General features: G+C 42.8%; 8 protein-coding genes and 2 long non-coding RNA genes across 17 annotated transcripts in view; 4 read left to right on the forward strand and 6 right to left on the reverse strand.

The window, feature by feature from the left end:
• Positions 1 to 10552: 10552 nt before the first annotated feature.
• On the reverse strand, positions 10553 to 16106 carry LOC118272109 (microsomal triglyceride transfer protein large subunit). The gene is given in 10 exon segments (XM_035588452.2): positions 10553 to 11375; positions 11378 to 11578; positions 11581 to 11644; positions 11724 to 12352; positions 12355 to 12448; positions 12823 to 13134; positions 14773 to 15075; positions 15225 to 15323; positions 15419 to 15616; positions 15691 to 16106. Coding segments are annotated over 10 exon segments (2727 nt in total). The 5' UTR covers positions 15985 to 16106; the 3' UTR covers positions 10553 to 10842.
• A 6589-nt stretch (positions 16107 to 22695) lies between these two features.
• Positions 22696 to 43123, reverse strand: LOC118272110 (calpain-B). The gene is given in 13 exon segments (XM_035588453.2): positions 22696 to 23039; positions 23403 to 23458; positions 23534 to 24371; positions 24508 to 24677; positions 25281 to 25462; positions 25464 to 25671; positions 25740 to 25877; positions 27542 to 27667; positions 28449 to 28552; positions 36464 to 36533; positions 37194 to 37239; positions 37539 to 37684; positions 40081 to 43123. Coding segments are annotated over 11 exon segments (2034 nt in total). The 5' UTR covers positions 37654 to 37684; positions 40081 to 43123; the 3' UTR covers positions 22696 to 23039; positions 23403 to 23421.
• A 379-nt stretch (positions 43124 to 43502) lies between these two features.
• Positions 43503 to 52473, reverse strand: LOC118272045 (kelch-like protein 3). 4 transcript variants are annotated; one of them, XM_050693968.1, is made up of 7 exons: positions 52159 to 52473; positions 51580 to 51633; positions 48997 to 49363; positions 47438 to 47521; positions 46106 to 46950; positions 45159 to 45846; positions 43503 to 43635 (listed from the first exon to the last, which is right to left on the reverse strand). In XM_050693968.1, the coding sequence occupies exons 1-6, from the start codon at positions 52194 to 52196 to the stop codon at positions 45291 to 45293; spliced, it is 1944 nt and encodes a 647-aa protein (XP_050549925.1). In that variant the 5' UTR covers positions 52197 to 52473; the 3' UTR covers positions 43503 to 43635; positions 45159 to 45290. The 4 variants fall into 4 exon arrangements, with proteins under 4 accessions (XP_050549925.1, XP_050549924.1, XP_035444242.1 ...); XM_050693967.1 differs by having other exon boundaries at positions 43523 to 43992; XM_035588349.2 differs by having other exon boundaries at positions 43525 to 43992; positions 48997 to 49339; positions 52159 to 52472.
• A 596-nt stretch (positions 52474 to 53069) lies between these two features.
• Positions 53070 to 64159, forward strand: LOC118272046 (uncharacterized). The gene is made up of 3 exons (XM_035588350.2): positions 53070 to 54995; positions 60605 to 61077; positions 62050 to 64159. Exons 1-3 carry the CDS (start codon positions 54620 to 54622, stop codon positions 62191 to 62193), a joined length of 993 nt encoding a protein of 330 aa, XP_035444243.2. The 5' UTR covers positions 53070 to 54619; the 3' UTR covers positions 62194 to 64159.
• A 140-nt stretch (positions 64160 to 64299) lies between these two features.
• LOC118271851 (uncharacterized) lies at positions 64300 to 68702 on the forward strand. Of its 2 annotated transcripts, none has more exons than XM_050693987.1 (3): positions 64300 to 65524; positions 66511 to 66670; positions 68017 to 68702. In XM_050693987.1, the coding sequence occupies exons 1-3, from the start codon at positions 65251 to 65253 to the stop codon at positions 68489 to 68491; spliced, it is 909 nt and encodes a 302-aa protein (XP_050549944.1). In that variant the 5' UTR covers positions 64300 to 65250; the 3' UTR covers positions 68492 to 68702. The 2 variants fall into 2 exon arrangements, with proteins under 2 accessions (XP_050549944.1, XP_035443988.2); XM_035588095.2 differs by having other exon boundaries at positions 64733 to 65464.
• Positions 68703 to 72431: 3729 nt separating this feature from the next.
• Positions 72432 to 79069, forward strand: LOC118271852 (uncharacterized). Of its 2 annotated transcripts, XM_035588096.2 has the most exons (5): positions 72439 to 73214; positions 75016 to 75075; positions 75939 to 75959; positions 76558 to 76789; positions 78456 to 79069. In XM_035588096.2, exons 2-5 carry the CDS (start codon positions 75045 to 75047, stop codon positions 79015 to 79017), a joined length of 846 nt encoding a protein of 281 aa, XP_035443989.2. In that variant the 5' UTR covers positions 72439 to 73214; positions 75016 to 75044; the 3' UTR covers positions 79018 to 79069. The 2 variants fall into 2 exon arrangements, with proteins under 2 accessions (XP_050549945.1, XP_035443989.2); XM_050693988.1 differs by lacking the exons at positions 75016 to 75075; positions 75939 to 75959 and having other exon boundaries at positions 72432 to 73214.
• On the reverse strand, positions 73221 to 74476 carry LOC126910722 (uncharacterized). Its single transcript, XR_007705337.1, has 3 exons — positions 74275 to 74476; positions 74045 to 74148; positions 73221 to 73992 (listed from the first exon to the last, which is right to left on the reverse strand). It is a non-coding gene; the product is annotated as an uncharacterized LOC126910722 (long non-coding RNA).
• Positions 79070 to 83193: 4124 nt separating the features above from the next.
• On the reverse strand, positions 83194 to 98285 carry LOC118271863 (uncharacterized). 2 transcript variants are annotated; one of them, XM_035588113.2, is made up of 4 exons: positions 98138 to 98285; positions 85603 to 85812; positions 83884 to 84043; positions 83194 to 83778 (listed from the first exon to the last, which is right to left on the reverse strand). In XM_035588113.2, the coding sequence occupies exons 2-4, from the start codon at positions 85745 to 85747 to the stop codon at positions 83499 to 83501; spliced, it is 585 nt and encodes a 194-aa protein (XP_035444006.2). In that variant the 5' UTR covers positions 85748 to 85812; positions 98138 to 98285; the 3' UTR covers positions 83194 to 83498. The 2 variants fall into 2 exon arrangements, with proteins under 2 accessions (XP_035444006.2, XP_035444005.2); XM_035588112.2 differs by lacking the exon at positions 98138 to 98285 and adding an exon at positions 96389 to 96610.
• Positions 98286 to 102593: 4308 nt separating this feature from the next.
• LOC118272113 (uncharacterized) lies at positions 102594 to 105099 on the reverse strand. The gene is made up of 2 exons (XR_007705338.1): positions 104447 to 105099; positions 102594 to 102795 (listed from the first exon to the last, which is right to left on the reverse strand). It is a non-coding gene; the product is annotated as an uncharacterized LOC118272113 (long non-coding RNA).
• A 32882-nt stretch (positions 105100 to 137981) lies between these two features.
• Positions 137982 to 144179, forward strand: part of LOC118271862 (gliomedin) — an 8646-nt gene continuing 2448 nt past the window's right edge. Inside the window, exons 1-2 of one of the 2 annotated variants that reach the window (XM_035588110.2) lie at positions 137982 to 138631; positions 138730 to 138866. In XM_035588110.2, coding sequence (XP_035444003.2) covers positions 138406 to 138631; positions 138730 to 138866 — 363 coding nt within the window. In that variant the 5' untranslated portion in view covers positions 137982 to 138405. The remainder of the gene's footprint in view (positions 138632 to 138729; positions 138867 to 144179) is intronic. The other variant, XM_035588111.2, reaches the window with a different exon arrangement.

The following is a 144179-nucleotide window of genomic DNA, read 5'->3' on the forward strand; positions in this document are numbered from 1 at the left end:
ACACAACCAAAAATTCTTAAATGGTTTAGATTTACCTTTTTACTAGTCCATTTCTCTTCAGGGGTTACTCCAGCAACAGCTTTCGTAGGACTTCTGTTCTTTAGGTAAACTGCTGTGTTGACCGCCTCAGCCCAGAATTTCATTCCGAGTCCAGCATCTCGCAGAAGACATCTAGCCTTCTCCATAACGGTCCTGTTGGCGCGTTCTGCAACGCCATTCTGTTGTGGACAGTCTGGTATCGTTTTCTGATGCTTGATTCCACATGTCTTGACATATTCCTGAAACTTAGAACTCATATATTCTCCGCCTCTATCACTTCTGAGTACTTTTAATTTCTTTCCTGTTTCATTTTCGACAAGGGCTTTAAATTGTTTGAAATATTCAAAAGTCTCATCTTTCGATTTCAAAAAATAAATAAACTGCTTCCTTGTGTAATCATCAATGAAACTGAGAAAATATTTAGCACCACCTAGAGATGACTGTTGCATGGGACCACAAAGGTCTGTATGAACCAAACCAAGTACCTCTGTAGCTCTACTACACGACCTTTTGGGAAAAGGAAGCTTACTCTGCTTCCCTTCTACACATGCAACACACTGCTGAAAATTAGAAGTGTTAAAAGAAATGCCATTTGCCATACCTTTTTGAAGTAGTTGCATACTTCTGGAATTCAGGTGGCCGAGACGTCTGTGCCACAACTCCTGGGATGATAAGTCCACTGCTGCTGATGCCATCATAGTACAGCCGCTATCTGACACAGTATCAAGCTGATACATACCATTGACTTGAGTACCAGTAGCTAAAATTTCATCATTGTCGTAAATAGTAAATGAACTACTATTAAAAGTGACAACATATCCCTTTTTGGTCATAGCACTGACAGACAACAGGTTAGTACTTAAATTAGGTACATAATAAGTATCACTTATTGTCCTTACGCAGTCTTTCAATTTAATCTGCACTTCCCCTAAGCCCGCGGTTGTTAACCTTTCACCGTTTACTATGCTTACATCTACGGATTTACTACGGTTGCACTTCATCACTTTTACACTATTGCACATATGATTTGTCGCTCCAGAGTCTATGTACCACTATTCACTTTCACCGAGAGAGCCGTCAGAAGGGTCTTTTTGTTCCTCGCTGACTTCTTCACTGGATTTCTCTGGGTCGGTGGGTCATTCTCTTGGTTTTGTACTTTGGCTGGTCCTTTTTTCTTCGGACAGCTCCTTATCATATGTCCCTTGGCACCGCAACCGAAACACTTAGGTTGCTTCTGTGTGATGAGTGCTGTTTCTTCAGTTTTTCTTCCCGTCTTTGGGTTTCCTGAAGTAATTTTTGTGAGATGATTTCCGTAGATAGTTTAGAAGTTGAATGCTCAATCGCCATGATCAGTGGGTCGTAGTCATCTGTGAGCCCACTCAGCATGATGACTGCAACGAATTCGTCGTCCAGTGGCGATTCAATCTCATTCAGTTGATGTGAAATTTCTTTTATTTTGTTCAAGTAGACTTCCATTGAACTATTCTCCGACAGCTTAGTACTGAAGAGATACGCAGTAAACCTAGCCTTCTGCTCAGGCCACGTCCCTCGTAGGCTTTTTGCAGTATTTTCCACGCTTCATGTGCACTCTTCGCTGTACGAATATACGGAATTACAGTCGGTGTCACGGAAAGCGCAATGCGCGCCAACGCTTTGTCAACTTTTTTCTTGTCGCCATCTTCGCTGGGTTCTGCTTCCACGCAATTCCATAATTCCTCGTGGATAAGCAACATGCGCATTGTAAACTTCCACGTGGAATAGTTTTCTGCACCTTTCAGTTTCTCAATGCCGGTTTGCCCGAACGCAATCGCCGTTGAAGCCATCTTTTCTTGAATGCCGGGTCACGTTGCGTTGTGCCGGTAATTATTCCAAGAATGATGAATCTTGCCAAAATATAAGTATTTTTCACTTTTACCAACCACGCTCTGCTACCATGTTGGAAATTAACGTGGTAAATGAAAAATACTGTGGATATTTCAGCAGATTTAATTATACTTCAACCGATCATAGAAAATTTCATACAAGAGACACGAGAGCAAACAAAGGAAGAGAACCGGCTGTCAAAGATGACGGTTAACTTTTTCTTCATAGTGACCAGTTATACTTTATAATAAATATAGGTTGTGTTTACAAACCAGAAAAACAATCTTTCCAACAGTCGTTTTTGACAGATGTCGTTTTTGACAGATGTCATTGAGGACAGTTGTTATTGATGACAGATGTCGTGTTTGACAGATGTCATTACTGACAGTTGTCAATGATTACAGATGTCGTTTTTGTCAGATGTCATTGATGACAGAAGTCCTTGATGACAGATGTCGTTTTTGACAGATGTCGTTTTTGACTGATGTCGTTTTTGACAGATGTCATTGTTGACAGTTGTCATTAATGACAGATATCGTTTCTGTCTGACAGATGTCATTGTTGACAGATGTCGTTTTTGACAGATGTCGTTTTTGACAGATGTCGTTTTTGACAGATGTCGTTTTTGACAGATGTCATTGAGGACAGTTGTTATTGATGACAGATGTCGTGTTTGACAGATGTCATTACTGACAGTTGTCAATGATTACAGATGTCGTTTTTGTCAGATGTCATTGATGACAGAAGTCCTTGATGACAGATGTCGTTCTTGACAGATGTCATTTTTGACTGATGTCGTTTTTGACAGATGTCATTGTTGACAGTTGTCATTAATAACAGATATCGTTTCTGTCTGTTGATGACAGATATTTTTATTTTATTTTATTTATTCAACAGGCACATCAACAATATGCATATAATACATTTTCCAATCATCTGACTAATACAACTCCCATATGCATATCTTTTACAGATGCACACAACATTCCCTGCATGCGAATTTAAACATAAAAGTAGTAGGATAGAAACAAAAAAAAAAAAAAAAAAACTTACAATGGAGACAAAAATGGACGGAATTAAATGGATTCAAATAATAAAAACAATAATAAAATTAACATAATTATCAATTATCAAGATAGAGATGAAATACACGAAAATTCGAAATCAAATTAAATTAAAATCAATAAAAACTAATAAAAATGAGTTAATAGGAAAAATAATCATAAATTAAATCATAATACACTAGCTATTAAATAATAATGAGATCAGTCCAGTTTAGTTTAAGGCTTAACATTATTTTGCGCTTAAATTTAATGAAGGGATCGTGAAAAATATCTAGATTGTCCGAGCTCCCGCACAAAGAGTTGTATTCACCGCAGAATCGTGCCAGGGGTGACCGTTTGCCAACATTGGTTCTACAGAATGGAACATGGAATGGTTTAGATATAGGGTATCGTGGTATTCTGGTGGGGACAGTGAGTTTAATATTATCAACTAATTCATTGCAATCTGCCATCCCATTAAGGAGTTTGTGTAAAAATAAAATGTCATGTATTTTGCGACGATTATTGAGAGTATTCATTTTAAAGTGATTTAGTCTTTGGTAGTATGGGACTCTATGAGAAATTCCGGAAGAGATGTACGCCAGATGTCGAGTAAACGCTCGTTGGACACTCTCAATTCTCTGTGATTGCACAGCATATATGGGACTCCACACTTCAGAAGCGAATTCCAGATGACTCAGCACTAGACTATTATACAATATTTTTTTTGTCCGTATAAGACGAAACTCTTTGGTATTTCTTTTAATGAATCCTAACATCCGAGCTCCCCTTTTGGCGGCCGCGTTAATATGCGAGGAAAAGGTTAATTTACTGTCTATAATGACACCTAGGTCTCTAATTTCATTAACTTCTTGTAATATAGTCCCGTTAATATTGTAATTTGACTGTATAGGAGCTCTTTTTTTAGTGTATTTAATATGATAACATTTTGTTGCGTTGAGCGTCATAAAATTATTTTGACACCAGTTTAAAAGTCGGTCAAGGTCATTTTGAATTAATTTAATATCCAGTGTAGAGTCTACTTCGTGATGTATTTTCAGATCATCTGCATAGAGGGAAACTTTACAGTGCCTGATTTGGTTTGTGATGTCGTTGATAAATATTGTGAATAATATGGGACCGAGATGAGAGCCCTGCGGCACCCCAGACTTAGCAAAGTATATTTCTGAGTCATACCCCTTTACCGACACCATCTGTGGTCTTTGAAATAGATAGGATTGAAACCAATTTAAAAGATTTCCATATATGCCATAGGACTCGAGTTTACTCAGCAAAAGGGAATGACTCACTTTGTCAAAAGCACTAGAAAAGTCTGTGTATATTGCATCAATTTGTTTTCCCCTGTCAACAGCCACAGACAAATCCGACACAAAGGCCACAAGGTTAGTTTGAACGGAGCGACCGGTAATAAAACCGTGTTGTGCAGGTGTGATAGTGCTATTCATGTGTTGTGTGATGATAGGACATAGCAGGGACTCACACAACTTGGAAAAACAAGAGAGAATGGAAATTGGACGGTAGTTTTTTACATTATTCTGCTCACCTTTTTTATACACGGGTACAATGCGAGCTTTTTTCCATTCGTCCGGGAAAACACCATCCTCGAAAGAACGATTGATGATTAAACAGAGTGGTAAAGCGAGATATTTTCCGCAACGTTTAACAAATAGAGGGGGTACCTTATCCGGACCCGCACCCTTCAGGGCGTCTAATCTCTTGATTTTATTCAGAACCTGTCTTTCTGTGAATTTAATACGGCCTAAAGAAACACCTGATGATGAATTTATGACAGAATGCAATACTGGGTTAGAAGAGTTACTGTAAACGGATGAGAAGTGACTTGCAAAGAGATTTGCTATGCCAGGACCATTATCCTCACATTGCACGCCAGAATACATAATTCCAGGTAGTGATAGGTTTCCCTTGCGCTTATTCTTAACGTAATTCCATAATAATTTGGGGTTTTTAGCAATATTATCTTCCATTCGGGTGACATATTCTTTATAACATGTTTTTAATTGTTTCTGGCAACGACTTCGCAAAATTTCGTACTCAAGCTTATCACGAGGGTTTTTGTATTTCTTATACTTGAGTCGCTTAGAATTCTTCTCTGAGAGAAGCTTTTTAAGCGCAGTGTCAAACCAGGGCGGGAACTCAGACAACCTTGCCCTTCGTTTAGGTACATATTGTGCAATAATATCGCTTAACAGTTCGTAAAAGGTAGATAGCATATCATTCACAGTTACAGATTCTGAGAACGCATTGTTCCAGTTAATACCTTTTAGCTCTGTTATTATTTTTTCATAATCGGCTTTAAAAAAGTTAAAGTCACATCTAGGATTAGATTCCAAGTAATTCTGCGAAACATGTGAGGCGACATTAAGAAGAAGAGGAGGATGCTTTTGATCCACTTTAGTGACTAGACTAGTAGGCATTACTACAGTGCTATCAGGTATATTTGTAAGAATTACATCCAAAAAGTTACCGTCAACATTACTAATGGCATTTACTTGTTTTAAATCGTTTTCTGTGATGAAATCCACAAAAGTGTAACCTAATGTACAATTATAATTTGACGGGATCAGATGATTCAAGGAATCTTTGGTCCATTTGATAAAACTTAAATTTAAATCACCCATAATAACTACGTCACTAACATGGTTCATAACATTAGAAGCATTTTCGAGAAATGTACCGAGTGATTCCAATCGGACAGGCGGAGGTAAGTAGATGACGCATAGAGCAATTCGTTTTACTATATTACCGCAATTAATTTGTAACGTGACCCAAATGTCTTCACATTCGCTTTCCCAAGATTCAACTCGAGCAGATGGGATATTACGAGATACTGCAACTAAAACTCCCCCGCCATCCTTTTTGGATCCCCTCGACAAACAGCGATCCCTTCTATATACTATGTATCTAGAGTCAAAAATTTCTCGATTACATATATTATCGTTAAGCCAAGTTTCTGTTAAAGCAATAATAGGGTAGTTAGACAGAGTTACATTGTTGTAAATATCATTAGTCTTAGTCCGAATGCCACGGACGTTCTGGTAGTATATGTCAAGCATTTCTAACAGTTGTCATTTCCAACACATTCATTAATACAATCATATTTACCTAGACAATAAGATTCAAGCTGTCCATACTACGAATCAAAATCGCCTGACTCACTTCATCTTTACGTACAAATATTCTACCATTACGTACCCAGACGAACTTGTAGCCTTGTTCTTTGGTTTTCTTGCGAGTGGCTGCATGCAATGACTTGTTGGCCGGTGTCAGGTGTTCCGCGACAAAGACTGGAACTTTAGGGCCGCCAAGTCCCAAGTGTTGCGAGCTAAGTTTTTCCTTGGCATTTTTCCGGTTGAAATTGGCGACAGCAGCGAGTAAGACGTCACGCTTTCGAGGACTGCGAAGTTTTACAACGATAGAGCGAGGTTTATCACTCTGCTTGTTTATTTTCGCAACACGAGTCACATGCACGATATCTTCGTCGTTAATAGGACTGTCCACGGTTTTAGCTAGTTGTAAGATTGTATTGGTTAGGTTTTCATTTCTAAATTCAGGGACTCCAACAATCTCAACGTTGCCTTCACGCATATTTTGTTCTACCGAACACAATCTTTCGGAAAGATCCCTCACTGATGACTTCAATTCAGCATTTTCCTTCTGCAGCTCAATAACAGTGGTTGATTTTTCCTCTATCTTAGACTTCAAGTCCTCATACAGATGGTTGAAAAAAGACATTGCCTCCTGGAAGCCCAGCATTTGTTCGTTGATAACCCTTAAATGTTCCGACATAACACTTTCGACAGTAGACTTAATGGTTATCATAATTTCCTGTTTCAAAATAGACCGAAGTTTATTTTCAGTAATGTAGTCACCCTCAATCTCTGCGCTTACTGGAGTTGTGTAACTTGGCTTCCCGCGCAATGTAACATTACAATTTTCAGATGGACTGCATATAGGATTAAGAATAGGTCGAATTGGCGTATTAGTATTGTCAGTTTTAGGTTGCTTGCAGCGGCATTCAGGACATTTCCAAGTGTTTTTAAGGGTCAGGTCCATCAGATTAAACTTTTTGACTGTCACATTAGCACATTCGAGATCGTATTTTCGGTTGCATATACCACATTTCAACAATTCCTTCATCTTGATAGATTTGGTACAGCCAGCGCAGGTATTAATTGTAGGTGTCATCTTGCTTCAATATTTAATTATTTTATGCAGTAATATATTGTTATTCTATATCAGCAAAATATGGTTAAGCGTGCAAGCAATAGTTCTTTGAAAGCAAAAATGTAGTATTTAGCTGTTAAATGTTGAGCTGAGCTATTAAATTCAAACACTGAGCAAAGCACTGCAGACTGTTTCATGCGGAATCAAAGTAATAATAACTTCACTTAATTCACCGAAGAGTTTCTACTATTTTGGTAGGTTTTTTATACTATGGTATCACAGAGTTCAATTCTTTGTAATTTATAAAGTAGCAACACCGAAGGAAGTGTCAAAGTCAGTTTTGTTACTCACCACTAGATGGCACTGTTATTAAATTTTAATTCTCGTTTAGTGGCAACTCCGAATTTATTGTCATTTATTGTTTAGCAACTGACCACTTGGGGCGCTAGTGGTCGTACAAAGTAGATTTTTTAAATTGAGTGGTATGGTATAACGGTCCTTTAAAAATATTTTCACTTATAAATCACTATTTAATGTTATTTAAAATACACCTTTGCTTTCATTAATTATAATATATGTCTATGATCACTAATTGCGTTGTCGGCTATGAATTAGATGTTTATCACTGTTAGTATTCCGGTCCAGTCACTATTCCACTTCGATGTCTAATATTTCTGATATCACTGAATGAAAGTTTCCACGAACAATGTCAGTTCAACAGTATGGTATTTCCAACAGATTTATCACTATATAGACGGAAAAACACATTAATTACTTAGTTATAGTTTAAAAATTACGCGGTGTATGTTTACTTAGGCTGGTGTTGCCAGCTGCTGACGTTATCGTTGTGACAGATATAGTTTTTGACAGATGTCATTGATGACAGAAGTTCTTGATGACAGATGTCGTTTTTGACAGATGTCATTGTTGACAGGGTTCAATTATTACAGATGTCGTTTTTGTCAGATGTCATTGATGACAGATGTCATTGATGAAAGATGTCATTGATGACAGAAGGTCTTGACGAAAGATGTCATTTATAACAGTTGTCATTGATGACAGATGTCATTTTTGACAAATGTCGTTTTTGACAGTTGTAATTGTTGACAGATGTCATTGATGACAGAAGGTCTTGTTGACAGTTGTCATGACGACAGATGTCGTTTTTGCCAGATGTCATTGATGACAGTTGTCATGACGACCGATGTCGTTTTTGACAGATGTCATTGTTGACAGTTGTTATTGATGACAGATGTCGTGTTTGACAGATGTCATTACTGACAGTTGTCAATGATTACAGATGTCGTTTTTGTCAGATGTCATTGATGACAGAAGTCCTTGATGACAGATGTCGTTTTTGACAGATGTCGTTTTTGACTGATGTCGTTTTTGACAGATGTCATTGTTGACAGTTGTCACTGATGACAGATATCCATTCTGACAGATGACATTTTTGACAGTTGTCGTTGATGACAGATATCGTTTTTGACAGATGTCATTGTTGACAGTTGTCGTTGATGACAGATATCGTTTTTGACAGATGTCATTGTTGACAGTTGTCATTGATGACAGATATCGTTTTTGACAGATGTCATTGTTGACAGTTGTCATTGATTACAGATGTCGTTATTGTCAGATGTCATTGATGACAGTTGTCATGACGACCGATGTCGTTTTTGACAGATGTCATTGTTGACAGTTGTCATTGATGACAGATATCCTTTCTGACAGATGTCATTGTTGACAGTTGTCAATGATTACAGATGTCGTTTTTGTCAGATGTCATTGATGACAGAAGTCCTTGATGACAGATGTCGTTTTTGACAGATGTCGTTTTTGACTGATGTCGTTTTTGACAGATGTCATTGTTGACAGTTGTCATTAATGACAGATATCGTTTCTGTCTGACAGATGTCATTGTTGACAGTTGTCGTTGATGACAGATATCGTTTTTGACAGATGTCATTGTTGACAGTTGTCATTGATGACAGATATCGTTTTTGACAGATGTCATTGTTGACAGGGTTCAATTATTACAGATGTCGTTTTTGTCAGATTTCATTGATGACAGATATCATTGATGAAAGATGTCATTGATGACAGAAGTTCTTGACGACAGATGTCATTGATAACAGTTGTCATTGATGACAGATGTCGTTTTTGACAGATGGCGTTATTGACAGTTGCCATTGATGACAGATATCGTTTTTGACAGATGTCATTGTTGACAGTTGTCAATGATTACAGATGTCGTTTTTGTCAGATGTCATTGATGACAGTTGTCATGACGACCGATGTCGTTTTTCACAGATGTCATTGATGACAGAATTTCTTGATGACAGAAGTCGTTTTGACAGATGTCAGTGTTGACAGAAATTTTTGATGACAGTTTTCATGACGATAGATGTCGTTTTTGACAGATGTCATTGATGACAAGTTCTTGTTGACAGATGTCATTGATGACAGTTGTCACTGATGACAGAAGTTCTTGATGACAGATGTCATTGTTGACAGTTGTCATTGATTATAGATGTCATTGATGCTATGGGACCTCTTCCCACTAGGAAGAAGCAGAATAGCTACATTTTAGTGATTACTTGTGGTTTTTCACGGACGTAAATCAAACGCAATCAAAAGCAAGGCTTGTTAATTTTAGTTATTTTCATAGCATTATGTCCTACGGCGTCTAGGGACCCTGTGGCATCGAGCAGTTATTTTTTTATTTGAAAGATTAATTAATTAATTAAAGATTATTTTTATTTGTATAGAAGCATTATTTGAAATTGTAAGTTACATACCTATGTGGGCACTATGTTTGAAACAACCGCTATTTTATATTCTTTACAATTGGTTTTATTGTCCCATTAGTTTTGGCTATGTATTGTCGTTACCTACATTGATCCTACATATAATACATATATACAATAGGTAAATGATCAAAAAATGTATCAGAGATATTGTAAAAATATTTTTTTTAACGTTGTAGTATATATGTAGTACACCCGGCATCGCTATGAACTTCAAAAACATAATGGTGGCAGTGAACATGTTAAAAAGAGTAACGATGGAGTTTCTTGCTCGTTCTTTTCCTTCTCTACTTATCCGTATCCGTTCATTTCGCAGGTACAGTTTGCTCCCTAAACACATCCAGGAAGTTGTCCAGGGTGAAACTCCCTCTTCTAGTTTGGCCGAAATATTTCTTCGTTGATCATTAGATATTTAGCTATAGAGATTAATGTCTAAAACATGACATTCGTTAAACCATTAATTGTATGTATGTAGGTGCGTGATATTCTCACGTCAGTCTAAACCGATTTTGATGCAGTTTCCAGGATAGTATGTTGTAGATGTAGGAGAAGGAGAAGGCTTAAAAATGGAGGCAGTAAAGAAAAAGAAGGCGGTTCCCTTTATAAGAATAAGTTTTATTTCTTAATTATGTTATTTCTCAGATCTTTATTAAAATGCAGTCAGTATAAATATATTATAATATAATATAAATGCATACTCTGTAGATATATTACACGCTTTGCTAAACTATAATTGCAGTCAATTACCGAAACGAGGTAATTATGCAAAGCATTATAAGTTATACAGCAGCAACTGTCATCACCAAAACTCTTGTATAGCTAATGTTGTGGTGACAAGTATTTTACGAAACTAAGTGATTCGATAGAGTATTGTTCTCTTAATTCTAAGTCGCTCGCTGCGGAACGAAGCGAGTCTTTGGCGTGGGAATCAGATCGTGGGGTCGGATCAGAGAGGGGCGAGCGGCGCTTCGTCGTCCTCCGCTTCGGCCTCGCCGTCCGCCTCGGCCTCGTCCTCGTCGGCCGCCAGCAGCGTGCGGCACGTCACGTCGTTGGGGCGGCCCAGCGCCAGCGTGCGCCCCGGCAGGCGCGTCAGCTCCGCGCGCCCCCGCCGCACCAGCAGGCGCGCACCCGCGCCCCCGCCCACTGCGCGCGCAGCACGCTGCGGCGCCGCACGGCCAGCGGCGCCGAGCGCGCGCGCACGCACGTGGCCACGGCCGAGTAGAAGTCCACGTCCGCGCCCACCGCCAGCCGCGGCGCCAGCTCCAGGCGCGCCGCGCCCGCCAGCCGCGCCCAGCCGCGCGCCGCCAGCCGCGCCTCGCCCGCCGCCGCCGCCCGCAGCGCCAGCTGGGCGCGCGCGCTGCGCGACCACAGCGACAGCGTGGCGTGCGCGTCCAGCGCCAGCGCGCCCGCCGCGCCCAGCCGCGCGCGCGCCCACAGGCCGGCCTGCAGCGCCACGCGGCCCGCGCGCCACCGCGCCCGCAGCGCGCGCAGCACGGGCGTGGGCGTGCTGGCCGTGGCCGCCCACACGTGGCCCAGCAGCTCGGCCTGGCCGCGGAACAGCTGCACGTCGGGCAGGCGCGCGCCGCCCACGCTCAGCGCCAGGCCGGCGGCCGGCTCCTCCGCCGCGCCCGCGTCCGCGTCCGCGCCGCCACCGAACGCCTCGAGGCCGCGGGTCCACACCTCCACCTGCGAGGACATGTTCCATCTGTGAGGACTGGCGACCGACGATATGCGATACGTGCCGAGTGCGCGGCGAGACACTTACCGAGAGCACGTCGTGCGTGCGGTTGGCGGGGTCCAGCGCCTGCAGCCGCACCGCGCCGCGCCGCAGCAGGCCGGCGGCCGCCACCTGCAGCGCCTGCAGCTCGGCGCGCCAGCCGCCGCAGGCCCAGCCCGGCTCGCGCGCCAGTACCGAGCTGCTGCCGGCCGGCGCCGCCGCGTCCCAGCCGCGCAACTCGGGGTGCAGCAGCTTCGGCAGCCCGCGCAGCGCCGGCAGCTCGGCCACCAGCCCCCACAGCACGCGGCGCAGCTCGTGTCCGGCCGCGCCGCGCTCGGCGTACAGCTCGCGCAGCACGTGCGCCGCCAGCGGGCGCGCCGGCATGCGGCGCAGCAGCAGCTCCAGCGCGGCGGCGCGCACGTCCAGCTCCACGTCGCGGCGCAGCGCCAGGCGCTCCAGGCGCTCCAGCTGCGGGCCGGCCAGCGCGGCGTCGGCGGCGCGCAGCGCGGCCAGCGCGGCGGGCGCGGCGGCGTCGGCGCGCTCGGCGTGCTGCAGCAAGACGTCGGGCGGCGCGGCGCGCAGGTTGGCCAGCGCCAGCAGGCGCGGCGCGCGGCAGGCGGCGTCCTGGCAGCGCGCCAGGCCGCGCAGCGCGGCGTCGCGGACGGCGGGGCGGGGCGGCGCGCGGCGGCGGCGGCGGCCAGCAGCGCGGCGGCGGCCAGCTCGGCGGGCCGCGCCTCGTCCGCCAGCCGCAGCACGTCCAGCACGGCGCCGTCCTGTGCGAGCCGAGCTATACTCACTGTCCGCCACATAGCTACCTAGTTACATAGCTACCTGGCTACATTGCTACCTAGTTACATAGCTACCTGGCTACATTGCTACCTAGTTACATTGCTACCTGGCTACATTGCTACCTATCCAAAATTCCGAAACTTTCATAAATAATAATTTATTAATATTATAAATTATTTGTTAGTCCATCCATCCAAAAGAGTAGCGATGGAGTTTCTTATTCGTTCTTCTCCATTCGAAGCTACACTTTGGAACGAGCACCTAGCTTCACTGACAGACAGACTGACGGACAATTCAATTTGACGTTTCAAAAGTGCCTAATTTAGGATTACGCGTGCGCACCGCGTGTCGTACATACCTCGGGGTCGTCGGCGCCGGCGAAGGCGGCCAGGAACACGCGCGCCGGCTCCAGCGGCGCGTCGCGCGCGCCCAGCTGCAGCTCGGCCGCCGCGGCCGCCACGGCCGCGCGCGTGCCCGCCAGCCCCAGCAGGCGCAGCAGCCCCGGCAGCTCGCCGTGCGCGCGCAGCAGCGCCTGCAGCGCGGCGCGGGGCGCGCGCCGCAAGGCCGGCAGTAGCTGCAGCGCGGCGCGCGCCCCCTCCACGCCCCCGCCCGCGCCCGCCGCGTCGTCCGCCAGCGCCCCCGCCCAGCGCTGCACGAGGGCGCCCAGGTCCTGCGGCGTCAATGTTCCGAACGTAACGACCGGTTATAACGTATATCACCGCCATGTGTTTCTAATCCCCACGCAACCACGCAACGTGTGTCCAAGCTCCGAGCAGCGGCCATCTTGGATTTACATTTGACGACTACTCAGTTCGTCTACTTGTCCAGCAGTAAGATGTATTGCAACATAGGCCTGGTTTTGTGGCCGGCTAACCGCAATGTAATAATGGCTGTATTTACAATCCTCCTGCGACATGGATCAATGAATGTTGCTGACAAATCACGGACGATCCCCGGCGCTGCGTCCCGCGCCGTGCGTGCGCTGCGAGCGATTCCAACTTTGACCGTCGGCCCTGTAGTTACAGCGTGAGTACTCGCGCTATATATTATAGTTACTTATATTTATTTGCGATTGGTACAGAAACCGTGCCTAGGGATCGAGCCGCACAATTAAGTTTGTTTTTTGTGTATATGTCGCAGGAATAATAATATGATAAAAACCGAGATTTCACGGGGGTGAGCGAGAGCCGTCTGCGACTATTAGAGCGCATGGGACCTCCGGAGCCCCGCAGCACCGGAGCCGTGACAGAAACCATGCTGCTGCATATTGCATGCTAGCTTGCATGTTGCATGCTTGTTTGCATGCTGCATGCTGGCTTGAAAAAATAAACCTTTAAAATACCACAGAAAAGTTAATTTATTCATTTCCCTGAACCAATTTTGGGATTTGTTCAAATCACTAGATTTCTTTAGAAGCATTTGAAATGATAAAATCGTGTTGTTATTTTGACATCCTTCGTGGTTTGATCTACTTAGAGATTTGGCCAAATCCTTATTTTTATCATATCGCTGCTACATATATACTTTTTCGAAGTGTGGGAGAGCCATGCTTCGGCACGAATGGGCTGGCTCGACCGGAGTAATACCACGGCCCCACCGACAAACGTCGTGAAATAACGCTTGCGTTGTGTTTCCTTGTGTGAGTGAGGTTATCGGAGGCCCAATACCCCCCTTCCCTTAAATTCTTAACCCCCAAAAGGCCGGCAATGCACTTGTAACGCCTCTGGTGTTTCAATTGTCCATGGGCGGCGGCGATTGCTTACCATCAGGTGTTCCATAAAAAAAAAATATAAAAAAAGTATGCATTGGTGTGCCCAAGATAACTATTAAAGTATAAATTATATCTTTTATTGATTTATTTGTTTGTAATTCATGGAGGACTTGTAGCTAAGAAAAAACATAAAATAAAAATAGTAATAAGCATGTATCATTCAGCCCATTATAAGTCACATGCACATTTTCAATTATTATTATGGAAACACACACAGTAAGAACGTTGTCCACACACATAATATACGCTGGTATAGCCGTGGGCTCATCTCTAACCTAGAGATAATAAATATTTTGAAGAAGAAACATTTGTGTTTTTAATTGCATATTAATGGTAATGTTTCACATGAAATCCACTAGTTTGACTATTTAAAAATTCTTTCAGTGTTAGCCTGACCTGCATCTTCACTTAATATTATAATGTTTAAAAAAAGCGAAGAAGAATAATAGATAAAATAATGTATAGTCCACATGATAACATCCCGTGTCGCTATCAGTGGCAGCGATAGCCGCGTGGGGTTATCTACGGGTCACCCACCTCGACCTCGTCCTCGTCGGCGTCATCGTGCGGCGGGCGCAGGCTCAGTGGCTCGGGGCGCAGCCCGGCCGGCAGCTGCGCCAGCGCCGCGGCCAGGTCGGGCGCCGCGGGGACCGCAGCGGCCAAGCCACCGTCGTCTGCCTGCAGCGAGTGCCACGAGCGAAGCTTGAGCCCGAGCTGTGCGTGGCCCACGGCCAGCAACTCCTCGGCATGCAGAGCCTGCAGTCGCTGCCCACTCAAGGAGTAGCGAGCCAGTCGCCGTGCACTGACTACTCCAGCCTCCTCGTCTCCCACACAGCGTCTCTGCTCAGTTCACAAACTGTTAAAGTCACTCTTGATGTATGATGCAAAATAACTCTATTAATAAAGTTTATTGACTTGTCTGAACCACAAATAATGAAAAAACATCCGATGAATTTCAATAGCCAATACAGTTTATGTATTCGTTGTACCTTTATTTTCCTGAACACATCTGCAGAAACAGTTTCATACAGCACATCGCACGAGCCTGACACGTCTGTCTCATTATGTTCCCCGCTCAACATTTGAAACTGAAATTATACAAGACATTAGTCACACACCAATGAAGACGTATCACATTATTACTGAACTGTATCTAATATCTGCAAGTAAATATTGTTCCTACCTGAAACAGACTAAGTACTGCTTTCTGGTAATTGGCCACATCTGTCGACTCTTCAGGATTCAAATAAACTTCTTTAATCAATCCGTGGCTCCAGTGCGCATAGAAAGTAGTGTCCCCGACAGAGTCCCACTCCGAGTCGTACGGCATGAAGTCTGCATTCACGTGCTTGCCTCTGAGGTACAGCTTCGGAGAGAGCAACTGCGAACAAACAAAACGATGGAGCACAACTCCACAGGCAGACAGCCGACCCCGCGCCGACGGCGCATGCGCACCTGGAACTCCAACAAATACTCGGACGTGTCGCGCGCCCAGCGCGGGCGCAGGAGCAGGCGCGCGCGCAGCTTGTAGCCGACTTCCTTGCTGGCGCGCGCCGCGTCGTTGAGCTGCAGCGTGGTCTCCAGCCGGAAGGCGGCCGCCGCGCCCAGCGCGCCCCACGGCCGCGCGGGCTGCAGCCCCGCCAGCCCCGGCAGCGCCGCCAGCCCCGCCAGCGCGCACCACGCCACCGCGCACCACACGCCGGCCCCCATTGCTCGATGTGGTCGCCACTTATTTTCCGCGCTGTCCATGAACTTCCTGTACGAACATGTCAGGCTGGCACTCGATAAACTCTCTCGTCGTTATCGTGTATCGAACTCTCAAACTTCATAACGGCTAACGAGCGGTATACGAGGAGAGGTAATGTCATTGTCAATGTCAAATTACTTGTCAGGCTGGATACGTCAATAAACGTCAAAATGTCACGTCAGTAATAACTGTAGACTGAGAACGTGAGAATTCTCTATCGATTCTAATAACATGTTGTAAAATAGAAATGTCAATTTCTGATGTCATTTTGGAACTATGAATATATTTTGTAGAAAAATCGGGCATCTATAATAAAAATATGAAGTAGTAGGAGCCCATTCCAGCTTCGCACGGACATAGGTACTAATATAATCAAAGAAAAGATACAATGTATAACAGTGAATATCTAAAAAATTACATTCATTGAAAACATAAAACTAATATTTCATTTTTTGTGATTATATTTTTTAAACTAGTTTTTTTGTATTTACATCGTTTATGTGGTAATATATATATATATATATAACGACCACATCACATATATCTTTATATATATAATTCTTCTGTAAGTGTGTATGTCACTGAACTTCTTTTAAACGACTGGACCGATTTTGATGAAATTTTTTGTGTGTGTTCAAGGGGATCTGAGAATGGTTTAGATTTACAATTTTGTCCGCTGGACAATGTTTTTTTAATTAATTTTTAATGTAGTTGTTGGTTTTGGAATGTTTTACATTGGATCCGACAAATTTTCAAACTAAAGACGTGTAGACAGGACAAAGTCTGTCGGGTCCGCTAGTATATATACATATATATATCTATTATATTTTAATAATATAATTTTAATATATATTTATCTCTATTATTTATAGTTATTTTAGTGTAAGTATAAATAATAGAGATATGGTGTCGCGACATTTTTTATAGATAATGATGTGTCCTGAAAAATTGTAATATGTACATCATTATGTTCTATCATTTAATAGTTTTCACAGCGCACGGTTAGTTAGTTGTGGTGCCCGTTAAGTAGGCATTATGAATGAACCTAGCGACATGTATTGGAAAATTACACGTTCGATCGATCGCACATTATATGCGAAAAATGAAAGTTAATCTCATTTTTTTTATAAATGCTATTTTATTAGTCGGAAATCAAGGAATTATACGATTGTTTCTGTAAATGTTGTTGGGTTAATCGATAGCATGAACACACAAGTGCACCTACTTTTGTTGACATTTCTCGTATTATATTGTTTAGTCTATTTCATGATCACGAATTATGATCGTCTGTTGCATGATTAGGTACATGCGATGGCCAAGTCGATCTATTTTATTTAAAACATATGTATTTTTTTATGTTTAATGGACCGACGTTTGGCCGTTATCTCGCTTGATGGTAAGTGATGATGCGGCCTACGATGGAGCACGTCTGCCCATAAGCAACCTATTCACTCGGGCTTTGAAGACACCCAGGTTGTACCCATCAGGAAACACAGATTCCGGCAAGGAGTTCCACTCCCTAGCAGTTCGCACAAGGAAGCTTGAAGCGAAGCGCTTCGTGCGAGTGGGTGGGATATCCACCATGAAACGGTGACGCCTCGCCGATTGTCTTGTGGTTCGATGATATACTCCATACATGACCGAACCTGCGCTTGCTACAGGCTCAGCAGTTGTTTCGGTGTGAAGTACCGTCTCACCTTCGAGAGGATACCCAACTTCCTACCAGCCAGTTGCGCCTTCGACTCTATATAAGAGCCGAAGTTTAGCGTTGGCGATAGAGTTACGCCCAGGAGCTCAAGATGATCCGATCCGATCCGTAGGAGCCAGCGGAAATTGATTCCGTTTGGCAGAGAATAGACACGCCTGGGTTTTGGTAGCGTTGAACTTGACCAAGTTGGCTTTATATTTATATGATAACAATTTAGATAATAAAATACCTTAAGACAGAAGGTCCCTTAAGTAGGGACTAAATAAAATAACCGACTTGGTATTATGGGTATATGGGACTCACAGCTTTTTACAGAAAACAAAACCGATGAGTTGCGAGACTTGGGCTTTTTACAGGATGTTTTTGATGGTATAGGAGTTTTTCACAGTAAATAATAGCACGGATTTAGAATTGTGGCCTGTGTATAGCTCTACGAGACGCGCCTTATATATATGGGGGCACGGTAGTATTAAGCGAAGCGCAAGCGCAAGGGCACTACCTACCTTTTCTCGAAGCGCTTCGTCGTATTTTTGAACCTTCATAACTTGAGTTTGGGTTATACCAGATAAACAAAATTTTCAGGATATAATGTCAGTGGTAGACTTAATAAACCTCTAAAGTTTCAATTGCATAGCTCTTATACTTTAGATTTTATTGATATCTAAAATACCCCGATTTCGTCACTCACTCACTCACTCACTGATGATCAACAAAATTCTTAAGGTACTTCCTGAAGTCCTAGAAAACTGAAATTTGGTATGTAAGCTAGTATTAGTACCCAAACAACAAAAAAATCCTAAAACTTGGAACTTTTACCCCCAACCCCTTAAACTAGGGGTGAAAGTTTGTTCGAGACTTCCGCAACTTTTGACGCTAGAGGTCTGAATGCGGCCGCGGAGGGGTAAAAATCTGAAATAGGGAAACTTAATTCCCTATTTCCTGCTTGAGATCTGAAAATTATACACAAGTACATAGAACACAAACTTTTCATCAAATCAAAACATTATCCTACCCATAAGTACTTAGATATGAATAATATTACTACACTTCACTTCGGTAAGTGTTTATTAATCAACCTATACTTTTGAACATAAGCATCGTAAGTATAGTATGCGCCAACGCCCGCCGCCTGCCCCCTCGTCCCCGCGCAGTAGCTAAAAATAATCGGCCCGTCAGCGAGCGCGGCACCCGAATGCGGGCAGACGCGCGAGGGCAGACGTCGTTGACGGTTGTCTCGTTGAATGAAAAATTTTCGGAATATTTCGGTGATTTAAAAGTTTGCTATCGCGGAGAAAAAAACCATTTGCCTAATATTTAATTGTTAGTAGTTTAGTAGGTAAAGGTTTAGATACTAGTGTTTTAATTTTCATTGATAAAAAGTATTAGGATGAGCGACAAAAAACTACTTGTATTTGTCGCTCATTTTATCTTTCTATCATAAGCAACCTACAAAAAGAAATGAAATCCCACAAAAACATTTCATGTTAAATGTTGCCAAGACGAGACCATATAGCTCGCACTGTCAAAAAGTAATCAGATCCCGTGTAGAGCCAAGTTTCTAACCCTACATGCCCAGACCTAAATCGATAAGCCCTAATTTCACACTCAAGTTACGGGGAAATTCTACAGCCATAGCTCGTACTGCGTAGTTCGTAGCGCGTAGCAGAGTTTTTACGCTATAATCTCGTAGGCGTACAAACCTTGGACGTAACTGGCGTGTTGGCCGCACGGAAAGAGTGTAGAAGATTGTTGAATAGATTTTTAAGCTCAAGCCCATATGACGAATAGCAAAAAGTCCGTGCGGCCGACTCGCCAGTTACGTCCAAGGTTTGCACGCCTACGAGATTATAGAGTAAAAACTCTGCTACGCGCTACGAACTACGCAGTACGAGCTATGGCTGTAGAATTTCCCCGTAACTTGAGTGTGAAATTAGGGCTTATCGATTTAGGTCTGGGCATGTAGGGTTAGAAACTTGGCTCTACACGGGATCTGATTACTTTTTGACAGTGCGAGCTATATGGTCTCGTCTTGGCAACATTTAACATGAAATGTTTTTGTGGGTATCTAAGACACATAGGATGACTATTTTGAAAATGAGTGTTAACATTTTGGTAGAGGTCGGTATGGGTGAGACTCAAATTTCAAAAGGGCATCAACTAATCACTTAACATGCATCTTGCCACTTACCTCCTACTTTGTGCTTTGCAAAATAATTAAAAGCGAGAAGCTCTCTGCGGGCACGACGACGTGCTGTCCCCTCGTGCGGACGGTTCTACTGCTACTGACTAGCGACTGCAACCAAATGTGGCAAACTGTGCTTAACTCAATTAACTAAAGTAATTCTGTAATATTATGTATATTTAAGATACTTGGTTAAATATAATTATATAACAATCTTGGAATGGAACGGAATTATTCGTTCACACAATTAATTAGGTATTTGCATTGGGTATTTAGTAAAAGTAAATAGCTACCTAGCTAATATAATCCATACTTTTTAACATAAGTATTGTATAAATGAAAAAGTGCGTGTGCTTGTCTGTTTGTTTGTCCGTTTTTCAGGGCAAAACGAACCGACGAATTGACGCGGTTTAAAGTGAAGATAGTTAAAAGGTGGAGTGTGATATAGGCTACTTCTTGTCTCATACCAGCCCCCCACTTCCCTAAAATAAGGGGGGGGTAGGTGGAAGTTTGTATAGCGCATTATGAAGCATTTGTATGGAGCAAGCTAAAAATTGTTAGGTACCTATGACTACTTGTGACTAACAAAAATATCTCTGACCGTAACATTATGTTAGATAATTGTTTCATCAGGTGTAGTTTTACGGACCTTATGGAGTCTAGAACAAATTTCCGTGCGTTGAGGCGTGCCATACCTTTTACTGGAAGCAAGTATAACAGCTCACACATAGGACCCACTTATTTTTAAATCAAATTTCCGTGGTGCTTGGCGACTGGGCTTCTCCCAGTTGTGTAGTCTCTTTTGTGCCTTTAGGCTTAAGTCATAATCATATTCATTTATTTGCTTTCCACAATGTAGGTACATACATATATGTTTTAGTCTTACAGGTAAAAGTAACAATTATGGACCCAGTTTGGGCACACCAATTTTAAAGATATAAATATTCAGGCTTAATAATTATATAATTATATATGTATAATTATACTTTATCTTAGTTTAGAAATCCTTAAATATTTATAATTATTGAGATCTTAAAATATACTTTGTCGGTGATTCTGTCTCCTGCATTAAATTCACCGAGGGAAATGGAAACTATCGTTTTCTCCTCTAATAATATCTTCTGATTGATTTCGTTGCGGGATCCAAGACAGTCTTTCATATCCCTGGGACGCGCCGGACTTCAATGTTCCCTTGTTTTCATGGTTGTATCTACTGTAGATCCTGGCTTACAGGAGTTGCAGCAGTGTGGGAGGTTGTGGCGGGCTTGTCCCATAACAAAAATATCATGCCTATTTTTTTTCTATATGCCACCAACACCTTAAAAGAAGGCGAGCGAATCCGCAGGTAAAACCTAATAAGTAGGTACCTAATGAATAAATTAGTAAGAAAATACATAGTGCTTCTTAATTAGCAATAACGAGGAGATAACTAATGAGTTTAAACAACAGCGAAGTACCTATTATGCTGAAATGGCGTGCGGTGGTCGATTCTGGCCAAGTCTGCGTCCACCTCTGCGCTATGGCTACACGTGGCGGCGAAGATTAATGTTCGCGTCGTTGCAACAAAATATCGTCGCGTGGTATAAAGTGTGTCCTATGTTTTATTCCAGACCATACCTACGATGTATTGGCAACAAATAAACGCTAAAACAACTTAAATCAAATCAGCATTTTTTATTTTTTGATATTTTTGTAGTCAATTCGGGATCTTTTTACAAAAACCGAAAATGTTGAATACATATCTAAGAAACCAGCCACTTTCGGACCAGAGACCTCAGGGCTAATTTTGTAATTCCAACTAATTATAATGCGTCGAATTAAAAGTCACCGGTGCTAACCGGCTCCGATCGCGTACATTTTCTCGATCGTGTAGCCGATTGCCTCTGATCACGTACATTTTCTCGATCGTGCAGCCGATTGCCTCTGATCACGTACATTTTCTCGATCGCGCAGCCGATTGGCTCTGATCACGTACATTTTCTCGATCGTGCAGCCGATTGGCTCTGATCACGTACATTTTCTCGATCGTGCAGCCGATTGCCTCTGATCACGTACATTTTCTCGATCGTGCAGCCGATTGCCTCTGATCACGTACATTTTCTCGATCGTGCAGCCGATTGCCTCTGATCACGTACATTTTCTCGATCGTGCAGCCGATTGCCTCTGATCACGTACATTTTCTCGATCGCGCAGCCGATTGGCTCTGATCACGTACATTTTCTCGATCGTGCAGCCGATTGGCTCTGATCACGTACATTTTCTCGATCGTGCAGCCGATTGCCTCTGATCACGTACATTTTCTCGATCGTGCAGCCGATTGCCTCTGATCACGCATCCGCTTTCAGGTCGTTTCCAGCAGATGTATGTGAAATAGTTGGCGACTCCGCCGCGACCAACTTCAAGCGTATATATATACGATCCGGTCTGTGAACGGACCCTTAGAATGTAACCCACCGCCTCCGCGAGTATATACTCGCCCGGACCATACTCGACCATCGGCCTCATTGCGCCCGGCCGGACGGCGCGGGTGGCGACAAGACTTGGAGTCCGAGTCGTATAATTAAATCAACTTCTCTCATAGACAAGTTTTATTTGAGTCTTGCAGTAGTCAAGTGGTTCAGTACCCGAGTGATGTATGAACAGATTGCGTTATAGCTTATTTACCTCTAGTTTTAAAATTCTGTTTATGTCTTCTTTAAAATTATAAAGAATTATAATTGTATTAATTACACTGACGATACCAGTATCAGCTATCAGTTTATATCGGTCTCACCCCAACCATGAAGAAAGGGAAGTAAACGAACCACATCAAACACAGGGAAGTAAACGTTTACGCCAATACTCGTCACAATTAACTTTATTCTTCAATAAATAGATTAATAATTATACATATTTGACGCGAATATAAATTAAATAATATTAACAAAGTGCTAACGAGAACGAGGCCATTAACAAAACAATACAATTACATGATTATAGAACATAGTGCAACAGCCGCGGAGTGGGGCGCGGTCCGCCGACTGCAGCACCGACTGGTCCAACCACCAGCTATATCACATACTGCGCGCCCACTCGAGCTTTGTACTGTTTGGATCGGATTCGTAATCTTTGGTCACGGAGTTGTGGTCGTCTCATTCGTGTCACGAGTAGATCGTCATCAGGATCATCTGTAACAAGACAGCAGAGGAGTGTGAGCGGCCACCGCCAAGGCAGGCCGTCCACCAGCCCCCAGGCGACCCGCCAAGGCAGGCCGTCCACCAGCCCCCAGGCGACCCACCAAGGCAGGCCGTCCACCAGCCCCCAGGCGACCCACCAAGGCAGGCCGTCCACCAGCCCCCAGGCGACCCGCCAAGGCAGGCCGTCCACCAGCCCCCAGGCGACCCACCAAGGCAGGCCGTCCACCAGCCCCCAGGCGACCCGCCAAGGCAGGCCGTCCACCAGCCCCCAGGCGACCCACCAAGGCAGGCCGTCCACCAGCCCCCAGGCGACCCACCAAGGCAGGCCGTCTACCAACCCCAGTAGGCGCTCACCTCTTCCAGGGACACCGGGTTACACTTGAGGCGCGAGTCCAGACTGCGGAACCGCTCTGCAACAATAACACGGACGGTTACAACGCGGCCATCGCGCCCCCGCCCCCGCCCCGGCCGGGCCGCCCCCTCACCGTGCGCCACGTGCAGCCGCGCCAGCGCCATGACGTAGGCCTCCTGCTCTAGCCGCGCGCCGCGCGCCCACCGCAGCACCAGCGCCTCGCGCACCTTGTTGGACGCCGACACGCCCGCCTCGCGCAGCAGCGCGCGCAGCCGGTACGACGACGTGCGCCCCCGCGCCCCCGCACCGCGCCGCGCCCGCCGCGCGCGCCCACGCCGCGCGCCACGCCGCCAGCAGCGCCAGCAGCGCCGGCAGCTCGGCCGCGCGCATGGCGCCCTCCAGCGCGGCGTCGCGCAGCGCCACCAGCGCCCTGCACAGCTCCAGCGACGGCGGCGCGCACAGCACGCGGCGCCAGTGGGGGCGCAGGGCGCGGCGCAGCGCCCCCGCGTCCAGCTCGGCGCCGGCCGGGCCGCGCGGGGCGCCCGCCGCGTCGCGCAGGTCGGCGGCCACGTCGCGCACGATGAGGTTGTCGTCGTTGGCCTCCCAGACGTCGGCGGGCCGGTCCGTGAGCACGCGCAGCAGGAAGGCGCCCTCGTCGTGCGCGCGGCGCGCGTGCGGCACGACCAGGTAGCGGCCGGGCGCCAGCGCGCAGTAGGCCACCACGTGGCGCGCGCGGCCGTGGTGCGCGGCGTCCAGCGGCCGTCCGGGCGGTCCGGGCGGGCCGGGCGGGCCGGGCGGGCTGGGCGCGCCCGGCCGCAGCGCGTACAGCGCGAAGCCCACGGCGCGCAGGCCGCGGCGCTGGCCGGGCTCGTACTGCTGCGTCAGCGCCAGCACCACGTGACACTTGCCCGCGTCCTCGCCCTCCGACTGCGGGATCTGCACCAGGAACTGAGGGTTGGCGCCCGCAGTCTCTGTGGAAGCGCCGCGAGTTCAGTGGGAACATATCGCCGAGTGCAAAACAGAATTTTCCACTGAAAGCGACTGAGATCTCTTTTGATTTCATTCATTTGTATGTGTGCGGTTTTGCAAAGTGTGTACAGGCAGTACCGCAGCGCGGCGGGCCGCCGGCGTTGTACCCGGCCCGCCAGCGGCGCCGCGCCAGCACGGCCCGCCAGGGGCGCAGCGCCCGCAGCGCCGGCTCCCGCAGCCAGTCGTCCGGCCCCACGTGCACCAGCTCCAACTGATCGAACGTGTCCACGAAATCATCGAATGATATCCTGCAACGGAAGGAACCGAGTGTAACTGGGACAGGCCAGTTGAAGGGGTCAAGTATAAGTCGAATTATTAGTATAAGTTATTTTAATTCAACCATAAATAGGTACTTTTGAAAGGACTATGAGGGGCTCATCGGTTATCTCTGGCTCTGGGTAACCGCCCCACATCAAATCAACAGTCTACTGCTGTCCACTAGTACTCACACGGAGAAGGTAATTATATAATTAGAAATTAAAAGGCCATGAGTTGGTGGTGGTGTCGTATAAATCTTAAAAAATATATATAACTTGGAAAGACACATTCTTAATTGCACGGCTTCGAGCATGTACCCACATGCGAGTAGTCACCTCCTGGCTACCACGACGTAGGGCCCCACCTTACCCATCCATAGCCACTGCAAAGAAACCTCGACAAACGGAACCCAGCAACAGGGCCGATACCTGCCGAGGCTGCGCGTGACACCTTATCCGCGAGGAAATCTTACTCTGCGGCAGCGGTACGGCACGCAGGAACGGCGGGGTTAAATTGTTTTGTTCTCTTTAATTATTTATAACATCAAGACATCGGCTTGTATGACGTCACTCCACTTTGGGTCAAGTACTTACCAGAAGTCGTCAGCTGAGTCAGCGCGGGGCGCCAGAAGGTCGCGATCGTGCGGCGCCAGCGCAGCCCATGCAGCGCTGCCGGGGGCCCAGGCCCCGGGCAACGGGCCGCCGGCGGGGGCCCGCAGCCGCAACACTAGCGTGGCGCCGCGGACGCGCGCCATCCCCGCCAGCACGTAGGCGCGGCACGGCGCCCGCGCCCCCGCGCCCCCGCGCCGCCCGCAGCCCGTGCGCCACCAGCAGCGAGGAGCGCGGCGCGGCAGCCTGCAGCAGCTGCAGCGTCAGCGCCCGCGGCTGCGTGCGCAGCGAGAAGCTCTGCACGACGCCGCCGGATAGCTCTTGCAGCGCGCATGCCACGCTGACGTCGCGCAGCGCCGCGTACGAGCCGTACAGCCTGCAGCAGTGCTCGCGTGAGGCCGGGCCGGGCCGGGCCGGGCCGGGACCGCGCGGGGCCGCACTTACTTGGCGTATGCTTTCTCCAGCAGCGGCAGCGTGAAGTCGTGGCAGCAGTCGGGGGCGCAGCGCTGGGCGCGGGGCGCGCCCGGCAGCCTGTCGTCCACCACCACCTCGCGCCACGAGCCGAACACCCAGAACTGGAACCTGCGCATCACGCCATGCAATCTATTACCCCCTGTGGGGACAAGCGTGAGAGCCATGCTTCGGCACGAATGGACAGTCTCGACCTGAGCAATACCACGGCCCCGCAGATAACTGGCGTGAAACAACACATGAGTCGTTTCGTCGTATGAGTAACTTTCCGCCATACACAGAGGTGTATGGCGGAAAGTGGGGGACTTGTGGACTGGGGAGATTGGGGAAGCCCCCAGCGCCGGGCCCCTAATAGCGCGGCAACACAGAGAGCTACAACAATTAGGGTTGCCAACCGTACTATATTGTATAGTATTGTATTATATTTCGGGGCTCCGTACTAATATTAATATAATAAATACTAATATTTATTTATTTGTTTATTACCCGACTGCCAAGGAAGGGTTATGTTTTTCGCGCGTATCTTGTATGTATGAGCATAATATTCTTTATTACCTCATTTCTTCGAAACGGCTTGATGGATTTCGACAATCAGGGCATCGTTGGATTCGTCTTAATTACCCAAGTGTTCTTAGATATGTGACGTAAAACAAAAACCAACATGGCGGCCGTGAGGCGCCCTAGATAAAAGTAAAAAAAAAAAAAAAATTGCTACAATATGGGTATCAAATTAAAGAGCTCATCATGAAGATTCCAAAATGGTATATCACTGACATATAGAAAAAAAATACTATGTGCAATTATGTTCTTTATTATCCAAACTAAATACTCGTATAGGTACTACGCGACGCGATTGACTAGCGGTTTCTGAACTTAAAAGTGAAAAGTGATAATAAAAGTACGTCTAAACTAAATTATTTACAATGAATTTATTTATAAATAAAGGACTAGCGACCCGCCCTCGCTTTGCTGAACGTTAAATAAGGAATCTATCTACATAGTCGTTTACCTATAGCCCATGCGACGCGTCAACTGTAAAGACCGTTTTTTGTCTAAAACTAGTAGAAATTTTGAAACAGTGTAAAGAGCAAATTTTATCTTCATTTAATGTAGAAAATTAATAGACTATTTAAAAGGATATAATACCTTTATCTAATTCCTTTACTCTCTTTGTGTTATGCAATCAATCTAAAATAACTGGATCGACATGTGTTACTTTTTTATTCTCTTGGTATTGGAAGTTTACTTTAGGTGATGAAACCTTTACTTTAGGTGATGCAGTGAAAAACCAGTGGTAGGTGCATGGAACAAGCAATACAGAAAAGTTCGTGTAGAAAACATATATGTATACCAATATATATTAAAATAATATGGAAACATAATAACTAAATCATCTAGTGACTTCACTCGTCTTGGGCGAGGCGAGAGGGAGTGTCAGACTCTTACTGACTAAAAACCACCCCGTTCCTACTCCTGCTTTTCGACCCGGGGCCCCGGTAAACCCGTTAGGCACTTCGCAGCTCCGGGTCAGAACATCAGAGGCGTTACAAGTGTGTTGCCGGCCTTTTGGGGGTTAGGAATTGAAGAGTTGTTGGGTAATCAGGTAATTGGGCCTCCGGTAACCTCACTCACACAACGAAACACGACGCAAGCCTTGTTTCACGTCGGTTTTCTGTGAGGGTGTGGTATCACTCCGGTGGAGCCGGCTCATTCGTACCGCAGCATGGCTGTTCCACTCCAGATATGACATGAGCAGTAAGTGCGGCGCGAGGTACCTGAAGGCGCCCGCGTAGTGGCGGCGGAAGGAGTGCGGCGGCACGGCGCGGTCCAGCAGGCGCGGCGTCAGCGCCAGCGCGCCCGCCGCCGCCGCCAGCGCCGCGCGCCCCCCGCGCCCCGCCCACCTGCACGAGCCAACATAATTATAATATAATGAAAAAAAGATAATGAAAAAATATTAGACACATATTTTTCTATTTTGCCATATAAGATAACAATACTTAGATAAAACGAATCAAATACGATATTAATTTCGACGATACGGCGTCACACGATATTTCAAATCGATATATCTTCGAAAGTATTTGTTTCCGTCATAAAAAATACGTGTCTAATATTTTAAAATCAAGACGGACAGTAAAATGAAAATTAGTCATCTACCCTATTTAGGCGTTCGGGCGTGACCAAACCAAGACGTGTACTGAGGCTATTCATTGCACACACACTTGCCATCTACACAACTAGTCTATCAAATATAAGCGTTAACATTGAGAGCACCGCGAGTTTGTCTCGTCACAGCATAGTATTGTGTGGTTCGGTAGATGATGTGTTTATGTCAAAACAAAAATGGTCACGGTAATTAGAAACACGAAACGTCAAATTGGAGAATGCGGGAATGGCCGTGTTTACCGCTGTACCTCAAGAACGAAGAAAAGGATTTATTTCACACGTTAAAGAAAACAAGTGACGAGTACAGAGTAATAGACCGAAGCAGTACTTCGTTACACACGACGATATTATAAATTTTATTACAGGCGAACAAGGCGTACTTAGCAAATGGCACGTTAAAACTTGGCTCATTAGACATTTGATCTCATTGTACGTACTGGCCGCTTACATGGCTCGCGGATGACAAGTATGTTTACTGTTTACCTATACAAGTATACATATGTGTCGTGGTGTTACCTGTCGCCGTCGCCCAGTCCGCCCGGCCCCGCCCCGCCCAGCCCGCCCGGATCCGCCCCGCCCGCGCCGTCGTCGCCCCGGAACCTCGGCCGCGAGCACACGTCCTGCAACGTTACACTGGCACTACTGGCAGAACTGGCACTACTGGCAGAACTGGCACTGACGCGGGCCGGGCTGCTGGCCACGCGATGGACACAGGTTCTTTGGCCAAAATTCCTGTTTGTAGTTAAGAAGGTGTTACGCTGAGATTCTTAGTCCGTGGTTAGTTCATAAAAGAGGGAGGTTGTGGAGCACAAAATAGGTTTTTATTCCGAGAATTCCCGCGGGATCGCATGTGTCCTTTGTAATATGTCTTTTCGAACAAGAACTAGTCGATATTTTTATTCTGAAACGTCAGTACCCTTGCTCTCGAGAGCTAAAGTAAGTCGACCTCTCGGGCACACATTGACACGAGCAAGTAGGCCGGCCGCTGCCAGCAGGTGGCAGGCCCGGGCCGTGTCGCCTGCAGTAGCTGCAGGCCCGGGCCGTGTCGCCTGCAGTAGCTGCAGGCCCGGGCCGTGTAGCCTGCAGTAGCTGCAGGCCCGGGCCGTGTAGCCTGCAGTAGCTGCAGGCCCGGGCCGTGTCGCCTGCAGTAGCTGCAGGCCCGGGCCGTGTAGCCTGCAGTAGCTGCAAGCCCGGGCCGTGTCGCCTGCAGTAGCTGCAGGCCCGGGCCGTGTAGCCTGCAGTAGCTGCAGGCCCGGGCCGTGTAGCCTGCAGTAGCTGCAGGCCCGGGCCGTGTCGCCTGCAGTAGCTGCAGGCCCGGGCCGTGTAGCCTGCAGTAGCTGCAGGCCCGGGCCGTGTCGCCTGCAGTAGCTGCAGGCCCGGGCCGTGTAGCCTGCAGTAGCTGCAGGCCCGGGCCTGCCGCCTGCAGTAGCTGCAGGTCCGGGCCTGCCGCCTGCAGTAGCTGCAGGCCCGGGCCTGCCGCCTGCAGTAGCTGCAGGCCCGGGCCTGCCGCCTGCAGTAGCTGCAGGCCCGGGCCTGCCGCCTGCAGTAGCTGCAGGTCCGGGCCGTGTCGCCTGCAGTAGCTGCAGGCCCGGGCCGTGTCGCCTGCAGTAGCTGCAGCGTCCAGTACGTGCCGCGCGACGACATCGTAATATACAATGTGATAGGGGTGAGACTTCTAACCCGTTAAGGCTGAGTACTACGTCTAATTTTATCGACAAAAAATAATAATATGGGGAGTTGAACCCCCTTCCCCTAAAAATTATGGCTATTTTAATATTTTTTTTACTTTACGTGATGTGTTATCCACGAAAAAGTACACCTGTGCCAGTCTTTTCACTCTTGTTGCTACAAATCTTTATTTTTCTCTCTAAAATGCCGTAGCCCTAGTACGATGGCTCGAGATGCACAACGCCAGTTCCTCTAGCGATAATATTGCCGATGAATGCTGCAAGCGAAATCATGGGTAGACAGACAATTTTGTTTGACAAGAGATCCTCACTGATTTTCAACATGATGATAACAAATCGCGTGCAAAGTGTTGTCTAGTGCATGCGAGGTTGTAACGTATGATTTGAGTAAACTAGAAGAAATTTTAGTAAGTCCAAATAAATTCATCGAAACGGAGTTTCGTTGAAAAATCTTTTTTTGTGCCGAATTTAAGAAATAATTTGCAAAGTGCTATACGATTTTATAATCCTTATTAAATGCGCCAACTTTGGTGAAATTTGCCACTACTAGCGCCATACATAATTTATTCAGTACAGTCTGTACAACTTAAAACAAGGTAAAAATTTTATTCAGAGTATTTAGTTCCCCTAAAACTGACAATGTTTCCCAATCTAAAGCAGTTGGCTAAGAATTTATGATTCCATATTACTAGAGCACTATTCAGGATAATGTAAGGAAGACGACAGACGAAAAAATAAAGATTTGTAGCAACAAGAGTCAAAAGACTGGCACAGGATGTACTTTTTCGTGGATAACACATAAGTCACTTTAATTTAAAAACTGTAGGACTTAGAATTTTTTTTATATTTTTCTGATGCAACCTTGATTTAACAGTTGGAACCTTGCTGATCATCTGGTGCCTGTTGGACGTCGATTTCAGGGACACCCTGTATAATGCCATGTATGAGCACGGTTGGCGCAGTGGTTGGGTGACCGGCTGCTATGTAACGCCGGCCAAAACAGTGATAATGGCGTTTTCTGAGTAAAATAACAGAAAGTTCGGCGGTGTCCCACACTCGTGGCTCGGAAAGCAGTTGGTGTTGACCTGTCTCCGGTCGTGTCGGTCTGCCCGTCGGGTGTGGGTGTGGGCTAGTTAGACAGACTGGCCACCGTGACGTGACCGAAATCGATCGGGTACATTATTATGTTGTTACTTTAACACTACCGAGGTACTGTTTTAATTAACATTTAATTTACTAAACTAGTAGGCAACAACGCACAGTGTTTTAGAATCCCTTGGGGCAAGGCATTCTTAGCTAATAGCGTATATCGATGTGGTTAATCCTAATAACACAAATTGCAAAAGGAATTTTTAGTTTTCGAGAAAAAAAAACTAAAGTTGCTAATTCGGAGTGTGGTTAAAATAGAACTTTTTTATCTTTAAAATAAAGAGCAAAATTTACTATCCGAATTTTATCACATATATTTATGTGTTATTCAAGCTTTATAAATGTGTGTGAACCTGGTAGATCATTGTCCAGCAGATCAAAAATAAATGGGAGTTCTTTTCGCATGCAGCTGAGTTCTACAGTTCCTGATAGTTTTTAGCAATAGTTCTGACGTTTTTACCTTGAAAAAGCCGATTGACGAAATGATCTGCTATGGGAAGTTAGCAGATCATTTCGTCAATCGGCTTTTTTAATACAGATAGGAGAGTTCTCTTACGAATTCAAAACAAAAAAAAAGTTCTAGCCTTTGACAATTATTTCTAGCGATGAAAAAATATTTTCCGACTGTTCAACTCGTCTAATATGATGTGCATAACGATTGTAACGGAACTCCATCGCAGAATTCGATTCCAGACGAAAAATACCTTCTTTATCGACGCGAATCATTTTTAAAAGCTAGAACTCTTTAGTTTCTTGTGAATTTGTACCAGAACTCCAACACAGAACTCGATTCGAGTCTAGAACTCACGTTCCAATGCTAGCAGATCATGATAAACTGTTGAAAAAGTGGAAAAATATTGTTTTCAGAGATTCAAATCATTCCTACAAGCTAGAACTCTTTTGTTTTTTATTAATTTGTACCAGAACTCCAACACAGAACTCGATTCGAGTCAAGAACTCACGTTCCAATGCTAGCAGATCATGATAAACTGTTGAAAAAGTTAAAAAATATTGTTTTCAGAGATTCGAATCATTCCTACAAGCTAGAACTCTTTTGTTTTTTATGAATTTGTACCAGAACTCCAACACAGAACTCGATTCGAGTCAAGAACTCACGTTCCAATGCTAGCAGATCATGATAAACTGTTGAAAAAGTTGAAAAATATTGTTTTCAGAGATTCAAATCATTCTTAAAGGCTAGAACTCTTTTGTTTTTTATGAATTTGTACCAGAACTCCAACACAGAACTCGATTCGAGTCTAGAACTCACGTTCCAATGCTAGCAGATCATGATAAACTGTTGAAAAAGTGGAAAAATATTGTTTTCAGCGATTCAAATCATTCTTAAAGGCTAGAACTCTTTTGTTTTTTATGAATTTGTACCAGAACTCCAACACAGAACTCGATTCGAGTCTAGAACTCACGTTCCAATGCTAGCAGATCATGATAAACTGTTGAAAAAGTGGAAAAATATTGTTTTCAGAGATTCAAATCATTCCTACAAGCTAGAACTCTTTTGATTTTTATGAATTTGTACCAGAACTCCAACACAGAACTCGATTCGAGTCAAGAACTCACGTTCCAATGCTAGCAGATCATGATAAACTGTTGAAAAAGTGGAAAAATATTGTTTTCAGCGATTCAAATCATTCCTACAAGCTAGAACTCTTTAGTTTCTTGTGAATTTGTACCAGAACTCCAACACAGAACTCGATTCGAGTCTAGAACTCACGTTCCAGTGCTGGCAGATCATGATAAACTGTTGAAAAAGTTGAAAAATATTGTTTTCAGCGATTCAAATCATTCCTACAAGCTAGAACTCTTTTGTTTTTTATGAATTTGTACCAGAACTCCAACACAGAACTCGATTCGAGTCTAGAACTCACGTTCCAATGCTAGCAGATCATGATAAACTGTTGAAAAAGTGGAAAAATATTGTTTTCAGAGATTCAAATCATTCTTAAAGGCTAGAACTCTTTTGTTTTTTATGAATTTGTACCAGAACTCCAACACAGAACTCGATTCGAGTCTAGAACTCACGTTCCAATGCTAGCAGATCATGATAAACTGTTGAAAAAGTGGAAAAATATTGTTTTCAGCGATTCAAATCATTCTTAAAGGCTAGAACTCTTTTGTTTTTTATGAATTTGTACCAGAACTCCAACACAGAACTCGATTCGAGTCAAGAACTCACGTTCCAATGCTAGCAGATCATGATAAACTGTTGAAAAAGTGGAAAAATATTGTTTTCAGAGATTCAAATCATTCCTACAAGCTAGAACTCTTTTGATTTTTATGAATTCGTACCAGAACTCCAACACAGAACTCGATTCGAGTCTAGAACTCACGTTCCAATGCTAGCAGATCATGATAAACTGTTGAAAAAGTGGAAAAATATTGTTTTCAGCGATTCAAATCATTCTTAAAAACTAGAACTCTTCTGTTTCTTTTGAATTTTTTTTGGTGTTGGAGTTCTAGTACACATTCATAAGAAAGGAATGAGTTCTAGCTTTTGAGAATGATTTGAATCGATCAAATCGATATTTTCGACTTTTCTATAATATTTCCAACGTGAGTTCTTGACTCGAATCGAGTTCTGTGTTGGAGTTCTGGTACAAATTCATAAAAATCAAAAGAGTTCTAGCTTGTAGGAATGATTTGAATCTCTGAAAACAATATTTTTCCACTTTTTCAACAGTTTATCATGATCTGCTAGCATTGGAACGTGAGTTCTAGACTCGAATCGAGTTCTGTGTTGGAGTTCTGGTACAAATTCATAAAAAACAAAAGAGTTCTAGCCTTTAAGAATGATTTGAATCTCTGAAAACAATATTTTTCCACTTTTTCAACAGTTTATCATGATCTGCTAACATTGGGACGTGAGTTCTAGACTCGAATCGAGTTCTGTGTTGGAGTTCTGGTACAAATTCATAAAAAACAAAAGAGTTCTAGCTTGTAGGAATGATTTGAATCTCTGAAAACAATATTTTTCCACTTTTTCAACAGTTTATCATGATCTGCTAGCATTGGAACGTGAGTTCTTGACTCGAATCGAGTTCTGTGTTGGAGTTCTGGTACAAATTCATAAAAATCAAAAGAGTTCTAGCTTTTAAGAACGATTTGAATCGCTGAAAACAATATTTTTCCACTTTTTCAACAGTTTATCATGATCTGCTAGAATTGGAACGTGAGTTCTAGACTCGAATCGAGTTCTGTGTTGGAGTTCTGGTACAAATTCACAAGAAACTAAAGAGTTCTAGCTTTTAAGAATGATTGGAATCGCTGAAAACAATATTTTTCCACATTTTCAACAGTTTATCGTGATCTGCTAGCATTGGAACGTGAGTTCTAGACTCGAATCGAGTTCTGTGTTGGAGTTCTGATACAAATTCACAAGAAACTAAAGAGTTCTAGCTTTTAAGAATGATTGGAATCGCTGAAAACAATATTTTTCCACTTTTTCAACAGTTTATCGTGATCTGCTAGCATTGGAACGTGAGTTCTAGACTCGAATCGAGTTCTGTGTTGGAGTTCTGATACAAATTCAAAAGAAACTAAAGAGTTCTAGCTTTTAAGAATGATTGGAATCGCTGAAAACAATATTTTTCCACTTTTTCAACAGTTTATCGTGATCTGCTAGCATTGGAACGTGAGTTCTAGACTCGAATCGAGTTCTGTGTTGGAGTTTTGATACAAATTCACAAGAAACTAAAGAGTTCTAGCTTTTAAGAATGATTGGAATCGCTGAAAACAATATTTTTCCACTTTTTCAACAGTTTATCGTGATCTGCTAGCATTGGAACGTGAGTTCTAGACTCGAATCGAGTTCTGTGTTGGAGTTCTGATACAAATTCACAAGAAATTAAAGAGTTCTAGCTTTTAAGAATGATTGGAATCGCTGAAAACAATATTTTTCCACTTTTTCAACAGTTTATCGTGATCTGCTAGCATTGGAACGTGAGTTCTAGACTCGAATCGAGTTCTGTGTTGGAGTTCTGATACAAATTCAAAAGAAACTAAAGAGTTCTAGCTTTTAAGAATGATTGGAATCGCTGAAAACAATATTTTTCCACTTTTTCAACAGTTTATCGTGATCTGCTAGCATTGGAACGTGAGTTCTAGACTCGAGTTGAGTTCTGTGTTGGAGTTCTGATACAAATTCACAAAAAACTAAAGAGTTCTAGCTTTTAAGAATGATTGGAATCGCTGAAAACAATATTTTTCCACTTTTTCAACAGTTTATCGTGATCTGCTAGCATTGGAACGTGAGTTCTAGACTCGAATCGAGTTCTGTGTTGGAGTTCTGATACAAATTCACAAGAAACTAAAGAGTTCTAGCTTTTAAGAATGATTGGAATCGCTGAAAACAATATTTTTCCACTTTTTCAACAGTTTATCGTGATCTGCTAGCATTGGAACGTGAGTTCTAGACTCGAGTTGAGTTCTGTGTTGGAGTTCTGATACAAATTCACAAGAAACTAAAGAGTTCTAGCTTTTAAGAATGATTGGAATCGCTGAAAACAATATTTTTCCACTTTTTCAACAGTTTATCGTGATCTGCTAGCATTGGAACGTGAGTTCTAGACTCGAGTTGAGTTCTGTGTTGGAGTTCTGGTACAAATTCACAAGAAACTAAAGAGTTCTAGCTTTTAAGAATGATTCGCGTAGGTAAAGAAGATATTTTTCGTCGGGAATCGAATTCTGCGGTGGAGTTCCGTTACAATCGTGATACACGTCATGATAGACAAGTTGTACAGTCGGAAAATATTTTTTCATCGCTAGAAATAATTGTCAAAGGCTAGAACTTTCTTTTTTGTTTTGAATTCGTAAGAGAACTCTCCTATCTGTATCTTGTGATCTGTAGCAAATGATGAAAAAAACCGATTGACGAAATGATCTGCTAACTTCTCATAGCATAGCATTTCGTCAATCGGCTTTTTTCAAGGTAAAAACGTCAGAACTATTGCTAAAAACTATCAGGAACTGTAGAACTCAGCTGCATACGAAAAGAACTCGCATTTATTTTTAATCTGCTGCCAAATGATCTGCTACGGGAAGTTAGCAGATCATTTCGTCAATCGGCTTTTTTCAAGGTAAAAACGTCAGAACTATTGCTAAAATCTACCAGGAACTGTAGAAATCAGTTGCATGCGAAAAGAACTCTCTTTTATTTTTGATCTGCTGGACAATGATCTGCCAGGTTCACACACACGCTTTATAACAGGTACGAATTGTAACTAGGTACAAAGATATTTGCAAAAAAATCAATTTTAATTTCTATTCTTTTATTTTTTTATTGACATAGTTTCCGCACGAAATCTTCATGGCAAATGATAGTTAGTCTTTTGTACTATGTATTGTACTTTAAAAAAATCAGCCACATAATCCGTGATGTACAATTGAAAAAAAAATAATAAAGCACCTTTAAAAAGGTCAAAATTACGGCTTTTTAAATTTTTCTCGACAACGGTAAGTTTTATCGTAAACATATGTTCGACAGAGTTGTAGATCATACAATTTTCTACAAAAAGATTTATCACTTTTACTCATACAGGCGAGGGTTGCAGCAACGATGGCAGAGCCGTGTAGAGCTGTGTAGTGCTGTGTAGTGCTGTGTAGTGCTGTGTAGAGCTGTGTAGTGCTGTGTAGTGCTGTGTATGTGCTGTGTATAGCGTGTACAGTGTGTATACTGACGTGCGGGCGCGGCCAGGCCGGGCGGGCCGGGAACGCGTCGTCCTGGAACAGTGCGCCCGCGCCGCGCCACCTGCACATAACGTATTCATTATGCAATCATACATCGTATGCCGCCTAGTGGCGCGTCTAGTAGGTAACCTTGTTTTACTTCGACGGTTTATTGTAATTCTTATAAAACATGTTGCCCCATTATGGCCCATTTGTTAGGTATTACGAAGGGACATGTTCTTCTGTGTCGTGGGTGGGTTTTCAAACAATTTCACATATATAGATAGATGGATAATATATAAGCAGATGAGTTGTAAAAGCACTAAATACTATAGAAGAGGCACTCGGTATAATTATATTTAAAAAATAACAGTTACAGTACAATCGCTAATAAGGTCATTCTTTTAGTTGCCATAGCTTTGTTCTCGGGTAGAAAACCTCAACGATAATTTAAAATTAAAGTTTATTACAAATATTGACTAAGAAGACAATAATTATTATCTTTGTGTTGTATAGCCTAATTTATCAGGGAAGGCAACAAGCTGTATCACGCTACGACCAATAGGAGCCGAGCTGGGGATCACAGTGTGCGAGGGGAACTAGTTTTAAGATATTATTTGCGTACGACGATGACTCGAAAGTAGTCGGAAGTATTTGCAAGACATAACTACTACTAGGACTAGTAGCGCCCTGTAGGCTGTGTAGCTTGTGCTCAATGTTCGTGCGTTCGTGCGCGACTCACCCCGAGCGCGAGGCGGGCCGGTCGGCGTGCAGCGCCGCGTCGCCGTCTGCAACATTTGGTTATTGGATCAGCATGCGATAGCTGGGCAGCATCGATGTCTGAGCTCGACTGGACCTGCACTGCAAGCAACAGCATCCTTCTTCACGCCTAAACCACTGAACCGATTTGTATGATGTACTAGTACAGATGTAGTTTTGTAGATGGGAGACGCCGGGAAGCAATCGGCGCCGCGCCTATAGACTCCCGCCACCTCCACGCAAGAGGAATACAAGTGCGTGGCTGGCCCTTTGGGAGTTAGGTATTAGAGAAATGGGGAGGAGCGCCTAGTGTGTAGTTTGTACTCACTGACGTGTCCATTGCTCTTCGGACTGAGCTCTGGCGGCAACTGCGCTGGAGATGGCACTGGCGAGGGCGCTGGTGGGGGCGCTGGGTCAGCGCGCGGCCGCATGAACTTCCTCATCACGCATTACGTGGCGCCCCCCCTCCTCGCACTAGACACAGTAAGCACCGGTGACAGACCGACAATGACAATATTAGATGTTACAGTTCCTCGTGATGAGAACCTCCTGAAAGCTGGCACGAACAAATAAAATATCTTGACTTGGCTCATTAGGCTCCCGACATGTGGGTCCACATTGACTTGTGACGACCACGAGAAATCTTCATGGCGCATTTACATTAGTCGGTTAGACCGTATTCGGCTGCAGGCCGTATTCGGTCACCAACTATTATAAACAGATATTCGTTTGGCCGTATTCGGTTTGGCCGTATTAATTCGGTTTCTGTAAAACCGAATGCGGCCGCCGCCTTCGGTGACCGACCTACGACCGACCTAATGTAAACGCGCCATCATGTTCATATTCCGGACGAGCTCACTAACAATGTTGTGTATGCTGAAGCATTCAATTAACTTTCAGTCACATTGTCATGATCACTTTTTTAATTTTGCAAACTCCGCTCGTGTGTTAGACTCACAGCAGCGTGTATGAAGCGATGGAGTATGTACAGTTGCTCCGTGGCTACCTGATAGGCCTACTCAACATAACCTTTATTACAGATCGCTTTTCAATGAGATTAAGTGTGACACAGCTGTACCTGTACCTCCCCCCACATCACAGAATAATAAGGTAAGCTAACCAAATAAGGCCTACCTTATTTTTATTACCGCCTAGCTCGTAGGTTTAAAATGACAATGGGCTGATTATTTCAAAATCTTATATTTATTTATTAAGCTTTGTAATAATGGAATCAAAATAGCTTTAGAAACAAAAATTACAGTTTTATAAACACAAATAACTAAAGTGTCACTTTGGCCTTATTGGGAACCCTATGTCTTAATAAGGCCTCAATAAAAACTAGTAAGTATTCAACTTCTTAATTATAATAAAACTTTGTCAATGCTCTTAATAAATGTAATGAGACCTTACTAATTAATTTTGGTCATTATACATCAGAATTGACGAGTTTCTCATCATGCAATACCCAAGTAACATCTTTGAAGTCATCGGCACCCCAGCATCAGTCAAAAGAATGAGAACAACTTCTTGTTCTGTAGCCAATTTAGCGACCGACCTAGCTTTTGAGTAGTCGAACCACTCTTTAGATGGTGCGTACTTCTTGGGAAGTTATATCTGGCTGCAACAGCATACCAGGTAAAACAGGATGAACAGAATTCAAGGTTTGAATAGATACTATGAAGAATTTCCCGATATCCATTCACCCCTTTTCTGTATCTATTCACCCCGTTTACCCCTTTCTACCATTTTAACAGCGTTTTCCATCTTTTGCAAAATCCATTGGCTTTCCTTTTGACATAAGCTGGTGATCCGTTTTCTATGAAATTACTGAAAAACAACTATGCCATAATAAGGCCTACACGTTTTTTTTGTAGGCTTTATTAGGGCATGGCACATAGGTAAACAAAACAACGATTATATGAAATACACCGATATTATAGCTATTTCACTAATGTGAGGAGATGGCTAAATGTATAATTGTCATACAGACAAAACACGGCACGTCGTATACTGATAAATATAAAAATACTAACAGTTTACGCTACTCGAATTTTATAAAAACTAAAGTGCGCTCCACGTCGTGATTGTTTTCGACTGTAGGTTCCAACATAATCGCGGCACGGGTTGCTTGCTGTGCTCAAATTAGTTAAGTAATGTGCATGCACACTTCTACAAACTTTGGCGACCATTTGAAATTGGGAAGAGGGAAATTTTCAAAATAGGCTTTATTGGGGCATAGGCCTTATTTGGTTAGGTTACTATATATAGTTCAGAGTTAATAAATTATTCAAGAGCCAACCCATGACTTTTGCCATTCCCTGATCAACACTTTCGAAACATTGTCTCCAGGAAGCCTGATGAAATATTATGGCAGTATCGTCCTTAATATAAGGTGGCTATGACGGTTCGTAGTGAATAATTTAGTTTAAAACTTGTGGCATCCACTTGTAACCTATCAGTCGGTAAATTATCAGTGCATTATGCTTTACAATAGTTATTTTTTGCATTTTAGTTTTTACCTTTTGTTTGTTTTTAGTTTCATTTCCTGTATTCCAATTAAATTGGTTCGTAGATAAGTAGGTACATAAATGTCGGCTGAGTTAGTGGGTACATATTGTGTTCCTCAATAGTAATGGTTTACTATAAATATATTGATAAGTGCGTAAGTTGGTATCGTAGACTAAGTAGGTACCTTCGAGTCGTAGATAAATGGCTACATCTGCAGCAGCTGCAGTATAGTGTTGCCAAGTGTAAATATACATCTGACCGAGGCAGCAGCACGAGTAGCACTGACTGAGTGGGCCACCAAGCCGCCACCGCGCTCAGCGCTCTGCAATGAGCCGCTTGCTGCTCATGATTTCATGACTTACTTTCACTAGGGTTCAGATCCTGGCTTGTCTGCGTAAGAGTGCATGCTCCGGTGAGACGGGGTATCCTACTGCGGGTACTGAACACTTAACGATACCGTACCGAAGCTAAGTTTAAGTTAAGCAGTAACAAACGTTACATGCCTGATATACAATTCATGTCACGTCAGCTGATCCAGGTCACACATCGCGACGAATGCCATAGTTGCGCGCACGGCTACCGAGTGGTGTATAGCTGCTGTGACTCGGTATCAATTATTAGCAACTGTACCTAATTATTTGCATTATTTAAACTACAAACAAAACAACAAACACCGATTTCAAAGGACAGTAGTTATATACACAGTAAAAGTAAAGCGTGAGATAATGACGTACTGTAGCGGCGGCGGAACGTGCCGTTACCTGCAGGCACTCGCGCGGACTGCGCGGCCGGCGTGACGGCTGCCCCCCCCCCCCACTGTTACCTACATCACGGTACCTTACACCACTGCTTACACTCTTGGAGGATACAAATATATAGCTTAAGAGCTAGTGAAAAGCTACCTGTATGTATTTGACCAGACCTGGGATTTTGTGCATCGACACCCGTATAACTACTAAGCCTGAGATGGGCAGTAGCTAAGCCCAGAGTGGTGGACGCGGCGAGTGCGCAAGTAAGACGTTTGGAAATTTGAAAATAGTCTACTTATTATTACTTATCGGAAAACAACAATGGCAGACCATTATCACGCGGTTATCTATTAGAGTCTTAAAATCTTATTTTCGTCACAGCAGACCTGTTTATGGCTTGTCATACACACTTCAACAAACAACAAAACTTAGCTACCTACTACAGTGTAGTAGTAGTCTAGTAGTAGACTGTAGTTACTACACGGTCAGATCTATGTCTTAGTACTGTGTAAGTAGTGGTACTTGTGATAATGTACCTATTTCAATTGAAGTTTCACTAGAGATTTGGTAGAGATAAAATCGTGTAAAAGCATCGATTTAATTAGTATCGATACAATCTATATACAAGAATAAATCGATTTTATTCACAAACTGAAAAGATTTATACCTGACCTTGACCGTCAATACACCTTGTACTTATGGAGAGTACTCGGTACTGGATTCTCGTTAGGATAGGTCTCGATGTAGGTAGGCAACAGCTGTACAGTGTAGGTACCTATGTATTCTGTGTTGATAGAGCGCTGCGCGACCCGTGCGTCCGCGCTGGCGCGGTGTCCAAGGATTCGGCAAAATTCCGAGTAAATACCGTGACTGAACTCTCGGTGTACTGTGTACGAAGTTTACAAAGAAATTATTTAATATTTCGTTTTTATGTTATTTTATTTCATGATATATGTTCGCATACTATTACGTCCTCAGATATTAAAGGTATCTCACCAGTCATCCTGTATACTTTGCGGAAATCCATGCTACACTAACAATACAGTAAGATTTTTAGTTTTAATTCCGCTTATACATATACGTACCTATTTATTAACATGCGGCGTGCAGCATCCGTCCGTCCATCCCTCCCGCCCGCAATTAAACGCTCATGCAGCATTTACCTACACATACCATGCAATATACGACTCGACATATGTTTCGCTCCTCCACGGAGCATCCTCAGGAGGTGTTGACTCGGCGGCTCCCGCAGCTCGAATGTCATTCGCATGTTATGTGTGTTTATGTTGCACCTCTGCTGCATGAGCATTTACTTCGGACCGGAGGGCGATGGTGCACACCGTATTGTTATAAAAGATTGATTAAGCATTAGCAAATGAAAATCAACAGTAATGTTGGTGGGTACTTTCCAACATGCTCATAATTTTATATGCACTATTTTATTACTTATTGACAAGTAATTACTGTTTCTCGCCATACGCTTTACTCGTATATTATATTTACCTAACTGCTGTTTTAAATGTTCTAAGTATTATAAAATATATTGTATAGTCTATCTATTGACTGTTGTCATTACACACTGCTTTTTTTACTTAGTCCATTGTTCACCGTAGAATAGTTCCAAACTTTTCGAGAACACATTTCGAGCAATTACGAATTTACGAAAGGTAGGCAACTATTTGTAACAAACGCTCACTCGCACACAAAACACCACTTGTATTTTATTTATGTAAGTTAATACTGAAAATCGTTAACCATAAACTGACGAATATTCGAGGAAAATAAATGGAATTGTTAGAGGAGGCCTTTGCCAAGAGGCACACTGAACTCAAAGATATTTTATACCCAAATAGACACCCACATTACTAAGAAAAGAAGAAAGCAGTTCGGGATAAAGGCTTATTATTATAAATCCTCCTAACATTCATTTGCTCTTGCTTTTATAATAGATTAAGTGGTAGTGCAAGATACTAGAGCCGTAAGACACAACTTATTTTCCGAATCATACTCTTTTTTAAAAAAAGGCCGGCAACGCACCTGTTAGTCCTCTGGTGTTGCGGGTGTCCATGGGCGGCGCTGATCGCTTACCATCAGGTGACTCGTTTGCTTGTTTGCCTCCTATTCCATAAAAAGAAATACAACTGCCGCTTCTCAGTAGAACCTTGTGCCTTGGGTACCTACTTTTTAACATTTGAATGTTTATGGAGCTTGCTCGGTGGCACCTGCGAAGGGACCGGGTGAGAAAGGTAACTAATAAAAATCAGACGCTTTCCGTGGGCCAATACTTTTATCAGACGCTTTAAAATATAGTGCGCCTATCCAAATTCCAATAGCAATGTCCTTGTTTGGCTATGGAAAGTGTCTGATATTATTGTTTTATACGAGTTCAGAATAATATTGTACAAAACATAAAAAGTCAGTCATAAAAAAGTTAGGTAAAAATTAAAGTTAAAAGGTTGGCTAGTTAGAATGCCTACGCCTGCATTAAGTTCAGCTTTGTACATTGATTTTAGCAAATCAAGTGAAATGAAATAACTATTTACGTGTTCGTCTTGGCAACGGAAGTAGGTTTGGTGGGAGAACTCTTTTGTAAAATTACTCGTTTTGTGTGTGTGCGTATTAAAATAAAACACGCAAGTCATGTAACGATAGCGTATTTACATAATTATATTTATTTAATTTCTTAGGTCTCTAAAATTATTGTATTACTCACAGAAATAAGTAATCTTCGAGCAGAAATTCTTAAATAACTATCTACAAAATCTACAAAACTAGAAATACAATAGTATATTTTACAGGAATGTGGTCGCGCGGTCAGTCGTCGGAGTCGGAGTCGGCGGACGGCGGGGGCGCGGACGAGGGCGGCTGGGGCGCGGGCGGGGGCGCGTGCAGGGGCGGGGGCGCGTGCGGGGGCGGGGGCGCGTGCGGGGGCGGGGGCGCGTGCAGGGGCGCGGGCAGCGCGTGGGCGGAGCACGAGGCGCGCGGCAGCAGCAGCACGTCCACGGCGGCGCACGACGCCGACAGCCGCGCCACGCGCCACACGCCCGCGCCCCCGCCCGCGCCCCCGCCGCCGCCCGCCGCGCCCCGCGAGTGGAACTCCAGCGTCTGCGCGGCGCGCCCGGCCCGCGGGCGCCAGCAGGCGGGCGCCAGGCGCGCGTAGCGGCCGTCCTGTACAATGTCACATCACATTACGGGCGCCAGGCGCGCGTAGCGGCCGTCCTGTACAATGTCACATCACATTACGGGCGCCAGGCGCGCGTAGCGGCCGTCCTGTACAATGTCACATCACATTACGGGCGCCAGGCGCGCGTAGCGGCCGTCCTGTACAATGTCACATCACATTACGGGCGCCAGGCGCGCGTAGCGGCCGTCCTGTACAATGTCACATCACATTACGGGCGCCAGGCGCGCGTAGCGGCCGTCCTGTACAATGTCACATCACATTACGGGCGCCAGGCGCGCGTAGCGGCCGTCCTGTACAATGTCACATCACATTACGGGCGCCAGGCGCGCGTAGCGGCCGTCCTGTACAATGTCACATCACATTCGTTGCCACGCATGTGCTGCTACCGAATACATATCTCAAATTCGTTCGATTAACTTTATCGACGTCAAAGTCAAAGTATTTATTTCAAATAATCCCTGAATTAAGCACTTTTGAAACGTCAAATTGATTTATCCGTCAGTCTGTCGGTCAGTGAAGCTTGGTGCTCGTTCCAAAGTCTAGCTTCGAATGGATATTGGCTACTCTTTAAAAAAAATTAAGATTATACAGTGACTTGTGACTTTGAATTCAGTGCATTCCTCTTCGGAGGTGATAATACAACTAATTTCCTACAAAATTAGCCCAGAGACCTCATGCGGTCTCTGGTCCGAAAGTGGCTGGTTTCTTAGATATTCAAAATATTCGGTTTTTGTAAAAATATCCCGAATTGACTCCAAAATTATCAAAAAATAAAAAATGCTGGTTTGATTTAAGTCGTTTTAGCATTTATTGGTTGCCAATTGCCAATACATCAGTAATCATTTATGAATAATAATAAGCCCCCCACGCGCCAAACGTCGCGGAATGTCCCCCCGCAGCCTCGCGGTGGCTCGCTGACCGCCTGCCCCTCAGCCCGCGGGCCCTCGCCCCTCCGCGCCGAGCGATTTTAAATTACACCCTAGGGGTAGGACAGACAAGACGAAGACGTGGAGTCGGTTTTGTAGCAATTCGGTTCAGTCACTAATATTTGTTGCACATCTTCATCTGTATCATCCGCAAACTGCACCATTTTTGGTTCTGTATATTCGAAATATGAGTGGCAAAAACTAAGAAGAGGAAAGGACCAAATATCGAACCTTCAGGAACGCCCATTTTTATCTCAGACCCTTGTGAATTAACCATTTATGTAAACTTTTAGCTAAAGTTGTGGTCTATATGTGGGGGCTTGTTATTAGCAATAAGTTAAACCTATAGTTAGTATCTAAATAATGTTATTAGTCTGTAAGCCTTCCTTAAAATAAATAAATAAAATAAATAAATAAATAAAAATAAATAAATAAATAATCATCCTCTAAATATGATGTCTCTATCTCGATGGACTGAGCGTATTGGCCGCAGTCAACGTCGTCAGTGTCAGTCAGTAACGTCGAAGATTAATATGACAGTCGTAGCGTTCGTCGATGTGATATGCAGTGTGTTGGCGTACCTGGTCCGACGCTTGGCGACGCACGCAGAGCGGGCGCCAGTTGGCGTAGGCGGGGTCCGGGTCGTAGGGCGGCGCGGGCGGGGGCGCGGGGGCGGGGCCGGGTCCGCGGCGCGGCGGGCCCGGCGCGCGGCATCAGGCGGCGCGCTCCACCACGCACACGCCGGCGTAGGAGCGCGCCACGGACATGGGCGCGGCCAGCGCGGCCCAGCAGTCCGCGGCCGGGTCGAACACCTCGACGGAGCTGAGGTTGGCGGCGCCGTCGTCGCCGCCCACGACGTAGAGGCGGCCGAGGTGCGCGGCCACGGCGGCGTTGCGGCGCGCCGTGTGCATGGGCGGCGCCGGCGCCCAGCCCGCGCCGGCCCAGCGCTCCACGGAGCGGCGCACGGCGGGCCCGTCGTGGCCGCCCACGGCGTACAGCGCGCCGTCCACGACGCCGACGCCGGCGCCGGAGCGGCGCGCGCCCATGTCGTCCACGGGCTCCCACTTGTCGGCGGCGGGGTCGTACCGCTCCACGGACTGCAGGCACTGGCGGGACGCGCCGTCGTACCCGCCCACGGCGTACAGCTTGCCGCCCAGCACGCCCACGCCCACGGACGAGCGCCGCGTGGACATGGACGCGATGGGCCGCCACACGCCCTCCCTGGTGTCCAGCGCCTCGGCCGAGCTGAGCCCCGTGGCGCCGTCGAACCTGCGGACGCCGTAGTCACTGCAGGGAACCGCTCGTCTCCGCTTCGGTCTCATCTTTTTATTAAACGGACCGCGTCGCCGGATCGGCCCGAACGGGCCACGGACGACGTACTCTTAGTTTCCGATCCTTTTAGTTTTACGGATATCGACGCTTCAAATATTACGCAAATCTATTTTCATAAGCGATGACTCAATAGGAGAGTCTAAATACTTTTCGAGAACACAGTTAGACTGCGGAGTACAGACGAGGAGTCACCGACCCGCCCACGGCGTAGATGACGTGTCCGATGACGGCCACGCCCAGCGTGGAGCGGCGCGCCAGCAGCGCGGGCCCGGGCGCCCAGCAGTCCGCCGCCACGTCGTACACGTCCACGCTGCGCACGCGCAACGTGCCGTTGAAGCCGCCCACGGCGTACACGCGCGCGCCCAGCACGGCCAGCCCCGCCCGGCAGCGCCGCGCCGGCAGCTCGGCCGCCGGCCGCCAGCGCGCGCGCTCCAGCTGGAACGCCTCCACGTCGCGGATGGCCTTGGGCGCCTGCCCCCCCACCACCAGCAGCTCGCGGGGCGCGCGGGGCGGGCGCCGCGGCCGGGCCCGCGCGCACGCCGCCGCGCACGCCGCGCGCCGCTCGGGCCGCATGAGGTGGAAGGACAGCGCCTCGATGACCAGGTCCTTGACGCGCACGTCGGCGCCGGCCAGCGGCTCGGCCGCGGCGCGCGCCAGCAGCTCGTCGCGCGGCAGCAGCGGCAGGCGCACGTGCTCCAGCAGCGCGGCCAGGCGCGGCGCGCGGGCGGCGGGGGCGTGCTGCACCCAGCGCACGGCGGCGTCCAGCACCACCTCCTCGCCGGGCACGGCCACGCGGTCGCTGGCCAGCAGCGCCGCCAGCGTGTCGGGCGCCAGCGCCAGGAACTCGTCGGACTGCAGCACGTCCACGAAGTGGTCCTCGACGTAGCGCGCGGCGGCGTGGCGCAGGTCGCTGCAGGCGTGCAGGTCTGCGAAGGCGCGGATGCCGAGCGCGTTGTCGGGGCAGAGCGCGGCGGCCAGGAAGGCGCAGGCGGCGGCGCGCACCCCGCCCACCTGCAGCAGCGACGCGCCCGCCAGCAAGCTCTGTGCGAGACGCGTTCTGTTTATGCCTGCGGTCGCTAGCGCTTTCTGTCGCTCCTCTTTTGATTAAATAATATTGGAAAAACTATCTGATTCTACAAAATATAGCATTTTCCTTAAGTTGGATTAATGCCTCCCATTTCATTTCACCATCACACTACCAGAGTAACGGCACCGACACCCATATACGGTAAGTATCACACCCACTCACATGGTTCGACTCTCTCCAGCACTTATACGAGTTCTCAACTGAGCGCGACATACTGATACTGACCGAGAAAATGGCACCTGTACCGCATACACATCCCACTCAGACCGAAGCAACAATTTGTGGGCCACGCAAAAAGTTGCTTCGTACGGGAACCGAACCCGCTACACGTTCCGCGATAGCGGGTTGCACAGCCACCGCACCAACCGTACAGTCGAAATCAAACAATTAGATACTTCATATGACTAGATAGAATAAGGCCATTAACAGATGGACAGTAACCTGCACGTTGTCCTCGGTGACGACGAGCGAGTCCGGGCAGTAAATGTACTCGATGATAGCCTCCAGCGCCTGCGGCTCCACGTTCTGGAAATGTATTTCAAACTAAGTTATCCACGAATAGTAGTAACCGGCTACTAGCGTACTGCTAGTGACTTGAGAGATACAGATGAGACCCATTAGGACTGATGCCCGATACGGAGCCGCGGAAAACTTAATGGTTTACTGGTAAGTAAGGAACGGGGTGGTTTTTAGTTTGACACTCCGTTTCGCCTCACGAGGCGGGAGAAGTTACAGAATGATATCCAACCAAGTCTAAAAAGCCAAAATTTAAAAGTAAGAAACCCCATACGATTTGCTTTACAACTTCAGAACTGCCATAGTGTTCAGTTATACAGACTATTCTTTTTTACCCGACTGCGCCAGAAGGAGGTTTATTACCCGACTGCGCCAGAAGGAGGTTTATGTTTTTCGAGAGTATGTATGTATGTATGTATGTATAATTGTTTGGCACGCTCTGCAGCCTAAACGGCTTTATGGATTTTGACTTGAGAGGTGTCGTTAGATTCGTATTTACTGTGAGAGTGACACTGGATATATCAAAATGTTTAAATAAACAAAATGGCGGATTTATGGCGCCAAATTTGATTATGTATTCCTAACTCTCTAGCCTGGACGACTCGATGGACTTCAGCTTGATATATATATCGTTTGATTCGTATTTGCTGTGAGAGTGACACTAGTTATATCAAAATATAATAAATCTGTAGAAAAGTCATTTTTGTACATTGAAGAAATTAAAAAAAAAAAATAGCCAGCGTGTGAAAAGATAAGTAACAGAACCCATTTCCATAATTTTTTCAATTTTTGTCTGTTTAATGTTTGTTTGTGCGCACATCACGTAAAATCTACGAATTCAATGCTGAAAATGTTTATATACAAAAATTATACGTAACTTGAGGTATAACTTAGTTTTTGTTTCATCGAAATCGGTTTACTCTATCAAAAGATATGATTAATTTTGTGAGTTCAAGAAGAAAAATATTACGCTACGCAATTCAGTATAGTACTTGCAACGACATCTTGAGTCTAAATATAGAACTAATGTTGATAGTTGGAATCCAAATTCAATAGATGGCGTTGTGCAAATGACGTAAATTTCTGAATCGCGGTGTTAAGATTTTCCGCACGAGAATCACCTCGACCGTGTTTACTAGACAAATTGGTTTCGTTAGGCGTCTTAAAAGTTCATGAGTGTGTCGTTAAAGTGCTTTGGTTGCTTGGAAAATTATTTTGGTTTCATTTGGTACGAAGTAAATGTTGAATTTTATTTAGTTCGTAGTTGGTATCCAGTAGTGCCAATCGTTTTACAGTAAGTTAGTGTTGTCAATTCGTTGAATCACAACCACCAATAGACAACAGCTTTTTTCAAAGTTTGAAAGCTTTGATTTGCTCCGTCATCATACATTACAGTTCGACCTTCACTTAATTTACATGGCTTTGAAAATATCTACTTACATTTTTGAGTTATTTTTTGAAAAGAAGCAAAGGGGTGCTCTAACCTGAATGGTAACGGAGGGCTGCGTGCTCTCGTCGAACTGCGTAAACATGGCGTGGAAGTACGGCGACGCCGCCGCCAGCACCGCGCGGTGCGCCGGCAAGCCGGGGCTGTCCGCGCCCCCTGCGCCCCCCGCGCCCTCCGCGCCTTCTGGGCCTCCCGCGCCCCCATCGCAATCAGCGCGCGCGTGCAGAGTGACGTCGCAAAGCACGGCGGCGCGCCGCAGCCGCGCGAGCGCGCCCATGACGCGCGCGCAGTGCGCCGCGCCCCCGCCGCCGGCGCCCGCGCCCGCCGCACGCTGCGAGCACTCGTCCAGCGACGACTGCGACGCGCAGCGCACCATCATACTGCAACACGCACACACCATCATACTGCAACACGCACACACCATCATACTGCAACACGCACACACCATCACACTGCAACACGCACACACCATCATACTGCAACACGCACACACCATCATACTGCAACACGCACACACCATCATACTGCAACACGCACACACCATCATACTGCAACACGCACACACCATCATACTGCAACACGCACACACCATCATACTGCAACACGCACACACCATCATACTGCAACACGCACACACCATCATACTGCAACACGCACACACCATCATACTGCAACACGCACACACCATCATACTGCAACACGCACACACCATCATACTGCAACACGCACACACCATCATACTGCAACACGCACACACCATCATACTGCAACACGCACACACCATCATACTGCAACACGCACACACCATCATACTGCAACACGCACACACCATCATACTGCAACACGCACACACCATCACACTGCAACACGCACACACCATCATACTGCAACACGCACACACCATCATACTGCAACACGCACACACCATCATACTGCAACACGCACACACCATCATACTGCAACACGCACACACCATCACACTGCAACACGCACACACCATCACACTGCAACACGCACACACCATCATACTGCAACACGCACACACCATCACACTGCAACACGCACACACCATCATACTGCAACACGCACACACCATCATACTGCAACACGCACACACCATCATACTGCAACACGCACACACCATCATACTGCAACACGCACACACCATCATACTGCAACACGCACACACCATCAGTCCATCATACTGCAACACGCAGCGCAGTGCGTGACAGTCATTTGCCTTTTGTTGTTGCAAATCTGTATCTCTAGAGTCTAAAATCTAAAATAAAGTTAACTGCACTAGTTTGGAAAAGGATGTAATTTTTTGACAAGCCAAATATTGTGAATAATTTTGACCAAAACCGTAGCCAGATGGGCCAGCAGCCTACAGCATGATATGATTTAGTATAGCAGGGTAGGCGAAAAAAAATTTCTGTCTGCTATTACAATTGTGTCAGAATGTTCGATCATTGAGCAAGAGGGAAGGAGCTATACAACCTACATAGTTCCGTCCCTATAGCATCCCGTAGCAGACTAAGGCCCCTGGTGTTGGGCATCATAAATGACTAATATGCTGGCTAAAATGGCGTAGCCCGAGTACGACGGCTTGAGAATAATGTGCATAGTGGTATACCATTTTATAATCCTTATTAAATACATCAACTTTGGTCAAATTTGGCACTACATAATTTATTCAGTACAGTCACTTAAAGTAAGGTGAAAATTTTATTCAGAGTATTTGGTTCGTCTAAAACTGACAATGTTTTCCAATCTAAAGCAGTTGGATAAAAATTTATGATTCATGAAGCACTATTCAGGATAATTTAAGGAAGACTACAGATAAAAAAATAAATATTTGTAACAACATTTAATAACCCTTCCTTGGCAGTCGGGTAAAAAGACTACCACAGGGTGTACTTTTTCGTGGATAACACATAAGTCACTGTAATTTAAAAACTGTAGGACCTAGATTTTTTTTTTAATATTTTTCTGATAACATTTGGGAACCTTGCCTATCATCTGGTGCCTATTGGACATTGATTTCAGGAACACCATGTATAGTTACATTTTATTCTCCTTTACTATAAGTGTAGATATATAATATACATATACACTATATATGCCTTTTTGCATCATGAATATTTTAGTTGTTTTTTTTTTCATATTAATTATTTATGTTAATTGTTTTTTTATCGGGTCAAATAAACTGTTTTCCTTTCTTCTTTCTTTCTTCATAATATAGGTAGTAGTATACATATATCCTCAAAACTTCATATTCACTTGGCAACATGGTGAAAATCAGCGAGGAGCTATTGTTAAACATCATCTATGGCTTGTTTCATAACAAAACATGAGCTCGCTCACAGCATTTCAGATAATATTGTTGCTGGAGGGACAACTGTTGTGCATTACATTTCACTAAAGAACATTTGATGCTCAATACCATGGAACATGGAAATATGTAGTAAAATTTAAATAAAATGTAAAGTGGTCATAGCGGTTTTCTGATATCTTAGAGTAAGTGAATATTATAAACAATATACACAAGTACTGTAAAAGTAGCCACACAATGACACCAGCCACCCTTGTTTACAGACTATGACAGTGTAACAACATGAACCTGTAGCGCCCTCTGTCTCCGTCGCCCTCAGCTGCACTGTTGTCCACCCCCAACCTGAAAACATTCACCATAAACATGTTTATATTTAACTTGTTAACAATTCTCTGATTGTACCCTGAAATAACCAGCACAACTTGTACACCACGTGGTAACACTCGAATGATTGGTGCGGACCAGGGTTGGGTGGCCTGTGTATATGAAATGGTAAGTATGTTTGTAAATGCACCTATGACGCAGGAGAAAATCCTAATGGATCAAAAAGCAGGATAATTTTTAACCAGCATACAGTTGAAATTGGAAACATTAAGAAGTTGTGCCCAGACTAAACACGAAACAAACTACATTAAAATAAATTCTAATTATAATTTAAATATATGGTTTTCTTTGAGTTTTTCACATTTTTATCCATGATAACAAAAAACATAACTAAGTATAGAATTCTGCGCCATAGGAGGCTTATAGAAGATTCCTCTAACTGAATAGTTTATCTTCCAAGTTGCAATGTTTGACATGGATGCATCACAGAATCTTAACATAACAATAATCTACTAGTCAGCAACATTACTTCAAGATACTCACATGGCGTGCTCGTGCTCGGGGTCTGCCTGTGCCTCCATGCTGTTGGTCTGCTGAGGATATTCAGGCGCTACGCTACTAGAACTGCCCTCATCTATGGTAAACAGAAACTAGCCTACAATGACACAATCAACACTATAGCCAGTTGAACTGTAATTCACACATTCATTATACATTAAAAAATATATTGTATGTTAATCTTCTACACTAAAATTGCAAAAAGCAGTAATATTTTATTGACAAATTTAAAATTAGTAAACACTTGTCAAGAACAAGGCAAAGGCACAGATAACTATATACCACAGAGTCCACAGATAACGATAAGTCAGTGCAAATAAATGTTCTAGTAGTCAAACTTTGACAGTAAACTTGCAGGCATCTTTCGTCTTAAAAAAAACCGTTTGTATGTGATACAATTAAGTAATTTAATTTATATTGTGTAGTGAATAATTTTGAATTCTGTTTTATTGTTTAAAAAACATGCGGTGTTGCGTAATTGAGTGTAAAAATGATAGTGAAACGAAAATACAGGAATTGAACGATTTGAACGAAAAACGAAGTTTCGTCCGAAGCTTCGCAGATTTCATACTACTGTGGTGTCTCACATTTTATGATTCGTGGGACCCATCTATGATTTGTCTATGGCAGAGTCTATAGTTCGATTGTTTGACATTAAACTTTTACACTATTTTTTGGAAGTTCACATCGAGATTAACTTGGTAATTTTTTTGTTAGTTTTTATTCCTTTTTTTTGTATTTTTAAGTTGTAAATACTGTCTTAGTTAATATATTGAAATTTTTCTCTTATGAAATTGTATAAATAAAATAGGATAATTATGTATTAAAGTATTAAGTGTATTAGCATTAGTAAATTATTCATATTGATGTTATCCATGTTTCTGAAATACAATAAATAGCAAAAATAGCTAAACTTGGCAATACATGTCAAACTACAATTTCATTTATTACGAACTTTCGTTACCTAACTAAAAAGGAATGAAATGAGCAAAAAATAGTTTGAAATTGTGTTGGGATCTTATACTTTAGCTTTTGGTTATAAAGTTGAAATTGGTGTAGGTACGTTGATTATGAGATATTATAGGATTTGACAGTCGCCCAGCGAGTTCAATGTTTTTGCTCTTTCTTTCCAAAATGCAGGTGAATTTTCTGCTTAAAATAATACTGAAGACTAAACATACCCTAATCTAAAGAATTGCGTGGGGGATGAGAGTCTACGGCACTGAAATAAAATTTACGTGAACTCTCCTGGCGAGTCGGTGGCACTGAATGTGTTAAATTTTCGGAACCCTCCTCAAATTGCATAGCGATACCTTTGGGTAGAAAGGACGTATAAACCAAAATCCGACTTTTTTTACAAAAAAAAATCATACCTTTTTTGTTTTCGAAGTCATAAAAAAATTATCTATGGGAAAAGTTACAATTTGCGAATGAAAAAGGTTGAATCATCAAAACCTATCTATCCTCGTTAGTTTTAAAGTTAGCTTGGATTTACATCTAAGAAAACATCAATTGTTGGTTAATACACCCCATGAATAACGCACTTAAAAAATATGTACTTATAGGTCGTATATTAATTTTTGGTAAGCATTCACTGGCGTTAAATCCCATACACGAAGTTTTTATCGTATTAAAAACCATTTATAATCATAGATTAATTGTCTCTGTACCATACATGGCTCATGAGGGTGCTGGAGTTGTATAAAATAGATGCAACTCTACGCGCCTACTTGCAGTCATGTATGAGGCAATGGAGTATTGTGCTTTGCTATCCGGGATGTAAACAAATCCAAGGGAGTGAGGCACCTGTAAGGAGTAGAGCGCTCTCCACAAATGATACTTACAAGCACCTGGGTAGGTATGTCAGAAGAATTAGGCATCAATGGATCGGACATGAAGCAATCATTACGGGAACGCTTCTTTGGCCGCCTGAATAAAGTGCTGAAAAGTTCATTATCAGGCGGAAACAAGGTGTGAGCCTATAACGGTTGGGTCATGCCGGTTCTGATGTATTCTTTTGATATACTCAAGTGGACTCAAACTGAACTTGATCCTCTTATATTAATTAGAGATCACACAAACAAGGTTACTTGTACTTGCTTTAAAACGAAAGGACAACAAATTCACTCATTCTGAACTAGAATATTAAATAGTGCCTTTCTAGGGCACATTTATCTGGGCTCGCTGTCATTGCAGCGGTAAGTCCCCTGTTTGAGAAGTGGCTAGAGAGGCGCCACGGCGTCCTCACCTACCGCCTGACACAGGTGCTTACCGGACATGGGAGTTTGGGTAGGTTCTTGTTTCTGATTGGGCCGGAGGAAACGCCCGGGTGTCATCACGGTGCGAGACTTGGACTTGTTTACAGGATGTTTTTGATGGTAGGTACAGTATATACATATATTGATTAGATAAGTGAGTTGATTAAACATGAACTGACACGAGAAACATGAAGCGGTCTCGCGAATGGAGCGCGAGCGCCTCGCACAGCTGGCAGGCGGGCGAGGCCGGGCCGGCGGCGGGCGCGGGGTGGCGCGGGGCGCGAGCGGCCGGCGGCGGGCTGGCGCGCGGCTCCGGGCGGTGTCTGCGAGCGGCGAGCTGCCCCCCGCCGCGGGCCGCGCCGGCTCAGTATCGCGAGCGAGCCCGCCGCCGCCGCCGCACCGATTGTGTCGGGCCCGCCGACCCTGCTAGCGACATGGAGCACTTCATCGAGACCGTTCGCAAGTACCCGTGCCTGTGGAACACTACAGCAATCGAGTACCGTGACCAAGAGCTAAAGGATGCGGCTTGGGCCGAGGTGATGAAGGAGACGGACTTGGCGTCAGGTGAGAAGCTGAGCGATTCGCTCCATGCAACTGTGGGGCACAGATCATACAAGGAAGTGGACGCGCATTGCGTCGTGACGTCATCTCACACCGTATACCTGAAGCACACACACACACACACACACACACACACACACACACACACACACACACACACACACACACACACACACACACACACACACACACACACACACACACACACACACACGCACGCACACACGTACACACTCTTCTTTCTTATCCTACCTACCCCTAATTTTATTGTAGGTACCTTGTTATTGTAAGTGCCTTCAAAGTTCTAATTAGCAGGTAGTAGCTCGGCAGTCGCACTGCTGCACGCGGCACTTTGCAACAAATGAGTCGCCATATTATTGGATAATGAATAGGTACTGAAGAATACCTAGAAGAGTGGCCACTGTTGGCCGGCACTAGGCTGAGTACGTGATTTAAAATAACGGCGTATAAACGATTTTATCGATCGAAAGCGAAATAGGAACATTTTCAGTAAGTACCGGTTTATACCGCAAGCTGTGGCCGCGCCACGCCGCGCTCAGTGAGCAGCGACGCCGACGCGACGCCGCCACGGCGCGGCGGCGACCAGTACGAATTGTTTTCGGATGCCGCCGACGGCCGAATGTAATTCTGTGCCGCGTTTGTGGTCAGAGGGTTGTTCGAAGAGTATAAAGTTAGAGGGGAGAAGGGGGGTTGTTGTCTTGGGAAATAGGAACAAAATTGTTGGCCAGTTTTCGTTACCTCAGTCATTCTATAAAGTTATTCAACATTTTTTTAATCCTTAATACAGACCAAGTCAAATCTTACCAATTTAAGATCTCACATTTGAAATAACAGCAATTGTTATAGGTATCCAATAAAACTTTTTGGATTTTGTACAGAACTTGACTGTCATCTATTCTTCTCATTTTAAGTTTATTTAGATCTCCATTCTTTTTGCGGCGAAGCTAGGGTTGCCACATCGATTGTTCCTGTTATCGGAATCAATAACCGATTTTTCGTGATTTTGGGGAATGGTCGGGAGAAATATTTTAAACAATTTTTGTGGAAATTCAAACGAATTATTAATTCCGCGTTTATTAAATCCATGCTCATTCGGTTTCTTTCTTTTAAATATAAACTATATTAAGTGTAAGAATACTAAAAACGCGTTCGCAGTAAGCGTACTGGAATTGAAAATATAAGACATTAAATTTTGGTTAAATTTTTAACTTCGTGTTAATCGTTTCGTTTGACGAAAATGTGAACTTAAATAATTATCGAACTTGTTTTTCGGGAGATTATTTGCTTTGTCGGGACTCGGGAGGACCTACAAAAATTCGGGAGAATCCCGCCAATTCCCGACCGTCTGGCAACCCTAGGCGAAGCCCACAACCTAGCTTTGTATTGAACTAGGTTTATCTTTTGTACGTTTATGTTTTTGGTGAGATATCGTTATTTTTTTGTAAAGAACTTTACCTTTACTTTTCTATTTCTGTAATGTAGCAAAATATAATACATATAACTATATATGTATATGTCGCAGGGGTGTGATAAAAACAAGGATTTGGTCAAATCTTTAAGGGATTTGATCAAACCACGGAGGATGTCAAAATAACACATGATTTTATATTTCCCTAAACAAAATCTGGTGATTGGATAAATCCCTCTAAAGAAATCTAGTGATTTGAACAAATCCCAAAATTGGTTCATTAACTGAAAAAAAGGGAAATGAATAAATTAACTTTTCTGTGGTATTTTAAAAGTTTATTTTTCCAAACAAGCATGCAACATGCAAGCTGGCATGCAACATGCAGCAGGCATGGTTTCTGTCACGGCTCCGGTGCTGCAGGGCTCCGCAGCTTCGGCTCGTGGCCGGCGGACGGCGGCCAACCTCAGCCACGGCGGCTCGCTCTAGGCCGCCTGCTCCTCAGCCCGCGGGCCGCCTCGCCCTTCCGCGCCAAGCGATTTTAAATTACACCCTGGGGGTAGGACAGGGGTTTTGCAGCGATTCAGTTCTGTCACTTCACTAGCATTATCATTTCACTGAATCAATTTAGGGATGTGTTCCAATCACCAAATTTTTTAGGGAAATGATAAAATCGTGTTGTTATTTTGACATCCTCCGTGGTTTGATCTAATCCCTTAGAGATTTGGCCAAATCCCTGTTTTTATCATATCGCTGCGACATATATCTATAAAGATCATTTCAAAATCTGCTAATAAAGAGCGCAACGGACATTAATAAAAGTAATGTACTTCAAAAAAAGGACCTGTCCCACTTATGAGCTATACCAAATTTGCAATTTATTATCAGTTCGTAAATTATATATCATACACTTAATACTAAAAAAACATAAAACTATACCATTATCTTCCGATATATCAGCCAGAAGAAGAAAAAAAACAACGTTGCCTGTATCCCTTTTGTAAAAACAGAATTCGCTAAAATTCAGTACGACAAACGCCCATCTAACTTATACAACAAAATAAATAAACAAATAGACATACATACCAAACCTTTTAAAGAATGTAAATCTTTACTGATAAAATGGATTAACAAGTTAAGCTATGATGAAGTGGAAAATCTTTTGTTGAATGTAATGTGAACACACACACACACACACACACACACACACACACACACACACACACACACACACACACACACACACACACACACACACACACACACACACACACACACACACACACACACACACACACACACACACACACATACATACATACAGTGAGTAATTGACAGTTGATGGTTACGCATTGTTTTTTCGTTTGTTATTGTGGAAAAAATGTCATCTCAACGTCGCAAAGCATTTACAATTGAGGAGAAAGGTGCAATAATCTGCAGATTAGAAAATGGAGAATCTAACTCATGTCTCGCGAAGGAATTTGGCGTTGGTCATTCGACAATTTCAATATTAAAATTAACTAGTTTTAAGTTATTAATTAATTATATTAAAACTGTAAGATATAAAAGAGCGGCGCCTCCTGGCACAGGCATATATATGCTTAAAAGGAGACGCCACCCACTGTATAACACTGTAAAATCGTGTAATAACGAAATAAAGCATTTTTGATTTTGATTTGAACGGTTTCAATGCTACAATAAAAAAAATATGGGACCCCGCCTAAGTTTTTTTTTCTTTTTTTAACTTCAAGATTTTTTCCTACGCTTTCACATAATTACCGAGCTAAAAGTACATTGTAACAATTAGCCTGTGAATCAACACGCAAGAAACATTCACTATATACATTATCTGAAACCCAAAAAGCAAATACACTCCCTGTTGGATCTTAGGCGAGCTATGTAAGGACGACCAATGTCATTTCATCTTTCTAGGTTATCTAGAAGTATATTAGGTTTAGGTACTATAAGTTAGTCAGTCAGTGGAATACCTATTTACGAATTTTGGACCTTGATGTCTTCATATCGTTTCAGCTAGCTACATGAACTAGTTCGGTGTAATAGTAGAATGAGGTGTTACTGTTTCTAAGCCGTTTGTGTAAATTATTTCTATTTTCCATGTACTTACAGAATGTATACTTGTACAATTTTATTATAAGGTACAGCCCCCATCATGGCACAGTTCCTAAGATAATTTGGACTTTAAATACAATTTAGACAATTGTGTGTATAGGAAACTTTTTAAACTGCAGGTTTATGCTGTTAGCGCATAATAAAAGCGATAAATAATGAAAAACAGTTGCACTTTTGCATAGAAAGAAAAAGCATTTATTTGACAGAAGACACGCAAAAGATTATTTATACAAAAACACACACACACAAATATATTTATATGATACAAAATAAACTTAAAAGAGTAAATACAAGAACAAAGAAACAGCGAAATACAAGAGAACAGTGAAAATAAAAAAAAATTAGAAGTTAAATATTAGCACTGCCTCGTTGTTGGTCGAGTGGTCGCAAGTGCGACTGCGCGACAAGGGGTCTCGGGTTCGATTCCCGGGTCGGGCAAAGTATTACTGGGCTTTTTTCGGATTTTCAAAAATTTCTCAGTAGTAGCACGGAGTCTGGAAATGTGCCCGGTATACGGCAATAGGCTCACCACTTATTACATGGGACTTACAACATAAATTGTGAAAAGTGTGTGTACATTGTTGTGGCATTACATGCCATAATGTGCACCTCTGCCTACCCCTTCGGGGATTTAAAGGCGTGAAGATATGTATGTTAAATATTAGCAAAACAATTGCGGCTACGACAGAAGGGCACCCATCCTAGCATTGTATAACGTATGCTCCCGACCGTGGTGGGTGGCACCCTACTATAGTACTCTTATTATAACAAACATAGTACTTCTGTAGCAATTAATAAAAAAACCGGCCAAGTGCGAGTCGGACTCGCCCATTAAGGGTTCCGTAACAGCAAGTAGATGACATAATATAAAAGTTATAAAATAACTTGGTTTTACATAGTGTTTGTATGAACGACAAAGTTATATTTGCGGTTTTTGAAAATGTTTTATTTCTTAAAAACTAAAAACTAATAATGATATCTGGTTCAAATCAATTTTCGTTGTTAGTTTCTATTGAAATCTACAGCATATATTTTTTTTAGTTTTCTCACTCTCTTATTTTAAAAGTTAGAGGGGGGGGGGACACTCATTTTTCCACTTTGGAAGTGTCTAACTTTCAAACGATTGATTTTGACGAAAAATGGTTTTACGAACCTTAATATCTTTTTTAAAGACCTATCCATAGACACCCATCATGGATATGTTAGATGAAAAAAAATTTTTTTTGAATCACTTCCATGTATGGAGTGCCCCCATTTAATTTTTAAATTTATTAATTTATATCCAAAATTCGAATAGCGGTTACCAAAATCATCATCATCAAAACATCAACCTACAAAGTTTCAACTTTGTGCATTTTTATCAATACTTCTATACTTTAATATATTATGCTCGGATTATACACAATTTTCTCCAATTTTTTTTTTTCGGTAAGCTGTAACGAATACAAAGCTAATTATTATTATGTTATCGGCTTGCTCACGTAACTGGTTGACGAGGAGCCCGACGGCCCGACTAGTTTCAAGTCATGCTAGAGGTTCATATTCATGAGCAGCATACCGCGACACACGACGCGGCGATTGTCGTGCTACTTAAGTGAATTAATTTAGTTTGTCTCCCGAAAATTATAATACAATTATAATACATAGCTCTCTTGAGTTTTATCACTTTCGATAGGGCATTTAATTTAAAGAAATGTATTATTAAAAACCAACCAAACTGTATTTTTACATAGTTCTAATGCTAGTTTTAAAGTTGACATTATATTATTTATACGCATCTAGGACTGTGGCAATCTGTCTATCAAATTAACTGCTTCGTGATAATTGTATGAGAAGTGGCTAGTACAATGCAAACATCTCTATTATAATGTTTCCACCAGTTCCATTCATCTTCAGAATATTTTAATTAAGCAAAGGACAGTCCTCGGTCGTCAGTCAGTCTTTTCATGAATATTATTAAAAGCAAATACATAACAACGTGTATATTTTCTTGTGGTTTAAGGTAGGTAGATAGATTATACGAACAAATAATAATTTGTAATAACGTTGCTCGCAGTGAAAGAAGTCAAATTAAAGTGGAAGAAGCTGCGGGACAGCTACCGAGACGCGCTGAAGAGACAGAGCGAGATGCTGGCCAAGGACCCTGCCAACCCCGCCAAGAAGAACTACCCCTGGAAGTACATGGGGCTGATGCAGTTCTTGCAGCCGTACATGAGCAACCGCAAGAAGCCCGCGGGCTCGCCGAGCTACCCCGCGCCGCAGCAGGCCGCCGAGAACGGCCAGTCGTCGTCCGAGTCCGAGTCGGACGCGGAGTCCGCGCCCAAGCGCAAGAACTGCAGCAGCAGCTCGCAGCTGGCCGTCATCGACCGCAAGCTGGACTACCTGTGCAAGGCCGCGGCCGCCAAGCGGAGCTGCCCCGAGGGGGGCGCGGGGGCGCAGGCCGCGCCCGCGCACCCCGACCCGCTCGACATCTTCTTCAACAGCATGTGCCAGTCCACTAAACGCTTCCCCTTCCCGACGCAGATCAAGGTAAATACAGAGCTCTACTCGACGTTCGACGAAAAACAAAGTTTCGTCCGAAACTTCGCAGATTTCATACTACAATTCCATTTATTGTGAACTTTCGTGAACGATAAAGGAATGAAGTGAGCAAAAATCAGCTTGAGATTGTGTTGCGATTTAATATTTTAGCTTTTGGTTAACAGTTTTTGGAACCCTACCAAAATAGTTGTTGTTTGATTTTCTTTTTTAAGTCACAGTTACTTCGTGTAGGCAACACGTAGGGCGCTAAAAATACCTCCTTTAAAGACGATATCAAATTAATATAGGTACCTACAGTTAGCTGAAATAGTTGTAAACACGAACCTATATATTTTAATGGTCCAAGATAGTAACATTGATGGTATTCAAATAAGTAGACGCAGACATAAAACTAATCATATCGCCACAAAAATAAACTTAAGTTTTGTTAATAGGATATATTTTACCTATTTTATATTTATTTATTTTATCATATATAATTAGATAGATGTTTTAAAAAATATATAGTCATAGCACAAAATATTTAGGTAGAAATAAAGATTTCCATCTTTTCTCTCTCTCTATATATATGTCGCAGTAAGATAGAGGAAGCTGTAATATAGTTATATCCCTAGGAATATAATTATACCATCAAAAACGTCCTGTAAAAAAAGTCCATGTATCGCACCTCAGTACTTACTTCACTGTTACAGATACTTCATTCACTGTTTATTATTTACTCACCCGCAAAGGGCATTGCTTGATTTCTCAATCGACATCAGATTGACGCCGAATCTAACTAAATTGGGTAACGAAACCATAGCGCGATCTATCTCGATCCCAACTCCATCTATCGAGCGGCCTGACACCTCGAATAATGATAACAATTTGGTGGCGCCATGGTTCCGTGACAGCCTCGCACACAACATACAAGTTGTGGCCGCACTCTCTCACTATACTGACTAGATAATGACTTGGCAGATAAAGAAGAGCCTGTTCAACGCCGTGATCGAGGCTGAGGAGGCGCTGCTGGCGGAGCAGGCGAGCTACGCCAGCCTGTGGGCGCAGGAGGCGGGCTCGTCCTCCAGCAGCGAGCCCAGCGACGACGAGCGCAAGCCTTCCTGAGCATCGCCGCGCTCCCCCCCCACCTGACACTTCGCGGCGGACTGGAGCAGCATGTCGAGCATGCCACCACTTTATTACGGAACGAGTTATTGGAATAGAATCTGTCTTAATTAATTCTTAATACATTTTAATCCTGACTCGGATCAATTTATGTTAAAATGTTACAATGCGGTTTCAAGTTGTCAGACTTTATTGTGGACAGGGTCGTAGGACTCGTATACAACCTTATTTGTGCACGACTACACGCGCCGAGTGACGCGTACAATAGTCGGTGCGCGTTGAATCCCTGCGATGCCTGCAGCATGTGCCGCCACACGCTCCTCGCGGGAGCTGTGTTCAGACATTGCAGGAGATAAACATTTGTGTTTGTACCTTCCCGCGGCATTGTTTGCCTCCAAGTTGGTTACGTAACAAGCAGTCAAACTTTCGACCCCTATATGTCATAGTACATAAAAGGCCGGCAACGCACCTGTGACTCCTCTGGTGTTGCGGGTGTCCATGGGCGGCGCTGATCGCTTACCATCAGGTGACTAGTTTGCTCGTTTGCCTCCTATTCCATAAAAAAAGTACCTTACAAGTCATTAAAATTTCAGAAACACGTTGTTTTTTTGTTTAATGTCATATACTTTGTTCCTTAAATAAGAAATACTGCAAGTGTCATACAAATTCGTGAATTAGTTTACACCATGGATGCACAGACCGCGGCCCGCCGGTCGAATCCTGGTGGCCCGCCGACAGCAAAAATAAATTGCTACAAGTAAATTTGAGCCAAATATGAAAAAGATTGTAAGCACTATGCAGTGCGACGCCTCAAATTAATAAATTCTTTTGAATTTTAATACATTATTATCAATTCTTCATTAATTACCTATACTTCTGCGGCCCGCAATCCGTTCATAATTTGTCCGAGTGGTGCCCCTAGTCTTAATAAGTCTGTGCATCCCTGGTTTACACGCTTATTTCATTCGGGATAGGAATCCAGAATATACTTTGATACCTTATGCTCTTTTACCAAAAATACTGTACTGTACTTGATACCAAAAAATGTAGTCAATGATCACGTATGATGGCAGCCCCACATGGTAAGCGGCTAGGCGCCTAGGTTATGGCGCGTTTACATTAGGTCGGTCGTAGGTCGGTCACCGAAGGCGGCGGCCGCATTCGGTTTTACAGAAACCGAATTAATACGGCCAAACGAATATCTGTTTATAATAGTTGGTGACCGAATACGGCCTGCAGCCGAATACGGTCTAACCGACTAATGTAAATACGCCATTAGGTTAGCGCGATGAAATCTATAATAGTTTACTTCCCGTATTTTACCCGACTGCCAAGGAAGGGAAGGACCCATTAAATAAACTAGACTAAAATCATTCAATATGGGTCCCGACTGTTGCACTCAATTATGTTTCGCATAAGATTATTATGTTTTGTGTATTGATTATGAAATTATTTAATTTTGTGGTAATAGCATTGCTATCTACGCTTTTAGACTAAGCTTGTTTTTTACTTTTCAGTTTTTATTTAAAGTGTTCTTTATGCAGTCGGGTTTTTTAATTTTTTAAATTAATTTATTTTTATTCAAAAATGAGTGTCTAAACAATAAAGTGAATCGGTCCGAATTTCATGTTTGTAGCATTAGAGTGCCCTCGGCGTTGATGAATCAGCCAATCAATTAGTCATTCCTTTCATGGGACAAGCCCGCAACCTGCTAGACCCGCAGCAACATCAGGCAGGACAAGTTATTTCATAAGTATCAATGGACATCAAGCTAAATACTTTGTTTGTACGCTAATCTCCGGAGCTACTGGCTTGGATAGTCCATTTATCGAAGAAGGCTACCAAAGATATGAAACATGTACGTAGTTTGAGTGGCGTTGTATGCTTGTTTTATTTTGTGTAGCAAATAATAAGACTGTACCATTCATTGTACAATAAATAATTATTTTATTTCTAAAAATAAAAACGACTTTGTTTCACTGCGCCCTACGCAATGTTCTTTGTGACCAGTTCGCACCACGCTAGTATTTTATTAGTAAGTATATCATGTATCAGTGTTATCCGAATAAGGCTATTTATTATTTACTAGTGGTCGCCTAGTGGCCGAAATTCGACCATATATTATGATTTAATTTACAATACCACTTAATGTACGTTGAAGGATAATTTTTATTTAACTCAAACTCTTTTATAAAACTCTTTTCATATGAGACGTGAGAATATCATCGCAATGTCTATCGATTTTGACGTTTTGTCAAATACGATCAGATACTATGCATGTGTGTGTAATGTTTTATTTATTGATTTAAAGTACTTTATAAGCATTATTTTTGAAAAATATTAGCGCTCTGCACTTCTCCTACGCATAAACTATAAGTGTACCAAATTTTATGCTCCTACGTCCGCGCAATTATCGTAAAAAGATGTCCAAAGTTTTTGCATCACGTATTAATATATAGATTAGTTTAGTTTATGCAAGTATTTGTAAAGTAAGACAGGTATACTTAGGAAGTAAAGAAAGAACCAAATCGATATAAGCGCGCGGTGGCGGCGGGCGCTCGCATCAATGTGCCGGCCGCGCGGCGCGCTCGGCCGCGGTCGGAGCCACTCGGCGACTCGGCCACTCGCCGCTCGGAGCACACACAAGGCGTCCGGCGAGCGGCGGCAGCGAGCAGAGTATGACGGAGTGACGCACGGAATGTCTGCGCTCTTGCTTTTTCACGTGTTTTAAGTGTGCGATATTGGGTGCTCGCTCACACGCGCGCCCTCCTCGTACGTGCGAGGGAGCGAGCTGTAGTCGTGGGCTTGCTTCTCACTGCGCGTGTCTGTCTGCCGCCGTGCACGGCGACATGTTTGCTACGTGCCCTCGTTACAGTGTGACGTGTATTCAATAGATATTTTAATAATTGCATCGTTTTTTAGGCCCATTTTGATAAAAACGGGAATTAGGTACTGTACTTACTCGTATTTCTCGTAAGCCAGTTTAGATGATACATAAACCTATGTAAGAACCTATTAGATGTATCTAAATAAGTGCGCAGTGTAACGGAGATAGTGATGTCAGCGAAGACAGAGAGCGCGTCCCAACGGGCGGAGAGCGACGGGGAGGTGGGCCGGCTGGTGGACTGCAGCCAGGCCGACGACCGGCGCCTGATCCAGCTGGTGCGCGAGCGGCGCCTGCTGTACGCGCGGAACAACATGCCCGTGGCCAGCTACTACAACCAGGTCAAGCGCTTGTGGCTCGAGGTCGCCAACAAGATGGGGTGGTCCGGTACGTACCTGCTGACCTGCGATTGTTACAATGCCGTAGTGGTGGACGACGTAGTCGATGGTAAGCAAACAAGTGTCTCTGTCAGTGCTCCGCCGGAAGACTTGCTCCGTCGGCCCTTCGGCTTCTGGCTTGACCGACACTTTGAGGCGAACCTATCTTTTTATGTTTTTTTTTTTTTTTATGGAATAAGCCGGTAAACGAATAGACGGATGACCTGATGGTGAGCAATCGCCGCCGCCGCCTTGAAAAACCAGAGGCGTTACAAGATTTGGCCGGCCTTTTGGGAGTTAGGAATTTAAGTTAATTTTATATTAAGGAGTATTACTGGTATTACAATCAGTAAGAATGTCAAAAAACTACAGAACAAAAGAGGCTGCCCCTTGATTATTATGTCGCTGCATATCACAGTTTCGGTCATGATGCGTGTTTAGCGAAACTGACATATTATTATTGATACCTATCTAAACAAAGTGGTTGAAATATGAGTGAGTGAAAGAAAGTAAAGAAACAAAAAGAAAGTGAAGAAAGAAGAAGAAGAAAAATCTCTCTTCTTTTCCATTTTTACTTTCTGCAGTAAAAAACATAACTAAATGAAAAACTTTAAATAATTAATAACTTTGTTTTATTTGTGATACTTTTGTGCTAGCTGTACAAAACCTTGTACTTCAACAATGGACTTGTAGATGAAATAAACAAATAAAAATAATCAGGCGACTGGGACCACGGTCCTAGTCATGTAGTGGTCCCAGTCGCCTGAATCCTCCTAAAGCCAAGCCAGTCACCCTTGCACAAAGAAGTGCTGTTTGTTTTCTTCAATACGAAATGATGTAGCGTATGCTTGACTGCGCGGTTGGTGCGGTGCCTGGCCGCGCAGCGTACTAGCGGGTAGCGGGTTCGTTATCCCGCCAGCCCTCCGCATGGAACAATTCTTTATGTGATCCACTATTGCTGTTGCGGGCCTGGGTGTCATGTGTATGTGAACTTGTATGTTAACACGTTGCTTAATGATAAAGTAGATAGTTAAAAATGTATGAATGTATGTGCAGTGACGGACGTGCGGCGCAAGTGGTCTCACATCCGCAACTCGTACTCGCGCCACCTGCGCAACGAGCTGCACGGCGTGCGCACGGGCCGCGGCCGCATGGTCTCCAAGTGGTACCTCGCCGACGAGCTGGACTTCCTGCGCCAGCACATGGCCACAGACACGTCAGTAGCCTCTTTTACCTATTATACGAAAGTTGACACGTTCGAAGACCCTCGTCAGATTTTATAAAGTCACTTTGACACCTCATTTTCGTATATCCATAGATGTTTAAAATAGTTACGCGTAACTTTTGTTCTAGTAGTCGAGTGTGTCAGATGTTGATAAGTGTAGGTAATATGCTCCAGGTGTCTCAAATTGAATTAACTGGTGCGGGGTACAAAATTTCTTCACTATTGTAATCTTCAAACACAACACTACCCCCCAAATGAAGTACAATACAGTATAGTACGGTCGGCAACCCTACGCCTTGACACAGGTGCTTACCGGACTCGGAAGTTTCGGTAGGTACCTGTGTGTCGGGTTCGGCGGGATGAAACACCCAGGTGTCATCATTGCGAAGACCAATTGGAGGACACAGTGGAGTATACGGTGGTGGTGTGCCCTGCATGGACTGAGCACTGCAGTGCCCTTAGAGATGTGTTCGGCAACGGTGACTTCTCGCGTCCGGCTCTGGTTCAGGCCACGGTGCGGAGGGAGGGGAATGTGACGCCGTCTCCTCCTTCTGCGATGTAGTGTGAGATGTGACAGCGCGCGAGAGAACGACCCTCCTCACGCCCCAGTCGCGATAGGAGACATTCCGGGCATCGGGGATCGTGGTACGATCCGGCACCATAAGCGCGAGTTTACAGCGGCGCACAACGGTAGCTCGCCTACGCTAGACTAGAACCAGACCCACCTGTATGGCGCGTCCCGTTCCGTGCGCGCCTCAAACAGCTAACCCATCACAGATGGGGCCCAGCAGGGTTGTTGGATCTCGATCTGGAGCTGCGAACTACTGACCCCCGCGAGGATACGAAACGCCACTGTTTGGGAGAGTACAAACAAGCACCACTCAACTCATGATGGGCAGAATTTTTTAAATGCACTACCTTTAGCATGCTATCGAGCTCTCTTCCCTTAATCTGACGAAATAGACTTTATTGGGTATATGGTGGGTATATCTAACACAACACTAGGTTTTTCTCATATTATGTTGATCTGACGCGCTCGGGTAACTACCGAAATCCCTTTATGGGCTCCTACACTCTGCCGTAAATTTTTACTCGACAGTCGAATTAATTAAATAAAATGAATAATTTCAATATCAGTTTCCTATCCATGAGTGGCCATGGACACCCGAAACAGAGGTGGAGTTACAACTGTTGCCAGCCGTTTGGGGTTTGAGGGTTTAAGGATTGGGATTCGGAGATTGGGGAGATAGCCAATTGGATGTTTGAAGTCGTTTAATTAAATTAGTTAGTCAATATTTTCTTGTGCAATGCTTACTCATTCTCGTGTTGTTTTTCAGGAGACCGTCGCGCCATTCATACAGGCCTCTGTACACGATCCGGCACGACCCGGTGGCTGCCACGCATGGCGACCCGTCCACTCCGTGGTTTGCGCTGACCAGCTCGTCTCCCACCAGCACACTGCAGCTCCCGGTGGAGATGGAGCCACAGCCGTTTTGCGAGGACTCCTCAAGTCCTCACTCATTTGAGCCTGATGAAAATTCTGCGTACTTCCACTTTTTCCGAGGTATTCATAACGATTACCAGGAGCTGCCAGCCAAGAAGCAACGATTGTTTCGTCGCGAATGTCTCGCCTTCCTGCACCGGCTGCTAGACGAAGAGGACTCGCGAGGACAACAAGATGCTCTCGATCTCAGCAACTCCATTGAAACGGACGATGAGAAAGAATCTAAACCTTTTATCATCAGCAATATAGAAAGTATAGTGGGCGAGCCCGGCAGCCCCACCCACGAACGTGTGACCGAGACGACGTGAGTCTCTGTATTTCCCCGCCTCGCGTTGTGTCATTGCCAAAATGCGTAAATATCGTACAGTTTGTGTGAATAACACGTGTTGTACCTACTTACGTATTTTGCAGTATAAATTATACCTGATAAGGAAATATTCTGTACATAATAAATAACCGTGTACGAATTTTATTAATCGTTTGAAATAAATTACTGTTTGCTTACCTTATTACATTAAATCTGTTATTGTGTCGAAACGGTACACAGAAAGTAAGTTCCTGTAAGAACACACAAAAACAGTTCCCTTCGGCAATGCATCCCCAAATCCACCAAAAATATTTTATAACAACAATTCAATAGAATCAGCTGTCAGATGTCAAAGTCCAAGAGCCCAGGGCTCGCAGACCTTACCTATTTAACTGATGGACAGAACTATATTATTAACAATCGTATAAAAATAACAGATTCGTAATTCAAATGTAATATTTTTTAATTTTTAAGTGTAACAGTATTTATTAGACCAGTGCAGATACCTCTAATAAAGGTAGAAAGTAATAAAAATTTATAAAGTCAAAGTCAAAGTCAAAATCATTTATTTCAAATAGACCAGGAAGGCACTTTTGAACGTCAAAGCAAATATAATAATATTAATAACGTCTGTCTGTCGGTCAGTCCTCTAGTGAAGTTATTTGCTTGTTCCAAAGTGTAGATTCCTATGGAGAAGAACGAGCAAGAAACTCCATAGGTTACTCTTTTTCAATCAGATTTACAATACAATTCTTGGTTACATTGTTTCGATTACTTCAGCTATGTGAGAACAATGTAAAACTAATATACAGTCAAAGCGACAGAAAAAGAAAATAACCTAGAGGGCAATAAAAATTAATGCAGTCCGGAGCTGACCAGTCCCAGTTGACAGCGCCCGTTCACGAACATGACACGTACACCAGCACCGCCCAACTCAACCATGTTGCAGGGAATCGAGCGATCCAATGCCCGTGCCACCGCCAATGAGACCTTTGAGTGAGCATGACAACTCCAAGCTGACATAAATGCATTCAACTAGTCTAATTTGATTTCAGTTAATTACAGGGTTCTCACATTTACAATAATTGTATAAAGTACAGAACACATCGAAATAACATGGTTATATTACTACATTTTTTTCGTTCTCCTGTGGAGCCGGACCAGCTTGCCTCCAAGCATCTTATCTTCTATATAATCATTTACTTTGTAGTATGCTTGTCTACATAACGTTTTTTTAATACATAGTTTAAATTTTGATTCATTCAGATTCTATATTTCCATTGGAACTCTATATAACATTTAACACAGAATCCCATAAATGACTTACTTATTTTTGACAATCTAAAAAATGGTTGACTTAATTTATCCTTATGTCTAGTTTGATAGTTGTGTCTGTCAGATACTTTCGCAAACAAATGTAGGTTTTTTCTAACATACATAATATTTTCATAAATAAATTGACATGGAACGGTCATAATATTCATCTCCTTAAACTTTTCTCTAAGAGATTCCCGACGACCTAGGTTGTAAATAGCTCTGACGGCGCGCTTTTGTAGGATAAAGATAGACTCAACATCAGCAGCTTGTCCCCACAGCAAAATGCCATACGACATGATGCTATGGAAGTAACTGAAATACACTAGTCTTGCCGTGTCTATGTCGGTTAGCTGTCTGATCTTCCAGACAGCGTAGGCTGCAGAGCTCAATCGTCCCGCTAGCGATGTAATGTGGGGACCCCATTGCAATTTGTCATCTACAGTGATTCCTAGGAAAGTAGTCTCTTTTACAAATTCTAATTTCTGACTATTTAATAATACATCGCATTGGTTAGTCTTAACATTTGGCAAAACAAATCTAATACATTTTGTCTTTTTATCATTTAATACTAAGTTATTTGATGTAAACCAATTTTGAACCTTCATTAGAGCATTATTTACGTCGTCATAATTATTTTCTCGTCTATTTATTTTAAAAACTAATGATGTGTCATCAGCAAATAATACCATCTGAGGTTCATTCTGAAATAAATGGGGCAAGTCGTTTATATATGCCAAAAATAGGAATAGGCCTAGTATTGAGCCCTGCGGTACGCCCATAGACATGCTAGCACCCGGTGAGTTTATTTTATTAACTTGTACTTTAAGTTGCCTATCCTGAAGGTATGACTTCAATATACCTAGTAGAATGAAACCTATTGGAAATGGAAGAGAATATGCTAAAAATGGAATAAAACAAAAATTCCACTCCATCCGAGTTCGGGAAGTGGGGAGGGGGGAGGGTTTAAGAGAAAAAATCGGTTTATTGCAATTTCGGTGAAACTACAAGTCCTATGGAAAAAAGTTAAATGGCGAAGTTGTATGTAACAAGAAGATCTACAACTTTTGTATTTACACTTTTTTCACATAACCTAAATTTTCGAATTTTAAGAATTAAGAATTAAGAATTTTTTGTGAAAAATTTAAAAAACTAACTTTTTGGTTTTTTATTTTTAACTTTTACAAAAATATATACAACGTGTAACAAAAAGGGGGTATACATATCAAGTGCACGGTTTCTAGATAACATAACAAACGATACGGGAAGGGTTTTTTAAACTCATGTTTTCATGGTACCAAGTTATGAATTTTTCAAATCGCGTCGGCGCGCGATTCAAAATTAGCTAGACAGGTACTAGGCGATCAGATTGACATAAAAAATGTTTCGTAATATTAGCCAGTGATCCCTGTAGTGTTGTGACACGTTTGTATGATTTGAAATCAAGAACTATGCGATACCAAGTATTTGGTACTAATTTTTTTTTAAACGTATTTTGAGCTGAAACTTTGTGTAGAGATTCTATTCAACCTGTATTCATCAGGGCTTCTTGATGTATATGGGTATTTTGTTACACCCTGTATATATTTTCGAAATTTGATGAAAACTTGCCTTTTTATGTACCAAACACACGTGTAATGTTTTGGAATTGAAAAATATTTTTTTTACCAGATATTGATTAAATACCGAAAAATTATCCTAATTTTCAATCGAAAATTCACGCGTCAAAATATCATTTTTTTTTTTAATTCGGTGGGCTTTTTGTTCGTAGATATCTTTACTTTTCGATAGTGTAAAAAATAAACACTACTATGGTTCTCCAAAAACGGAAAAAAACTAAAAAAAACTCGAATCGAAAAACTATTTTGATCTATTTATTACAATTAACTCATGCAGCGTAAGATTTAATGGTACATTAACAAGTAAAAAAAATAGATTGAAATATTCTACTATAATTAACAATTAAATAAGTTAATAATATTTATATTTGATAAGACATCTATACTTATAATAAATCTGTAGAGAGGTCAATTCTGTACATGAAATATATTCCCAAAATAACTATCAGCGGGTGATTAGTGATCGATACTGACGCCAAAAATGCAATCAGATTTTTTTTTGTCTGTCTGTATGTTCTTTATAGAAACAAAAACCACTCGACAGATTTCATCTACAATACTATAAGAAAGTTGTAAAATTAATTTAACTTAATAACTTTTAATTAAATGCGTAGATACTTATTCATTGATATTTGAAGATAATTTATATACCTTTCTTATTTTTTAAGGTGGTAAAATCATCCAATCCTATCCAATGACCTCTCTCGCCTTAGGCGAGGCGAGAGGGAGTGTTAGACTCTTAGTGACTAACAATCACCCCGTTCCTATTCCTGCTTTTCGACCCGGAGCTCCGGTAAACCTGCTGGGTAGTCCGCAGATCCGGATCAGGCATCAGCCATACTAGACACCACTTGTGGTGGTCTGATGGCTCTTAGAGGCGCGCGCGGAACGCGACGCGCCGCATGCACGGGTCTAGTTCTATTCGGGCGGCAAGCTACCCTTGCACGCCGTCCACAGACCCGTACTTACGGAGACCGACGCCCGGAGTGTCTCTCGCGAAGGCTGGGGCGTGAGGAGGTTCGTTCCCTCACGCGCTCCACCTCCTTCTTTGCTAGCATGACTGCTTCGCAGAAGGATGAGACGTCATCCCAGTCTCTCTAGCTCCTCAAGAGACACTCCGGGCGTCGAGAATCGCGCGACGATCTCCAGCCACCGTTCACTATCACCTGTTTTTTCAGAACATTTTCCATAGTAACGTTTATTTTTTTTACACTATCGAAAAGTAGAGATTTCAACGAACAAAAGGCCCACCGAATTAAAAAAAAAACTTTAACTTAAGCACCTGTGTCAGGCGGTAGGTGAGGACGCCGTGGTGCCTCTCTAGCCACTCCTCAAACAGGGGACTTACCGCTGCAATGACAGCGAGCCCAGATAAATGTGCCCTAGAAAGGCACTATTTAATATTCTAGTTCAGAATGAGTGAATTTGTTGTCCTTTCGGTTTTAAGCAAGTCCAAGTAACCTTGTTTGTGCGATCTAATTGTAAGACGGTGTTTAATATTATAAATAAATACATCCTGGTCAAAAAACATTGGGTTTATATTTATTTTATTACTTTCACCAATATGTGTCGTGAATTATTAATAATCACTACTAAAAGTAATAAATTTCGATCGATTATTCACATTTACCAAAACGTGTGGTTATAATTAATAATTTTGTAAAATTATTAGTTATTATTTAATTATTAGTTAATGAGGTGCGACGCGCGTCGTTATCAGGCGCGTGCTAGCAGCGAGCCGCGGCGCCGCCCGTACCCCGCGACTGGCCAACACTCGCAACGCAACGCTCCGTGAGTTATACAACTTATTTTCAAAAATCTAATGAAATTCTTATTACCTACTAGAGACAGATGGGTATCTTTCTCGCTGGTCGAGGACCGCTAACTAGTGCGGCTTCTGAGCAAGGGATTCCCGGTTCGATTCCTGAATCGAGAAACGTGCCTATTATATTATTAATATATTTTTATATGTCATCAGAAAATAACAAGAACCCGTTGTGGTTATTTTTCGGTAAATATAAAGGGTGACTTGTAATTCGACGTATTCCTCTAGGGAGGTTATCACCTTCCATACAGCAACATGCACACTGCACAGCTAGCACTGCGCGCGCAGGCCCGAGGGGCTCGTGTCTCAGATATTCAACATTTATGGTTTTGGCCAAAAACTCCAATAAATAAAAACTACGGGTTTGATTTAATAAGTTGTTTTAGTTTTTGTCAATATATCAGGGAACTTGATTTATAAATAAAGAAATAAGACGCATAATAAAAAGAAATAAAAAATTAAAAAGCCTTTTATTTCTTACAAAAAATAATACAAAAATTAAACTTATTTCTAGTTTTGAATGATCTATTGGGGAAAAAAAATGTTAATATTTTATATGCATTTTGATATTTGTATGTGTGAACCCCTCACTACCCGAAGGTGAAAGCCTCCTCTTGAGAACTGCATGCGTCCGGTGCACGGAGTGTCGCAGCCTCCGTCCAATGTTGGCCAGCCGGTTGCACGATGTCGTCCGTCCAGCGCCGGTCTCCCTCTCCTCTCCGCGGCGTTACTCTGGCGGTCCACCTGCCGTGTGTTAGTCTCGCAATGTGTCCGCGGCGTTACTCTGGCGGTCCACCTGCCATGTGTTAGTCTCGCAATGTGTCCGCGGCGTTACTCTGGCGGTCCACCTGCCATGTGTTAGTCTCGCAATGTGTCCGCGGCGTTACTCTGGCGGTCCACCTGCCGTGTGTTAGTCTCGCAATGTGTCCGCGGCGTTACTCTGGCGGTCCACCTGCCGTGTGTTAGTCTCGCAATGTGTCCGCGGCGTTACTCTGGCGGTCCACCTGCCGTGTGTTAGTCTTCCACCTGCCATGTGTTAGTCTCGCAATGTGTCCGCGGCGTTACTCTGGCGGTCCACCTGCCATGTGTTAGTCTCGCAATGTGTCCGCGGCGTTACTCTGGCGGTCCACCTGCCATGTGTTAGTCTCGCAATGTGTCCGCGGCGTTACTCTGGCGGTCCACCTGCCATGTGTTAGTCTCGCAATGTGTCCGCGGCGTTACCCTGGCGGTCCACCTGCCGTGTGTTAGTCTCGCAATGTGTCCGCGGCGTTACTCTGGCGGTCCACCTGCCGTGTGTTAGTCTCGCAATGTGTCCGCGGCGTTACTCTGGCGGTCCACCTGCCATGTGTTAGTCTCGCAATGTATCCAGCGCCACTTCAGCTTTTTACAATCGGAGCGTTCTTACTCGTCTTCGTCTTCTTTCGAATGATGCTATAGATATTTTCACACATGTGTCTATGGATAAGCTCAGCAAGGTAAATTGGTTTACTTGTTCTATTTGGATGCTATTGAATTCGACCTTCGATTATGACGACCAATTAAGGGGAGGAGCGAAATAACCCCGACGCAAGCGTTTTTACCATTCACATTTTTGTAATGTTAAAGAGGCAAAATGAATATATTTTTCTTTTTTTAAATAATTATTTTTTATTAGAGATAAATAACTATAAACAAGCAGCTACATTGAGACTTGGCTAGCTTTTTACATCATATTTTTGGTGGGACTTCCTATACCTGAACGGTACAAACACTGGCTTATCGTTACAGGGGCTGGGCGACACCACGCGACCAGCATCATGCTTGGACTCATCCTAACAGCACCACTCCGTAATTATACTCTTTTACTTACTTTTTTTTGTGGAGGGCAAATCATCCGATGACTTCTCCTGCCTTAGGTGAGGCGGGAGGGAGTGTCAGATTCTTACTGACTAAAAATTACCTCGTTCTTTCTCCTGCTTTGAGTCGGAGCCCCGGTAACCTGTTATGTTGCCGCAGCTAAGATCGGGTATTAGTCCTACTGGGTCCTGTCTGCGGTGGTCTGGCTCTTTGAGGCGTGCGTGAAACGTGACGCGGGGCATGCACGGGTCTGGTTCTGGTCCGGCGGCGAGCTACCCTTGCTCGCCGTCCGCAGACCCGCACTTACGGTGGCCGGAGATCGTCACGCGATCCCCGACGCCCGGAGTGTCTACTCCTTAGTTAGCATGACTGCTTCGCAAAAGGAGGCTTCCCATTCCCCCTCGCACTGCACCATAGCCTGGACCAGAGCCGGACGCGGGAGGTCACCGTCGCCGATCACATCCCTAAGGACACGGCGGTACTCAGCGCATGCAGGGCACACCGTTACTGTATGCTCCACCGTGTGCTCCGCATGTTTCTTGCAATTACGACGAATCCGAAACAGGTACCTACCGAAACTTCCGTGTCCGGTAAGCACCTGCGTCAGGCGGCAGGTGAGGGCGCCGTGACGCCTCTCTAGCCACTCCTCAAAGAGGGGACTAACCGCTGCTGTTAGAGCGAGCCCTCTCTTTTACTAACTTGGATAAAGGTCAAATCAGGGGAGCAGCCAAATAGGCCCGCTGAATCCCAAACGAGTGGGGAAGTTACCCCGAAGAGTTACCCTCTACACAACTGCTTCTGAAGATTTCCCTTAAAATTGGTTAAGAATGTAATTGCAATGGTTTGTGTTCCAGTGCTGGCGGCAGTAGCTAGCGGTGAGTAGCGACCACATCTCTTCAGATAACACGGCTTCTAAACTAGGAGTGGGTAGACACAGGCAGTACAATGAGTGATAGTTATTTTTTGGTTTTACTAAGGTTTTTAGTTTTTCGGAAGTCGGTTTTTTTCAAGACTTCAACTTGTGTATATGCGGAAGAGTACGACGATAGGCGAGGAAACAACGAAACCTCCTCGTAGTCTCAGTATTCGCCTCGGAGTGTTACCTTTGGTAACTACACACTTCGTACAACTTGTGGTCAAACACTTGCCTGTACTTTTCGGCTTTTATTTTAGTTTTTTTTAAGTCAATGTGAACGTCAAAGTAAAACTATTTATTTCAAATAGAAAGGTACTGTATAACGTGAAAGCAAATGTTATAAAATAAATTGATAATGTGTATCCGTCCGTCAGTCCTCTAGTTTGTTCCAAAGTGTACATTCCTATGGCGAACAACGAGCGAGTATCTCCTGCTTTTAAAAACGTTTGCTTTTAAAGTCGATATATTTAGTTATTTTGCTATTGTAGTCATTTATTGAAAGCAGGTTTTTTTGTCACGATAATTATGATTACCCTACCTACCTACTGGTTGTTCAGGTGAAGAATACCGCAAACCTCTCATCTCTCTGAGAGACATGGACTTCGTGGGCGAGGACAGGCAGCTGGTGACTGCGCTGGGGCAGTGCATGGCCGGGCTGCACGCGCCGCTCGACTTGAGTGACGTCGAAATCAAGATGGCCGCCGAGCGACGCCAGGCCGACCCCATGCAACCACCAGAAGTTGTCGAGATCAAGCCCGATCTGCTGCCACTCGATCTTGGCCACCAAAGGTAATAAATAATAAGGCCGTCCTTTCTTAGATCCGATTTCCTACTTGATAATGCCTCGCATTAATGCTCGATGATAAATGGAACAAGTTCGCTCTAGTACACAGCAAGTAGTCTATTATTTTAACAAAAATCCTAATTTCATGACATTGCAGTACATTACACCGTTAATGAGTTTGTTTGCAATTGTATGACCATTAACAGTTATATGGATTGGTGCAAAGTTATAATCGATACAAATAAATCGGGCCCAAGCGCCAGCACATCAACAGTATACTTCTCATTACTATTTACGGACTTTTTGGTATGTAATTGTATCTCTTTTGGTGGGAATTGTATTAGCTTTTATTTTACTTTTTAATTTCTTCTTTTGGCCGTACAACGTGATGGCGTAAGCTGTAGTGTTGTATTTGTGAATTTGTAAATAAATAAATATTATACACTAAAATTAATAGAAAGAAGGACGTCCAAGTCTTGTGAGCCGCGACACCCCCCCCCCTCCACAAATGTTTTTTTTTGAGGGGGGAAAATCATCCAATGACTTCTCCCGCCTTGGGTGAGGCGGGAGGGAGTGTCAGACTCTTACTGACTAAAAACCACCCCGTTCCTTCTCCTGCTCTGAGCCGGAGCCCCGGTAACCTTTTACGTTGTCCGCATCGGGCATCAGCCCTGCTGGACCCATCTGTAGTGGTCTGGCTCTTTGAGGCGCGCGCGGAACGCGACGCGCCGTACGCACGGGTCTGGTTCTGGTCGGGCACACCGCTACTGTAAGCTCCACCGTGTCCTCCGAGTGGTCCTCGCAATGCCGACACCCGGGCGTTTCCTCCCGCCGAATCCGAAACAGGTACCTACCGAAACTTCCGTGTCCGGTAAGCACCTGCGTCAGGCGGTAGGTGAGTCCTCACCGCCGCCGTGACGCCTCTCTAGCCACTCCTCGAAGAGGAGACTTACCGCTGCTATAACAGCGAGCCCTCCACAAAGGTAGTGGTGAGTTTCGTTCTGCATTAGTGCGACAGAACTGTTAACTGCGACAGTATTTTATTTGAGAAGTACAAACTTTTCGAAGAAGCATAATTTTGTACTTAAATTGGTCGACAATGTTGATGGAGTAATCGATGAATAAACAAAAAGAAACAAACATTCGCAAATAGTGCCTCCTCCTTTTTCCAGTCGGTAAAAACCTATCTACATAGATGTACAGATATATTATGAAGTGGGAAGATTATTTTGTCACTGGACGGATTTAAAATAATAATATAAAATAGTATAAAAATAATTAATTTATCACAGTATAGCATAATAAAGCGCTCATTGCTTTATTCACTTGAAAATTAATTTGCCCCCTAAATTATTGAAATGTACTTTGCGGTGCTCTGGTGCCAAACTACGTTTTTCCCAAAAAGCTGTGTCGACATACATTGTAGAAAACCGTGTGTACTTTAATCTTGTACTCAACGTTGTTCTTGTAAAATGGAAAAGAGATATTGTACAAAACTCATATTTTTCCAAGATGGCGGCGCCATCCTTGCCATCCCGGAAAACATTCCAGGCAACTCCCATATCTCCGCTCCAGTGGTGGAACTATAAAGTGACCAAAACCTTTATGGGCAACCTCAAAAACCATAAAGTGAAAACGTCCGTAGTGTCAATCACACTGCTTTGGTTACAGGGTCAACATCAGCTTGGACTACGGCGAACTGTTCAGTCTGGAAGACTCGGAACCCGAACATTCCAACTTGTCTGACGCGCGACGTGTATTGTGGTCAGAAGGAATAATACTGACACCTGCAAGATATCCTACATATAAGTACCCCGACAGGTATTTAATCTGTACAAAGATTTTAGAAATGATGAAGCAGACGGTGTATGGAGTACAGCACCAGCTCGTTGAAGTGGAGCCCTTAATCAAGCAGTATGAGAACGACGTGAGGTACCGCATCGGGTACATCTTCTCCAGGTTGGACGAATGGAAGCAAGAAATGCGCTCCTTGTTTTATTCTGTCGAACGGCGAAAGTTGAAATCTACGAAAGACTACATATACTACTACGAGCGCATCCTAAGCCTTAACATCGACGTGACTTACACGGTGGAGTACGTGATCCACCTGCACGGGGAGTACATGAAGAAGATGGAACAAATATTACCTAAAAATGAACGTCAGAAGATGATCGAAGCGCAGAGGCTAAAGAAGCAACACCAGGGTCGCACGTCCACGCCACTCCCGGGCTAGGCGAGGGCTCACTCACGAACCTCGCCCGACTGCCAATTAAAACTAAAGTACATGCTTTGCAGTTTTATTTCCATTAAATTCTCTGAATACGTTAATATTTCTTGTCACAATTTCATAAAGCGCCGTTGCACCGACAGTGGCGCCGCCCTGAACATGTTCCTACCCACCTGTTACATTACGTTCCTTATAGTGATAGCTTGTTTCCATTTGTTAAGTGAAGAGCTTGCGAGTAGTGATCGCGGTTACGGTTGCGGTGAAAATGTATTTATTCCAAATAAGCTTCAATCGACATGTATAGAGGAGTCACAGCTGTCTGGTCATCCCACATTGGTTTCCCAACACACTTCTTCTCTTAAAAATCTATTTAGTCCGTCAGTTAGGTAATGAAAAAATATTAGACAATAGATTACCTAGATAAAACGAATGATGGTTTAGGAGTAGGAGCAGCTATACATAGAAGTGACGCCTTGCGATGTTTCAAATTGATATAGGTATCATCGAAAGTATTTGTTTCCGAAAGAAAATAAAAAATATGCGTCTAATGTTTTTAAAATAATCTACAAGACAGGCAGTAAAATAAAACTTAGTAATCTGCCCTATTCTAAACTTTGACTATTTAACACCTTACCTGAGTGATTTTGCTATTTTCAAAGTTATAGCGCTCGATTTCTTTTTCGGGCTACGATTATATAGTAAATATGACTCAAACCATCTATAGGCTACTCCTCGGACACGATACCTTCCAATTTATTTAGAAGGATTTTAAATGAAACACCACTGTGAAATGAATATAAATGTATTTAAACCTAAATATAAATTTTATTAGATCTACCTAATAGCCTCAAAGAATACATTATAATATTGTCGTATATTTTTAAAAGGGTTTCCTTTGACTGCCTCGTTGGCCGAGTGGTTGCAAGTGCGACTGCCGGGCAAGGGGTCTCGGGTTCGATTCCCGGGTCGGGCGAAGAATTACTGGGTTTTTTTCGGTTTTTCGAAAAATTTCTCAGTGGTAGCACGGAGTCTGGAAATGTGCCCGGTATATGGCAATAGGCTCACCACCTATTACATGGGACTTACAATATAAATTGTGAAATGTGGGTGTACACACACAGTGGCATTACGTGCCATAATGTGCACCTCTGCCTACCCCTTCGGGGATTAAAGGCGTGACGATATGGTTTCCTTTGAATTTCTAACCATTGACGAGTTCTACCATCCATCGAAAATGGTTGGATAGCTTTATGAAATTGACAGTATAAACATAATAAAAGTATACCCTCCTGAACAAAACAAGAATCACGCGTACAAGGAGCACATATGTTTCAGTAATCGATGTTCGTGAAAATTACATCGTTCAGGTACTTGTATTGCTAATAAAATAAAAACTGCTGAACCAATTTGAAACATTTTTTTATGGGACCACAACTATTCCGCGTCACACAAAAATGAATCGCGCCCATCGGTCCATGGACCTCGGTGTGATCAGTGTACATAAATGTATAGTCGTGCCGGCCTCATCTAGCTATTTGAAATATTGACGTGTAACAGTGTTATTTTATAACCTACTTACAGAAATAAAATATAGGGCTCCCACACAAAACTGCGGTGCGGCGTAGTTTTGTATGGGAGCCCTAAATCGCATCGCAGAAATTCGCATCGCTAGTTCCTGCGATGCGAATTCGCATCGCATCGCATCGCAGTTTTGTGTGGGAGCACATAATTTATCATTTATAGAAAAAACATACCGGGTGAATTGAGGAGGTATTCCACATTGGGCACCCGTTTAAATGGCACCTGAGATATTCCATTTACGGCACCTATAGGTATTTTTCGTAGGTGCCATTTGTAGAATAATAACTATATGTCGGGATCGCGGGTAGAATTGAAACCGCGTCCACCCTCGGCGCTCGACGGAGTCAAGGATTCATCGGCTGAGCGGCGTGTCGATCACTTCTTGTGCAGCAGCCGACGACTGGTGCGGTCGAATATTGAACCGTCGCGTGTGTCAACTGTGTACCTAGTCTGTAACCTGTTAGTTTAATATTGTAACAGTTAATTATCTTTCATGTATTTTGTAACCATGTTTGCACTTTGTTAGTGACTGAGACCACTGAGTTTGTTTCGGCATTTTTTCTTAGAGTAGTCGGTAGGAAATGCTGGCCCCATCAGTAGCTTAAGTAAAGTAACACTGCAATGTAAAGAATTAAACAATAGTTCCATATCGAAGACTTTATTATTTTACTGCTACCTTCGTCATAACGCCCACAAGTAGGTATTCCTGACATCAGTGGGGAGATTCTCCTTTCACCGACATATCGAAAGTGAGATATCTCCGAGAGACCTATCTCCGTCGTATGTAATTTTAAATTTAATTCCACATATGGGTGCCGGTGCCATATGTGGAATTGCATGAATGCACGTAGGTAGATAGTAGAGTTGCGAACTTTGTTTCTCAGCACGTTAAATAAAATTGAATATGATCCGTAGAGAGTTTAATATATCATAATAACAAAAAGTTTAAAGGCTCCGAGACTACTGAAATAATTTTGACCAATAGAAAGCTACATTATCCCAAAGTAGCATAGGAAATATTTGGCCCTATATCCCTTCAGGAACGGGAGCTACGCGGGTAAGTAATACAATGGATATACAATATCACATAGCGTGGGGCGTCGCATGCGCGGCGGACGTGTCATCATGTACAGCCGAGCAAATTACTTATTATCAATTCGTCATAGGTAAACAAACATTGGTGGATGTCGCCTGCTCTACCTGCAGGCGCGTGAGGTGCGAAAGGGTAGTATTTTTTTATTTATATTCTTGTGCTACCGTACTTTAGTTACACTTTTATCGTCAATCATACTTATTTGGCTATATAATTCAGCATAAATAAAATATTATAAAACGGTGTATTTATGTTGAGTATTTCGGAGTTGCAAGATTACTATAGTATTTCTAAAACCTACGCGGTTTTAAGTGATGCACATAGTTATATACAGCAATAGTATTCTCGGGAAACTCATGGGACAGTGTCGGCCGTATCGCGGAGCGTGGCTTGTCTATCGTAGCTTTCTGCCTCGTTCACAATCTTTTAACATTAAATATATCTAAGATAAATTATATTTGTTTTTCTATTTGTAATAGTTCACAAAATCCACACATGCTCTGAACCTTCCAACAACACCTGTACCTGTCTCAAAATTTCAAAAGTAAGTAGCACCAAATACTTAGGTATTATGCTAGACCAAAGGCTATCATGGCACTTACACTTGGAACTGTCACTTCGACAGGTGGTTACCAAAGAACTTATCACACAAATCTATGTCTCCCTGGGTCTTCTATAATAATGTACCTACTGCTTATATGTATACATATATTCAAATTTTATAACGGCTTTATCCAGCCCGACAAGAAAAATATGCCTCTGGAGATCGACCCATTTGTCAACGACCAAGATGTTTGATGCAAGGGTTTTAAATTTAGATAAAGTCTGTCAGTCAGTGGAGTCATCCAAAAATATCGTAAATTTAGTATAACTTAAGTGAATATCAATAGCGTTATCGCCTCCCAATGTAAAGCTATCGAGGTACCAAACATTGAATTTGGAATTTAGCTGTAAACTGAAAACCAAATTTGATTTGACAAAACGTCAAAATCGACAAACATTGCGATGATATTCTCACGTCTCATATGAATAGAGTTTTCCTGTTCATGATGCGCCAGAATATATCTATACTTCTATACTAATATTATAAAGCTGAAGAGTTTGTTTGTTTGTTTGTTTGAACGCGCTAATCTCCGGAACTACTGGTCCGATTTGAATAATTCTTTTTGTGTTGAATAGTGCATTTATCGAGGAAGGCTATAGGCTAAAACATCACGCTATGACCAAGAGGAGCCGAGCAGAGCGGGTGAAACCGCGCGGAAGTAGCTAGTTAATTTGATAAAATTAATAGCAATTCGTTAAATAAAAATTATCCCTGAACGTATGTTAAGTGGTATTGTAAATTAAATCTTTTACTTACTTACTTAATAGCTTGTAAATTGTAGATGTGGTTCTAGGCGACTAAAATGTTAGTAAAAACATTTTAGGTTTGCTTATTATCAAGCAAACCTAAAATGTTTTGTTTATTTTACTTTAACTCCTGATTTGTTTAGGTTTAGGCTATAAGATTGCAAATTTAGATTTTTTATTGAAAGAAGCTAAGCTTCGATATAATTTAGAAAAGAAAGTCAGGCCTACGTGTATACGTGTCATGACTTTATACTACAGATACAGACCGTTTTACTACAGATACAAACTAAATCCATGTGTCAAGGTTGACTGATGAGTTAATTGCACAGATGACACAAATCACAAACGAATGTTCAAGTATAGCAGGTTATTTTAACCAAAACCATTGGACAGTTACACAGACAGCAGTCTATAGGCGAGCCCTTACATACACATACTAACAATGTTCAACGCGCTCACTTCCTCAGAAGATTTTATTTACTTCAGTTTTCGACTCTGCTTGTTCCACCTCCCACTCTTCTTCCACTCTGAGAAGTGCATCCAGAACTTGTCTTTTTATTGAAGATTGAAATTTTCTTGGTAACCGTTTGGTACTTTGGCAGACACTGGCGAAAAACAGATCCAGAGAGTCGTGGTCACTGTTATCCTGATGAGTCGGCTCCCACACCTCCGCCTCGCGCTCGTGCTCCGGCGCCGCCTCCATGTCGTCCGCCTTCAGGGTACTCTTCACTGGCCGCGGGTTGCTGCAACAGAACAACACAGTAAACAATGTGCCGCTGCGACTCGTCATTACAATACAACGTTCTAACGATGCTAGTCCCAAACCTATACAAGCTGCGGACACTCACCGCCTGATGGTCATGTACGGCAGCACGAAGGCCATGCGGCTCTGCAAGCGCCACTTCTTGCATGGCAACCCTGCCTTGGTGGTGGCGCCAGTGTTACTGCGCTTTAGAGCTTGGCGCATAGAGTCACGTAGAATCTTCCACTCGCGCTTCAGCACCTCACCTGTTGCACAGAGCATTGTGTACGTATATGTATACACAATTATAATACACATAAAAACTGTACATTTAATATGTTTACTGCCTTTTTTCAGAGGGGAATCATTAAAAGACTCATTCTGCCCGACTCTTACCGGCTCTGGCTCTGGTCCGGCGGCGAGCTACCCCATACTATCCTTACTCGCCGTCCGCAGCCAAAGTCAAACAATGGACTTAATAAAATAACTGACTTGGTATTACATGGATCTCACAACTTTTTACGGCAGGAAAACTGATACTTGGACTTTTTTTACAGGACGTGGTCTTTAAAAAAGACATTAAGGTTCCTAAAACCATTTTTCGTCAAAATCAAGTTCTAAGTAGCTTCCAAAGAGGAAAAATGAGTGTCCCCCCCCCTCTAACTTTTAAAATAAGAGAGTGAGAAAACTAAAAAAAAATATATGCTGTAGATTTGTTTTGTTTTTTTTTGTTTGTTTTTTTTTAAACGTTGCCCCACACTAGGATTTTCTCCTGTGTCGTGGGTGCGTTTACAAACATACAAGATCACATACACATGACACCCAGACCCGAAACAACAATTTGTGGATCACACAAAGAGTTGCTCCGTGCGGGAATCGAACCCGCTACCCGTTGCGCGGCAGCCAGTTGCCCAGCCACCGCACCAACCGTGCAGTCAAATTTCAATAGAAACTAACAACGAAAATTGGTTTGAACGAGATAATTACCATTTTTAGTTTTTAAGAAATAAAACATTTTCAAAAACCGCAAATATAACTTTGTCGTTCATACAAACACTATGTAAAACCAAGTTATTTTGTAACTTTTATAATATGTCATCTACTTGCTGTTACGGAACCCTTCATGAGCGAGTCCGACTCGCACTTGGCCGGTTTTTTTTTAGTTAGTTATTTCTCAAAATAAAACATCCACGCGAAGACCGGCTAGTTTTACAATAAAACGTTCGATACTTATATTTATTTTACTTTTATTTAACCTATGTTTCATTTCTTGCTTGAATTTTAACCCGCACACTGGGGATCGTGTTGGACACAGGGCTGTGCAAAACGATCCTTTATACGTAGACCTTTACGAAAATATTAATAACAATTATTCCTTATAGCTTAAGCGACTTGACGCATTCAATTTGTAGTTTAATAATAGCTACCTATTTAATGTTTTAAGTTTATCTTAAAGTTGTAAACACTAGTTTTAGTTTTAAACTTAAACTAGTGTTTACAACTTTACTAACACTTTACTAAAACATTTTCAAATCATTTTGTACCACCTTCCCCTAATAGTACACTCATGTGCAATCTAGAGATGCATGGCATCAGTGCACTTGTAACGGGCGTCAACAATCCTTTACTCACAGTTGTATTCTGTCACTAGATGGCTCTGTGGTCGACCGTCGGTGCCCACTACACGACGACATACAGTCACGACAGTGTACAAACCCACAGTATTACAATATCGTCCTATTCTTGAGACTATACAAGCATCACTGAACTCACCGCAAAAGATATAACATTTGGTTATATAGAAAGTGTTGGGCCGGGTACGTACTGTTGGCTCCCAGCCGCTCGGAGATGTCGAGCCAGCAGCGGTCGCGCACGGCGATGTCGCGGTGGTTCTCGTGCTGCGTGTCGTACAGCACCGGGTACTTCTTCACCTCGTCGATCAGCCGCTCTCGGTAGTGGCGCGAGTTCATCGTTTAAATGACGCTTTGTTTCCCCGCCGATAAACGCGGCCACCCGAAGCGACGCCAAAGCTATACTGCGAGAGAGAAAGCGATATGCGATGTTGCCGCTCCGCTTAGGTTAAACAGTCGTATCGCTGATCGCGCGCGGTGTACGGCCGACTCGACACACGGGCCGCTCCCGGCGGCGGCCCCCGGCTCGCGCTCAACTTATTTTATACAACCCTGAGCAACTAAGAGTAATTTCTTACCTCAACAACAACTTTCATAAAATGTTGAAATGTAAAAATACTACTTACTGAATTGAAAACAATAGTATCAATGAACTTAACTAAATATTGTAATTTGGCAGGTAGATGTTATGATGTAGGTACTCTAAGAACGGATTTCGATCAATTCTACCCCCAAGGGGATAAAATATGGGATGAAAGTTTGTAACTTTGTGAACTAGAAACCTATCGGGCTGCATGGTCTGCGTGCATGAAGCTACTATGACGTAGGCGTAATAATAACAGGTACCTACTTCATTAGTTTAGTACTCCAAAACTGATAGACTTTTTTATTAAGACTCTATAACACACGGAGAAAAATATTTAGAATATTTCCATTTTTGGGAAATATATAGCTAAGTACGCTATAACTTCCCTCTCGAGCGTTGTTTTTACTCTTTCGCCAGAAATACAAATGTCAAAACATAATTGAATCCAAGCCTGCTGGTACCCGTGCTCACTGCAAGCACGGAAGCTGTAATTGAGCACTAACGAGATAGTGTTATTTATTAATTCATTGTTTTACCAACTTTCCCTCCTCAAATACTATTTTGTTAAACGCTACCCAATACTATTATTGAGTATCTCGTTAAACTGTTGGGCCTGTAGCACAGCCTGTAGGCCCAACTATGTATAGTTGAAGCTTTGTAGGCTGATGTATTCTGGTAACCGCTATTCGAATTTCGAATAAAAATTAATAAATTGATATACATACAATTGTATAAATAGATAAATAGTTAGTTAATATATTGAAATTTTTCTGTTTGAAATAAATAATATATCCCATTAAAAAAAATACAGATAAATTAAAGGGGAACTCCATACGTGGAACTGTTTAATTTTTTTGTCGTTCATACAAACACTATGTAAAACCAAGTTATTACATACTCGTCCGCATCGCTGTATAAAAGTTATGACTTTAGTACTTCGACGCTATATTTAATTTTTTCTTTATTTTAGTTTTTATTCCTTTTTCTTTAGTTATTTTTAAGTTGTATATATAAAATAAATGTAATTGTACTTTTATATTATGTCATCTACTTGCTGCTACGGAACCCTTCATGGGCGAGTCTGAATCGCACTTGGCTGGTTTTTATCTTGTGTTTAATTCTCGGATTCGTAATTTTCTTACGGGCGATCAATTGCTTCTCCCGCCTTGGTAACGCGGAAGGGAGTGTCAAAATCGGCGGCGAACTACCCTTGCTCGCTTTGTGCACTAGAGGCTGCATCAGAACCGGGCGCGAGAGGTTACAGTCGCCGATCACATCCATGAGGACACGGCGGTGCTCTGCCCATGCAGGGCACACTGCCACCGTATGCTCCACCGTGTCGGACGGTTCTCGTACTGACGACCTCCGGACGAAACTAATTACAAGTGACGTGTTGTTGCCAGGGCAGTACACCACGTTCCTTTTTCACAATTTGTAATCTTTAAGAGATTCGGTTTACAAGAACAGTGGTTGAGTGGTGTCAATTCTCAATTTCAGCTACTCCCAGGCAGTTTGGTATGATCATATATCATGCGGTTGCTGTTCTGGTGAATATTCCAAAAGACCTACAAAGAGTATGATTTATGACGTCATCCGTTGATTATTCCAAGGCAAAATTGGTGCCTGCCCAAGAAACGTTATATACAATTGTATTGTACAAGTAAATAGTTGCTCCGATGGGGAATCCGTTACACATTGTACGTGTTACGTATGCAGTCGGCAGCATCACAGTTTTGGTATTTAGTAAATATTTATGTAGTAAATAAATAAACTGATTGATTGTCCCGACGTGTTGTGTTATCAGAGGAGACAGTGTCGCGTGAGTACTCCCTATATCTAGGTATATGTGTAGCATGTTCTATATCAAGACTGTATGATATAATTATCGTTACTTCCAAAATTACTCCAAGGTCACTAATTGACCTCAAACGTCACGCACAAAGGTCAAGCTCGCTTGTCGAGGTCACTGACCTCGAAGGTGTGCCCTAATGTTTCCCACTCTAATCTCCCGCATCCACCGGCTCCCGAGCGCTACATCAGACATACTTTTTGTTCATCCAAGTCTATTCCATATTGCCTATGTATTGATTATCTGGTGTCTGGGGTCTGGGGTCATCAGCTGCTAACCCGCTGCCGGGGCAATTGGTACACTATATCATAGCAGTCGGTACTATTACATACTGAACGCAATATGTTATGTAGCTATTGGTCGTTTTATTGCATTGATGAGTCTGCGTTTGGCCTCCACTCCACTTTCTGCCAGCACGTAGTGTGGTGTTTATAAACCATCGCCGCAATGCGTGGCACGACGCGACGCGATGCCACTCGGAGGCTACAACTAATATACAGCTTGTGGCATAAATCTATACTCAATCTCTATACCTTTTCTTTAATGTACCTAGGAAGCTGAGTTTGTTTGAACGCGATAATCTCCGGAGCCACGGGTTGGAATTGAATAAATGTATTATTGTGTTCAATAGTCCAGGCACCACGGAAGGCTATATCCTCCCGTGGTGGTTGTATATTAGTTGTAGACTTGTAGCCCCCGAGTGGCAGCGCGTCGCGTCGTGCTGACTCGTGCTGCGCATTGCGGTGGAGGGTAGATGTAACTCATTATGTTTAACTGAATGTCCTGTGATGTCACATCGCCGTCGTGGCTCAATAGTCAGCCCTGCCGATACCAACTTACTCTCTGAGGAAAACATTTCCTTATTTAACCGCCAACATCCTTCTGCGAATTACTATCCGTACATATTTCCTATATCCCACGTTGTAAGGCTCAAACTCGCTTGGCACAAAGTTTCCAACTAGTGAAAATATGAAGAGATCCTTACATAGGCAATCTCACGCTCAATGTCGTTTTATCGTTATAATGGAGATTGAGTGTAAGCGAGACGGCGACATGCGTGAGACAGAGACGGCGAATCTTGATGAAATTCATGAAGTCAGTGAAGATACAAGAATATTTTGTTCATTTCAGTGAATTTGTCGGTCCCACCCACCCTCGGCTTACATCGAACATTAGCTCAGCCTGTAGGTGTGCAGATGGGTGCTACTGTCCTGCGCGATACTCTATGATATGGGTAAATATGGGATCATATTTCAATTTACTAAGACAACACATATTTGGTTGAATTGTTGTTTAACAATTTCATTAACAATGTTCATGGATTTGATGTACAGTAGTGAATATTTACAAAACAGCTTTAAAAGGAAGCTTAATTCATCCTCGCGCCTCCGAAATGACTCGGGGCCTAAGCTCCGGCTGTACTAATACTGTATAGTACTATGTACAGTACTAATACTGTACAGTACTGATACTGTACAGTACTGATACTAGTACGGTCAACGGAACTTGGCGAGTCTGAATATAGTCTTTGCGAACTGTAACACAGGTACATTAGTGAAGAAAACTATTACGGCATTTTTTTTATAAATCTAATGTACTAATAAAATTTCCCTAATACAGTGACGAAATATAAACCCATCAAAAACATCCTGTAAAAAACCCAAGTCTCGCAGCTCAGTCTTTATACCGTCAAAAGTTGTGAGATCCATGTAATACCAAGTCGGTTAATCTATTTAGTGTCTACTTGAAGGACCTTCTGTCTGAAGTTATTACATAAGTTATTATCATGCCAATATTAAAAATATTTAACGTTTTAAATCAAATAGATCGACGTGGACATCGCTTGATTTGATTATTAGTATGTATCACACTACACAGCACGACGGGCCAGCGACCAACAGGAACGAGAGTTTCAATCGCGTGAGGCGCGAGAGACTAAAGAATCTAATATAATATTGTAATATTCATTTTGTTTTCATGCGATGTCCAAGTCGATCTATTTGTTTAAAACGTTAAATATTTTTAATATTGGCATGATAATAACTTAAGACAGAAGGTCCTTCAAGTAGACACTAAATAGATTAACCGACTTGGTATTACATGGATCTCACAACTTGTGACGGTAGAAAGACTGAGCTGCGAGACTTGGGTTTTTTACAGGATGTTTTTGATGGGATCTCACTTCTTTTTGTAGAGCCTTTCTTTTTGATACCATCTACTTCTAACGAATTTTGTTAAAGGTCTTATGATATTTTCTTATTTTTATATGTAGTCTTCCTCTTTTTCTTTTCCGGTACTACTTCTTGAGCTTCAGCCACAGTTTTTCTCAAAGCCCACTCCCTGTCTCTATAGGCTTTTCTCGGAGGCTTTGATGTCTCAATTTTTGACAAGTCTGGACGGTAAATACTTCTTAATCTGTTGTATTCACAAATTGATATAAATATATGGGATTACAAAGTTATTTATGCAGTTGGTGTATTTGGAAAACTGGACCGAAATTACAAAATATTTAAGTTTTCCCATGATTAAGACACTAAACTCTATATGTATTCCAAATATGAAGCTTCTAAGTCTGCTAGAAGTGCCTTGGACTTTTGATGATCGGTGAGTCAGTGAGTGACAAAATTTAGAAACTTTAACAAGTTGTCATTCTTAAACTACTGGTTCAAATTGACTGAAATTTTAAATATTCCGTGTTTATACAATGCCGGATTAGTTACTGAAGATTCAGGTTTCTTGCTTTATCCACAACCGAATTATAGGGGGTCGAAAAAGGCCCGAATTGCTTCGAGAAAAGGATGGTACGGCCGTGCCGCTTTTTTTTGCTCGACTTGGCGGGGGCACTGCCGTGCCCCCAGATAAAACAAAACAACAAAATAATACAAACTTAAACACTAAACAAAAGCTTAACAATGAAAATTAACAACCGTAATAACGAAATACGAAACGTTTTGCATTCGACTGCACTCAAGACGGAGATAGCGACACGGACACGGCACCGATGCTAATGTGTGACAGAGACATATTACCGAGTACCGACTATTGCCGAATAAGCACGAAGCTTGACGAAGTAACCAAAATGGAATGTTCATGAGGGTGTTGTTTAATCGATTTTCTTAAAATCAATTGAAATCATATCACACAAATATATATTTATTGTAGGTATTTAGATATGATCAATCTCTAGCTTAGATTTGGTTCTTATTGTGCAACCTTTCTTTAAAAGACTTAGCCGCTACTTCGCCTGATGGAAAGTGATGATGCGGCCTACGGTGGAGCACGTTTGCCCATAAGCAACCTATTCACTCGGGCTTTGAAGCCACCCAGGTTATACCCATCAGGAAACACAGACTCCGGCAAGGAGTTCCACTCCCTAGCAGTTCGCACAAGGAAGCTTGAAACGAAGCGCTTCGTGCGAGTGGGTGGGATATCCACCATGAAACGGTGACGCCTCGCCGATTGTCTTGTGGTTCGATGATGGAAAGGACTAGGGAGAATAAAGTTGTGCGATTTCCCCGCACACTCTCCGAAATATATCCGGTAAAAAACGGAAAGGCTTGCAACCTTGCGCCTGTGTTCAAGGCTTTGAAGCCGGGCCTCAACAAGCGCATCATCATTGATGAGCTTCTTAGGACGCCTTTCGATGTGTTTTAGGGCATCGAGCTGGTATTTGGCCGAGCCGTCCCAAAGGTGACAATAGTACTCCATACATGACCGAACCTGCGCTTGGTACAGGCGCCTTCTGCACGAAGTTCAGACTAGCCAAGTTTGTTTATTGTAACTAAGAGAACTAGAAAACATGAGCGCGCCTGCACTAACTTGCTAACCCATAGCGTGATGTTGAGTAGGAACGGGGTGGTTTTTAGTCAGTAAGAGTCTGACACTCCCTCTCGCCGGGAGAAGTCATTGGAAGACTTTAAGCCATTAATAAACGCACCCAAAAAAAAATAGCGTGATGTTTTATAACCAATAGCCTTCCTCGATAAATGAACTATCCAACTAAATTTCATTTTTCAAATTACACCATTAGATAGTTCCGGAGATTAACGCGTTCAACTTCAAACAAACAAACTCTTCAGCTGCAATTATATATAATATATTAGTACCTATAGATTTTCCTTAACCACTAATTTCGGTGTAGTGTTGAAAATTGCAGATTATAGATGGTATGGTAGATTTTATATGGGCCTTTGTTTTTATAGACATTACATATATGCATGGTAAGTGAAATTCGAGCGTACACCTCACCAAATAGGTACCTGATAAATATACGGTATGGCGCAAAATTCTAATAATTCCGTATAATATTTATACAAAGGGGTAGAATTACGAATTCCCGCACGGAATACGAAGCGCCCGAAACTCGCATACGAAGACTATGAACAACACCCGTCCGTGGCATTCGAAACGTATGTTGATGTTGATAAAACAATAAAGAGCGACCATAAAACGAAGCCTTTTTATGTGCAGTGTGTACAGTACCAGTGGCCCCACCCAGAGCGCCACTGTGCAGTGTGTACAGTACCAGTGGCCCCACCCAGAGCGCCACTGTGCAGTGTGTACAGTACCAGTGGTACCCAGAGCGCCACTGTGCAGTGTGTACAGTACCAGTGGCCCCACCCAGAGCGCCACTGTGCAGTGTGTACAGTACCAGTGGCCCCACCCAGAGCGCCACTGTGCAGTGTGTACAGTACCAGTGGCCCCACCCAGAGCGCCACTGTGCAGTGTGTACAGTACCAGTGGCCGGACCCAGAGCGCCACTGTGCAGTGTGTACAGTACCAGTGGCCCCACCCAGAGCGCCACTGTGCAGTGTGTACAGTACCCCACCCAGAGCGCCACTGTGCAGTGTGTACAGTACCAGTGGCCCCACCCAGAGCGCCACTGTGCAGTGTGTACAGTACCAGTGGCTGGACCCAGAGCGCCACTGTGCAGTGTGTACAGTACCAGTGGCCCCACCCAGAGCGCCACTGTGCAGTGTGTACAGTACCAGTGGCCCCACCCAGAGCGCCACTGTGCAGTGTGTACAGTACCAGTGGCCCCACCCAGAGCGCCACTGTGCAGTGTGTACAGTACCAGTGGCCGGACCCAGAGCGCCACTGTGCAGTGTGTACAGTACCAGTGGCCGGACCCAGAGCGCCACTGTGCAGTGTGTACAGTACCAGTGGCCCCACCCAGAGCGCCACTGTGCAGTGTGTACAGTACCAGTGGTACCCAGAGCGCCACTGTGCAGTGTGTACAGTACCAGTGGTTCCCAGAGCGCCACTGTGCAGTGTGTACAGTACCAGTGGCCCCACCCAGAGCGCCACTGTAACTTATAAATGCAACAGTTTGTTTGTTACTCAATTACATCAAAACGACAGAACGAGCCAACGAAATGAAATTTGGAACAAGAGTATTTGTGTTAACATAGGCTACTTTTTATCCCTAGGGGACGCAGTCGAAGCCGCTGGCAGAAGGTACTACGGTAGTATGTTCATATAGTTTGTTACGTGCGGTGGCATAACAAGTGTGGCTAGCTGCGTTAACGTGAAGAAGTAAACAAATAAATAATTACAAGTACTTACATTATATTAGAGCGGGCCCTCACGCCGCGACGCGCGGGACCCTGAACCTGAATGTATCGACCGCGCGACGCATTCAATGGCTGCTGCGGAGTGTGGGCGGATGGAAACCTCCACTATCGAGCCTCCGACAATTAGTGATATAAAAACATGACGTGACGACCCAAACAAAATGCCACGAGTGGTTGCAAGTGCGACTCTCGGGCAAGGAGTCTCGGGTTCGATTCCCGGATCGGGCGAATTATTACTGGGCTTTTTTCGGTTTTTCGAAAATTTCACAGTGGTAGCACGGAGTCTGGAAATGTGCCGGGTATATTGCAATAGGCTCACCACCTTACATGGGACTTACAACATAAATTGTGAAAAGTGGGTGTACACAGTGGCATTACGTGCCATAATGTGCACCTCTGCCTACCCCTTCGGGGATTAAAGGCGTGACGATATGTATGTATGTATGTATGTATGTATGTAAAAAACTGGAAAGAACTACACAACAAAGTTCGGTGTGGCCACCTCAGGGCCCGCGACAGGTCGCCGTAACGAGGACTATGTCTGTGGAGCGACGACTGCATTGACGACAGTGCATTGCCGACTTACTGTCGTCAATGGACGAAGCCGAGCACTGCTCGAGGGTTTGCCAGCGTGGATGTCACGCGACTGTTGCCGACCATGTGTTTCGGATTCGATTCTTTATGTGAAAACTAGTGACAAATCTCAACGGTCAAAGGCCCAGAAGCATCAGATAAACCCAGACCTTTAAAAACTACGCAACGAATTTTGATGCGGTTTTGCAATCGAAGCCACAGGCAACAGCTAGTATGTTACACCTATATTGCGGGTTTAATCAAGACATTAAACCCTCGATTGATAAACGCTTCCCAATCTACTTATGGCAAGTCTGCCAACTACAACCAGCTCTACATACAAACAATGATGCCTCGCCCGAGACACGAACCCCCGTCCTTCACCAATTTGTTCAATGTAACCTGTGGGGGTACTTGGTGTTAACAAAGGAGCAACGTTTCTTTGGCTATCGGAACATTTGGATGATTGATTTTATGGAGTGCAGTGGTAGTGGTAGCTGGCTCGCACAGTAGTCGCACTGTATCTGCATGGTAAACAGCTTTTCGTAACTCTGTGCATCCTCTACTCATGTATGTGTGTATGTGTTGTATGTGTCACCGGAAAATAACAAGATCCGTAAGTTTATCAATTTACTAGGAAGTTTATAAACTTTCGTAGGATTCTAAATGGGAGATAAATTGTAATATTTTACGTCCACATTTTCGTAAATTGATAAACTTACTGAATTCACTCGTAAAATAATAAGTAAGCAGTAAACAAACGCTACGCGCGATCTGATTGGTTGTTCAAAGTAGTGTTCATTTGTGTGTTTTATAAGAGTATTCCTGTATTTTAACTAGTAACTGTTAAATAGCTTATTGAAACTGATAAATAATAGAAAACTTAACTCACTACATACGTGCCAGAGAGGAACCAGGCATTGTTGCTTCCAATTTAGTATACAGGAATATAGAGTACCTAATGTAACACACATATGTATGCTCCGAGCTAAGCTCCAATGTGCGCACGTAATATCTTAAGTAACTCTTTGTCCATCTACAAATACTGTATGATTAATAAATCTTCACAAAAACGACAATTACGCATCGCAATTTAAACCTTATTTAAACGCAGCAAGGATGGCTATCAATTATGTGTCACTTAGGCCAATTAATGAAATAGCACATGTATCGTTTGTATGGCGATAAGTACTAAAGTTTTTCGCGTAAGCTGCGATCAATAACTTGGTGGAAACGAAGTAAATGTTACCTTACACCGTAATAAATAAGGTTGATAGTTGCCCGTACGTGGTACAGTGCTTTCATTCGCTTGTTGCCAAGCGCGTTGCGGGACGAGCAGTAGGGGATCGTCAACCTGTTTTCAGGCCAATCTGGTCTATGTGTTTCACCCTTCGGTGCTAAAGGCTCCGGCTTTACATTTACATCAAATACTGACCAGTGACGCGAGTTATCCAAAGTTACGGTATCTGCCTTACAGGGCAAGTGGATTTTTATTGGGTAAGTAGCTTTTCACGAAATAAATTAATGTATTATTATCTACCTCCGTCGATAACAAAAAACACTATACTGCTATTATTTCGTAACATGTGAGACAGTATCAGAAAATGTAACGCTTTGATAAAATCAGCCACAACAACACGGTCATCAGAAAATATGCATTTTTTTATCAAATCGAAACAATTCGGAACGAAGTCATCAGCAGCTGGACTTATTATTACATCCATATCACATCTATCATCAAAATATTATTAAACCGATCCGAATAGTAATTCTCACATAAATGATAGAAAAACAAAGTAAAAAGGTTGGCAACTCGCGAACACTGCCATAAATGCACTCGCTAGCGCAACGGGGCTATTGCCAGCCGCAGGAGTGTACCGACGTAAGGTCCTCGCAGCGCTGCAGTGGAAACGAGACCTTGTGCCGAGGCCGTAAGGACGACGGATGTGGACGTCTCTTTGTGAAGGTCGATGGCGGTTGCGGCCTTTCATTGCTGCGCGAGGATTTAACCGCATGCGCGGCTGTGTGAGTGTATGTCCGTGTCGATGAGCTGCGGCTGCGAGTGTGTGCGTGAGTACACTGCTTCGGTCACGTAGGCTCGTTTAGCGAGCGGCTACTGAGGAGTTTTTAGGACACTTTACTGTGTAATCTGCTTTTCTTTGTTTGACGAATGTATTTTTGCTTTGCTTTCTAGCATTTGATTATTTAAAGTGATTTTGTGTAATCGTAGGCTTTAGTAAACGTATTTTAAAGTGATTAGAGATAGCAAAAGCCTGGTTAATTGTAAAAAAATATTTCCACTGTATATTAATTTAAATGTCAAGTGATTTGAAAACGATGCTGTATTGCACTATGAAAGTCTAGTATTTTGATAAACAGTTATAATAAGTAGGGCTTACTTTCTCCCAACGATGTCCGCTTCGCTCCTATGTAAATGCACATAGCAACAGTTCGCGTCAGCTGTGCCGGAGTTTGCCGAGCGCTGGCGATGACAGCCGAGCGCGCACGATTGATTGGCCGATACCCCGTGAAAGTAGTGTTTACTTACTTGAACCTACTAAAGGACTAAATAAAACCGATGATTTATGAACTTTTCATAAGTAGCTATCACACAATACAAAACACCTCCGAACTGTTACCAACATGTACCGGGTAGTTAAGTAGCACAGAATAAGTAGTAGTGATGGAACGAATGTCATATTTTAGACATTCGCGAATGCGAAGGCGATTGCGACTAATTATCTGCCAACGATATTCGCGAATACTGACTTAGGATTGTGGACCACTTTGTCTACGGCTTTATTTTGACACACGAGTTCCTGGACACACGAGTCGCAGAACACACATTTGTAAATGTCGGCATCTACTGATCAGTCAGGACAAAGTGAATTAATATCAAAACAGTAGTCAATTATCTGCTATGATATAAAAACTCTGAGTTCACCATTAGGAACATAGTGTCAAATGGCGCACTAGTCCAAAGTAATTTAATTTGAAACAAATTACATATTAAGGATATTAAGTTTTCCGGATTTTTCTAAAAGACTTTCAAGGTAAGTATTTGAATGTTTCTGAAAATGCATCAAATCCAAAAGAAATCCAAGAAAACTTTTGAACTTTGAACCAATATTAGAAGTGTTCCTTTTGATATTTCACTAATGGGGAACTCGAGGAGTCCGCCATTTGTTCCGACTTCCGAGATTAGTAAAGTAGGTATATCATGTTTATACTTTAGTTCCAAGTTTATTTTAACTTCAAATACCGATAAAGTATAAGAAAATAAAATGTTTTGTAAGATTTTCTGTTCGTTTCTTACATTTTCTTAATTTGGTAAGTTGTATGTAATGAAAAGTTGTATGTGATTATTCAATTTACCAAATGATCAGCAAAAATTGAAAGCAGTTTGATCAGAAAATATGGTTTATTAATTAATAAATAATAAAAGAAATGAACACCGATACGGTACTTGTGGAAATAATTTAGGTGTCGCGATGGATTTGAACGTCCACCGTAAGTGAATAATGCAGCGAGCAGTAGCCGGCTGCTGTGTATGTACATACTGTGGCAGCGCATACATGGAGCCATGGTGGCATGGTGGCATGGTGACATGGCGGCTCTACGAACTAAACCTGTCTCGGAGAAGGAAACTGGATCAAATGTAGCATTACCCATCAATGCATAAATTACTGAGTCGTGATAATCTGATGTAAAGGCGAGGTACTGAACGATGCGCGGCGGGAGGGGCGGGAGGCCCCGGAGGGTGCATTTGTATGCAAAGTTGATGGAGGCTCAGATTGTAAGTAGAGTCACCCTTTGTTGGGACGTGTCGTGGCGGGCGACTGATTACTTATCTTCATCGCAATCATATCATACCGTCATAACCTTCCTCGATAAATGGACGATCCAGCACAAAAATCAGTAGTTCCGGAGATTAGCGCGTTAAAACACACAAACTCTTCAGCTTTATATATTAAATTAGATTAGATTGGATAGATGATGATGTAAATGGTTATTATTCGTAACAGAATACAAAAAACCAAGCTTAAAAGCACTTGGCTAACATCTAGTAAAATATTAACTTTGAGATCGACACCTTAGAGTAGCTACTTAGTAAGTTACATAGGAAAGCTGGTAACGAAGTGGAGTACCTGTTTTACTATACATAAGGTGGGTGTAGGTATACCAGGTATAAACAACGTAAAGTAAGTTCCTCGGGGACCGGTTCCGATGCGGAGCGGTGCAGTTTCGTGCGCCGGCGCAGCCCGCGGGACGCGGACGGCCGGACGGCCGCCGACTACTTGCCGATTACTCACTTTAAAAGGTACCACCGTAGTTGTGTTGGATTGCAGTTGGAGCAGTCACAATAATCACCGTGTAGGTACATGAACATAAAGACTCGGTCGATTCGGTAAGAAAACTTATCTACTGATTTAATTGTCACTAGCTTCGCCCGCATTCGCGTCGGATGAAAAGTAGCCTATGTGTTATTCCAGACCATAACCTACCCCTGTTCCAAATTTCATCTCGATCCCTTCAGCCGTTTTAACGTGACTGAGTGACGAACACAAAGTAACAAACTTTCGCATTTATAATATTGGTAAGATTAAATGTTCAATTGTAGTGTAAGTGGACCACTGGACCCAAACCGAAGAAAGTGTTCTAAAGAATATGTTTATGTCAAATCTGAAACAATTCTACCTCACTCCCTACACCATGAAATATAACAGAGTTAAGTTTGATGCATCGTGTCTCGGCGGCCACACAGTGCAGTACACATGTGTGTAACTGTGTATGTGTTGGCATCTCTCGAACCGGTTGCCTCTGCCAAGTGGACCGGGTGCTGCGCCGGCGCACGTATGACCAGTAGCCAGCGCCCGCGCCGCGCGATCCTAGGACAAAGGGAATATTAACAACTGGTTTGTACGCACATCTTAACGAAATATGCGTTCAAGTTAACCTTCCGCAAGAGTCACACTACTCACACTACACACAGCGTCCACTTTTGAAACACAAAAAAGTTTTCACTGTTTTTGAGACTATTTTGTCTCACTTGAGACATGCAGCATTGTTCACTGATCTAGTTACTATTTACGCGCAGTTTTGAGTATAAGGCGAAATTGGTTTAAAGACAAAGTTGATCCCTTCCAATACGAGCCTCAGTCAGGATTCAGACGTTAATGCCAACTCCACTAATATGTACCTGGTGCCTGTGTGTCCACCAGGAGTACATAAACAAGTAGTACCTAACTACGGAGTGTGGACGGAGTCGGATGTATGCACGTTGTATATCATGGTCCGTGGCGCAGCGTTCTCCATGAAGTGGTCTACTTTCCCTGGGCATTACACTGTACACATAGGCGATCCGACTCTACTCACTGTATACAACATTATGATTACATTATGACCCTAAAATTCTTAATACATAATAATTATGCCAGATATTATTACGTTTCAATTAATTCAATTTAGAAAATAGGTACACAAATAACCTTTCATTAAAGTCGGTATATAAGGTGTATGCAATTAGTCTAATACCTTATTAGTTAGGGACGACATCTCCTGCACTTAGCACATAGGTATAGGCACACATCAAGTCAAGCTATGCATTACCAGTATAATCTGACCGTTTCATGTGCGGAAAGGTCAAACAAAGCGAGACCATGATAAACTGGTTGTGTATAGCTTAGCGTGTGTGCACACATGCACAGTATGTACATTGCACGACATCGACTTGTAAGCACATTAAACGAGTCAACGGGACCAATTGAATCCACACACACACATATAAACAGCTAGATAATATCCTACGAATGTGTAGTACATATGTGTGCACTGTGCATGTGGCCAGCGCAGGCCTCGTCTCTACGTGGCTGTACAAATGGTACGGGACCACAAACATGCACGGCTGATGTCTCACTGGCCCCAATAAAGTGTATGGTGTATATTCAACCCACGGGCGTACGGAGCCGGCCAGAGGACTATGTGTAATAACTCTCACATGGTAAGGTAAAGGGTCCCACTATTGTATTTGTTTTATTCTCTCAGAGAATGCTCTATGGCACATATATATATCTACAGATATAATACACTAGTTTCTGCTCGCGGCTTCGCTTGTATTCCCGTAGGATAAAAAGTAGCCTATGTATTATTCCAGAACACAATCTACCTCTGTTCCAAATTTCATCAGTTTTCAATTTCAGCCGTTATGACTCCCAAACTTTCACATTTATAGTACCTATTAATAAGATAATCAGAATGATCGCACTAATATTATAAATGTGAAAGTTTGTTTGTTTCAATGTTTATCCTACCACGCTGGAACTGCTGGTATGAGATGACTCGGGTGACAGGATACTGGATTAGAGAAGCTGGCGATTTAGGTACAGGGAGACATATTATATGAACACTGTTTTAATTTCATTACTAGGACACTCGGAGCGCGATAGCGAACGCACGTCGCGACCACCTCCGGGGCCAGTACCTTCCTTCATCACTGGTGCCTGCTGCTGCGCCGCAATTTCCAAGCTTCCTGCCTTTTGTGCAGTGTGAAGGCATTGTTACCGCTAATTAAACTGACATCGGCAACACAAGGCGAACGAACCGGCCGCGGCCATTCGGTCGGACATTTTCATTGCTCTGTCTGCCAACTGTGTACTGTGTACTGTGTATGTATAGCTGCAACTGTCGCACTCGGACACGTCTAGTTATTACTTAAACAGTACTTCTTAGCATAGACTTGGTTCCGAACACAACTGCTATATTTGGGGAATATAGACACATGTGTGTCTAGCATGACTCTACTGTTTGTGTTTTAACTTGCAGTATGCCATGATGTTCTCGTTGTTCCTACATGTAGAGCTGTTGGTATCAGCTGCCCTAACTCCTAAACAGTACACCCTATGATTTCGTCATCCATCTCCAAAAGCTGTAACAAGCAATAATAGTTCTTAAAGTCAACGGAATAAAGATCACAAAGTAATTGCATATCGCCCTCTTGGGGTGCTTGCCACTCGAGCTATGATTACGTCATAATTTTGCCCCTTTTTTAGGGAACAGAGAAAGATATATGCGCGTGTGTTGTTGTCTCGCTCTAGACGTGGAGAGTTCTTTGTTCAGGTTGTGGAGCGATGGATTACAGCGCGTCACACGTTTGATTTCTTGTATTGTATTGTAGTGATGCAGTGCTGCTACCGGCGAGAGATGTATTGTCAGTAGAGGCACCCTTCGTGATGCGAGTAGTCATTCAGAATATTATTAGTATTACAAGTACTAGTTCTACTGTCAAGGCGTGGCTACTTAACAGCAGACTCATCTCTCAAAAATCTGTGAATGAACATCGATGGTTGGCAGTAACCCCATGGTTAGCGTGGCGTATGAGTTAAACTAACTGCTTGTTAGTACCGCCGCGCGCCGGTGCAGTGCCACTCAGTGGTCGGTGTAAAATAAAATGACGTTAAAGATGAAATCCTTAACGTCAAAGCCTGGGTGCTCCTTTACATTTAGCAGCTTGGTGGAACCGGGCATAAGTCAGGCAGTCCGATTTGATGATTGATCTCGCGGTTTGTATGTGACTGTAAGTTCCGGACGGACGCTGGCCTGACACGCCTAGCTTTTATTGAATCCGGGATATTTCTACAAAACTGTCAAAGAATTATAACATTGCGACAAAGACAGTATCTACAGCTGTGTGTGTGTGTGTGTCCTGGTGGCTACCCAGTACAGGCGGCGTGTAGTCCTGCGCTAGTGCGGTCCAAGGTATATATATGTATCTTGTACATATTCCCAAACTGGTTGTCTAAATAACTAAACAATAGACAAGATCACAACTCAAACAAGAACAATGTCGGAGGTCATAAGTTCGATACCCGAGCGAATCAAAGTGGTTTAGAAACAGTCCCTCTTATCTCGGGTCGATCAGTAATTGTTTCTGTGGTAAGATTTATAGCGTTGTGCTTCGGCCCGGAAGAGAACGGGTATACCCGAGGTGGTCTTTTGGAAAATCAAAGCGATTAGCAGCAGAAGTGTCGACCTTACTGACAAGGAACTGTTCGCTCCAGTAACCCTGTGCAACCAGCCACCCGCTAGTTGGTAGCTGGTCGCAGAGTACCGGGGCAGAGTGCCCTGTGTGATGTTCCTAGACCATTACAGTGCCAAATATATCGGAGTACCACTACTTATAGACAAAGTAACAAACACAATGTTGTGTATCTACGCATCCTGTACAGTACAAGTCACACTAGTGACGCCGTGCGCCACTGAACCCCAGTATCCTCAGCACTCAGTACGGAACCCAGTAGCCACTGAAAAAAAAAGGCCTAAAGGTTCATGTTACACGTGTTATCTTCAGAAATAGAAACGAGTAAACACTTAACCCATTTTTTACCAAGTTGGCTAAACATAAATCTTCACTTTTTTCCTTTTGGACCTCTGAACAATACCTGCACATCAGAGCTCATGCATTTCAAAATATTTATCAAACAAAATTAAACTCTTTTGCTTTAGATTAAATTAGTTTTTAGAATGTAGCGTGCTCCTTGAAATTAACAGTGAATTCGATGCATTGAACTCGTATGATCATATAATTGGACCTTATTAACATGGACACAGGGTCTAAATTGATTTATTTCCAAGTATTTGTAACATTTTAAAGAAATACAGACTGTATGTGGATGGGTATACAGATGATTCTCCCTCGCTTGCAGTGTGGCAGGGCTGGCAGGGCTGGCAGGGTTGGCAGGCTGGTGTCTAGGGTGGCTGGTGTACGCGAAGGTTGATGCGTTCCACTCGCGGCTGACACTGCGACCTCCTTGTACACACGATACACGTGATAGAGAAAGCTTAACCATACACAAACATACACAGGTATCTGCTTCGCATTGTTGCTGAGGGAACGGGATTAAAAAAAACATTTTTTAGATGGGTAGTTATTATACAACATTTTATTTATCATCCGTTAATAAGTAAGGACTTCGTGCCTCTAAATAGTAAGCTTTTATATTTACATTTACTCCGGGCGTTGGGGATCGACTGGTGCGACGATCTCCGGCCACCGTAAGTGCGGGTCTGCGGATGGCGAGCAAGGGTAGCTCGCCGCCCGACCAGGACTCTGGTTCTGTTTATTGGATCATCATGACTTCGCTGATACTTTCAAGCTTTTTTCAGGAAATACTCCTACGGTACTCAGTCAGTAGAGTCAGTAGCCAGTAGTCAGTGGTAAGTACAGTCAGTAGTCACTGTGAAGAGCTGCAACAGTATCGCGTATTCAATTGGAATCAGCACCAGCAGCGGAGGGGAAATGAAAGCCAAATACATGTCGGCGTCCACAGTGGACATATTGTTTGGTTCATTGTTTCTCTAAGTTTACGTCGCGTCTATAAAACGTTACGTCTCGCCCTCCGTGCCTCCGTGATCCTCCCGGAGAGTGCTTCCGAACTGTACTTGTTTGTCTTGTTAAGGACAACTTAACGAAAACTTTGAGCCAATAACATTTGCATAAAAACAGCTTAAAACTGCTCAACAATGGAGTTTGGGAGCCGGATTTGTGTTTGATACGACTGGGGTAGCGGCCAGGGCGCGGCCGTGGGTGCTACATACCCATGTTGTTCAACTGTTCTTAGATCATTATAACCGGTAGCAATAATAAATCGTTGCCAACGGAAGAGTAAATGAAAAATATTATTATCGTATAACAAGTTCGCAGTTCGATTCTTTCCATAGTTTTGGCCGTGCCTGTGTAAGCTGCGCAGTGTTTCTGATGTGACGGTGACAGACAGACACACATTGTGCGCAGTGATTACGTAGCGACCTGCCTACCCCGCCCCGGTAATGTGCCGCTTAGTAGCGAGGGGACTTTGGACGGATTATATTTAATGAGCTCTGCCTTACCCCCGGCCTTACAGTGGCGTGACGTTATTCTAATTCTCGATATCTCTGTGCTACCTCACAGACCCTCCTCTATTAGTAATTCTATGTGATTTTGTTAATTATCTGTTTGTGTAGCACCTAGCTCTAGGTATTGTAATAATAAATAGATGCTTATGTGTATCTAGTATACATACACGTGTGTATGTGGACTTGTATGTTTGTAAACACACCCACGACACAGGAGTAGATCCTAGTGTGGGCCACGATGTTAAAAAAGAAACAAAGATAAGATAACAACAGGATTCCTACACACACATACACAGACATAACACACACGAAGGTGTATCTGAAAGCTATAGGTGTGTCTAGTTACATAGTATGTACATAGTGACAATGTTCATTTCTTTCCTATTTCACTCCCGGCCGACGTTACCGATACATGATAGACATTCTGGGCACTGGTGACATTATTTCGAGAAAAAGTTTGAGAACAAAATACACAAAGAGTAAGACTGTTTACAATGAAATGATTTAAAAATAGCTAGCAGCCAGGCAGCCTATAGGCAGTAGGTATACTTTGAGCGTGGAGTTACCTTGGTGTCTCCTCTGCGAGCGGGGGTGCGGGGGCGAGGGCGCGGGGGCGCGGGGCGCGCGGGGCGCGGGCGCGGGTCGATACGGTGCACGGAGTACGGGCCGAGGCTCGCGCCGGAGCCTCATGGCAACAATGAGCTCGGGAACTAACCACACTCCGGAACACCTACACGCAGTACACGCTCTGTACTTCTCATTGAACATTGCTCCACCTCCAGCCTGCCAGTCTACTCACACGTCCTAAACCCGGCCGCATTGGACTTGTAATGTCGATGGTGGTGTCAAATTGTTGGTTCGCGAAGCCTCCCGTACAAGTATATAACACCGTGGAGGCAACTCGAGGTCTCCACCACCGTCACCTACACCTGACCAATGTCATCCAGTCCTTCGTCACGTCTTCAATTAGAAAACAACTGTACGGAAAGAACTGCTGAGTCCTTGAGACAGAAATATTATTTGTAATGTTGATAAATACACATAAACATGCCTAGTTTAGTTATCACTAGAGGTAAATTGAAAGTGCGCATAGATTACGTGTGTGTGGAAAGTTTCACCCAATTAATATCGAATATTATCGAACTGATAACTAGCGATATGCGATAGCGATATCAGTGGCTGAAATAGACGGCTTATGTAATAACATATAATATTTATATGTGGGTCACTTGTGCTACAATACTTGAGGGATGTTATAAACCACGTATTGGACAAAATACCAACACAAATATATCAATTTCTGTTATTATGTCCGAGTGTCTGTCTGTCCAGGACGGCGTCCTACAAGTTACGTGTAGTTATCATAAAGGCACGTTTGCCAAAACAATAAAATATACAATGCTGAAGGCTGTGGCCGAATATTTTCGCCGACATGGTGTTCTTTATGTCAGTCACCGAAATAAGTGCACGGTATATGTGCAGTTGTTAACAATTACTTTATTTGAACTGACTGAGGAACATCGGATCTCAGAGCAGTTAATTTATAACTATGTATCTGTTGAGGCTACTCGACACGGTATACAATATACATATATAAAAAATACACGTACCTAGGTGGTTCACTGCCTCACAGTCTGCGTTAAGTAAAACCTTCCGCGTCGGTTTCTGAGTTAGTGTCCACGAAGAATAGAGAAGTATAATATTGACTCGGCCTTCGTAAAATGTCAATGTAGCGCTACATTTTAGCGCAAGTGATGAATCGGCAACCTTTCGGCCTCTTTGTGCCACCAGCAGGGGTGCAGTTTGCCAATACACTTCACAAATATATTGTTACACAATACTCGTCCTTCGTGCTTTGTAGTGCCGAGTAATGGCACCCCCCCCCCCGGGCGGGGGTGGCGTTACATCAACAAGGGGATTATGTCACGAGAATTAAATTAGCGCCGCAATCCTTTCCTGACACTCGGAAGACACTCCATTAGGTGTAATGCTCCCATTATAAGTTTCGCGCGGATTTACTAAACATTCCGGAGGAACACAAAGCTAGATGACTGCCTACCTCATTAAATACACAAAAGCCATACATCTTCATAACCCCATCAGCCACATAATTAACCTTAAAATATCGCACGACGTTCCTTTTTCTGTTACGTAAAATTTAGCGGTCCCTTCGACCGGAGAGGTCAGCGGCGGCCTTTGTTACCGCCGGGGGCGATAAATCCGCCTGGTCAATAGTACCGTACCTGCCGCCGACGTTAATGTTGCCAGATAGCTGCTGCGTGCGGCTACAAGCCATATTTCGGGATATCGGGACGTGGGATGCTATTGATTGCCCGGGTTTGATTTCCGGTTCTGTGAAGTACATATTTCTTCGTAATGTTTTCTTTCATGTGGTTTGTTGTTGTTGTTAGGAAACACGACATTCTAGGTCGGTGCTTGTGTAACTTTCAGGATTTTGGATCAAAAGCGTTCGCACAATTTTAATATGATCGTGAACACTCTGTCCTAACTCGTAATGTTTGTGAATGAAAATTAAATATCTACTACTTACATTAGATATGTATCTACTATTTACATGTTCGTTGTTGTAGAATAGGGCCGTGTCCTCACACTAGTAGCCGGTAGATACTATTGTATACTGGTCCACCCACGCCGTGCGCGCGCGCAGCTGCAGGTGCCTCACAGTGCGAGTAGATTGGTATCTTGTACTAGCAAGGGGTGGACACCGTCACACCTCACACCCGTGTCGAACTTACAAATACAGGTTAAATAAAAAATAATATTAATCGGCGATAGTCTGTCGTGAAGCAAATAATTAAACCTCTTTGTTAAAACCTAGCAATATTTACTATCTGTGGACAATAAGTGAGGGTTGAGTAAGTCCATTATACCCTTTGCGCTATAACAAGGTGCGGCTGACAGATGCCAGTATGACGTTGACGTCTCTCTTTAGGGATGGACATTAGAAAAATCTTTTTTTATCGCTATCGATACTCGCAGCATACATTTAATTCTCTTTAATTTTTTTATTAAATGTGTGTGTTATTTAGTTGTGCAGTGTAACTACGTGTATATACTTGTCAAAATAAATATTTTATGACCGAGCCCTGAGGTGTTTCAGAGTTTCAGTTTTACAGAACCGTGAAGAATATAAGTGTATATTAGTTTGTATATGTTACTAAAGCAACCACGATCTTTCAGATTAAGTACCACCACGCATTATCAAAGGCGCCGGAAATTTCTACTATATATTTGTGCTCTGATAAAGTCACTGTGGTTCGGGCAGAGAGAGCCGCGTCTACAGTAGATTTACCCACATAATTAAAGGTTTTTTAAGAGTGATAATTGAACGACGCATAATTCTGTGGCTCTAGTGAAAAGGGATGTAAGTCTAAAAATGCAACTTTACAGGAGACGCAAAAAACGCTCCGCGCGATGTTTCAATATTTGTAGCGGTCAAACTGCTGCCGAATTAAATACATGTGATATGTTTTATAGGTAAACGATGTATGCTCTTTCCTTTTATGTAGTTATTTTTTATGTAAACTTAGTAGTTTCCGAAATAGTGACTTATACCAACCACAAAATGAAAGCCTCAAGGGTATAAAATAAGTTATACCCCTTTACATTTAAATCAAAAGTTCATTTACACAAGTGATAAAGGATACGCATTTGGAATAATTTTTATGATAACTAAGTAATGCAATGGATTAATAAGTGTTTAACTATCAGAAACACGTGTATTCTTAATAAACTTACCATCAACATGATTAAAATTAAAAAAATATGAAAAATTATTATTTGTCCCCTTTTTCACATTGATTATAGACAAGTTAAGGGGGACATAAAGACTTATGTGAATCATTTTGTGTAACTTATATCTATTTTTTAACACAAGTAAAAGTAATAAATTACTTTATAGTGTTTTTATTATGAAAATAATTTATAAAATCAATTAAAAAATAAAAAGTGTCATTCACAATTAAAAGTGACACAAATTGGAGAATAGCTTTCGAAACACGGTGGTATAGATTCGTCAGTAACCCAATCATCTTCGGTCATCATTGCCATATCTTTGTGAACAAGATCTATCAAACGATTAATGCGACCGCGATCAGCAATTCAAAAACAAAATATTATTTACTTTAAAAAAATACCCCTGGGAAACGCTGCAAAAACCTTTGGCGTATAAAGTGGCTGTAAGTACGAAATCGAAAAGGAAAATTGGTGTACTTATACAACTTAGGCAGATTCCATAGCACTGTTCTAAACCTTAGTGGTTTTTTGGTTGCTATTTGTTATTTATTGTATTATTGTTTTGTGTAAATAATAAATAAAGTAAAAAAAAAAAACTAATACTGAGTCATTCCCGCTCGTCCACACCCTGTCACCTCACGTCTAGTCTAAGAGTTAATAAAGAAAATATGAAAATTACTTTAAAAGTACATACCTACTAATTCTAAAGTATTCTTTGCGTATTTTATATTAAATGTATAGCATAAAATGTTTCACATTTTAATTTTACACACTGAGTATTGTATCAATATGAGTTTAAATACAAATAATATATAAAAAGTTTTAAAAGATACAATCTCCTGGATATACTAATATTTATAATAAAAAATGTAAAATGAAAAATGTGACACATTTTTATGTTATACATTTAGTAGGTATAAAATACGCAAAAAAATCTTTAGATTTATTAGAGAAATGTAGTTTTAAACTAATTTTCATATTTTCTTGATTAATTCTTAGACTACACGTGAGATGACGGGGTGCGGACGACTAGGAACAATGCATTCTATACGTCCACAGAGTAGATGAACAGAACGCAACATTCCCAGTCGTCCGCAGTGGGGACGAGCGGGAATGACTCCTAATACTTAGTGATAAAAATAATAACATAAAATAGGTCCGCAAGGCAGCTTGTGGCGAGCTGTTGGGCAGTGGCGACCCCACGGACCTGACTCCCGAGAGAGGCCCTATTTTTCGACTCCGGTTAGTACCTGCGACTAACCGGAGAGGCCTCTCCTACCTCATTCTTGCCTTAACCGGCTGGTTTGAGTGGAGATTCGCAAGAGTGGAGTTGCCTTCAACTCCAACTCGGGGGAAGGATGTATCCCAGTAAGATGCTGGTACCAGCATCTTACCTTGACCGTACTTCCGGGATTGCTCTAACAGCCGTGGGATGCCTCTCCTTCCTCAAGCAGCTCAACGTATGTTAACCCCTTGTCGCTACATGCTAGCGGCCGTTTTCGGGGGCCCACTATTGAGTTTGCGAGTCACCCCCTGCCTGTTTATCCGTATTTTTCAATATTGGTCAGGGGCAGGGGCAAGGGTACCCCCCCATAGTTAACCGGTTAACTATTCCACAGCCACCCACACCCATATCCCTATCATTTCTTTTGTACCATATCTCACAATAGTTCTGCATCAACCGGGGATTGTCCTTTGGTGTACTTCCATAGTGCATACAGGGATTCATATCGCCTTCAGGGATAATCGCCGGCTGATGTCCCATTACATTTAGATTAAAAATTTTCAACGGGCCTCTGCGAGTTGGCTTCGGCTCCTCGTATGCCTTCCAAAGGTCCGGGACCCTGTGGTCCCGAGATAGGAAAATAACAAACATAAAATAGTAACAATTAATAAACGGAATAACAAAAAAAGCACCGAGTAGTAAGTAGAATAACCTATGTCAACAAGTTACGACTCTTTACAGGAATAAACACTTATCATTCGTATTTAATTTTATTATTGTAGGAAATATTATTAGAACAGAGACTAGAAACTCAGTGTAAAACGGTACATGTTGACTAAAATCCATAAAATTTTATGATAACATTGAAATAATCGACTAAAATAAGTGGAAAAGGATACAACTCACTCGCGTAATTATCGATTTTCAAAAATAATAATCAATAAACGGAATAACAATAACAGCTTTGGTTTAGCAAAAAATGCATCGAGTAAATCGAGTTGCAGCGCGCTCCCCACCCACCCGCACTGTACCCCGAGTCGTACATTCGTAACTTTTTTCACGTAAAATGAAACATACTCGTAGGATACAAATACAGTTAAATCGATTTAAATTTATTAATTTCAATATTAAAAACGTGAAAACAAATGTCAACAGACTTGTTTATGATTTTTCTGTTTTATGTAGGTGAAAAGAGATTTATGTCTAGTAAAATCATTATTCACTAAACATTTTTTAAAGAACAAGTACACTTAAGCCGTTTTACGCCAAATAAAACGAAACGCTGGAAATCTATAATTAGTTAAATTCCTACTCACAAAGTAAAGATGTCATAGTTCTGTATAAAGAAATTTGAATATACTTATACCTGAACTTTCAATTTTTTTTTGTTTGAATTAAACCCTTTTGCACACAGTAACTTCTTTATTTTTAAAGATAGGTTAGATCCGTTTTCACCAATCGATAGAGCATTTTTTTCTGAACACTTTGGTGTACTTAACTCATTTTCGGCAAAATCGGACTTATACCCCTTTTCACTAGGGCCACAGAATTTTCGTTTTATATTCTAAAAAAACATCGACTACCTATCCATCGTAGCAGTACATCCCATCACTAAACACGACTATGGATTTACGTTATACGCATAACACTTTACTTTATTTTTGATTTCATTAGATTTTATTTAAAGACTAGAACATTCCGGTTGGATTTAATTTAATTAACTACACTTCCGAATGATATAACATAATACGAATGTGATACAGTTAAAATACTAAGGCATAATTTTTAAATCGCAGCAACTTTCAAGAGTGATACGAAACGTTACTGAATCTATCAGCCGCACCTTGTTAGGGCGCATAGGGTTTAGTAGAGAGGCAGAGCGTGGCGAGCCACGACCTAAGTTATTGGCCCGTTCATAAATATCTAAAGTTTACATCAAAATAAATTAAATTGCCTTTGTTGCGCGATCCTGTGCGATTGCCGAAAATCATTATCTTTCCACGGACCGTCGAGCAATTTGAATTTTCAAAAGAGTGACCCCAACAATTGGAACGCAAAGTGTACTCATTTCGAACCCCAGCCCCAGTTGGGGGCAGCCGGCAGAACGAGCCGCGGCACTATAATCACCTACATGTAGTGTGTGGCTCACCTATCGTTTATAGATACTTCAAACATAAAAACTACAGATTTTAGTAATTTACTGAGTAAAGTAAAACAAGGAATAGTTTACGTAAAAAAAATCTTATTAAAACTTTGGTCCACTCTAGGATTGTCTCCTGTGGGTGCGGTCACAAATATACAGGTGCACATACACGTGACATCCAGATCCGAAACAGCAATTTGTGAAGGACACAAAGAGTTGCTCCGTGCGAGAATCGAACCCGCCACACGTTGCTCGTCAGCTGGTTGTCCAGCCACCGCGCCATCCTTTATGGAATCCTTTAGTTCGTAGATAACAACATCAAAATCATTTAGTTTCCTTGTCGACAGAAATGTCGCACGAACACGTTCAACACACGAACACAAGCGAGTGGTTACTCACAAGCAGATCATTTTGGGAAGCAAACAATAGTTTGTGAGGGGGCGCGGGGTCGCTACTTGTTCGCGCAGTCACTCTCGTAGCGACACAAACAACATGTTTATCGCTGTGATAACAAATGCTGCACAAACAACTGAAAGTGTCGCGAAAACAACAGTCGTCGGCCGCCGAGTGGCAATACCACCATGTGGCAGTACCACCAAGTGGTAGTACCACCATATCCTACAGGGATTATCACTAAAATATCTCTGAAAACTTCATTGATTCGATATGTACTGGGGCTGGATTAAAGGGAATATGTTCCATCAACAAAATTATGGAAAACTGAACAGCATGAAATAGCAATCTATTTGTTTGTGAAAGTGACTCATAACGATAACGGCTGAAACATTACAATCGTGTAAACTATGTATAATGTGTAGAAACATGATAATGAATGGGTTTCAGTGGAGACACGGACACTGCACGTTTGTATACGGCTGCTGCTTATATCCTTTATTTATTTTTAAATTTTTAGATCTTTTAGCTTATAGAGAACAACGAAGAGAAGACTGTCCTGACTGTATACATATGACCCTGCGTTAGCTAAAACACTTCGATAGAGTACCTATAACTGTGCTTGTTTATGGAGGCCTGCAGTACTTCCACTGGCGAATATATGTAGCAGGCGTGTATAGTACACGGCAGGCGTAATGTGGCGCCAGTCTACCCAGCCCGCATCTCCTGCTGTCCTCATTGCCAGCCCTAAGTGATCAGGCGACACCGTGTCGCCACACTCACGACAATATCCCCTAACGCCATGTACATTGCCGCTATTGTTTCGCACTCAACTATGAACACGGTGAGATACGAGATAATGGATGCTGCGACAGCGGAACAATGAACGTCTTGTTAAAAAGTCCATCAACAACAAATGGCAGTCGCCGTATTTGTTGTTGTGTTACTTGTGAGCTCCAATGGCGCTGCAATAGACATATTACATTAACTGTAAGACCTACATTGTTATAAACACCATTACCTGCGGATCACTGATTGTGTTATGATTGCAGATTAGACCATGTCTTATTATCTTAAACCGTAATTGGGTTTGGTTTGAATCACATTTTAGTTCGGATGTGCCGACACTATCATTCCCGCAGAGAGCTGCCATGAAATGTTGTTGGAACTGTAGCTAATTGTACGAATGAAAGTACCATCGTTATATTTTACACAGAATAATTTTGCATTTCATCCTGAAAATAAAAAAGCACCATAATGAGATCGCGACTGTAGTGGCTGCTAGTTCAGAGTGCGTTTAGTTTCGAGCACATTGTCTAATCAATTTCCACGGTCCGTGTAACAAGACAATAGCAAAGTACTTTAATTTAACACCAATTATTTACTCCGCAGTAAACACGAGCACTCGCCTTATTTGACAAGACTTGCTTTAATGTCAATAAAACGAAATTAAACATGTCCGGGACAACGCCGCTGCGCCAATCACGGCCCAAAATAATAACATTTGCCCGGGACTAATTAATAGCCCCATAACTACGTATACTTTTTTAATTTCGCAATGTCCCGTAACACAGCACCATTAGACTGGACAAGGCTTGGGTTTTATCTTTCCTCTAGTGATGTGACATGTTGCGGAAAATAAATGTCCGCGGAAATATTCAACCAGGTAGTTTTAATTTAATGCAGGATCTGAACATAGATGTAGTATGTCGTCATTAGTAGTCGCACTGTTAACAACCCCGCCCCAGCAGCCGCAGCAGCCGCAGCAGCCCCTGCAGTTTATGGTTACGACCTGTGTGGGATTATAAGCAGCTGTTACGCTATGTTTTTATATCCCAGATCAGCACATTGTCGGGGACTCGCGTGGGGTGTATTCTAATATACACGAAAGGATCTTAAGGGAGGTGATAACTGGGAATCTATAAAAATATATGGTTAAACATAATGCCAACTCATAAACGAGCCTCAGGAGCGGAGTCACGATCCTCCGTGATGAGAGAGCGATTCAAAGAACAAGAATGCTGCAATAAAAATTCATGTGTTTGTGTTTAAGGGATGAATTCCTAAACTATACCATAGGAATATGTACATTTCTGCGAGTCCACCACTTTATCATGTGAAGGGGCATTTCTCAAACGATGCCAAACGTTTTATTAAAAGAATTCTGTGAATGTGTGCGGATATTGGATGTGGTGTCCCGTCACTACACCCCATGGTCATATTTTAATGTCCATAAATTGTAGTAATTGGCCCCGGAGTGGCGGCCGGCAGCTGACATGTCGGTTTATTTTACAATACCGTGGATTTACATCGCGCGCTCCCTAGTCACCCGCCGTAGCCTTCCGATGGCCCGCGTAGATACCGTACATTTAGAATTACTTTTTGTTTAATTATAGAACAGGTAATAAAGCCATTGTTATCGTGCTTTATGTTCCTGCCACTCGGCTTTGTTTCAATATTTCCACATGCGAGTTGGCCCTTCCGATTAATCGCACGATGGTAACGCAACACCGAATGAAATCGATTTGATCAAATCCAGCGGATTGGGTAGCGTAACCATTCAGGAATAGAAACATTGTGCGACTGGTGACTGGACTCGGGTTTGTGTCACTTTGTATCAAAACATACAATGCAGATGTGGTGTACCGGCTCCGTACTGTTACACTGTACACGTTGAGGTAACATCTCACGTGCTGGCGGGGTGCGCCACACCCACACCAGATCTAAAAGCTTCCGTCGGCAGCATCCTCGACACTTCTCGGATATATCCATTTCCTACATTTTAGAATTAATTATAAATAACCAGACAGTAGCTAATGCTATCAAAGATATATTCATTTGAAAGTAGATGTTTATCCATTCGACTCAATGAGGGGTAATGATACGAATGATGGAAGTGTGTAACATGTAGTAATTAGGATTGAGCTGGATAATAATTAATGATGTGTATGTTATGGCTGTCACCGCCGGCGTCACTCGCACACTCCAGGCGCGGAGGATCCATCATGTAAGATAATTGTGCCCAAACTAACTCACCGCTACTTGCTCCCCGTTCAAACTTGCTCCGTATTATACATAAGTTACACAAACACAGCTAAGTCCCATTGAAGTCGGTCTTTTCAGTTGGTATTATACCTGGCAGTGCCAGCGGCGGCAGTATTCCTCGTGCCACAATTAATGCCACCAAACTTTGTATATCGAAATGTGAAAACTACGGCGCGGTGTGATCGAACCGCGCTAGACTCACTACGATTGTGTACGGAACTAGGATTAGTCTCTGTGGAAACGTTCCATACTATCGTGTAGAAGATAATTAAATAGCTCTCATAGAACATGTATTGGAACCTAGCAGCTAAGACTAACTATTAACAAATGTAAGCAATACAGTACGACGAGACAGTCACGGGTAAGCAGGTGGTGGAGCCCCTCCAAAGTTAAACAAGGCCATATGCCAGTATTTGCATTCCACCGTTACATTGAGTAGAGTCCTGCGTGTCCCGGCACAGTGCGCGTGTGTCCACCCTGGTGCTGCAACAACAGGGCACGCACCGCCGGAATTGGGCAATAAAATACACGAGTTATCGCGAGCGACGCACGGAGCGCGGCGCAAGCTACGAGATCTCGACGAGAGATTCCAAGCAGCGACCCTTTCCAAACACACCCAGATACCCATCACATACCTTACCAAGACGTGCTCCTCGACCCCCGCACGAGACACAAACTATGACAGAGCTCACATCGACCAGTACAAACACAACAATCCTCGGGCTGGCAACACAGGCAGCAGCACACGCCGCTCCGTGGCCGACAACAAGGATGTAGAAATTGAGTTGCTATCTAATTTTGTTCTTAAATAAAACGTGTAGTTTTTGCCGAGCGAGCCATCACATCGTATTGTTCAGTTTTTACACAGTCACGGTGTAAAAACTGTGAATATGAGCACCATGTTACGTTTTTTGTAGCGCTTACATAACAATAATAATAATCTTCGTGTTTATTTAAATCAAGCTCTCGACTTATGTTCATCGTATGAATAATTAGGATTTTTTGTGAGAGCAAGTAACTCTTGTAGCGTTCGTTACATACGTAGGTACGTTGTACGTATGTTTGCAACAGTTGTCGCGAAGTGGTACTTGCTTCAATAATGTTGCTTTGTGGTGAGAAACATGTTCCTTACACCACGCTAGGAAAAGTTGTGTGACGTCAGTTCCCTTAACAAAAAACATTGAATACTTTGAACCGCAGAAGTTGGCCACAAAGGAATTAATGGCCTTCTTTCTGCATTGTTCCGTGAGGCCACGGCGTTAATATATGGCCACAGCTACTAGTTACGTACTGCGGCTTGATTTAGGGGGCTTATGGAGCCTTTTATGGGAGGCGGGAGTTACAGAGCTTTGTGTAAAACTTATTTAATAAGATGTTCTGCTGCCTCGGTCGTTGTACACTGCGGGGCTGCGAGATAACGTGAACAATTTCAGACGTTGCTGTTGTCTATGTTCAGGGAGACAGTCATTATTGAATCCGTCATATTTTCTTTGTGAGAGTGTACCTTGTGGTCGTATTGTTACTATACAGCTAACCCACGCGTGTTTACATTGTAATAGTTACTGGTACCTTGCGGTAGATTGGAGGCACAATTAGTAGCAAAAATAATAATTTACCTTATTAATAAGGTCAACGATAAAATTAGTCACAAACATGGCGCGATAGTTAGTAAACAATAAATTAATTAATTTTACATGATATCATGTGTTTGTTATTCCAGTCCGTTTCCTTCGTGAGGTATCTAAATATTAGTACATTATATATTTTTCTATGGTCTTTATGTTTCTGTGAGTGTATCAATTGCAATGTTTGACTCGACCCTATGATTTTCTCGTCTGTCAATATCATGGGTGTGTTCACAAACAAACAAATTCACATTCACATCATACGCAGAATCGAAACAACAATTTGTTAATCACACAAAGAGAGGTTCGGTACGGGATTCGAACCTCCAACACGTCGTACAGCAACACTAGGTATGTCTATATTATGTGTAACACATGCGCAGTGTGTAGTTACATTGTATTATCTTAATGTTACTAAATGAGGTATTCCTCGAAGCGCAACTGTTTTGAAGCGCACCTCTCCAAGCGCACCTATTTTATTCCTCGAAGCGCACCCGTTAGTTGCGCTTCAAAGTCAAAGTCAAAGTCAAAATCATTTATTTCAAATAGACCAGACAACCCCTGCCTGTTTATCCGTATGTATCAATATTGTTCAGGGGCAGGGCCCATAGTCCCCATAGTTAACCGGTTAACTATTCCACAGCCACCCACACCCATATCCCTATCATTTTCTTTTTACCATATCTCACAATAGTCCTGCATCAGGTGGGGTTGTCCTTTTGTGTACTTCCATAGTGCATACAGGAATAATCGCCGGCTACCAATGTGCCATTACATTTAGATTAAAATTGTTCAACGGGCCTCTGCGAGTTGGCTTCGGTTCCTCGTATGCCTTCCAAAGGTCCAGGACCCTGTGGTCCCGTACAAGGAAAGGACAAACATAATTATACGTAATATACTAATACTTTCGGTTGAGGTCATTGTCCACTCATTAGGATCATTTAAAAAAAAAAAACAATCTATGGTCGACGAGTACAGAGTTCTTGAATATTGTATAAAATAACTAATAAAAGTCGTTGATTGGCGGTTTCAAGCGGAACATTTCATTTTGCGATGTCATACATCGACAAGAAACTATTTTTAAAGGTTTAACCTTATTTGCTCATAGATAGCGCTACGTGTATTAGATTATCGATATCTTATTATCGATAGTTTCAGTTAGCATCCCCTCTCTAGTCGAAAATAAAACATTGGTGCGCTTCGAGGAAATAAAAATTAATATTTTTAATAGTTCCTTGAAGCGCAACTAACGGGTGCGCTTGAATATGTTATTACAGTCCCGTTGATCGAGGAATAAAATAGGTGCTCTTGGAGAGGTGCGCTTCAAAACAGTTGCGCTTCGAGGAATACCTCTACTAAATATGATATGTTTCGCGTTATCTACAGAATCACGTCGGTTATCAGATCGCGCGCAGGAAATAATGCACGATTTAAAGTAAATGGCACTCTCCGATACAGTGATACATGTGATTGTGCCTGGGTACAGTAATCCTTGATCAATTATATCGTACTTGCGCAGATAGCATCGACCACGCAACAACCACGCGACTACATCGTTGCTCCGACGGCCACCAGTACCTACTATGTTCCAATCTGAACCATTTTATCGCATTATGTGAACACTGGCCTCTGCCGGCGGGTTCGCCTTCGTTTTGACGTGATTCAATAACAAACATACACACAAACTTTCCTACAGGTATGTAATATTAGTCAGAAGTACCTATTTAACTTAACGCTCATATTTATCATTCACATTTCCATTATGTAAAAAAATATAAAAAAAACTTAGGTACCAAGCTTTCGACACATACTTACGTAGGTACTTATACATGTATTCTCTAGACAACGGCATGTCAACCTGCTCGGATTTGTTAGTTTTCCAATAGGATATCAACTTTATTACTAAACGATAAAGTTGAAATCGGTTGAACGAAAGGTGTATCTGCTTATAGTGTATAAAAAGTGGTCGAGCGAGTACGCGGCCACTCCGGTTGTTCCTAAACAACAGCATGACATCATCGCGTCGCCCGGCAACTACCTATGTGCCTGTGTACTGTGTATGTATGTATAACTTGAAACTTTTTGCTATTCATCTCCATTACATCACTCGGAGCGACAGCTCTCGCCTTTTCCATGTTTTTTGTACACAGATCATGAACTGGATTATTAAATTATCCGTCAAAACCAAATTACTACTTATTCATCTAAAACCGTCTCTACTATTTTAACGAACACTACTCCTATCTGCCACATTGATCTCTATAATAGGGAGTTTAAGGTTGACATTTCAATGTGAAGTGGTACGAACAGCAGCAAATGTTAAGTTTGTCGAGTATTTTCACAGTATTGAAGTAGTTCCTTTGTGTTGACGTTAACAAGAACGTTGGAATATGTTATTACAGTCCCGTTGATCATTGTTGTGGATCATACGCCGTGTGTTCTGAAAATACTCATTTACATTTACGCTGTGTACTGCTCGTGGGCTGTGGGCTGGGGGGTAATGAGGGGGCATTTACAGATCAAAGTGGTAGCTAGCCGGCGATTGAATCAAATGGAAAGTTTTATAAATAATCTGAGAACAGAAAGGGAATAGGAATCAGTTGAACACGAGTGAAACCAAGCGTCGAGGCATAACATCGTCCACAATAAAGCAAAGAGCACGACAAACGTTGAACTATTCTTGAAAGCAGAGAATAAGGACACACCGTGGACGTAGCGCTGCAGCGGGGAGTGACCTATGTATGAGGAGATATGAGGGAAACGTTCGCACCCCTGCAGCATGCAGTGTGCCGGGAGTGCAGGGAGAGGGCCCGGCGTGGTGCTGCAGCCCGAGCTGGGCAGGGTGGACATGTGTACGAGCCAGTGCGCGGACATCGAGGCGCACTGGATTCATTTGTTTGATGTAACCTCCCCCTCCCCGATGGTGGAACACTGGCCTCTGCTGGGACCTTCCTGGCTTCCGATTGATTACTTCAGGCTTCATTCCCATTTTATTGGCGACAGTATCCGTGAATAACACCAATCAACACTTCGGGATCTCGCCCTATTTCCTTCGATTGTATTTTTGGTCTTGAGGAAAATCCACATCGTTTGTTGGCACAGGAAGGTGGCCGCTCTGATAACACAATTGAATGAGCAATGCTTGTCGCCGCCATTCGGAAATGCTTTTATCAAGATGTTGCAATTGAATGAATTCATGTGTTGACCTTAATGGGGGAAATGTTGAATTAAAGATTAGATTTTAAATAAGATTAAGTTAACAAACAAACCAGATTTTTTTTTATACGAACACAGAGATAAAATAAAACCAAGTTCATCACTTAATATTGTAGTCAGTTCTCAGTTCCCTATTAACTGTTAAATATTAAAAGAATGTTCTGGCCGTGGGACTCTCGGCCGGTGGCTCGGCCATGGTCCAGCAGTGGTCACTAGTACTGGACAGCGAGGCGGTCCGCGCGGAGCCGACGGTCGTTGTTTGTGTGAGTGACGAGCAACGTCCGGGTCTCGAACATGTTACTGTCGATATTTTCGCAAAAGTTGTCGAAAAAATAACGCAATGAAAGCTGACACTTGGAGCTTTGTTTATCATTAATGGTAAGTAAATAAACAAGTCCGGCAAACAAATATCCAATTTACATAAAGTGGTGCGAGGCAGTCGCCGTTTGGCAGCGAGGATGGAGAGTGAGCCATCTCTGCTAAGCCGATACTAAAAGAAAAGGGAAAATGTCGTAAAACCAGCTCGGTCCCGTCGCCGCGTCGTCGTCGTGTCGTCGCGTCGCCGTGTCGCGAGTAAACAAGTGACAGCGGAGGGCCGCTGTTTGTGTTGATGGACTCGAAGTTTGCAAGTTACAGGGATACTGAACAATTGTTGGGGAACAGCTTGAATACTCCAAGTCTCATTAATGTTGCAAAATTGTCTGTTTTGAAAAGAAGGGCCCGAAATATATACGCCAAGTTTAAGTGGAGTTCTGAATTAAGATGAAGCCGCTTACTTAGATACCGGTTGCCTACAGAGGACCAAAGAATTCCTCCCGGAAGTATTGTTTAGGGAACATACAAGAGGGTGTGCCTACATTCTTAGACTCATTCCTTTCTATCGATATTATTTTCTCCGTTAGTTTGTTTTCTTAACTTTCATATCATTATTGTGCATAATCACGTTCAATGCACATAAGATTTTAGAAAATAACATATTTTAGATTGGTCCTTCATGAAACACTCAGGAAGCTATCCCATTATGGAGTGCGTGGCAACTCTTACCTAATTATCTCTTACTTGAAAAGAGAGTTGAGATTAACGGGAAAATTTCTGCCGGGTCATTTATTATATTCTCGGTCCGTTTTTATTTCTTAATTAATGACTTACCGGAGTTAGTAAATTGTAACTCATATCGGACTATCTGTTAGGGCTACCGAGTGACTGTGCACTTGTACACCACAAAGTATGTAGCCCTGTGTACCAGTGTACGCTGTGTACCAGTGTACGCTGTGTAGTGTGTAGTATGCAGTTACTTGGTGCCATTAGCTCTGGGGTCATAACATCACCTTATTCAGTCCAATAAGCTCGTAGATCAGGTTGACATATTATCTGGTCGCTTCTAGTTTGTAATTAATGTGATAGTACCATTATTACAGTTTAGGTTCGGGCCTATACAAATATATATATTTAAACAATTCTATGAGAGATTAAGCGATTTTTTCCATTTTAGTTATTTCTAGTTCCAATCAGTCTGACTTAAAATCGATGCGACAAACCACAATACGTAGCTATAACTCATACTGTACAATCTGAGTGATGACGGCGAGTGTAAAGTCGATTAATTAGCGGCTGGCGACACAAACAGTCGACATATTACCGCCAATCACCGACATATTACGAGCGAGTACGGGTAATAACGTAGTTAAAACACAATACTCTATCTACTTCACATCGGGTCGGTTAACCGCAGCGCGACCAAGGACAGCGTTAGATCATTAGCTTACACCACACAGATTAATCAGAAGGAGCAACCTTGACACACACTACAACTGTGACTGATTCGGATCAGTAACAAGTACTCGATAAACAATTTTAAATAATCATGTAACAAATAATAAGGTCAGTAAATAAAAAATCAACGATGTTACGAGTAAAGTACCGGTTTTGTATTAAAACGTTGCCTCACAGTAAGGTTCTCCTGTGTTGTAGGTTAGGTCACGTCACACACAGATCCGGGAACAATCGTTAGTTTGTGGATCACACAAATAATCCAGAAACTATAACGTCGTTTAATAAAGGGTTTTTATTAATTACCCTTGAATATCGCAAGTCATTAGTTGATGACAGTTTGATTTCATTAAAAGTGAAGTAGTTCCAAGCTGTCCTTCTGCAAGTTGTCTGTCATACGTCCAGCCGCCACAGACATCGTGGCTACAGTGCGCTTACGCATGCGATAAGGACAAGTACTCGATTTGTTTATTTAATATTATTCATTAGGAAGTTTGTTTTTATTATCTAATTCAAGTGGCACTAGTTCTCACTGACCTTGAAAATGTAATATAACTATGTTGCAATGTATCTGCTATATTAGTATATATAATATTATTTTCCAATAAATATGTGGATTAAGGACCTTATTTCTTGTAGCTACTGTATCTACATATTTATTGTAATAATTAAACTCGTGGTTTCAAATGTCGGTAAAATAAAATTAGCATAATGTCTTCCTCTTAACTGCCAGTGTCCACACCGCGCACTGTGTAAGTGTGCAGTATACAATATACGTGTGTAGCGCCGGTGTGTGTGTATGTGTGCAGTGTTCCGTCCGCTCGGAGTGAGCTGCACTTCCTAGCAGGCTGGCTGCCGGCTGCTGATGAGGAAGTCGAGGGGACGGTAATGGCGCACCAGTAACTACTGCATCTCACTTTATTGTTTCCTTTACGAGTTTATTTATACTTACTTCATTGGTTGGTTAACTACCTCGTTCGATTCCAAGGAAAATATTGTCTCGTAATGTCCAATAAGTCGTGTCGAGCTGAAAAAAACCTGTGTTCACAATATTCTAGTTTGTTGGGACGAAACAGAAATGACAGTAATTGTCGCGGTGACGAGCTCAGTCGTGTAATCATTGATGATACGTAAATAATCCCGTGCTCGGGAACTACATCAATTGAAAGTCATTTTGGCCGAGTGAAGCTAGCTGCAGGTCAACGGCCGCAGATTCTCACAGGATTGGCTAATTCTATTCATTGAATGGCTTATTGTTTAGCCCCGAACGTGGTTGCTATGTGGTTGCCATCTCCCGCTGGCTACCACTGAGTACTCGTGTGTTTTTGCTCCACTGTGTTGCTACGGGATACCCCGAAAAGTTTTTTGATAAAGGGTCGTCTGTTCGTCGGGAAAAATCCATGTTTTTGCGCTAGTTTTGTTTTATTGTGAGCTGACTATGTATTTTATATTGTTTTGTAGTTTCCCTGCTAACTAGGACTTTGCTTAAAGGGACTCGATTTATTTGTTTTGTTTCATTAAATATCGAGCACAAATAGATTATGGATGAGTTATCCTATCGGCATTATTTCGTAACATGTTTGGGTATGGCATTAACTAAGTTATGGCTGCTGGTAGCTGGTAGCGGGCTATTGTCATTTGCTCCCCAAAGACAGCAACATGTCTCATGTGTAGCTTGCATCGCATCCCATCCCATTATGTAAACAAAGTTATCATTCTTTGGGCGCAGTGAAACGAGTCCAGTCCACTTATCATGAACGATTGTGGGACGAACTGGATGGGACCGGTTACCAACCGGTTCGAGTCAGTCCGGAGCGGTTCAGACCGGTCGGCCGAGCGCCGATAGAGCCACGCCTAACTAATGACTTCAATGTTACATGAAACTGTGGCAGTTCTGTTTATTGGAGAAATTGTGCTGTTCCATAGGTTTACCTAAATGATAGGCGAAATATAACATGTAGAAACTTTCAGACAAATAGATATCTTTTAACGATTTCTTAAATAAACACATTAGATATATGCCCTGAAGAGGTCGCTGCACTACTTACATGTAATAATATAAAATGTGAATAAATACAGTAAATAGCAACAACACAGAGACGCTCGCTGCCACCATACACAATGAACACAAATCTGCATCAGTTGCCATTAAATAAATCTCCCGTAATTACATATACCAGAACCTAATGTTTTACAAGTAAATGTTCTCGCATTGTATGTTTGTTTTATTTATAAAGCCTGTTTGTGTTTTTCTCCTTTCCACAATTGTAAGCAATGTCTTTGTTAAGGTTTATCATAATTTTATGTTATTATGGGGGCGAACGAAACGTTCCTAATCCGTGCAGCCAGGGAATGGAACAATCTGCCGGCTTCTATTTTTCCTGAGAAATACGACCCGGGTCTTTTCAAGGTCAGAGTAAAAGTACCTATACTTTTTAAGTCTGTGTGCTCCATCTTCGGCCACATCTTCGCTTTGCCGTTCTGGCAGATAGCATGTTGGTGGCCAAACGCAGAATGGCCAAACACTAAAAAGAAATGTCACGTTTGTGTAAGATTTAATAAAATATTACTAGAGCAGTGGTCTCGGCTAGTTTCCATTCAACATCGTTTCCCTGGCTCGCAAACTTTCCGCTAGTAGTGTGACGGCCAGCAGTGGACTATTGCGTCAGCTGCTGGCTGCTGTCTGCTGTCTGGATGTTGCATCATACTGCTGGTTGGATGAGTGGAGTATTTAGTGATACCACAGCCACAGGGTAATGACTTATTATGCAAATTATTTCAAATATTTTATTAAAACCAACTTTAATGTCTGCTTACTACGTCAGTAGTTTATGTTTCCTAACTTGGAAGGATTTAATCATTGTCTAGTATATCTACGAGGGATGGCACGTATGTATACAGGAGACATGGAGATCATATTAATACATCTATTGAGTGTATTGTAGGTAGCGTTGCTAGTTAAATAACAGCTGAATAATCGGCAACATCCCAACTACTTCATTATTTCTACCAATAACAAATAAATTACGTTGGTTCGCCTTGTTGCTACGTCGGCGTCGGAAATCCCGGACTATATACTATCCGAGTGGAATATTTAAATATTACAACAACAATATATTCATCTGCAATGCTAAGCAACAAACTCTATGTACCACGGAATGTATATTATGTATCTACCTCGTTAGTAACTCATAATCTGGGTGTCTTACTAATATTATAAATGCGAAAGTTTGTGAGTTTGTTGTTCAATTACGTCAAAACAGCTGAAGGGATCGGGGTGAAATTTGGAACAGGGGTAGATTATGGTCGAGAGTAACATGTAGGCCACTTTTCATCCACAGGAACGCAGGCGAAACTGCTGGCAGAAGCTAATAGTATAATAATTCTAGCATACGACATGAGTAAGTACATTTCCTATGTTAATAACAGTAACAATTATTGAGTTGTATCGGGCATTCAGTGTCTCTTACATTCTGGAAGTTGTTCAACCAGAGTGACTGGATGAGTACTAAATAATAGCTACTGAGTATGTACATATATGGCATTATGTCATATTTGTCGACTGTTCGGTAGATGTCCAGTATACCGTCTTGTAGATCAATAAGTATTATTGAATAATATATAATCGACCAGACATTTCGGAGAATACACGTAAACATACCCAGCAGGCTAGCACCCACTCAAAACATCGTAAATATTATTTGTTTACCTAAGATTATCCCTAGAATCAATATTTTTCACTATAAACTCATTATCATAAAACAATTTAAGTCACGTTACTCTCAGATATCCATCAGTGTCCAGGTGATAAACAGAAGCACAACGTCGCCCGCAATCAAATTTAAATCTTAGGACAAGAGCATCAAAGTTCATGTTCTTTTTAAAACAAAGTCTTGAGATATTGTAAGCGAAATTGAACTTTATTGTTATTGTAATAAGAGTGGGTTGTATTTGTGAGGTGTGTAGTGGATGACGTCAGTTTATGGAATCAAGATCAAGAGAGTTCAACAGCACGTAATCCGCGAGTGTTCATATTTTCAGGTTGAACATAATATATTATATTTGAGTCGTGCAATACTTGTTATGTAACACTATTTTAATATTATCTTCTTATTTTTTACATTTGCAATATTGTTCAAATATCTATGAATGTACTGCACATAGGGACCATTTTTAAACGATTTATTTCGCGTGCCTTATTGCCATGTTTGGTGAACCAAATGAAATACTGTGTGTTTTCATAGCTTGTGAATTAGTACTACTACTCGTTATATGGTTTTAAAATGATTGAAACTTACAGAATGTTCAATTTATTTTCTTGCATAAGAATAAATGAGAGTGCCACAGACGTTATCTTTTGAGCGTTACTCGAAAACGTTCGACCGTCCTAAATAACGATTGAGCTGTCCCGATAACTTTCGTGCGTTACTAAAAAACGATAGAGTGTCCTCGAAAACGATCGAGAGTCCTCGAAAACGTACGAGCGTCCTCGATCATGTTCGAGTGTTACTCCCGGTTATGCCAGATCCAAATGACTAGGTAAAAAGGAGTGCCCACGCTACTTTCTTAATTATTGTTCGTACGTTGCACAGTGCAATATTTTCATAAACTAGACGGACAAAAGTCAATTTAGGAGATGTCTTAAATCATCCTTTTAACGGAATAAATTCAAAGCTAATAAGTTGTACTACAATCTAGTACATTCTTTGGGAACCCATACGAAACAATAGCAGGTAAAAAAATGTCGGGACGGCCGGCTACCTGACCCCCGCCGACCGACCGCTCGTTGCTACGTTTCATTCGTCTGAGTTCACTCGATGAATACGCTGTGTTTCTGTGTGCTAGTGGTGATTTTGTGCTGTTATCGGTTTTGTGAGACTTTCAAGGTAAATTTCCATATATATTTATTTTACTATGTATATAAGTTAAATCATAAATATTAAATTAACAAAGTAAAATTAATAATTGATCATAAACAGTACTTCTTAGTTTCATCTAAAGTTTTAGTTAGTTTCCCTGCATTTCTCTGTGCATTGAGTATATTTTTCTGAAAGCTATATTTATATACTACAAAAAAATAGTTCATTCGCTTGCGAAAGTTTGCGACACTCATACAACAATTTCTTATTTTCAGAATGACTTCGCATATTTCTCGTCGTTCGTTTTTTGATGTTTGGTTTGCTAACGCCAAAGAATCAAGACAAGATGCTTTGTTGCATTATACTTTGCAAGAACTTGGTGTCCAGTCTATTACGGATGATATTCTGAAGAGTATAAAAGCAACAATCAGTAGAGTTAGCCAAAAAATTGACGAAAAATGGTCGAAATCAGGAAGGCATCGAGAACGCTTTCTGAAAACGAATTCCTCATGGTTGGAAGCGAACATATCATTTACTGGTATTGTCAGTGAAACTATCGTTGATGTTTCACTACCTGGAACCAGTAAGCGGGTTGGAAGACCACCGAAAGACTTTGAATCATCCAGTGAAAAAACAAAGAAACGGCGAATTCGACATCTTCTTGAAACTACGTGTCCTGAAGAGATATCGATGGCAAACGAAATACAGCTTCGCCAGTCAGGCAAAAGGGATTCAGCAGCTATTGTTAAGGAACTATCCCTGTTTTCACCTAGAAGAGGTACGGAAATGAAGAAGGCACGAAGGTGTTTAATCAATCCAAAGCAATGTGGGCTTTCGAATGACCAAGCCCTGGCATTAATAGTTGATGCAAATTTGTCGACACACCAATATGGCATCATACGCGAGCAATCAAAATTGATTAAAAAAAATTTGTATGATTAAAAAAAATTAAGTGTAATATCTTTGTATACCTTCTTTATTGTATTTACTTTTCGATGTATAGTTGTGAAAATATTTTCTATTGTTACCCGACTGCGCCAGAAGGAGGGTTATGTTTTTCGAGAATATAATATATGTATGTATGTATGTATAATTGTTTGGCACGCTCTGCAGCGTAAACGGCTTGATGGATTTTGGCTTGTTAGGTGTCGTTAGATTCGTATTCACTGTGAGAGTGACACTGGATATATCAATATAATAAAAAAACAAAATGGCGGATTTTTGGCGCCAAATTCGAATATTGCTCACTCACTAGCCTGAACAACTCGATGGATTTCGGCTTGTTTGATTCGTATTTACTGTGAGAGTAACACTAAATAGATCAAAATATAAAAATAATAAAACTAAAAGAAAATATATGTCTAACTATATGTCTAAAACTATCAATTATTATTTTTTATTTATTCATTTATATTTTACTACCTAATAACACTTAAAAATGGTGCAAAATAATTTTGTCCCGCTAGATTTTCATAATATCACACTGTGCGGTGGTTGGTTTGGAAACACCTCGAGTGACAGGTCATCCCACAGTTTTAGATATTATTGCTGTCTGTGTTTCATATCTAATGCTAATACTTGTTCTTAATACATTAACACTGGTCGTGGCCAGCATAGGAACAAGGCGGCGTGACATGTGACGTCATCAAGTACTTATTCCGTGAGAATGTTTCCCAGCGGACGCGCGTAGCAATGTTTTGTAAACGCACACGGCGCAGGCGCATCGGTTTCCCAAACAATATGGACAATTGCAAATAAATAGCGGATACACGCCGGTACCGGCATTTTTCTGATAGAGACGTGCTGCCCAATATTGTTGCTCGACCTTAAATGGAATCGAACTATTGCGACCACACTAACGAGGCAGACAACTTACAGGTAACAGAGTACCGTGTGTCGGTGAGTGTATCTCAGTGTAGCATGGAGTGTACAGAGAGCACACGACGAGGTGCTGCCTGTGTCGCCATGCAGCGCTCCACTACTGCAGTCGTTACTCTAATCGGATTCAGGTCACGTTGGAGCCCCCGGGGCTCCGGCTGAGCTAAAAATAGCGAGTATGTGCATCCTGCACGTGGACCGACGATTATCCTACAACAAGATGGATGTCATGTGGACCGCCAGCTCGAGAACTCGCCAATTATGGTGGAAGTCGCCATTTACCATGACACACATGTATACTGTCCATCGAAAGTGTATCAATAGTACTCGCTACCAATCGGTTTTGGCAGATACCTGAACGATAAACGAATTATTTCGAAATACATAGAGGACAAACATATAAAATAAGAATTAGATGTGTCACATAATAGCTACATAACTACTATAGGTTGGAATAGTATTAATGACACTCAACACTCATACAGGGTGAAGTCGGGCAGACACACGTCGCGTCGCATTAGTGACAGTTCAGTGCGAGTGACATTATGTATCGATACTTCATACAACAAGTATATAACAAGTATATAAGAGATTACATGCAGAACGTGTAGTTCTGTTCGTCTCCTTATCGCAGTGTACGTTGGTCATTGATGAAACTACAGTGTAGCCATGTATCTGTAACGGACACACGACTTGACTTACCGCTGATGCCATTGATACATCGTCCTTTGTTCCCCTAACCAACCTAACCTAAAAACCTTTTACCTGGGCCAGTCGCCTGCACCAGCGATGGCCGAAATCGTATTGATTGACCTGGATATTAGACACAGGTTACAATTCCAACTTCCATTCGACAATAGTAAAAATTCAAAACCCAATACTAATATCTACTATCTTGCAGCGCGACTACTGGTGCTTGCGAGCCACTCGACAAACGAGCTAGTTTTGTTCATGATATATAATTTTTTGGACTTTGGAAACCTGTTCTATTCGTCATTCGTTTGCAAATGAAGTATGCATTCTAAATAAATACAGAATTAAAAATAAAGATCTATCATATCTTTTTTTATATTTACTCCGTAGTCGCGTTGGATGTAGGGGATGTGGCGAAAGGGTTGGCAAGTGTACGTTGTTGGAATATGAGCACGTGGAAGGCGGTGTCCGATGTGTCGCGGATGTGTCGCGGCTGACGCAATGTCGCCGGCCGGTGGAGGCGCGTCACTTGGCCCGGGACGACCCGTTGGATCATCATCACTATCATCTCCCTCGATATGTCACTATCATCTCTCGTAGTTACACATGTCTACTGATAGCTACTAGGTAAAGCCATTGGTGTGGAAGTTTACTTTGTTTCACAAAATTATGTTTATTATTGCTTATTTCTGAATTAGATGATTCTCGACTCAAAAGTTTAACAGACACAATTGGACGTCATGAGGAATCATAGATGACAGAGACATGGCAGAAAATCATCCATGGGAGAGGCCGAGCTGAAATGACGACGATGATGGAAATGATAGATTAGAATCACTTAGTAGAAGTACGTATATCATTGGACTCCATACAGCTTTCCGTTTCCTTAATCCAGCAGACTGTCACCATATGCGGGCTGACGATGTTCCAGGCGCGGTTACAGCACACAGTGGAGCGTGCGCCTTATCTCCCGACTGGCGCGAGCTGCTGCGAGGTCACGGCGACAGATTATAATTATTATATTGACGTATTATCAGTCGTATACCAATTTACATAGTGCACTTAGTATATGTGTACAGTGTATTGATACACGTGTCCCTAGTATCGGTCCGATACTGCGTGTGAAGGCCACTCCACTTATTTTTATATCAGTTAAGTATTTCTGAGTATTCTAATTCGAGGTGTACTTCAATGACGTCTCCAGTGGTGCTGTCTCAGTTGGAAACTCAATTACTTTGACAGAAAAGTTTTGAAGTAATCCTCAAGTTTCTGGGTCATCGTGTACCTTTAATATTTCCGTGGTTTCGTGTCTACAGAGACAGTGCGCGATGAAACTTCTGTCCGTTTATCATGCTCATCATCGTAATCACTCAGTTTCTGTTCACTGTTGGACATAGGCCTCTTCGATAGCCCGCCATTGAGCTGCCCTGTAGTCCTTTTGCAATAATTACATTTATGTGGATACCAATAAAACATCCTCTTTCTTAGAAATGCCTTTCTAGGTACACAGACGGATGTAGTGGCATCCGCATCCAAAGCGAACACATCTAGAACACAATAATAGCATCCTCCTTGTCTTACGCAAGCCGTGGTTAGGCAACGTCACAGTGAGTCTGTGAATCTAAATATTATACTCGTACATATGTACATTTGTGGCGAAAAACCTGTTCCCTGCTGTTAACGGCTACACATATTAATGACGCTATTAATTGGTTTATTCTCAAAACTGGTAGAGACTGTAAACAGAGCTCGTGACGTGGGTAGACATGTTGCGAGAACATGTTTGGAGAGAAACAGGTCGGAGATCCATGTGTTGGGGTAAGCACGAGTGGACAGGTGACGTCATGTAACGGGAGTCGCTGGCTGCGAGATAACTACAACTCTAGACCATTTTGTACATTATTGTCATTGTAGGAATGGCAAAGTTCCTTTGAATTCATTCGCTAGTTTCTGTATGTGCTAGCAGTGGCCGGCAGCTGCTGTGTAGCGGTTGGAGAAAGGTCACCAGGTAACTGCTATTACCAGCAAAATGCTGAATTTGACACGGTCGGTTATAACTTGTTCTTCGTTTATTGATATTCTTCTAAAGATTTGACATTTTAACAGTTGTTAGTGTTATATTAAAGCAAGTGAACTTAACGACTATCGGCTATTTAGAATTTCGCAAATCGGTCAGTTTAGAGAATATTCGTCCAAAACTCGTGAGTATTTCACGAACACACGAACGATGTTGTCTTTACACATGCCGTTAGAACATAAATAAAATAATCTCCGGACTTCAATATATTTACGTCTGTATGTAAAATTATTTCATCTCTAGCAACAGAGGATAGCAATAAGATGGATTCGAAGAACTCCCTCCTCCGCAATATTAGACAATACTCGGTACTGTCGAAAGAGTGGCTGGTTTGTATTATAATACACGGGAGGGAATATTGGACGAACAAAATGTTGCACACACATTGTATTCTCGGAATTTATTCTATTATTGTAAAAGTTACGGGAACCAAGTCAAAATGTATACTCTGTGGTACTTGTAGTGCCATTTTTGAAAGATAATGTTGAGGATACGGTTGCCGGTCAGATGATTGTGTTATACCTAGTAATATCTCTTACAAAAAGAATGCATATTGATCTCTCTAGGCACCAGATTAAAAACTATGATGTTTTTAACTAATTTGATTTCCTTTAGATGATTTGGGATATAAAACATCAAAAGTATAAAATAAACTAAGAACTAAAAACAAAAATAACTTTAGTTTTTGTTAACAATAGGTGAAGAGTATTCTGAATAATAATTAAAATAGGGAAATCCGAAATGTCATTGTTTTTCATTGAGTATTTGAATTGTGGTAAGTCCCAAGATTTGATTCATCATGGTGGCACCGGTAAGGTCGGGGTAGAGATCCAAGTATATTACCTGCTGGGGTAAATAACTTGATCACTGCTACATTAACCAAACTAGCATGTACCAGCGGCTTCGCTTCCATGCCCGTGGGTTAGAAAATAGTAGTCCATGTGTTATTTCGGACCATAATCTGCCCCTGTTCAATATTTCATGCCGATCCCTTCAGCCAGCCAGCCCTTGAGTTTCAAACACAGACTCACTCACAAAGTATAGAATATATTGGTAAGATTAGACAGTTCACATTATCACTAGCAGAGATCTGTTTACTTGTATCTCCTTACTTTTGGTAAACAATGATTTTCGACTCTAGCCAAGTAACTGGCGATGTTTAAAATATCTGTGTGTGACGAAAGTGTGTGCGAGTTCTAACCGCGCTGTGGTTACGGTAAATACAAACGACATGCTACTGCTTAGGTGGAATTTTTCCTTTTCAATTATTATTATGACCTTCAGCATATTTCCAAGGTCACTTGCACATCACAGCTGCATTCCTAGAATAACGGAATGTATTGCATGCTGCAGATATAATTGCATTTGACGTGACTCATTTCATTTCAAAGGCGGGTAACGTGGAAACTTACCATAATGACTTGCTACAAAACCTGCGGCTGATGTTGAACAAAGAGTTCATTTGTTTAGGTTTTTGCTCGGAGCACCTTAACTACCTTGTTGCATGTGTAGGGGCAGTCAGGTGCCAAGGTGACCTCACCAATGTCGCTCGTAGCCCCGACAACATCAATGGCGGCAACATCAGCTCCTCTATCAAGATCACGGACTTTCTGGTCCTCGACCAACTTGGAGTCCTTGTTCTACAGTACATACTAGAAAATATTATTTTGCACAAAAAAATATCTGCACAATAAAACATGAATCAATCATCATTTCCTGAAATGGATATAAACCTCGATAAAACTAAATGATAGGCAATAAATGTGCAATAAAGATAATAATATAAAAATAATACCCTTCAGATGTTAGTCACAACAGCGCTGTATCGCTTGCTTCAGATATAACTAGATACTTCCACGCGGTCTCACCGGTTACTTGGCTCCTATTCATCGTATAGCGTTCCGTCTTATACTCATCCATAAATGAATTATAAAACACAAAAAGAATTATTGAATTGAAACCAGTAGCTCCGGAGTATTAGCGCGTTCAAACAAACAAACTCTTCAGCTATATGTGTATACCTATATAATATATAAGTATTCCACTTTATACAATAGTAGTATTATAAATATGTGTAGATGTAGATTATAGAAGTACTGCTAGCGTGCGGCAGGTGAAGTGGTTCTCAGAAACATCGCGTTGTTTCCATGCAAAAACTAGTGTTAGACCGAGCGACGGCGTGAGTAGCTGAGTCACCGCCTGCTGCTTCTGTGTTACGCTTCGTGGTTTCGATTCCCATTGCCGGCAAAATCGTTTCTTCAAATATATAGGAAGGGTTAATTATTTAGTCTATTAGTGACCACTACTCACCAAAGCCTCTTCTGGTATTGAGAAGGTATAAGCATTAATTACTACGCTTGCTCAATGCGAGTTGGCGATTACAAACTTATAATTAGAAATTACAAACCCAGGTTTCCTTCACCATTTGCCAGTGGTGTCTCGATAATCTTAGAAAGTACATGTAACTTGGAAAATGTCACTTTGATATTTGCCATTGGTAGGTTTCGAGCCCGCACCCTCATGCATGAGGAGCGGGCGTCTTAAACCTCCGGGCCACCACGACGACGCGACAATGTCGATGAAATCAAGTATTGTTTAAATGAAAGTGTTCATACTAATGATGGCCGTGCCAGCCAGACAGTGCAGGGAGAATTAGCAATTGGTAATAAATAGGAATGTGTTGCAAACGTTGCGTCAGTTGCCGTCAATTCTCTAATTGTCTCCAAGGTCTGTCATGTCGAAGTGGCAGGCAGCAACAACCTCACCCTTGGTGCCGCATCTTACATAGTTTCGCTATCACCAGGCCTTTTTTTTGAGGGGATAAAATCATCCAATGACTTTCTCCCGCCTTGGGTGAGGCGAGAGGGAGGCTCAGACTCTTACTGACTAAAAACCACCCTGATCCTTCTCCTGCTTTGAGCCTACAATACATACGTACAGTAATATGTACAGACTGTACTCGACAACCGGCTATCTACCACGCAACGTGTAGTGGTGACTGTTCGGTTGGCGCAGTGGTTGGGTGTCCGGCAGCTGCGCAACGTGTGGCGGGTTCGATTCCCGCGCCGGCCCAAAAGTAATGATGCCCTGCGCCTGACCTGTCTCCGGTCGTGTAGGTTTACCGTCCCATCGGGTTATGAGAGTGAGGGAACAGAGAGTGCACCTGTGTTTGCGCACACACTTGTGCACTATAATATCTCCTGCGTAGTGGACTAGTCTAGTTAGACAGACTATTTATTATATAGTGGGCTCGGACGGCGCCACTCTGATACACAGGTTATTGTTCCTCGTCTGGGTTTCATGTGCATGTGCACACCCACGACACAGGAGAATATCCTGGTGCGAAGAAATATGGCATGTTGGTGACTAGCCGATCAGTGATCGTATGTTGCAATTAGCACAACCTACCACCTCGCTACTGATACTCACTTAAGCTACCGATATTATATTTGGCATAAACATGAATACACCAATTAGATACATTACCAACGATGTGATAATTCGCACTAACTGCCAGGATTCCCAGAATTGCAGTGTTGACACTGAATTTGCTAAATAAGTAATTCACACCTCGACATAAACGGTAAATGTCGCACTCTGGTCACCTGGTGTACTCGACACTCGTACAGTCGTACACGCTGCTTGTGGTGGCTGCGGCTACCACATGTTACATAATTAGGTAACAAAATATTTAACTTTACAGTGTGATCCTTTTATAATAAATTAATAATTTCCTAGCAGTGACTACTCACGTCACTGGTTTATGACTGTACCAATTAATTTGTAATCAGTTTCCAAGTTAGGATAAAAAATATAATACCTACATATATTACGTCAGCGGTATCGTAAGTACAGGTACAGAGTGGTTCACTATGGGAGCAAAAACTTAGTAATAGTAATAATGTAGGTTTGTGAGCTCAAGGATAATAATAGCCAGTCTACTGGCGGCGCGTGAAAAACCAAGGCCTTCGGAGTTTATAAATACAGCCACGAGCAGCGCTGCGGCTGGTGTTGTACCTACCTGCAGCTCTCTCCACAACCCACGTATACCTGACTTTTTCTAGAAAAAATAATCTCTAGATAATACTTGACTCCTTAAGTATGTACATAATATATCTTTATACTTTAAGTGGATGTTAAGGTTGAAAAACAATATATTGAATGAGTGAACATTTTACACAAAGCAGTAAAACTGAAGCTCCTTGTAATTATGGTTTTAGAAGTTCCAAATACACATAATCGTTTCCTTAACTTTAAGGAATATCGGGGATCAGGAAGCACGGAGTAATTATACAGACAATCATACATAATGACGGCTGCTTGAACTGAGGTAAAGAGAACTTCAGAAAAGAATAAGTGTACTTGAGAGGTAAAACGAATATCTTCAGAAAATAATAATAACACGGTCTCATCATCTCGTGAACTGCGGTTACTGGGTGACAATGGAGCCCTGGCTGTTACACATCGGAGCAAACTAACAAAAGATGACTCTTCATTACATTTATCTAAATCTACAGCCAACCGCACGTCCTGAGTGGCCATTCGTCATTCGCAGAGCCTTACTTACATCACAGTTTGTGGTGTGGTTGTGAAGTGCCTACATAATAATATTTAATTGTAATAATGATCCACAAGGGCTGACGTCACTTGTTACAGAACAAACAAATAGTTTAACAGAACTCTGCCAAAACTAAGTCTCTGCATCGTAACAGTGCGCTAAAGGCTTGAATCAATAGTTCGCGAAGCTGCGCACACGCACCTCCCCCCTTCCCCCACGGTTCCGCCATGTTCACTTAGCGACAGTAATGGCGGACAAAAAGTTGTTATTCAATCTAGTTTGAAGAAAAAATAGTTGTTACCAACTCATGGAGCCTGAGGAGTGAGCAGCCCAGCTATAAAGATGACCTCTCTTTCTATTTGTTAATTTTTTGCTGTATTTCAAGGTTAGCCGCGGAGTTGTTAACTGTAAAATTATTTCTACACTCGCGAGCAACCAAATCGACTCAACCTACATGTGCGCATTCGTAGATGTTTTCTTAAAAAATACTGAATTGTTTTTAAATACCGATATACCATTAGAAAGCTTACAACTTCAGCTTTAAATTGGTACCATTATTATAAAAATTGTATCAGCACTTTTTAAAATATTTAACTTAATTCAGCGGACAAGAGTATTTGCTCACTACGACATCAACAAGTTATAACACAAACTACCCCTATAAAAGCTCCACATTAAGGTTAACTTTATCTGTGGCTTATCGAAAGTTGATCATACACATCTCCGTAAAAACGCCTCATTTTATTTCCAAAAAATATGGATACGACACCAGAAGAAGCCGCTCAACTCGTTGCTCCACTGGAACAAGGACTTAGTCAGCGAAGAGTTGCTGCTGCGCTGAGTTTGAGCCAATCTGCAGTATCAATAGTGTACAGAAGGTATCAAGATACTGGTGCCTTCAATCGAAGACCAAGAATAAGCCGCCACCGGTCCACCTCGGAGAGAGACGACCGTTTTATTATTTCAACTTCACTACGAAATCGTCACTTGACCGGTGTCGATGTTCAACAGGAACTCAGAAGAGTTCGAGGAGTGGCTGTCAGCGAGTGGACAGTACGAAGACGGTTGAAGGAAGCCAACCTCACCCCTAAACGGCCTGCCACAGGCCCGAAATTGACGACACGCCACCGGCAAGCGCGCCTTCAATTTGCCCGAGAACACCTTGATGTAACAATGAACTGGCCAGCGGAATACGAACAATGGACTGGCCAGCGCTTAGCCCGGACATGAATCCAATTGAACACTTGTGCCGTGCAGACACATTCTGCATTCGTCAGTAAATAAGACTGGCTTCCATTGGTCCATGCTCCAATCGAGTTGTTCTCGGGCAAATTGAAGGCGCGCTTGCCGGTGGCGTATCGTCAATTTCGGGCCTGTGGCAGGCCGTTTAGGGGTGAGGTTGGCTTCCTTCAACCGTCTTCGTACTGTCCACTCGCTGACAGTCACTCCTCGAACTCTTCTGAGTTCCTGTTGAACATCGACACCGGTCAAGTGACGATTTCGTAGTGAAGTTGAAATAATAAAACGGTCGTCTCTCTCCGGGGTGGACCGGTGGCGGCTTATTCTTGGTCTTCGATTGAAGGCACCAGTATCTTGATACCTTCTGTACACTATTGATACTGCAGATTGGCTCAAACTCAGCGCAGCAGCAACTCTTCGCTGACTAAGTCCTTGTTCCAGTGGAGCAACGAGTTGAGCGGCTTCTTCTGGTGTCGTATCCATATTTTTTGGAAATAAAATGAGGCGTTTTTACGGAGATGTGTATGATCAACTTTCGATAAGCCACAGATAAAGTTAACCTTAATGTGGAGCTTTTATAGGGGTAGTTTGTGTTATAACTTGTTGGTGTCGTAGTGAGCAAATACTCTTGTCCGCTGAATTAAGTTAAATATTTTAAAAAGTGCTGATACAATTTTTATAATAATGGTACCAATTTAAAGCTGAAGTTGTAAGCTTTCTAATGGTATATCGGTATATAAAAACAATTCAGTATTTTTTTAAGAAAACATCTACGAATGCGCACATGTAGGTTGAGTCGATTTGGTTGCTCGCGAGTGTAGTTTAGTTTAGTCAGACCTCCGATAGGAAACTTATTCAGCTTACGTAACCACATCTCTCCAAGCTCGAGACTTGGAAACGTTTACAGTTTATAACTTTGAGCTGCAAAATATTAGTTCATTACAATTTTACAATATTTGCCATTAATATTTCTGATAAGGGAACCGTGAGTAAAGTGTCCTAAGACAAGGAGGATCCTCCTGGAGGAGGTGCAGGAGGAGCTGGCGGGCTTTCTGCCCAACAGTCGCTCGTACCTTGTCATTTGTCGCCACAACTATTACATCGCTTCTGCAAAGGATAACATTAGCAAGTATATTATGGTTGACATATGTTTAGCCTCGACACACGCCTACAATACCGTAAAATCTAGTTACCAGTCAGTTTAAACTGAAGGAAGACTTATTAGACAGCTAAATGGGCTTACACAGCGTTGTCTATATAATTAAGAAGCATTAAAATGCGCAAAATGCATAAATGCAGGGAAGCCGGCGTGTGCAGTGTGATCCGGGCGAGACACGGCGCGCCGTGGCTGATGTGAAGCCTTACTCGACTTACGAACAAATAACTGATTACATTATTGAAAACGACAGTTATGTAACCGAATGTGATACCGTGTAGGACGCAACAATAATTCCTTCACATTTCGTAACGTAAGTAGTTAATTATCTGCAAAATCTCTTCTGCGGCCAATTCTTGCAATATAAGTGAACCACGGTGATGCGCTATGTCCAAATCTCTTCTCCGCCATCGAAGAAGTCCTTTTCACATAAAGCTTGCACCTTGCAGGAGTTGCAGGGCACGAAGGCCGTGCTCATCACAGACAACAACTTACACTCGATGACGTCACTCCCTCCATCCGATTATATGACAATTTGAGACGATAAAAGGAAGGTGGCACAAGATCAACGAGTTTTGCCCGTTTTGGTCCTCGAATTCATGTCTATTTATTTTTTAAAGTTACCCCCTTTGGATTTTCTCCCGTGTTGTGGGTGCGTTTACAAACATACAAGTTTACATACACATGATACCCAGACCCGAAACAACAAATTGTAAATCATATAAAGAGTTGCTCCGTGCGGGAATCGAACCCGACCCACGTTGCGTGGCAGCCGGTTGGGCTGCCGCTCGCGGCGTGCCGCGCGCACCGGCCGCGTGGTGTCAGTCTGGCGCGAGCGTCGCTGCCGCGCGCCGCTTGTTGCCGCGCGCGTATTGTTTGTTCTACCGGCAAAATGAATAACAAGAACGCCATTCGTTTGATTAAAATATACGGCTCTCACAGAGAGCTGTGGGATCGCACGTGTAAACAATATTATAACAAAAAAATACGTGAACAACTATGGGACGAAATAGCCAAGAAGTTTGACATTCCCAAGTCCGTATTAAAGTGTAAGTTAAAGAACCTGGCGAGTACATACAGGCGCGAGAAATGTCGAGAAAACGTAAGCCTTAAATCAGGTGAGTCCCTACTGAACTACTTACTAACATATCATTTATCATTGTTGTCATAATATTTTATATATGTTGTTAATAAAATTATGTTGAATAATAAGTAGGTGTGTATGTGGTTGCAGGCGACAAATTGCTGCACTACAAGTCCAGGTGGTTTGCATACAAAGCATTTCAGTTTATGAACGACGACGGCGATGACGGAGACGGCGACGAGAGTGGCGCTTCTGGTACGCCGCTGGCGGTATGTATTACTTGCCCCACAAACGTTGCATCAATCAAGTTGCACAGTTTTGTGGATTTTGATGGGCTTTTATCAATTTCCATTTTGCATCCTCGTACGTCCGCCGCTCACGCCGCCATCTTGGAAAAATATGAGTTTTGTACAATATCTCTTTTCCATTTTACAAGAACAACGTTGAGTACAAGATTAAAGTACACACGGTTTTCTACAATGTATGTCGACACAGCTTTTTGGGAAAAACGTAGTTTGGCACCAGAGCACCGCAAAGTACATTTCAATAATTTAGGGGGCAAATTAATTTCTAAACCATAATCTTTCTGTCTGTCAAGTTTTAAAACTGTGTATCCCACCCATTAACTGTTTGTGATGACTCGCACATTGCGATTTTGTCTTGAGTACTCACAGATATTTCACCAATCGATAAACAACACTCTTGGAATACATTCCAGGCAATCCTATGTATTAGTAAAATTTGCAAACGAGTCAGTCATGTGCCTGTGAGCACACGCCTGCTGACCGCAGCTGCATGTTGACTTACTGTGCTATCCTCGCATCTATCGTCTCAACAATATTTACATACTAGCTGATTATTGGACTTACCACTATCTAGGGAATCTCGTTAAAACAAAAGCATTGTGTGACTGTGTGCGTGTCAAGTTTGTATTTGCCATAGAACTGTACGTTACAGTGCGAAGTACCCGCGCCTTGTGAAGTCGTATTAACACTTAATGAACTGCCGCACCGCGGGCTGTTATCTCTCCACACCACTTACTCGTCAGTTATGTGGAGAAAAAATAACAATAACAACTATACGGTACCCACCTACCTACCTACGTATGTACTGTGTACCTATACAGTAAGCAGAGTACTTAGTTTTAGATCGATCTGGCTATTTATTCTGTAATAGTTATATAATCACTGGGCCTTCATAGTCTTCAGGTTTATATTCAAGAAAACTTTACACATAACATACACACACATAACTTCACGCCTTTTATCCCCGAAGGGGTAGGCAGAGGTGCACATTACGACACGTAATGCCGCTATACAATGTACACCCACTTTTCACCATTTTTGTTATAAGTCCCATGTAATAGGGGGTGAGCCTATTGCCATATCCTGGACACAATTCCAGACTCCGTGCTACTACTGAGAAATTTTCGAAAATCCGAAAAAAGCCCAGCAATAACCCGAACCCGAGACCCCTTGTTCGGCAGTCGCACTTGCGACCACTCGACCAACGAGGCAGTCAAGAAAACTTTACTATAATATTGAACCGACCGTCAATGGAAATTGGAGTCAAAATGAATGAAATATGTTTAGGCAAAGCTTAGACCTGACAGAATTTGGTCGTTGGAGACTGCAGCTGTAACGTAATACAACTTGGTTTTAAGTTAGTGCAAGCGATGCAATAAGTTATTACATTTTGTACATTATGTACACGTACACACACTGCATTTGAAGCGACACACACACACAGGGTCGACAACTCTTTGTTGCCGCAGCATATAATTAAATATTATTACCGCGAGGTATTGTGTTCGATCCCAGCCGCTGCATTGTTGCTGTACTGCTAATGTACATTTGGAGCTTTTTGTCCACTTTATGGCTGTCGTAAATAACTGGATTTGTGATTGATATGTGACGTCGACGCTCGCGAGGGGATGCAACCAACGTCAATGCACGCTATTATATTTTTATCGCCGCCGAACGACTGTAGCGAATTCGAATACAAGTCGCCCCCTACAGAGCTTATGTTACTAGTAGCTTAGCTGCTCCGTCGGCTCCCGTGGAATAAACCGGAATAGATAGCGCTTCATATCGAGTGAGATTAATAAATGAATACATATCGGTGTAATAAAGTTGCCCAGTAACGGGCTCCCACTTGCCATACAAATTCATCACGTCATTGGCTGATGGCGGTAATAAACGAATGCTCCGAAATGAGTGCGGAGTGCGGCTCCCTGTCAGGCTACAATTGTCGTAATAACCCGACTGCCGACTGCCGACTGCTGACTGCCGAGCCCCCATCGGCTCCGGCAATGTAATACTTGCTCTTATCGAATGCCTTCTATACTACGCCTACTATAATTTAGTTTTTTTACAGTATATGCTAGAATAGGAGCAGCGATACAATGCTGACAAAGGGGATTAGTGAAACTACACGCAATTTATGTACGGACACAGATCTGTTAGTTTTGTTACTTAGTATGAGACCGGTGTCATTTGATTACTGATTATATTATTGCTAAGTAGGCGATTTTATTCTATTGCGGACGAGAGCTTGTGATTGTTAATGAGCTCGAGCTGACAGCTACTTTAAACAAAGCGATCCCAAGCGGAAACAAACGAGGACAGAGTTTGTGACTTTGTATGCAAGCAGTACTTCGACACTGTGGCGGCTGGGGGCGTGGCTCGAGTGACGTCACACAGTGATATTTTATAGCAGCACAATATTGTGTGATCACATGCACTGCTGGTAATCCTCTCTCATAGATCTCGCGCCGTAACTCAGAGAGCAGACAAAACGTTTATCTGAGAACGTTGCGTATACTGCAGCGCTCCCTTATTATACAGGGTGGGTCGTAAAATGGTCCCACCTATTTTGCACTCGTAAAAGAGGCTCGTAAATTTTACGTCACAAATGCGTCTCATTGTTGGCTGGGAGCGGAGATAGGCAGGGATCGAGCCCCATCGAATAATCTCTGGCTTCACGATAAGTCGCGCATCCACGATCGTTCGGCTGTCGATACCTCGAGTGAGAATATCGATAGTGTAGTGACGAATAATATTGGGGGAATTTTGTGCAACATAAGATGGATGAACATAAGTGGATAATAGCGTACATCGATGTTCCAATTAATTAATATTATAAATTAGTATGATACAGCAAGTAAAACGCTGAGGTACGCCATTATAAAATGCTTCGCGAAAGCATAGAATATAAAAACAAGACAACACGCTCAAACCTTTGTTTGTGTAGGCGGAGCGGCGATACATGAGGCACACTTATATCTTGAGAAACACCGAGAATCTAAACTAACTGCCATACTCAGAGCCATTTAATGGTAACTTAACCCAGTCTTTCCTTAGCAATTGTTTTCGATACAAAATCGTTAGTAAGGAATAGTTCAAGTAACCATTAAATGACTCTGAGTGCGGCAGTTAGTACATAATCTGAGATAGATAACAATACAATTAATGGCTACCAAACTGATACTAAATACTTTTTTATAAACGATATTATGCGTAAAAAACATAAAACATCCGATCGGTTATGTGTGACTTCAGACGTGGCATAGTACCTACCTTAGTTCATTAGTTGTGTACAAAGTGAGAACAGACGTAATTTTGTTACTAATTTAATAAGCCTCACATCTGGGTGGATAATATAATGCAGGAATGGCCCATATTCACACAACATTCCCATAAAATGGAGGAACAATGGCGGGGTGTCGCGTTGCGTGCTAACTAAATTAGTTGGCTGTTGTATAACCAATTATGCAAATATTGCCACCCCAAACAGTTCCACGCACCTGCGCCCGCGGCCCACCTGTGGACAACGTCCACTAACTGATTGTCACCGTATATTGCTACGTGCGTCAGTATTTGTTTCCTAAAATTAATTAAACGTACACATGCCTAGTGGCCTACTCAAACGAAACACTACGTTGCCAGAATTGTATCGATAAGTTAGAAAACATCGATATCGTGGTGCAACACTAGGAATTTGGCATAATCTTTCGTTTTCTCCCATATTGTTTTTAAGTTACGACAGTTTTGGACAATGGCTCGGAAATCCGCAGCCGCCCCGGCCCGGCCCGGCCCGGCCCGGCCCCAGCCCCGGTACCCCACGCTCCGCTCGACGGTGCACCCAAGTAAGATAAAAATAAATTCATTCCCCAACACCCTGTATAGTACAGTACATAAGGTCGTGATATAAAATATTTTCCGCAAGATTTGTGTTCCGATTGATCTCATTGTCCGTGGTTTGTGTACTAGTACCGAGCTGCTGGGTGTTTCAAGAGTTGCAACAAGTTGCAAGTATGTATTAAACTAAGTATTATTTACCAACCTACTATACATCTAACGAGTACCTATAGTACGTGTGTACATGCACATTATTATTTATGCATCTATATGTAGTACCGCCGCGCCCCCCGGCGTCGCCCATTTAACCGGTAACCAGATAAAACGATGATGGAGGAGAAGTTGCATTTAATTCCACACAAAGTAATCGGGATTTATGTGCAAACATAAATAACGATAAAATTAACAGTGTCCTCGGAGAAATAGAATTTCATTAATTTAATCACGACGACCTGCCCTCCGACAACAAAACGCTTCGAGTGGAGAACTCTCGCCCTCACACCCTCCCCCCCCCCGCGCGCCGCGCAACGCGCCTCTCGGCTGAATGAGAACACTCGACCAGCCAGCTAGACCCCCGCAACAGCCGGGCCCCGGCACGCACAGCAGCTGCGGAGCCACAGCGGAGCTCAACTTACGCTGGCCGCCAGCAGCCTAGCGTAATCAGAACTCCCAACTTAAAGATTTATAGCCCCGTTACAGGTCTCCGTAAATGGACCAAGTTTTATGGTCGGCTTCTTTGTTACACAAGTACTGAAGGTTTTATTTGGGAATTTTGTTTTAAATTGTATAAAGGAGATCAACTATTGTAGTAAATTTTACGAGGGGTCGGCACAACGATACTGATGCCGCGCCGCGCGCCGGACGACGCTCGTAAAGCAAGCAGCGGGGAACTGTGCCGAGTGCCGAGTGTACACCAACCTAACAGGAGTTCTTGTGCTGGGAATTAACGTAAAATAAATGGCCTAAAGTTTTCAGATATTAAAGTGTATTGTTAAGTTACATTTGTTTGTATGTACATGTTGTTTGTTTGTCATACAACTGAGAAGCCTGGTACACAGCACATACATAGTTCGTTACAAACGCATTAGTTCCGGTTGACTAGCGATCGCTTTAATGACATAATACCTAGTTACCTTTAGTGTGTTGTACTGTATGACCGCCGGCTCGCTATACTAGAGCAACAATAGTTAGGCTAATGTTTATACCCTAGGTCTTTAATGAGTAAATAGAAATGGTTAAAAAGGTCATGTTGATACGTAACCTTATGTATAGGCAGTAACGGCCACACATTACCTCGGCCGCGGCCGAGCGAACCTGTGCTGGTTTCTATCATATTGGAGCTGTTTTGTGAAACAAGTCGCGCGGCACCGGGCGGCGCGCTAGTTCGGTGTGAGTGTGTGCGCGGGGCGCGGGGCGGGGGGCGCGGTATCGACGTGCGACCTT

Source organism: Spodoptera frugiperda, chromosome 5, assembly GCF_023101765.2.
Source record: "Spodoptera frugiperda isolate SF20-4 chromosome 5, AGI-APGP_CSIRO_Sfru_2.0, whole genome shotgun sequence".
NCBI lineage: Eukaryota > Metazoa > Arthropoda > Insecta > Lepidoptera > Noctuidae > Spodoptera > Spodoptera frugiperda.

Coding starts and splice junctions, on each gene's coding strand:
- LOC118272045 (XM_050693968.1), bottom strand. CDS start 52,196: ATGGAGGCACAGGCAGACCCCGAGCACGAGCACGCCAT. Junction 46,951..47,437: donor TCACCGAGGACAACGTGCAG/GTTACTGTCCAT, acceptor CGTCTCGCACAG/AGCTTGCTGGCGGGCGCGTC. Junction 45,847..46,105: donor GTCATCTACGCCGTGGGCGG/GTCGGTGACTCC, acceptor CGGCGTCCGCAG/GTTCGACGGCGCCACGGGGC.
- LOC118272046 (XM_035588350.2), top strand. CDS start 54,620: ATGAAGCGGTCTCGCGAATGGAGCGCGAGCGCCTCGCACAGCTGGCAG. Junction 54,996..60,604: donor GGAGACGGACTTGGCGTCAG/GTGAGAAGCTGA, acceptor CGTTGCTCGCAG/TGAAAGAAGTCAAATTAAAG. Junction 61,078..62,049: donor CCTTCCCGACGCAGATCAAG/GTAAATACAGAG, acceptor ATGACTTGGCAG/ATAAAGAAGAGCCTGTTCAA.
- LOC118271851 (XM_050693987.1), top strand. CDS start 65,251: ATGTCAGCGAAGACAGAGAGCGCGTCCCAACGGGCGGAGAGCGACGGG. Junction 65,525..66,510: donor GGTGGACGACGTAGTCGATG/GTAAGCAAACAA, acceptor ATGTATGTGCAG/TGACGGACGTGCGGCGCAAG. Junction 66,671..68,016: donor CAGCACATGGCCACAGACAC/GTCAGTAGCCTC, acceptor GTTGTTTTTCAG/GAGACCGTCGCGCCATTCAT.
- LOC118271852 (XM_035588096.2), top strand. CDS start 75,045: ATGCTTGGACTCATCCTAACAGCACCACTCC. Junction 75,076..75,938: donor CATCCTAACAGCACCACTCC/GTAATTATACTC, acceptor TTTGTGTTCCAG/TGCTGGCGGCAGTAGCTAGC. Junction 75,960..76,557: donor GCTGGCGGCAGTAGCTAGCG/GTGAGTAGCGAC, acceptor CTGGTTGTTCAG/GTGAAGAATACCGCAAACCT.
- LOC118271863 (XM_035588113.2), bottom strand. CDS start 85,747: ATGAACTCGCGCCACTACCGAGAGCGGCTGATCGACGAGGTGAAGAAG. Junction 84,044..85,602: donor CGAGCGGCTGGGAGCCAACA/GTACGTACCCGG, acceptor TCTGTGCAACAG/GTGAGGTGCTGAAGCGCGAG. Junction 83,779..83,883: donor CCGTACATGACCATCAGGCG/GTGAGTGTCCGC, acceptor GTTCTGTTGCAG/CAACCCGCGGCCAGTGAAGA.